The sequence below is a fragment of the Heloderma suspectum genome, chromosome 1 (assembly GCF_057233095.1).
Source record: "Heloderma suspectum isolate Gila_16-S chromosome 1, 16-S_ref, whole genome shotgun sequence".
Classification (NCBI taxonomy): domain Eukaryota; kingdom Metazoa; phylum Chordata; class Lepidosauria; order Squamata; family Helodermatidae; genus Heloderma; species Heloderma suspectum.
Genome location: NC_139458.1, coordinates 199,396,698 through 199,518,593, shown reverse-complemented (window position 1 = coordinate 199,518,593; position 121,896 = coordinate 199,396,698). Strand labels below are relative to the sequence as shown.

At 43.0% G+C, this 121,896-nt stretch overlaps 1 protein-coding gene across 1 annotated transcript; it reads right to left on the bottom strand.

Moving 5' to 3' along the window:
- Window positions 1-266: 266 nt before the first annotated feature.
- On the bottom strand, window positions 267-95,506 carry COL3A1 (collagen type III alpha 1 chain). The gene is made up of 51 exons (XM_084815736.1): window positions 95,297-95,506; window positions 64,739-64,941; window positions 58,347-58,397; window positions 55,282-55,398; window positions 51,535-51,585; window positions 46,421-46,489; window positions 45,469-45,522; window positions 43,914-43,967; window positions 42,414-42,467; window positions 40,507-40,560; window positions 39,516-39,569; window positions 38,504-38,548; window positions 38,297-38,350; window positions 35,505-35,549; window positions 34,736-34,789; window positions 33,713-33,811; window positions 33,534-33,578; window positions 33,331-33,429; window positions 32,219-32,272; window positions 31,941-32,048; window positions 30,901-30,954; window positions 30,669-30,767; window positions 28,975-29,028; window positions 28,370-28,468; window positions 27,915-27,968; window positions 27,752-27,805; window positions 27,180-27,233; window positions 25,937-25,990; window positions 25,004-25,048; window positions 24,791-24,889; window positions 24,585-24,692; window positions 20,696-20,749; window positions 18,627-18,680; window positions 18,472-18,525; window positions 16,470-16,523; window positions 15,010-15,117; window positions 14,786-14,839; window positions 13,723-13,776; window positions 12,331-12,492; window positions 10,848-10,955; window positions 9,540-9,647; window positions 8,797-8,850; window positions 8,513-8,620; window positions 8,092-8,145; window positions 7,886-7,993; window positions 6,827-6,880; window positions 6,560-6,667; window positions 5,972-6,257; window positions 4,520-4,707; window positions 4,078-4,320; window positions 267-2,101 (listed from the first exon to the last, which is right to left on the bottom strand). Exons 1-51 carry the CDS (start codon window positions 95,394-95,396, stop codon window positions 1,955-1,957), a joined length of 4,398 nt encoding a protein of 1,465 aa, XP_084671862.1. The 5' UTR covers window positions 95,397-95,506; the 3' UTR covers window positions 267-1,954.
- Window positions 95,507-121,896: the final 26,390 nt, after the last annotated feature.

Here is a 121,896-nt window from a genome sequence, read left to right as displayed (position 1 = left end):
TTGGGTGTGGCTCTGGCTGGGTCAATGCTTTCAAGGCGCTCTGCTTTCCCTGCTTGGGGGAAATGGGTGTGTGGCCCCTTTAAAAGGAATGGCCCAGAAAGGGGTGGAGGTGGAAGAGGAGGCAGATGTTGCCGGCCACATTAAATGTGGTCATGGGTTCCCCACCTCTGGCTCCACAAAACTGTATTTCCTGAGAGAAACTCATACTGGCTGGCAACAGAAAGTTTCTCAGCATTCAAGAATGACCAATATTTTTCAAGAAAAATGCGGAATCTTTTCTGCAGATCTCTCCCCCTTGGCCTTTATTTGTTGGTCTTCATCCTGACATTGAGGTCTAAATCTATGATGTATAAGAAATTAGTTTTGGTTTGTTTTTCACCACAATTGACTCAGTTCACACACCCCATAACTGAACACAGACCTGGCCGCAATCTGCGGTTGAAGTCCATACGTTTCTGAGCTTGTGATGCGATTAAGGGAACAAAAACAAAATTGTGTTTGGAAAATGTGTACATTTTAATGCTGGCTATGAAAAAAATGGTTGCTTTTGAAAAATAGAAAGGACACACTTTAGCCCATGGTAGAAAAATGTGTACATTTAAAGAATGTGCACAAATGTTTTACTGATTCACACCTTCTTAGTCTAAATACATTTATTTAACTGCAGTTGTTCACCTAGTTATCCTCCCCTCCCCTTTCCTCTTGTTTTTGTACCCTATTCTCTACAGAAATTTAGATAATAAGCTCCTTGTTGAAGGATTTGCCTATTATTTTGCTATGATACTCTGTGAAGTGCCGTTTAGGTGGATGGCGCTGTAGAAATCAATTATCACCATTATTCTAAACAAATAATTACAGTAAATCTTTGAGAAAGTCTCCATTGTTCATGAAACCTCTGGAAAGAAATATGGCTAGTAAGGCACATACATGACGATCCAGAGTTTTATTACCATATTTTATTATGTGTCTCTGTAAGGAAAAGACCAACAACCATATTAAAGCTTACAAAGATGGTTAACCTCCAACACTATAAATGTGTTAATGTGACAAAAGAAGCTCATGATTTTGCATCTTTATTGACTTTTACAGAGTGAAGGAAGAAAAGCCCTCAGAAATGGCTTACCGACAGTACGACTTTCGATGAGAGACATTTACAATTGTTGTCAAGCCTTGATGTTTTAATGCAAGTCAATAAACCTGGCTTGCAGATTTAGAAGTGAAAAATACACAACTAGCACCATCACATTAATCTTTTTTACACTTCCCTAATTTTAGTGGTCTTGACCAGCAATGACAGGAAAGTATACGAGCACCCTTAAAAATGCAATGCAGTCCAGCAATAAACTTATATTAGTCTGTTGACCCCAGGGCATTCACTTCTTCTGATGGACTGTATTCTGTTCACCACAAATCACAGTACAGAAACAAAAAAATCTGACCAGATGTATTCACTGGTTCCAACGTATTTTGCTTTGGTTTTCTCAGCGTGAATCATCAAACTCATCCCAGTTTCTGTCCATGTTGAGGTAGTTGAAACAGGGAATTCTCTCTAGCTTTATGAACTGCATCTTATCATGGAGGGTAAACTTGGATGCTGGAATTCGTCAGTGCTTGATCAGTGGGCAGGTATTCAACTAAAATTACACAGTTTTGCTGTACTGAGTGTTGAGGTTGTAACGTAGCACCATGGAGATATTGTCGGAACATGGGATTTTGGTGAAACAAAATAGAGCAAAAGGCATTTTGTTGTATTTTGTGTAAGAGCAAAACAAGAAAATGGTAACCCTTTATGTCAATTCATCTCTCTTTTTTTCCTTCCCCTCTCTCCAGAATTTTTGCAAATAAATAACTGGGATACAGTTGATTTGACTCTAATTGTTGACAAGGTTAAAACAAGAGCAAAGCTGGAGTGTGAATTTGTTTGTTGGGCTTCAGAATGAGCATTATTTTCGGTTTATAAGAAGCAAACTGGGCCAACGTCCACACCGAATTCCTGATTGGGAGCGCCGATATCAAAAGGTGCAATATCTATCACAGGCAACCTCATTGTCTTGCGTGTTCTGTACTCGAAGACTGTTCGACCCCATTCATCAGTGTGTTTCTGTGGAAAGCAAACAGAGAAAGGACTTAAAAAAATCCTCTTAGAGAAATGTCTGATTAACATCTACAGGAGGTCACTCCAGACTCTTCAGTGGTGAGAGAGAGGAGGTGCTGAGTGCATCTCATCCCAATTGTCCTCTCCATGCTTCTGAGTCATGTGAGGGCAGGGAAGAGATGCACATTCTTAAGTAAAAGGAAGAAATGTCCACCTTGTATTTAGGGTAAGAAAGTTTCAATTTTTCTCCAAATATTTTTAGGATTTTGCTCATCCCCCCAAAGTCCTCCAATATCCCCTGAACTTTTGAGGGGGATGAAGGGTCCCACAAAATGGGGAGGATATTCAGCACAACTTTAACATTCTCCATTCTGTTGCCACATTGGGAGTGCAGTACTGCTGATGGCTGCTGTTATGCCAGCATTGTGGCTCTGGGGGAGTGTGTGAATCCACTCTGGGTTTCAGTCAGAACTGGTCAGAACTCTAAAGGAGCTACCCAGGGTGCTTCTGCACCTTGGATAGCTCCTTTAGAGTTCTGACTGGCTCTGACTGACACCCGGAGAGGATTCACCGCCCACTGACATCAGAGCCACCAGACTCCACTGAGTGGAACCCTCTGCTTCCTCTCTTATCGCTTCTAGCGAATGCCTGAAACAGGCGTTCTTCTCATTTGTCAGAGGTAAGGATGGACAAATTGGTCAGTTTCGGTTTCTCCTTCTTTCTAACTTTTTCCAGTCTTGAGTTCAGTTCAGCCTGTACTTTGAGAATTTATTTTTGAAGTTTCCATGAAAATTCATATGCATTTTGGGGCATGTTGGAGTACCAGCAGCTACCAGGTGAATGGAACATAGGGAGCCGCCTTATACCAGGTCAGACCATTGGCCCATTTAGTCCTGTTGACACTGACCAGCAGCAATGGCTCTCCAAGGTTTCAGGCAGGAGTTATTCCAGTCCTACCTGGAGATGCCGGGGATCAAACCTGGGGCCTTCTACATGCAAAGCAGGTGCTCTGCCACTGAGCCATGGCCCTTCCCCAAAGTAGGCTGGAAAGGCATTGGGGAGGACTTTTGGAGGATTGGTAGGTGGGGGAACTGGGTGGTGCATAGCTGGAAGGGAGTGGGGAGCTTGCTCACCACTAGTCTTAAGCCTGCACAGAGGACGGAATCTCTTTCTACAGTCCTTATATAAGAGCCCAGGCCAACACTCCTGCCTCTCTGCTAGCAAGCACTATGGTAAAATTTTACTTAGCTCTTCTGTTTTCGACTCTTGAGTTTGGCTCCTATAAATTCTGTAAGGGGCTACGTGAAAATACTTTTGCAATATAAAGTCCTATGGGTTGGATCCAGACCAGGAGGGGTTGGGTCCAGATTCACGCAAGATCAGCTGTGCTGATGAAAGTGGAATTCCCAACCCTTGTCTTCCCACAGCGGTCCTTCCAGCCCTCTGAAATGCTACACAGAGAGCCAGGAGACCCTGCTGAATGGGGTGAGTCATGATGTGAGGGGGATCCCTCAAACTTGAGTGGAGGGACCTTCCAGGATCAGACCCCCTCCTCTCATGGAAGGCACATCCTGGATCCAACCAACCCCAGGTTAGGTGCACTTGAGTCCCATTTATTTTAATGGGACCTAAGTTAGATATGATGAGTAACTTTTCACATTGATTTCAATGAGAAGTCATGTGCAAATAATTTAATTTTGTTCCAGTCCATAATACTTAGTGTTATCCAATCCATGCACCCTGTTGAGCCTTGTGGCAGGTCAGAAAGTTCACAAATAGTATATGAATAAAATTCAGGACATACAAATCCAGGGAATTGGTACAGAGATAGACATCAAGGCCATTTGAAAATGCACAATGTTAGGATTTGTGTGTGTGCATCGGTGTGGAAAATTTACCAAACCTAATGGCAAAATGTACCAAATCCCTCTTTCCTAAAAAATAAACAAACATGTTGCAATGCTGAGGCTTTGTTTACTTACAGTACAGCCATCTTCCAGAACAGTGTATGTGAATTTGCTGTTTCCTTCTGCCTTGATTTCACTGTCAGTAGAACTCATCAGCTTAAGTGCTCTCTTTACATTCCCACTGGCCTCATCCATGTAAGCTATGCTGTTTTTGCAGTGATAGGTGATATTCTGAGAGGCTCGACTAGAGAGAATTCGAAGGAATGCCAGCTGAACATCTGCAACTTCTTCTGGAAGTTCTGGATCTCCATAGCTGAACTGTGGTGTAAACACAACAGGTAGGTTGTTGTTTAACACAATTGTACTCATCCACTCCTGCTTCTGGCTTGATTTTTGCTCTGCCAGACTGAACCGTTTAATTAATAACAAGTGCAATAAAAGAGAGAAAGCTTTATTGATAAGCAACTAAAGCACACACTCTAGTCAAAATTACTTATTCAAATGATAGCGTTCTTACCTGGAAACCTCCATTCATAGACTCTCCAAACCAAATATGTTTCTTTTCAGGTCCTGAGCTTGTCCACCATTTCTTCCGTGGAACAGTTTTGGGATTGGCATTGATGCATGTCTCTCCAGTTTCCATATTGCAGAATACTTTAATAGCATCCAATTTGCAGCCTTGGTTAGGATCGATCCAATACTGTCCTGCGAAGACATCATAAAAATATATATTTTACCTGACCTATGTAGGGATGTGATTCTTCATTGTGTCTGTTGGCAATGCCTGTACTATGGCCTATAAATGGTTAGCACCTTTGGAATAAGGCAAACCTGCACAATAATGCACCATACATGTAGATATTAGTCTATGTTGAGTCAACACATCAAAGTTTGCTTTAACAGGGAACCAAATACTTGTGTGGGTCCCTGTTAATCCAACACATCAAAGACAGCTTTCCAGTGATGAGTCAAACAGAATCAAAACTTTAGTGGACTCAATGAGAAAGATGTTGATCTGTTACATTAAGTCTCTACAGATCTGTAAATGGCAAACATGATAAGGCCCCAGTGCTATCTAAGAAGATGCGAAATTATATTGGTGAGAGCTGTAAGTCTTTTGCCATATTATACGTTTATCACTTAAGGAAAATTCATTGCTGGACTAATAGGAAAGAACTTCACAAACTATATACGGTTCCATTTGCTACCCCTGTTCCCCCCTGCCCCCCACCCCCTGGATATCCATTATGAATTTAAGGCAGCATTATAATACTATTTTTAAAAAAACACTGCCATTTCTGGGTACAGTAATGAAATAATCACATCGAAGACATGGATAAAATATTAGTAATATATTTGGTACTTGTCATTTTGTATTATTATTATTATTATTTGATTTGTACCCCCATTTTCTAACAAACACAATAGTGCTGAACTTAACAGTAATGAAAACCAAGATTAAAATAAACTTAGTTATTTTAATAAATCAAATAATTTTAAAAAATCAAGCCTAAAAACAACATTGCATTACACCAGCCAGAAGAGGTGGAGGTAACCTGGTTCCTTACAGATGCTTTGCACTACAACTCCCATAGTCCCTGACCACAGGCCCTGCTGCTTGGGGCTTATGGGAGTTGTAGTTCAAAACATCTGGAGGCGCCAGCTTGCCAAACTCTGAGCATCAGCCATTACTCTATGCTTCCTTCCTCCCTCTTTCTGACCGTGTCTAGTGTAGTTGCACTGTGCATTTCTCCATTCCTACCTAACTCCCGTCATTGGCTGCCGTTGGTGGGGGAACACATGGTGTACTGGAAACACGTCACATATTTTATTGCTGGACGTTATCGGGAAGAGGGCAGAAAGGGATATGGAACAGTGGCAGCTCTATTGCTTGTACCGTCTAGGGACAGCATATTTCTTGAGGACCCACTCCTTCTCTCTGATTTACATAGGAATAGATGGAACGTACCACTCTGAAGCTCAGGATGGCAAAACTTCAGATCTCTGCAGTTACGGGCTGGGTTCTTCCGTGAACCGTCAGGGCTAATGATGTTTTCAATCTGGTTGTTGATTGATTTCAGCGAAGTTAAAACATCACTCATTGCGATTTTGTCTTCAGATGGCTGATCTCTGTAGTAGGTTGGGCCTTTTTCCATAGATGGGCCAATACTATCACCACCACCACCACCGCAACATGGGCCAGGAGCTCCAGGTTGACCAGGAGGCCCCGGAGGACCACCATGACCAGGTGGACCCTATAAAAACAAACAAACAAACAAACAAACAAACAAAAAATATGTTCAGATGGAGACACAAAGTAGAGTATTCAAATGTAACAGGCACCTTTAGCCTTGCTTGGATGTGGTCACTCTGCAAGGACGTGACTTCCGTTTGGGGATGGGGGGAATTTGACTTGTTTTGTTTGCCATTTGTCTTGTGCCAAGTTCTCTGACTGTAGGACTGGTGCATGGAGTAGAGCTTTCAAGATTATGTTCCTCATGAGTAGAGCATGAGAATGGAATCTTTCCATTGTCCCAAAGATTGCTGCTTCCCTTACCGCAACTCCAGATTCACCTCTGCTCCCACGAGGACCTGGAGGACCAATAGGGCCTGGGTAGCCACTTGTACCATCTTTTCCAGGTGGACCACCTGGTCCCGGGGGACCCTAAATAGCACAAGAAATCAGTCGTTATCTGCATTATTCGTGTATTTTGAAGCACTGATACAAAATAACATGGGGGGCAGAGTCCATTAATTCTGTCTAAACGGTCTAGTCATAGTTTAAGGATGCATCCAGTTGAGATTGAACAGAGAGGTTACTTACTCTAGCACCTGAAGGTCCTGGGCTTCCATTTGGACCTTGGGGACCCAGTGGACCCTGTTAAGACAAGAATGACAAACAGAGGTAGCTAAATCCAGATTTGACACTCCTCTCCCTGTATTGCAACTCGAGCTTTGTTGCATTCCCTACAAGATGTGGTGACAATCACTAGCAGTGTTGAGTGCCATTTTTTGAAGAAAGGGCATGGTAGAAATAAAATAAATAAATAGCTTAAACGGCACTTAAAAAGACAAATCCATATATAGAGAAAGATTCTATATCAACAGCAATGAGTTGTGCTAGATAAGTGGATGTTTCAGTTCCAGACATAGAATATCTCTGTGACATGGGAATGGTTTAGAGAGCTAAATGCTCTCAAGTACCATTCAGTTCAACAGCACCTGAATGCTTCCATTTCTATAGATTGTACCAATGACCTTGAAAGGAGATCACTCATGGATTATCTGTTAGTTTCAGGATTGGGCTCCTTTGAGTTTCATATTGATGTAGGTCCTGATCAAAGAAAGCTGGCTGTGCCTAAGTCCACTTGACATCACTGAGACTTGAGTTAGTTGTGATGAACTTGTCACATTGATTTCAAAGAGATTTAAGAACACCTTTCTTTGAACCGGAGCCATTGTGCATTGGTTGTATCAGAAAAACCAAATGCCATTTGCAATAAGGAGCTCCTTTCATGCATTGTTTCCCAGGATTTAGGGATATGACAATACTTCCAACTATACTCCTCCAAAAAAGAAATAATGCTATTCTAATGCAGTATTGCTGGATGCCTTCCTCCTCTGAAACTTAATTAATAGCTAAGAAACTGGATGGGAAATTCCAAAATGTCTGGTTTTCTTCACCAAACCATACAACCGTACATCAATTTTAAGATGAAAATGGGGTAGGTGGTGGGTGGGAGAGAGATGCAATCATTTTAATACAGGAACTCTTTGTGCTCCTTTTCTTAACATGTCAAAGTGATTTATGCTTATATCTGGGATCATGCAGAGTCCACATCATTTTCCTCCCATGCAAGCCAACAGAGTTCTAAAAACTTACAGGTGGACCAGGGAGTCCTGGGTTACCATTCATTCCTCGGTGACCCTTTATTCCATTTAGCCCACGTTCGCCAGTTTCACCTTTATCACCACGTGCACCAGCAGGACCCTTCAGAAACATATTGAAGAAGTGTTATAAAAAATGCATTTTAGGTTAAAGAGAACTAGCAACATATGAAGAGCTGAAGTTCCGAAGTGGAGACTTACAGGAGCACCACGACTCCCAGCAGGGCCAGCAGGGCCAGCTGGACCAGCAGGTCCCTGTAAAAACAAAAAAGAAATGGATGTGCTTCAGGATTGCATCTAAGACCAACTTCCTAGATATAAATTCCGGTCTTTTTTAAAGCACTAGAGCATGAAATGTATTCACCTCCCACTGTTTCCAGCATTTAAAATGAAATGGCATCACAAGTACCTAGCTTATTCAGAAACCTTTCAAAATCCCTGATTACAGATAGTTTCCATTTTTTCCTCCCCTAGTTTGTGATGACTTTTGCAGTAGCTAGATGATGAGATCAACTGGAATTAGTTCATCTAAAAATATCCACAGTCATTATAGCTTAATATTAATGGCTGGACAGCACAGGGAACAAACAAAAACAGGATGCAACATTGTTTTCATACTTACGGGATGTCCTCTTTCACCAGGTTTTCCGGATGGACCAGAATTACCTGGAGGTCCAAGATGACCCGGAGACCCTGGTAAACCTGGAGAACCATTTTCACCACGATCACCCTGAGGAGAAAAACATCACAGCCAATGTGAGGAATGTATCTATTTACTAAAGGGCATGTCAGTTAAGCCCAGGCAAACTCTAATATTGATTAGGGCCTACCATTAGCTAGCAATCACAATAATTGTCATTCCAAATAGCACACACAGCCATGTTGATTGATTAGATAACTTCTCACCTTTGGTCCTGGAGATCCATCACGACCTGGCAAACCATCGGATCCAGCATTACCCTTAGAAATACAGGATAATAAGTGTTTAGATAAGGGCATAACGATAAAACCACTCGGAGAGCTTCGGCTACTGGGTGGTATAGAAATGTAATAAATAAACAAACAAACAAAGAAAGAAATAAATGTAATGGGAGAAACATTTAAAAACCCACTAAAAACGCCTAAACCTTTCCTACGTTTTTAGCTTGAGTTTCATATTGATGTAGTTTGAGGGAGTTCAATTCCCTTGAAGTTAACGCAGTTATCAGGACTTATCAAAGATGTTGTGACTGCATTTCTAAGATTGTTCACTCATTGAGGGCTGGTTCACACATGAACATTCATCAAGCGGAATGCAGAATCAAGGGATGATTTGCATGTGTGAATGGGCCATCACAGATACATCGCAAACCATACTTTCATATTATCTCATATTATCTTCATATTATCTAACATAACATGTTATGTTAATTGTATAGCACGTCGTGGAGGATAATCATTTTGTTTTTACTCTAGACTAAATATGTGTGGCCCTAATTTGGATTGGGACAACTGCACATCAGGAGGGGAGGACCAAACCTTCCCCCCACCATTTCAAGATATTTGAATGAGATCCATTTTTCACATTTTGTGGGTACAGCTTTGTGTAACTCTTAAGTGAAGTGAGTGTTTATCTCTGGGGTACAGCTAATATAAAAATGATGGCTTACATCTCTGCCTGGTTCTCCAGGTGTTCCACTAATGCCTGGAAGACCTTGTGGGCCTTGAGGTCCTCGTTCTCCTGGGTTACCATTGGATCCTGGTTTGCCATCTTCACCCTGCATTGGAACACAAAATGCATTGATGACACGCTGAATTTTTGTAACTCCTTCTAAATCTATAAGTAGCCATTATCAGAAAATACCTTTAAGAAGCAGTGGATGGCCCATACTGTGTTCATACTCTATTTCAGTTCAGTTGTTGGTGGACTAAATGGGAGGTTTTCTGAAAAGTCTGCCTATTTTAATGGGCAATTCTCACAGTAATCCTAAAACACAGGTACTAAGAGGCTGAACAAACCACATACCAAAATCCCATCAGATCCCGAAATGTTTGCAGAGCTTTCTACACCCAACCATCAAATTAACTTTCAGACTATGGATTGTATCCAACATTCTGCTGATAGAAGCAGTTCCTTCATGGAAACCAGGAGGGGGGGCAATTCCCCCTCCCCCCACAGCTCCCCATATGCCTTCAAAATGTGCTCCAGGGGGCTGGGAAACCCTCTGAAGTATATTTTTGGGTGTCACAGAAGGGAGGGGAGGGTGGGAGAAAGTCCCGTTCCACTAGTGGATGGCTGCTAGCATGACATTGGATTTCATCCTATATCGTTATTGAATACTTTTTTTTTTTTTTACTGAAGTGTGTATCTGTGTATATGCATGTATATTGTGATTGTCCTCTTCTTTATAGTCAAGACAAACATGTGACTCTATGCATGTCTTACCCTTCTTGATACCCGATGAAAGGCATCATCCAGGTCTAAGAGAAAAAGCAACCAAGGTTGCTGAGATATGCTTTCACCTCCCTGGACATAGCTGCCAACATCAACCAACAGTGTATTCATTCAGTGTGCATCTGTGATGGAGCTTTAGGAAGAGATGGGAGTGAGCTAGTTGGGGGATGGCGGCAAGCAGGGATGGGGGGAGTTCTGTGAAGCTTCAACGGGATGGAATTTTTTCAACAGTTTCAGGAGACACTTGTCATTAGAAGAAGTGCAGGAGTGTTTTTTCATTTCTCCCCTTGCTCTTTTTTTTTTGGCTGCCATCTGTGGCAGCAGCAAAAAGTTTGGAAAAAAATATAAAAGAGAAACTGCTGCCAGTGATAAGCACCCCCCAATCATCTGAAAAAAATCATTCCCTCAAATCCCCTCCCCTCCCAACACTAGTTCAAGCCTATGTTCAAGAATTTACACTTTTAGCATAGCCCTCATTCTATTAAATACTTCAGATGATTTAAATAATGGAATAATGCCTCACCTTTGTACCAGGTAGACCAGCAGGGCCTGGTCCACCTCTCATGCCTGGCAGTCCCACAATACCACGCTGTCCAGGTATGCCCGAAAGCCCTGCAGGACCTGGTGCACCCTATGAGAGATAAATAAGTCCGAAACAATAAATATTTAGTGACAGATTTATAAAATGGGTTTTGAGACAGAGGTATTATCTGTACTTAGTTGAAGACATGTGTACTTGAAAAAAGAAATGCTTATACAGAAAAATATCTTCAGCTGAGCAGACGAAAAGGTATTTAATCATTTTAATGCAAAACAGAGGATAAGAGAAAACTTCTGATCTATTCTGGGCTCATCTCTGGTTGTATCATTCTCATAGATAGGGTCCTGATAAAAATGTGTGTAAGGGATATTTGGGCCAAATAAAGATTGATAGTAGTGCCATATGTCTCCTTAGAGTCTTTGGACTCCTTCACACAGAGCTTTTATCCTGTTATTGAGATGGCTCACTCACGGATGTTTGCAGGTCCTTCATAACATCGTTAACCTCCAGGGCACATCCAGAGGTATTTCCTGGTTATTTCGCTCCAAAAACATCCGGAACTAATGAACCATTTTTAAAAGTCGGAATGTAGCACGATTGAAACAGCCACTAGATGACACTGTTTCGTTGTGTTCTATGGAACCTTGAAAATTAAAAGCTTCCCCTCTCAGCAGTCATGTCACTGTCTGGGAGGCCACGATAAATGCAGAAAGGCTCCAGAATGGGAGGACTATGAGGTTTTTCTTTAGTATAAAGGCAGCCTTTATCTGGCCCTGATGGCACCGCCATTAAAAAAAAAAATTGGGATACAGTGAAAGCAAATTGAGAGTCTCCTTACAGGAAAAGAAAGACAAGTTGTAAATTGTAAATTGTTTAAGCATTAAGAAAAAGAGGGACGGTTCAGGCATAATGCCAAATGGTGGGTTGGTGCTATACACTTGGTGCCCTGGCATGGTTTGCTGCTTGGAAAGACCACTGAGCTTTCATGGTCCCTCCTCCCTTTGAGTGTGGTGGAGTCCTCCCTCCTTTCCTGGTTTGAAGCCAACCCTAGTTCACCTTTTCATCTGAACTGGCAAGCTATGGTTTGAGGCTTATCCTGGAAATGAGGGTTAAAAATCCAGGACCGATGCCTGTAATGTACGTAAAACAAGGTATAAAATAAGGTCCTGTAAGGGTGTTAGGATCAATCTGAAGCCAGTGTAATTCTTGGTAGCATTTCCCAGTGCAAACATAGTGATGCTCTTATTCAAAAGACGAACCGCTATGACTAGCTGCAAACATTGGTCCTTGTTTAGCATCTTTACCTATAGGTAATATACACTGGTATAATCGGCGCATTTGCAGCGTTTACGTATCAGAAGGAAGAAATGACAGGATAAGTGTAAATGTCATTGAACGTGTGTAATCATCATGGAATGTTTATTGATTCCTGTTTTCAAGTAAGATGCTCAAATAGTGTGCTTACCGCTTCTCCTCTTGGACCCGCCGAACCTTTTTCGCCCGGTGAGCCAGGCTCACCTTTTGGACCTTGGCCACCTGGGCTACCACTGGGGCCAGAAATACCAGCTGGACCAGGAGGACCATCTTTGCCTGGAGGGCCTCCATGGCCAGGTGGCCCTGGGCTACCCTAGAAATCAAGAATTGAAAACGAAGATTTAAGTACAGCATTTCAATCAATGCTCGTAGAACAGCGAAAGAATGGGGAATTAATGATGTGAGCAAAAAAGCCCTAAACTTCTTTGGCCACCCCCGCCCGCACCCTGCCGCTGCCTACCAAGAAAAGAGCTTAAATGTGTATATGACTGTACTCTGTGAATACATTAGATCACTGAACACATACAAGACGGAAGAGTTGGGTTAAAAAGACTATCGATAGATACAGGAAGAATGGGCATGACAGTAAAAGGCAGTGGGGGCTGGTGGCTGTGAATCATTCCGGGTTTCAGTCAGAACCAGCCAGAACTCCAAAGGAACTACCCAAGGGGCAGATCCCTATCCCCAAAATAGGTTCAGCACCTTGGATAGGTTCTTTAGAGTTCTGGCTGGTTCTGACTGAAACCCTGGGTGGATTCGCAGCCCCACCAAAATCAAAGCCACCAGTCTCCACTGGTAAAAGGGCTTTGCTACCTTGTATGCGTGCCTCTAGTTTTCAAAAAATGTATTTATTCCTTGTCTCAAGAATTCATTTGCTAGAAGTATTTAAGCAGCGGTCGGATGGCCATCTATCAGGGATGTTTTAGTTAAACCTGAATTGCAGGTCCTGAATTGAGCATGCGGGTTGGACTAAATGGCCTCCAATGTCCCTTCCAAGTTTATGATTTTACAGTTCCTCTGGCATAACGTAAGCTGATAATCCTTGCTTTCTATTTCTAGCAAGCCATAATATGGACAACATGGAATACTCAGTTAAGGTTTGGGGTTTCTATGAATTGTGGATTTTGGACTTTGTGCATGCTCCTATTATTATTATTATTATTAAGCAGGCAGGACAAGAGGGTTTTGTGTGTGTGTGGATTGGGTATGATGTAGAAATAGGGATTTTCTTTTCACAGCCTTGGTGTCGGTGAGCCTAGGTAGGACTTAAGTTAGCAATGACGGAGATGCAGCAGTTTGAATTAGGTTGATGTTTCTCCATCAAAGGCATGTTTAATAATCTATTAAAATAAATCAATTAATTAAGACTTCAAGAACTGTGAACCAGAGCACACCATATGCTCCAATCTACGTATGGAGCTTCTGTGCAAATGAGCTTTCCCATTCATTTCAATGGAGGGGCCAGCTCAAGCTCTGGATCTGAGCAAAGGAATTTGAAAACATAGTGGCATGATAAGGTTTTAAAACTGATAGTAATTCTTACGTTGTTACCAGGAGGACCAGGTAGACCACGACCACCAGGAAAGCCAGCCTGACCCTGAAAGATATGAGTAATGGTAATGTTAACAAGTCACAAAACTTTGTTACGCAAATGTGGGAACACAGAATTCAAGGAAATGGAATACTGTTCACCACATAAATTAATCACCAATATTTGATGACTATATCAGAAGATTCTTCATGAAAAATAATAATGACAGCTAACTCAAACACTTGCCATAACCTAATGCTGAACTTGCTACTCAAAGACAACTTCCAAAGGGCTAGAAACATAATGGCCTGGTTTGTATATCACAGTAAGGCAGAAAGTTTTGGATGGGTTTGAAGCACAAACCCTGGCATATGTCTCTGGCTTGTTAGGTGAGGAACACGCCAGAGTTCCTGGTTTGGACATCACATTAACAAACCATGGAGAGCCCCTGGCTTGTTTAGCCACTCCCACTGGCAGAAGGAGCCAAGTGGGAGCGATCAAGCAATATGCACCAGCACCCTCATTTATTCACACAAGCCAGGATTCAAAACAAATTCTGGTTTACCATGATATGTGATCATGGTCAATGAAGTGTCTTGTGGTCCCCTAAAAACTAATATATTTATCGTGGCAGGCCCTTTCATGGACTAGAGCCCACTCCATCAGGTGCATGAAATGTTATCCTTAGTTGGCATAGAGGCATCTTCTAGAGCAAGTCTGTGCAATATGTGGCTGGTGTGGTGTGGGAAAAGATACGGGAGCACATTTCCGCAATATCTGAACATATGGCTCAATGTTAATATTATTTTCCAATGGCGATACTAACTGTAGGTAAAATCTCAACTCATGGATCAAAGAACATTGTCAAAGAGGATTTTCAGAACCAAAATGCCAGGTGAATGGGAGTACATTTCCTGACTTTATTGATGATCCTTGTTAGAGGAATTTGGTGTGCTGTTCGTAGATCATAGTGTACTTTAGAGACCAGGTCATAATGGTTTACATCTTGCTGGAGTTGCAAGCATGCAACATCATTGTTTAATGGCTATGGATGGACTGAAAAGGTAATACTCACTGGAGGACCTGGGGAACCACGCTCTCCTTTCCCTCCTTGTGGACCAGATGGACCCTAGATAGGAAACGAAAAGGTTACCTCAGAATACCAAGAAATCCAGACCAGATAATCAAAGAAATCTGATGGAATCAGTGTGTTGAAAGGTTTCTTGTTGTATATAAAATAGATAAGGACAATGATATGCCAGAAGCAGTATATTTGAGTGTATATTGCTGAATACTTACTGGTGCACCAGGGCCTCCTGATGGACCTGCAGGACCTGGGGGTCCACCTTCTCCCCGTTCACCCGCAGGGCCTTTCTCTCCTTTTCCACCAGGTTCTCCATTTTGCCCCTATATAAAAGAAGTTGTCATACGTATTATACTTTAATACCAAAGGGGACCTAATAAGCCTTGATTCGTTGGTTAGAGATAATGGTAGAAATGGTGCTTAAAGGGATCTAGAATCTAAATCTAATTCAGTGTCAAGTTCAGTGTCTGTTTTATAGTGCAGAGACAACGAAAGTTGCTTGCCACAAACTACTGTGTGCAGGACTATAAGCTCCTTTTAATATTCCTGTTGGTTTCACTTTAAAACAGTCTTCCCCAATCTGGTGCCATCTAGGTATTTTGGACTACAACTTCCAGGATTTCTGAGCAGTGGCTATGCTGCCTGGGGCTGATGGGAGTTGAAGTCCAAACTTCCTAGTGGTTGAGGAAAGACAGGACTAAGCATTTGCTTTCTGTAGACCTCTCTTCTGTAGACCAGCTCTCCCTCCAAAGCATTTACTACTCATTAAAGATGCTGCAGAGAATCTCAGTTGAGGTAGGACAGAATTGGGTAATAAAGCAACTAGCTGCAGCAACATTGCTTGGAGCCAACCAAGGGATTTAGTTATTTTGATCAGAGGAGCTCTCAAACTCTAAGTTGCATGAATACCTCATGATGGGGACTGTTCCATTGTACAGGTCATTTGGGTTTTGTCAGCACCCAGTTATTCTTGATCAAAAGGCAGAAGCAAATATTTCTGAATTAGCGATAGAAAAGTGGGAAAATTCACCAAAAGGCTGCAGTGCTTCCTCCCTCTCAGTAGGAGTGCTCCAGTTCCAACTAGCTATTCTCTTTAAACAGGGCATTCTATTCACTCCCTCCCTGCCCCATCTTCCATTTTTTTCCCAACTGTCTCTCCGCATTCCCTGACTACTGAGCATGCTCAGTAGTTTTGTCCCCTTAGCGTTTGTCCCCTTAGTGTTCTTTTTTGTCCCCTCAGTGTTCTTTTTTAAACCTTAGGGTTCCACCAAACATGCTGATTCCTCCCTCTTGATTCTGAGTGGCTTGGTTTTGGCTACAATCCCGTCAGTACTCACCACCTGAGTTCGCTATTAGAAGGAGTGAAATCTCTACAAATTGGTTACCTCCTTCTTGCTATGCTCAGATGAGAGTGCAGCAGAGAAAGAGAAGGAAGAAATTGCAGTATGTCGATAGCTGAGATTAAAAAATATATATCTGAAATCAGCTTTTTATGAATAGTTCCTTTGAAATACCAAGACAGCTGTAAAATGCAGAGTTTAGAGGTGGGAACTTAACACATGAATATGGGGGTAATACTTTTCTTCTGAATGTACACAAAAAATGTAGTGCTTATATTAAAGAGAATAGGAAAAGATGAAATAGTAACAAGAGATAAAAACAACTCCATACTTACAGGAGCTCCCGGGAAGCCAGCAGGACCAGGGGGGCCTTGTTCACCTCTGTCACCCTGCAGATTACGAAGGAAGATATGAAGAAGCATAAATAACCCAACAGGAAAGCTTGGAAGTCATACCCCTAATGCTGTTCCTCATCTCACCTAACTGTCCTTATATGTTTGGAATATTCTGCCTTTGCAATGCAACATCCTCCCCCTCCTCTCCTGTCAAACAAACAATTTACAATGCCCACAGAAGTCTGAGAAATATTAGATTTCCCTCTGCAACTGGTTGTGTTTGCTTGGTAGGCAGTTGTATTTGGGGTTTTTACATTTTCATCAACTTCCCAGAAAGCTTTGGCTATTGGGCAGTATAGACATGTAGTAAATAAATTCAATAATGAATGAAGTTTTTTACTGACATGCCTGGTGAAGGGCAGCAACTGCCTAACACCAGACTGTTGCTAACTTCCACTACTGCTTGATTCTCCTACAGGTTGATTTCTTTTCCACCTGCTGTATTATTCTTTTTCCTTTCTTATTTCTTTACCGCTTTGCTATTTCAATGTAAAGCAGCCAGGTGTCATTACCTCAATCCCCCGCCCCCATCCCCAGATTTTGGTATGTCTCTCAGCGGGCCAATTATGCCATATGAGGGCAGGATATTGAAATGAACTCACAAGGGGGCATTCTAATAATTATTTATAAAGCACTTTTGGCACTTCCATAAACAGGAGTTAATGCCTCTCACAGGGAAGAATTTAGAAGAGGCCTCTTAACTCTTGTGCTTGACTGAAACTGAAATATGGCTGAAATATGACTGAAATATGGCCTCCAGATGTTTTGTTAATCCTGTTAATTTTGACAATGAACAAGCCATAGATTTCAGTGACATGGGTTTATGCCATCAGTGGAGTTAAAAGTTTGAAATGCTTTGACAGAGATCAGCATCCAGGTCTTTAATAAGAGAAAGTAATGTGTCAAAGTTGAAATAATCCTTACATTTACTTAAGTGTAAAATAAAAGGAAAAAGGAAAAAGGGAAAGGAATATGATAAATACTAATGCCAGATTGCTACATGTGGCAGCTAAGTGGGATCATATGGGTAAAATCCAATGTAAGTCCTACTTAGAGTAGATACATTGACTCCCATTCATTTCAATGGGCCTACTCTAAGTAGGACTTATGTTGGATTTTACCCTATGACACCAATCGTAAGGCACTGTACTGGCTGCCTGTGAGCTATCATGCCCGATTCAAGGTGCTGGTACTTGTCTACAATGCCCTTGCTGTCTTGGGACCCCAGCAATTACAAGAGTGCCCTCCCCAGTACAAACCAGCCTGTGCTTGAAGATTGGCCAGACAGGCCCTTCTTGTGATTCCACCACTGGGCATGGCCTGCTGTGTGGTGATTTCAGATAGGGCCTTCTTGGTGGCAGCACCCCAGTTATGGAAATCCGTCCGTGGGGAAGTGTGGTTGGTCCCCACACTTCCCCACTTGCTGAATTTTAGACAACAACTAAAAACATGTTTGTTTACCTGGGCTTTGGAGAAGTAACTTGGCTCTGGGACCTTGCTGCTTTAAGATTACATGTGTGTTGAGCTATGTTTTTTAGTTTTATGGTTATGTCTTTATTAAGCCTAAATGACAGTCGATGTATTTAATTATCTATACAAGATGTATTTTTATTATGTTGTACACCTTCCTGGCCCCCTTCAGGAGGAAGGGCAGAATATAAATACAATTCTCATTGTTATTTTTATTGCTACCACCACCTCTACTACTACTTTAATGTCTAATTTAAACATCTATTTAGTTCTATCACCTTCCATATATCTGGATTTCCTCTATAAAAATACTGATCCATTAACAAATAATCTAATTTCAAAAAATACTATAACTGTGTGGGGTGAATGGATTCTACCAGGCTACATTTCTCCTTGAGAAAATATTTTATGAATGATGAAAAATAATCTAGGGTTGAATGATCATTGATTATATAAAAACAGGATCTCTTACGGGACCACCACGGGCACCTGTTGGACCATGAGGTCCAGCTGGACCAGGCTCTCCCTAAAAAAAAAGAATGCATTTATTTCAGAATTTGGCTCTTCCAAATAAGTACAGTTAACACTTGCATATCAATAGTTGTTATTTTGGAATGCGAGTAGTACCTTATCACCAGGTTGGCCAGCTGGCCCAGGGGGTCCAATGGATCCTACAGGACCCTGCAAAATTAGAAAATGTATATTCAGCAAAAGAAGGCATGGACATATCCATCAAAACAATCTGGAATGTGAGATCTGGGTTGCATTGATAACAGGGTTGTATGAGAATATTGTTTGTGCTCGCAAAACAGTATGCCCCGTTCACAACCTAGAATGTGAGCGTGAGCAGGAGAACATTTTCTCCAAAAATGCTCGCAAATTCTCAAACCCGCACTGGTGTTCGAAAATTGCACACATTTCAGAGAAGAGGCAGTTCAAAACTGAGCGATTTGAAAAATGTGTAATTTCACGCTTTAGTCTATGTGGGTGGGAAAGTTGTGCAACTTTGTGTGAAAAGGTGAGTATTTTTCCATTTGATCACATTTGATTTGCACAATTTCCCGTTGGGGAATCGAAGAGTGATGAGCACCAAGGGGTACATGGTTTACTATGTCTCTCAAGTCAGGATGGGAGTATTAGCAAGGTTCAAGCTTATCAAGGTTCTCTGAGTTCCACCTTAAAGCTCTGTCTTCATCACTACTGTTTTAATTTATATCATTTATGATATGCTTTTCTTTTTGTTTGAACAGGAAAAGTGTGCATTTTGGATGACTTTTTTGGAAAGTTCACACCCAAATGCATAATTTCCCCGCATAGACTAAAGTGTAAAAATGCATATTTTTTGTTTTGCTGGGGTAGGGGGTGGGGAGAGAAATGTACATTTTAAAAGGACACTTTTTTTTTGAAGTGTGCATTTTTCAAACGCTAATGCAAGTTTAGGAATATGTGAGCCCCCCCCCCCCCCGCAAAATGCACTCATGTTCACATTCGGAGGTATGGACAGGGCAAATCTGAGTCAAAAACAAAGCAAAACAGAATCCTCATACATCCCTAATCCCAGCTCAGGAGCATCCACTCCTGGAGAGAGTCTGGAGATTTTGGTTCATAATGCTTCCCAAATCATGGGAATGACAGGCGTTGAAGAACTTCATGCTCCCCATGATCCTCAGCAGCAACAGATGCTCCTAAGCATGCTCAGGAGTGTGCATTGCCAGATAGATGAGGAAGCAGTAGAACACCCAGGGTTAAAGAGGAGGCCTCTGCCACTGCTATCAGTCCTTCTTGCAGGTACTCCATACTGCTGCTGCCAGACCTTCTGGCCCCTGGTTCCCCTTTTGGGGAAAGGGAGGAACCAGTGGAGAAAGTTGGCAGGTTCCACATCATTCATAAGCATGGTACAGCCAGGATTACATGTTACTTTCTCACTGCAGAGAAGGGGCAAGGTGGGGTGGGCAGCATCTGAGTGTCTAAAATATAACAATCTGAAAGAGAAAGCTTGTCCAAGCAAGTTGTCCAAGAAAGCTTGGGAAAGCCAAGCTAATTTTGAATCAAGTGGGATGGGAGTGAGTGTAAAAGGTAAAGGTGTCCCCAACCAGTCGTGTCCGACTCTAGGGTGCGGTGGTCATCCCCATTTCTAAGCCGAAGAGCCAGCGCTGTCCGAAGACGCTTCCGTGGTCATGTGGCCGGCATGACTGAACACCGAGGTGCACGGAACGCTGTTACCTTTCCCGCTGAGGCGGTACCTACTTATCTACTTGCAATTTCTTGCTTTCGAACTGCTAGGTTGGCAGAAGCTGGGACTGAAGACGGGAGCTCACTCCGTCATGCAGCACTCGGGTCTCGAACTGCTGACCTGCCGACCTTCCAGTCTGCAGTTCAACGACTTAACCACTAAGGAATGTTCCTCTGGCAGTCAGTTCACTATGGATGGACTACATTCATGGTGAAAAGTAGGCAACCTTGGGAGGAGGGGGAAATATCTAGCACAATGTTTTCATGTAGTTTATGTTCACTCCCGTATCCTTCTCAACCAGCTACTTTTGGAGAAGGCAGTACTGGTCCTTCCTACTTTCAACTAAATATATGTTCTGCCAAATTCAGGCAAATGACACATCCTGTTACATATGAGGTGTAGTTGGCAAGTTACCAGTGGGGGAAAATGAGCATATTCAAATGGCATGGGAGGTTCTACTCACTCGTCCTCCATCTTTACCAGGTAAACCATCTCCACCTCTGCCGCCTGGTTCTCCCTGTCAAATAAAAGGCAACAAAAAATCAGAAGGGAATCACTGCTGCTCCTTAATATTACTAAAGCACTAGCAGTCTGTTAACTGTTTTCAGTTGTCTCACTATGGGTGAAGTCCAGTGGTGTTGGTCTGCTAGGAGAATGGACACCACTGGCGGAATGGCTTCTCCCCTCCCTCCTGCAGCCTCCCAGGTGTTCCCAAACCCTGCTCCAGAAGGTTGGGGGATCCTCTGGGATGGATTTGGAGGGTGCACAGGAGGTGCAGGGGGAAGATACGGGAGACGTTCTGCTGAGCCCACGTGATGTTGGATATCATCCTATGATTGTTTTTATAGGAACAGGGACAAACAAGTAGGCCCCATGTATTAGAGACATTGAACATTCTTGTGGAGTCAGTGTCAGTACAGGCCAGGCTATCTAGCCCCTGGGAGGAGGAAACTGTTTTTGTTCCCACCACAATAGCATGCAACGCTTTTCCTCATGACAACTATGCTAAGAAAAGAGATGAACTTACGGTCACTATTGGGACGAGGGCCTCTGCTGTCCCCTCCCCTTTGATCCTGGCTTGGGGTGAAGGGGCAGATTTTGCCTCACTCAACCGTCTTGTCAATTGGAGCCTATCTACTTCCCCCCTTTCATTTTCATAAGTAAAGTGACAGCCTTTGAAGCATACTGAAGAAAGGAAGCAGACTGCAACTGCAGTCACAGTTGGGATGTGGAAACAGACACCCTCCACAACACTAGAGGTCTAGTGAGGCAGGTTTTGTCCACCCCCCTCAGCTTTGTTTCACAGAACTCATTGGGAGCCATCGACTGGACCTACCTCATTTGAATAGCCCCCTCCCCCTCATTACCATAGCCCCTGCTCTTATGCTGTAATGTTTGGTCATCCTAGACTGTAACATACAGAGAGAGAGACTGAGAAAGAGAGAGAGAGAGAGAGTGCCCACGAACTTGCATTGATATGGTGTCATCTATAGGAAGTCGCCTTGTTCTAGCATGTTCTCTACCACTCAGCTAAGGTCCCTATAATTTGGCAATACAAAACCAGGAGCACATAAACGTCCCAAAGAAAAGCACATAATGTCCTCTGAGATGTCACTCACTGCAGCAAGCTGATCATGCGCAGTGTGCTGTTTTGTATGAGTGGTTACCCTTCTGTGTATAAAAGTGCACATGAACGCTGGCAATTACTGGCCATTTCTGCTCACATACCTACTGTTATCATATCACGGGATTGTGCTTTGGTGGAATGGTGCCAGCACACAGCAGGCTGCCAGAAAAAGCCAGTTTTCAGACAGTAAAAAGATTATATGTACTCAGCCTTAATCAAATATTGTATGAGCAAGGAAGTGTTCAAAGGTTGCAATGACTGGGAAGGTACGAATTCGCATATTATTATTATTATTATTATTATTATTATTATTATTATTATTATTATTATATTTATTAATCGCCCATCTGGCTGGTCACCCAGCCACTCTGGGCGATGTACAACATACAATAAAACAATAAAATTCTACAATAAAAACATTTTCTAAAATACCCTAACCCACCCCAAATGCCTGCCTGAACAGCCACGTTTTTAATGCACGACAGAAGCTCATTAAAGAGGGGGCATGACGGAGTTCCCTAGGGAGGGAGTTCCACAGAGTGGGGGCCACTACAGAAAAGGCCCTCTCCCTCGTCCCCACCAGTCTAGCTGTCCTGGCTGATGGGACAGAGAGAAGGCCATCCGAGGCTGATCTTGTTAAGCGGCCTGTCTGGTGCTGCTGGAGGCGCTCCTTAAGATAGGCTGGGCCGGAACCATATAGGGTTTTAAAGGTCAAAACCAACACCTTGAATATGGCCCGGAAAACAACTGGTAACCAGTGCAACTCCTTCAGCACTGGAGTGATGTGATCTCGCCAGCAGCTGCCTTTAATCAGGCGAGCCACTGCGTTCTGTACCAGCTGCAGCTTCCAAACCGTCTTCAAGGGTAACCCCACGTAGAGCGCATTACAGTAGTCTAAACGAGAGGAGACCAGGGCATGTACTACCGATGGGAGCAGATGGTCGGGAAGGAAGGGGCGCAGCCGCCATATCACATGGAGTTGATACAGCGCTGTCCAGCTCACAGCTGACACCTGAGCCTCCATGGACAGCTGGGAGTCCAAAATGACCCCCAGGCTGCGGACCTGGTCTTTCAAGGGTAGCCGTACCCCATTCAACACCAGGTCAACATCCCCTAGCCTCCTCTCGTCTCCCACCAAAAGTACCTCGGTCTTGTCAGGGTTCAGCTTTAGCTTATTCCTCCCCATCCAGCCACTCACCGTCTCCAGACATTTGGACAGGGATTCTACGGCCAACCTTGGTGAAGATTTGAATGAGAGGTAGAGCTGCGTGTCATCCGCATATTGATGACACTGCACACCAAACCTCCTGATGATAGCCCCCAGCGGCTTCACATAGATGTTAAATAGCATTGGGAAGTGAGTGGCCACGGGTCCGAAATCTCCTCTCCCAGTGCTACCCTCTGGTACCTGCCGGAGAGGAAGGACCGGAACCACCGCAATACGGTGTCCCCTATGCCCAGCCCCTCCAGGCGGTCCAGGAGGATACCGTGGTCAACGGTATCAAAAGCCGCTGAGAGGTCGAGGAGAACAAGGAAGGAGCATTCACCCCTATCCAGAGCCCTCCTCATATCATCTACCAAGGCGACCTGCCGCGACCAAGGCCGTTTCTGTCCCATGCGCAAGCCTGAAGCCCGACTGAAATGGGTCTAGATAATCATTTTCTTCCAAGTGTGCCTTCAACTGCATCACCACCACCCACTCAATCACCTTGCCCAAAAATGGCAGATTTGAGACTGGGCGAAAGTTGTTCAGAACTTGAGGATCCAAGGAGGGCTTCTTTAAGAGCGGTCTTATCACTGCCTCCTTGAGGGCTGATGGCATCACTCCCTCTTCAAGGGAGGCGTTCACCACCGCCTTGATCCCCTCACCCAGTCTCTCTCTGCAGCCCATAATGAGCCACGATGGGCAAGGATCAAGTAAGCAGGTGGTTGGCCTTACAGATGAAAGCACCTTGTCCACTTCATCAGGAGGAAAAAGCTGGAACCGATCCCACAAAACCGGTTTGCCACAGGCTGCCTCTTGCTCACTAACTGTATCCACAGTGTGCAGAGTAACACACCTAATCTGATCAATTTTATCTGCAAAGTGCCTTGCCAAGGCCTCACAGGAGGCCTTAGAATGCTCCAGTGGTTCCGGAGCCACAGGACCGACCAGGCTCCGGACCACTTGGAACAGCCTCCTGGGACAGCACTCTGCAGACGCGATGGAGGCAGCATAATATTCCTTTTTTGCTGCCTTCACCGCCACGTGATAGGCTGAAGATACAGCTCTAGCCTGTGTCTGATCGTCACACATTCATCAGATATTGAGTCAGTCACGGAAATCAAGTGCAAATCTCCTAAATAAATCCAAGGGTGAAGAGTCAGATCTGAACCATCTCCACTTCTGAAGTAGCCTCAATAATATAAACATAATTAGGGTGATCCAACACCTTTTTGTGTGGAAGGAAGTCCTATTGACTCAGTGGAAGCTATCTCCATGGCTGTATGCTTAGGACAGAGGCTATGGAGCTGTGCTCCCTTAGGGCCTGGCCCAGTACTTTCACATATTATTCTGTATTAGGCTTTGTAAATAGGTGGTGTGATTTTCAGAAAAGACGAGTACCTGTTATTTTCAATGGTGTCACTTGGAAATGCAGTTTTTCAATTAACTCAGGCCAAAATTAAAACCTAGCTAATGATTTTTGAATGACCTGATTATGAAGGGAAGTACAACAGGGCATACCTTTTCCCCCTTGGGTCCAGGGTTTCCAGAGCCTCCTCTCTCTCCAGGCATTCCTTGCAAACCTGGTGGCCCCATAGCCCCAGGAGGTCCCGGTGGACCACCAGGGCCCTAGAAGAATATTTTAAAGAAGAGATATCATGACAACAAAAGGGAAAGAGCTGTAATTTGATTTAAGGAATGCACAAAGCACAATCATGTCAACGTACTTTTCCGCCTTCTGGTCCAGCAGGACCGACTCCACCTCTACTGCCTGGGAGACCTGGAGGCCCTTGTGCACCTCGTTCACCTGGGATGCCATTTTCACCCTAATATAAATAAAGCCATTTAGCTTTGTAGCCTCCAAGGTCCACAACATGCATTTGCTTGATTTCTTGTGTCCCATATTTTAAGAATCATGCTGTGGTTGATGCAAAATTTACCTTAGGTCCTGAGAGTCCTGGAACACCATTTTCACCTCTTGGACCCTGTTATGAACCAAAGGCAGGTAGGTTACCTACATGTTTTCTGGGTTACAGATATTAAACATGCATCCAAACATTTTCTTTTGAGTTATCTATCTAGTCTATGACCCAACTGATTGCATTCATCTTCATCCAGCAAATCACAACCACCCACAACTGGATCATAACCTTAGCTAACATGTGTGGTGCAATGGCCATATTTGGGGGGATGGAAAGGAAAGGAGAAAGCAGAAGAATAGCAAAAGAGGAGAAAAACGTGACTGAGGGTAGGGGGAGAAAAAAAGGAGGAAAGATCTGGATAGATAAAGCAGATAAGCACTAAGCAGGTAATATAAAGTTGGAGTATTATATTTCAAAATATTAAACCAAATCCCATGTTGCGGGGTAGGATTAACGGTGGTTCTTGGGTTCTGGGAAGCTTGAAGGCCACCAGTGTACAGGAAATCCATGCTCTGAAGATGATCAAGGGAAAGGCAAGAGCTTGTGATGGACATGGTGCCTCCAAACACCATTTCTCATTCATGCACATAGCTGTCTGTCTGTCTGTCTGTCTGTGAACATTTGGGATAAGCGTTGAAGATCAAAACCTTCTAAACTTTCAAAGAGTTCTATTTCTGGGTAAAGGTCTGGGAGCTTATCCCCCTCAGGAATAGGGGATATGGTCAGGAATCATTGTACCAATCCTGGAATTTCTTTGTGTTCCAGATCTGATAGGGCCAATTTTACAGCTCTGATATGTGTGGCCAATTCAGAATACCATTTAGACTTTTCTGGATTGCCATCAGGTGGAAGCATAGATAGCAGCAATAACATTTGAAGGAGGCTGAATGTTGTTCTTCACAAGAAGTAGCACTGTATATCTATCTATATACCCGAAGAAGGATAACTTACCGCTTCTCCAGGCTTTCCATTCTCTCCGGGTGGTCCTGGAGAACCAGGTAGTCCCTAGGGGAAGCAAAATGACTACTCAATACATATCCCTATACAAGATTTCAACCCCTCCCCCATGAGATTACATGATTTTCCCCCCAAGCTATGCAGTTATGTTATATTGCCAGACCACTGAGCCACCTATTCAATTATTCTCTACTCTAATTGGCAGCAGGCCTCAGGCAGAGATCTTTGCCAGCTACTTGAGTGCTGATAATTCTTTCATGGGAGATGATAGGGACTGAACCAGGAACCGTAAGTATGCAAAACAGGATTCTGACTTCCCCTCCATGTCAAAGCTTCATTATGCACTGTCATGGATAACCTTGGCAAAGGGTATATTACAGCTTTTTACGTGGGGGTGGGGTTGCAAACAGCGGCACGTGAGGCTAATTTAGAGGCCTCAAGCAAAACATGTCTAGGAGTATTGAGGGAAGTTAACATGAGTTTCTATCAGGTTGGAGAAATTTATTGGGGGGCGGGGTTGCGCTGGGATCTTTTACACTTCCCTAATATAGTCAATTCTTGAAGATGATCAAGACCTAATTTAATAATCTGCTGATTATTAAATTAGTATTTAATAATAATCAGTATTAATACGACAATGGAACCAATTGCCTAGGGAGGTGGTGGGCTCTCCCACACTGGAGGCGTTCAAGACGAGGCTGGACAGCCACCTTCCAGGGATGCTCTGACTTGGATTCCTGCATTGAGCAGGGGGTTGGACTCGATGGCCTTGTAGGCCCCTCCCAACCCTACTATTCTATGATTCTATGATTCTGTGATTCTATGATCTTTCTTCATGTTTGGTAACATTGAGAATGCCGACTACAAGAGGAGGATAGTTATATAGAATAGGGAATACAGGTCAGGTAGCATCATGCATTGCTTATTCTTTCTGGCTGAAATCCTGCTCAGAGTTGGGCTGCTCAAATCCCGCTGATTTTGATGGGATTTTCAAGCTGAGTTCAGGAATTTATTTATTTATTTGATTTATACCCCACCTTTCCACCAAGAAAATAGCACTCAAGACATCTTACAATCACACGAACTTTAAAAAAAGGATTGCAGCCGTCAGCTTCACAATATAACTGAACAGACCTAAACTGGCAAACTTAAGTTTCCACTTTCCCACATTACCTTTAAAATTCCAGTTCGAACACCATTATTTTAAAAAAGCAATATGAGGGGAATGCCAAAATACCTGGAATCCAGGTGGCCCTGTTGCTCCTTGCTCTCCTCTGTCACCGGGAGGACCCTGGGAAAAGGAGAAGAAAACCAATCCTAATATTTTGCCATCATACCATACTGATCTGTCGTCAGCACCTTTGTGTTGCATTGTAATCACTTTCTTGTTCCTGAAAACATTGAGTTAAAGAAACAAGTGGACAATCCCAATCAATGTTAAAGAAAAAAAGAAGTCGTCAAAATGATATTATAAAAGAATTAAAATAGTGATGGGTAATTCCTCATACCAGCACCCCTCCAATCTCTCTTCCAATGGTGTCTGGGGCATGCGGGGAGTTGTAGGACTTTTCCCCATCTAAACATGCACAGGATTGCACTGGCTGGGGCATGCGGGGAGTTGTAGGACTTTTCCCCATCTAAACATGCACAGGATTGCACTGGCTGGGGCATGTGGGGAATTGTAGGACTTTTCCCCATCTAAACATGCACAGGATTGCACCTTTAGTCGCTGGTCTTTATACTTAGTGGTTACTACTTTAGCACATACGGTATCAATGGCTTTCATGTTTCTGAGTGTAGCTGACTTACACCAGGTCCTGCGGGGCCTTGTGCTCCCGTTTCACCATCCTTTCCAGGTCCTCCCTGTTAAATAATAAGAATAGCTGCTAAGATAATGCTCACATACATTTTAAAAAAATAAATAAAGGGGAAACAGGGTGAAATGACTAAAAGGTTGATTAATTCTACTGACCTGTATACCAGGAGGTCCAGGCGAACCTCTTTCTCCGTTTTTACCTGGGGCACCCTAAAAAAGGGAAAAGATATTGCAAAGTTGAAATGTATTCCACTGCTAGTTATGAAAGGAATGTGACAGAACTTCAACTATGGCCCTCAAACCTGCTACACACACCAGATGTGCCATGCTCAAGGTAGACTCAGATATTCAGCCCTATTCCTGTGGTTCATATGTTTATTTATTTATTTAAAACGTTTGTATCCCACCCTATATCATTAAGATCTCATGGTGGCATACAGATGTATTCTTAACAAGCAAGCTTTCCTTCCATTTAAATTTACTGTCAGCACACATTAAAATAGGTGACACATGGAATTCCAACAGGTCTCAATTGGTTGTCCCACAAGAAGTCACCACAAATTACAGAAGCTGAAAATGTGGCCTGTGCATGTTCTGTAGATTATACCAACCTCATTGCCCTTCGGACCAGGAAAACCCATCACACCTGGCTGACCGCGTGGGCCAGCTGGGCCTGGGGGACCACTTCGCCCTGATTCTCCTGGAGAACCCTGATGCAAGCAAATGGAAACAAAAGGCATAGTGATGAATAAAGAAATAACTGCATGAGCAATAGAGAAGCATGAAAAGCCCCAAGGATGGTATCAATACTACGAATTAAACATTGGATCAAGACTGTCTTGACAATTTAAATATATGTGAATGAGATTTTTCTTTTAAAAAACCACCCCCAAACTGAAGACACTGAAAATAAACTTCCATCTAAGAAGATCTGGTGTTCCCATGGACATTATATAAAAAGGTGTGGCAGTACTAATAAACACAGGATGGATGCTTCTCTAATATAACTTCAGAACAAACCAATGTATTCAGTGAATTCAAATGAGCTACTACAACACCATTCCCCAACCTATCCTCCAGGTGGTCATTGCCATGCTGGCTGGGTATGCTGGGAGTTGTAGTCCAACACACCTGGAGGGCACAGTTTGGGGAAAGCTGTACATTTATAACAAAGTCAGGTATAGTGAGAAGAGTAGGTATATAACTGTTGACATACACCAGGGCCTGGCTTTCCATCTGCTCCTGGACTTCCTGGACTTCCTGTTAAGCCCTGTGAGAGAAAATTAAAATAATATTTGTGTAAGAAGTACATTTTGTGAGAAGACATCTTAGGGACCCATTTTATTTTCCATATGTTACAGCATTCATTTTTAAAAAAATGCAGTTTGGGATTAAACCTGGGGATATGGAACTTCCAGATCAATAAAATATACAGATGTTTTCTGTGCAGCAAGGTTTGAACAAATATGAAAAGCAATAAATATGCTTTTTAAAGATGAAACTGCCATGACATTAGTTAGTTGAGCCATGCAATTCTTATGATCCTGGGTTGCTCGCCATCAATTATCGAAGTTCAACGAGGTGGTGGACAAGACTTCCTAGTTTAATTTTTGTTTTGCTTCCACTTTTTTTTTATGGGTTGGGTCCAGACTTAATTTTTATGGGTTGGATTGGATCATACACAAATGGAAAGGCTCCTTCCATTCTCGAATCCTTCCATTTGCCCTGCACAGCTCCCATGCTGTTCTGGGGGGTTCTTGGACCTTCACAGTAGATTATCAGGGCATAGTGGAGGGTGAATTGGTGAAAATGGCCTCCACTCTTCTACCAATGGGAGCATCTAGTATGCTGCCTGCACGCCAGCAGGATCCACCTGCAGTTGTGCAATTGTGATCTAGCTATACTTAAAGTAACCATAAACAAGCAGAAAAGCTCATTTCTGGAATGAGCTCCACTGACCTGTCCTGATCCATAAATGAGTGTTTCCATTAGTTTCTAGGGTACCTTTATGAAGCTAACTCCCTGTTGTGCTAGGGTTGGGTCCCACTGGTGCAACAGAATGAGGGGCAACGCAGCAGCAGCATAGGATACTGCCCCCAGTTTGTAGCTGGGGGCAGTAACCACTCTGTGAAACTCTGGATCCAAGCCAGCATTTTTAGGCTGCAATCCTACACACACTTGCCCAAAGGAAGTCCCGTTAAACTAGGTCTGTTCAGCCTAGTTCTCACCCACAGAACATGAGGTGATCAACCTCTTTCTGGGTGGTGCCTCTTCAGCCTGCAGGGAAGGGCTCACATGACTGAATGCTCCTCCATACCCTAAATCAGCCTTCCACATCCTGGCACCCTCCAGATGTGCCAGACTACAATTCACATCATCCCTAGCCAGTGTGGCCATGCTGGCTGAGGATGATGGAAGTTGGAGTCCAGTGCCTCTGGAGGGCACCAGGTAGGGGACAGCGGCCCCAAATGAATAATTCAATCTGGAAAGCTGGCATGTACATGAGAGGGCTAGGTGAGAACCCTCCTCCCCAACATCTAATTTCCTATGTGGAAGGGTATATTTTCCTTCGAAGAAAACATTCAGTCATGCAGTTCCCAGACGAGGAACAGTTCCACCATTTCCTCGGCTGCACAATGCAACTAAGTGCAGGTTTTTCTAAGTCTCAAAGACTGTATGGGGTAACTGGATACTCAACGTCTTGAAAACCCATAGGAAATTTTCATGAAAAAGGAGATCACATCATTTCAAGATACGTTACTGTTTCCCAGAACAAGAATCCAAGTCAGAGCAGTTAAATACAAATGTGTGAAATCTTGAAGGCATTTGGACTATATCTGGTCCACTCAGCTATCCCTGATAATGATGCCATTCATCTCCACCCCCCACTCAGAAGAGGTTTCAACTTACTCTCATTCCGGGAAGACCAGGGCCGCCGTCACGCCCTGGTTCACCAGGGGCACCTCTTTGTCCTGGGCTGCCTGGACCACCTCGTTCACCTGGTGCACCCTTAAATGACATGGAAACAAATGACATTATGAATGAGACGTGGAAATACAATTTCAATTGTAATCTGAACAAAAAGTTAGAATAGAAAGTCATTATAGAACGCAAGCATTCTGAGAAGAGAGGAAGACTGTACCTTTTCACCTGGACCTCCGTTACTACCAGCAGGACCACGGAATCCTGGGCTACCCTGAAAAACAGAAAAACACAAGTTTTCATTTTGTGGGCCGAGAAATATTAGGTTGAACAATTCCCAAAGGGATGTGTTGAAATGTACTTCAATTCTAACCAAGCAGAGAGGACAATATGTATTTTCAGACTTTCATTTGTGCTATGATGTTCTTGTACTAACCATGTGTATGATTGTACTGACATTTAGCTAATCGACTCACAGAACTTAAAGTTAAATGAATTCCCAGAGCGGTAGCACTGTTAGTCTGTTGCAGCAAAAACACAGAGTATAGAGGCACCTTAAAGACTAACAAATTTATTTATTCTGGCATAAGCTTTCATGAACAAACAAACCAGCCTCAGTGTTGGTTGCATATTGTTGTGTTGGTTGTTATACCACCCAGGTACATGACACTTGATCTAGCTAATGAAAGGACACGTCTTTGCCCCAAGGGACTCAAAACCTCGGGCGCAATCCTATGCATGTTTAGATGGGGAAAAGTCCTACAATTCCCAGCATTCCCCAGCCAGCATGGCTGGCTGGGAATGCTGGGAGTTATAGGACTTTTTCCCATCTAAACATGCATAGGATTGCACCTCTAAGCGTATATACAGTGAAGAGTGATATAGGCCAGGACCAAAATGCAAAACACAGAATCTAAGGAACCAGTTTCTCCATTCTCCTCTGCCACCTGTTTTTGTGTAAGCACTGACGATCTCATTGGCTTTTTTCCAATGAACAGTCTTACTGGCTTTAATTCTCCTGAATTCATATTCTTCTTCATAGTCCCATGGGCCTTGACAGAGTTACCCTAGTCACAACTGAAGTCTCCCACTTTTAAGAGGACTTAGGCTGCAATCCTATCCATGCGTACCTGGGAGTAAGTCCCACGGACCTCAATAGGCCTTACCTCTGAGTAGGCATGCACCAGATTGCACTGTGAGTCACACTGGCCCCATTTGCAACTGTGTTCCCCTGTCCAACCTGATGCCTTGAGTACTTGCCCTTTCTCCTGGACTTCCAGGTACTCCATTCGTGCCAGGTTGCCCAGGTGCGCCTGCCTTGCCTTCTTCGCCTGGAGGACCAGCAGCACCAGGCGTGCCATTTTCACCCTTATAACAAAAGACAATCAAATATTATTCATTGGCAAAGCTAAAGAGGTTTCATAGATAAAATCCTAATATAGCAATACATTTTCTGAAATTGATGTCAATTCCATACATACAGGAACTGCAGATTTCTTTTACTCAAATTTACTTGGATTATGTAAGCAAACACTTACACGTTCGCCTCGTTGTCCTGGTTCTCCTTTTGCACCATTCTTACCAGGTTCACCCTGAAAAGAACATAGCACTATTAAAATTCTGCCAGGAGGTTTGTTAAACATTAATTGTTCCATTCAAACAAGTACAGGTCCCGACAGTGTTTCGGAGTCGTTCTTGCAATCGAGAGGTTTATGAGAGGCAATCGAATATGAGAGGTTTCATTGTGCGGGAGGAGAAAATGTATTAGTGCTGTTCTGTGGACTCTTGTATGAGTAGCGTTGGGAGACTTCTCACAGTGAAGTGCCACAATGTATTGGGGCAGGGATTATGATTTGAGGAAGTTGCTGAATAAGGCTGTAGCATTTAAACTCAAGTGGGCCATAAAAATACCTTGAGAAAGTGTTTGTGCAAAAGTCTCACACAAGAGCATGTGCAAGTGGAAGAACCTTGGATTAGGGGTAATTTTTCTCAAGCAATGGTCTTTATTTGTCAGAAACACCTCTTATTTGACTGGGAGAGGCTTTCGGCTAGCAGAAGGGCACCTCTGGCTTCAAATAATTATTTTTATGTTTAGGGGCTTGCTTCATGGTTATTGGCTGGTTCACACATGCATGTGCATCATCTGACTTGCATGTGTGTGTGAATGAGCCATCAGAGATCAAACAGACACTACTTTCATTTCATCTTGCTTCACCTCAAACTGAATGTTTTCCAGTGAACTCAGCTCACACATACGGGGGACATTTACTGTTGAGTAAGCCAGTGAAGAAGAGAAATCAAGTGATGCTCATGAACAACATGAACAAACCAGCCCTAAAGTGACAAATAATCACCTGTCATGTAATTATACCTATTGAAATATTTTCTTATTGTTAATATTTTGGGCATCTAGTGTTATCTGAGTCTGTATTATATGGATCATAATAACAACATGCCAGAGAAGAGAGGTGATAGCTTTCAGACATCAGGGGAAAATACAGGAAGTTGGATGCTCAAAGGTTAGATGTTATTTTCACATCGCATCCTTCTGCCAAAGGCACCCTACTGACTTTTATGATATTGCACATTTCGTTCTTCTCAATTCATTTCTTGCATGAACATGTCAGATAAGAGCCTGCTAGTGACTTACAGATGGGCCTCTTTGTCCAGGGATTCCATTAGTACCAGAGGGGCCAGGGGGACCACGGGGTCCGCCTAATCCAGGAGGACCAGTAATACCAGCAGCGCCCTGTGGGAAAACAAAATGTGCTCCGATAAACCGTACTAAGCAATGTGGTGTACAATTGCAACAGGACGTAGATCAAAGCCATGACTCTGCACTGGGATACTTACTGGTAGACCTTTTGTACCTGGACTTCCATCACGCCCTCCAGGGCCCTACAGAGAATAAATAATATTGTTGACATCAATGATAACAGCCCTAGATTTAGTGCTTTTAAAATGCTACCAAGTTAATATAACAGATTATAGCAGGTCAGTAAATATGTACAGTTTTTGTGAAGGACACTTACAGGAGGACCAGGACCACCAGGTTGGCCTTGAGGACCAGGTTCTCCTCTTGCTCCAGGAGATCCACTAGAACCAGGGGGACCAACAGGACCATTTTCACCCTGTAAGGCAGAGAGTATGAGAGCAATCAAAATAACATGGCAAAGTAGCATGGCAATCTGCTGATACGTATGCTTCCTGAGCATGCCGCAGTGTGTGTATATGTGCCATATTCTCCCAAGTGTCATGGTCATTTAGTATGTGAGAAAAAGGCTCACGGAATTGTTTGCCACAGAATAGGGTACAGAGGACAGTCAACACCATGAACCTTTACCAGTTTTTTACCTTTTTAACTGACTCCCTCTCACAAAGGAATCTGGGTACAACCCAACGTCTTCATGCAGAAGTAAAAACAAAAAGAACCCTTAAAAATAGTTACACCAAAATAGTAGCCTGAACACAATATGAATGACCTATATCCACCCAGTTGTTGTAAATATAGTACAAAACATCCCCATTTTAGGATACTTAAATGCAGAAGCACTATGGGATTTATCCTACCAGGTGCGTGGAAAAAAAACAAACTAATGTGTATAGCATTTTCACTTTGTAACTAACTTTGGTATTCTGATAGTTGATTGAGATAGTTGATTGTTTCATTTGATCAGTTGTTTTGTTTGCCCCGTTCATGTAGCCTAATTCATACATCATATTCGACTTCTGCTTGTTAAGCCTGCATCATTAGGGTCTAATGATTTTGAATCTAGAGCTAGGCCATGCAAATCTACAAAATGTGGACAATTAAAAAAAATCTCACTCCAAAATAAGAAAATGACTAGTGAAAAAAAAATGCTTTTCACAGATATGAAACAGTGAAACACACACACGTGAAAACTACGTTTGATAAAATATTAGCACGCCCATCCTAACTTCATTGACTTCATTTCAGTGAATCCTAAGTAAATGTGCTTAGGATCACAGGTAAATATATTTAATTTTTAAACACTTATTTACAGAGAAACACATAAATATATTTAGACAAATACCTTAAAACCTGGAGAACCTGGAAATCCTGATGGTCCAGGAGGGCCTGGTGGACCCTGCAGAAAACAATAACAAAAAATGTAATTATGAGAGAGAGAGAGAGAGAGAGAGAGAGAGAGAGAGAGGAGTCAGTGCCAATATTTTTTTTTAAAAATGTTTGTGTCACATTATATTCTTATGAGAAGAACCAAACATCTATCAGTCAAAGGAAAAAACGGGGCAGTATGCAACCGGGCACAACCACGAATGCAAATTACATTGTGCTAGCTTAAACTACTCCAGCACTATGCCAATAGCATTAGCTGATGTGCTGACAAACATTCATAACATTGTTAGCACTCCTCTGTTTTAATTGAAAAACCATTTGGGTGTGGAAAATGAATATGTAGCAGCACAAGACACCCACAGATAACAGTAATTCCGTGCAATGTTTAACCACGTTTCAACAAATTGTCTTGTGCTTCTGATTCTTCACAATGAACATAATATTTGAAATGGAATTCGGGTGATTTGAGAACCGTGAGTTGTACTTTGGCAAATATTTTCATTATGGGAAATCAGAAGAGTAAAGCACTTGCACTTCTCCTTGGCCTGCAGTTAGAAGAATATAGGAGCCAGATTATGTCAGGTTATAAACTGGCTGTTATAAACTGCTATAACCTGTATGTCATGTTATAAACTAGCTGTTTTGAACTGTTATAAACTGTTATTTGGGGATATGTGGAATAGCTGAGAGGAAAAAATATAACCGCACAATGTACTGATACTTACGGGTTGGCCAGCTGCTCCGGGGGCACCATCATTACCACGACCACCCTTTAAAAATATAGATAGATAGATATTAGAAATGAAAAAACTTTGCCCCTGAATAACATTACTATATTTGCACTTGAAAAAATAAGTAGATCGATAAAGACATCCTGATATGTCAAGAGATCTGTATCCTTACATGTACACTGAATGTACCCTCAACTGAAGTGAGCAGGGAACAGGGATGTATGTGAAATTCATTTCCATTCATTTTTGACCACAATTTACCCAACTCAGACCTCCCAGAACCAAACATAGACCCAAACATGATCTGTGGTCAAAATCCATACATTTCCAAGCTTGTGATGTGATTTGAAGAACAAAACATGATGTCTTTGAAAAATATGTATATTTGAAAAATGTGAGTAGTACTCAGGTCTTTGCTCATGGTTGTTTAGAATTTAGAATCATTTTTTATGCTGATGATCTTTTATTGTTTATTTCTGAACTCTAGTAATCTGAGCCAGCTTTGATACAACTGATTAATATGTCTGGTAATTTGTCTGGTTATTCAGTTAATTGGCTAAAAATCTGAACTGATGCTGATTGGAGATACTATATCCTGTAGCGTATTAGCCTACTGTCAACTTTGATGGCGCCTGGATATTATTACTTATATTGGAATACTTATTCCCAGAGATATATCTCAAATGATTAAGCTTAATGTGAATAAACTGGTTAATAGATTTCTCAGGACTTGGATAAATGGGCATCTTTAAAGCTGAGACTGTGGGGTAAGGTAACTACACTCATGTTGAATGCTATACCTCGGATTGTTTATGTTATATGTGGGATTCCCTTATACCTGGCAAATATTTTCAGAAAATCAGTGCTTTGTTTTGTAAATTGGGTATGTGTGTGTGCGTCTAATTTGTCTAAAGGGTTTGTCTCATTTGGCTAATTGCTGGTAGTGCAACACAGCTAATGCTTCTTTTAAACATATGTTTTGGCAATGTCCAGTATTTGCTTCTTTTTGGTAGAACGTTATTATACAGATAAACTTTGTACTGGAACAGTCTTAAATATTTGCTGATGTACTAGCTCTTTTAAATTATCTATCTGCTTCTAGGAGATTAACGAATGGTCAGTGTAAATGGATTCGTCGTACCCTTTTGATAGCTAAAAGACTCATATTACAACATTGGAAGGATAAACACCCACCTCCTATAATGCAATGGACTGAAGACCTTAAAACACTTTCAATATTTGAATGGGTAGTGTATAGATACTACCTTCAAATGGATCCTTATTTGGATATCTGGTCCACCTTTGTTGAAGCTTTATGTATAATTGCTAGGAAGTTGTATTTTCATATGTATGCATTTCTATGTATTCATTGATATGGATATATAGAAATCTATAATATGCATACAACTTTCTCCCTTTTTCTTCTTCTTTCTCTTTCTTTTTTTTCTTTTGTTGAAATTTCACAATAAAAATAAGTTAAAAATATTTGAAAATGTGCACAAACACACCTTAATCAATGGGAGACAATGTGTACATGTTAAACACTTGCATAATCGATGCATGCATTTGGAAAAATGTGCACAAAAATTTGTATAAATTTTCATGTGAAAAGAAAAACACAAAGCTTGCCATCGGATATTGACATGAGCTGGATAGAGCTTGAAGGTGGAATCCAGAGAACTGGATGAACTTGCAATTTGCTGATTTGCACATCTCTAGTAGGGAGATCTGGGGAAGCTTTGTGCATATCAGAGCTCTAATCAGTGGTTTTGGAACAGGATAGATTTGGGCAAGAAAACTGATCAAAGCCTGAATGCAACGGGTAAAATCCTCTAGAAAGACTATCTCAGAAATGCCTTTTAAAAGAATTATTGGCACATACATTGAGTAAACAGCTGGGAGAGAATGAACAAAAACCGATTCTCACTCCAGTCACTGGAAAATAAAGCACAGAACCTGGGGACAACATTGCGGTAGTAATAAGGGTGGGATATACAATCCACTCAGCATTCTTGGCAGTCAGCGGCCAGGCTTCCAGTGAGGAGGGTACATCTAGGTGGACTGTTGGTGTGTGCTTTTATTATGGAAGTTTTTGTTTTAATATGTTTATTGATTATGTTTTAAATAGATTTTTATTGTCATGAATATTATTTATTATTGGCCATGTTAGAACCACATGTGGTGGAAGAGAAGCACCTCCATGCCAATGTAAGCAAACAAACACTATTTGTGCACAGAACACACAGAGATTCACAATGCCCCTCTTGCAATATATAAACCCTTTCTCCAAACATACCAACATCACTCTTCATACTGATGAGCAATTTATGGTCAGAAAATAATGAGCTCTGGCTCCAGAAGGTGGCAACATTGGGCTCTTGATAGGCCTCCAAGGCTAGGAAAGGGCCTACCACCACAAGAATGCCATCGATCTTACTTTGCACATTGCAAAGAAAACACAAGAGGATTATTGGTTTGCATGGCTCATGCCTTCCAGGATTCCTGAGAGCAGTGATGCTGTCAGGTCAGGACTTTGGGGCAGATGTCAGGGCCACCCTCAGCAGAATGAGCAGGAGGTCCCTAAATGCAGCAGGGCTGGCTTACTACATTTTGAAGTAAATGAAACAATACACATTACCATCAAGAGGAACAGAAGGCCATTGCAGTCTAGAGTCTAAAATGATCTAACTGTTCCACTGCTTGGAGGCCCACTGAAGATGCCTTGGCTGAGGGTCTAAGGTGGCACTGAAACTAGAGGAACATTTCATTTAGGCCCAGTTACTTACAGCAGCTCCTGGAAGTCCTGCTCGTCCTCTCTCACCAGGCTGACCTCTTGGACCCTAATGAAAATACATTGCTTTTAGGGAAGGAATAGCTATCAAGTGCACTTTGTTTATGGCCATTCAATAGCTGAATGCTGTATTAAGGGTTTTTTTTTTTTTTAAATGTCTTGCTAAATTGTTTCTTGAGGGGAGGTGGTGGGGAAAAATTACCATTGGTCCAGGGCTTCCATTTTCTCCAGGAAGGCCATTCTCACCCTATTAAACAAAGAGAACATCTGGTAAATACTTGGCATTTATTGTTTCACATTTGGCTGGTGTAAGTTAAGAGTTATGAAACATTTTTCCCCTGATCCTGCAAGAACAGTAAGGCACAGCAGCAAGCTTCCATATGTAGATCCCTTTCTGGATCACATAACCATATGTGAAAAAAGGCAGTCCATAGGATCAACCTGCCTGCAGCATTTGGAGCTGTACATGTAGTGATCCCTGCTGGATTGGATCCACATCCGTTTTCCTAATGGATTGATCAATTGTTCTAGAAATGGGGTGGGGGACTGAATACAGGCACCCTCTTTCCCCTTCCATCTCACAAATAAGATGGCAAATAGTCTCCCATTCTACGTAACACAAAAGTGTGTGTGTGTGTGTGTGTGTTTGTAAGTGTTCAAAAAACAGACACTCAAATAATGGGCAGTATCCAATGCTGCCTGCATTGGGACCCACTGGTAGTGCAGCAGGAAGGTAGCAGATCCTGCAGTGATCAGAAATGAGTAAAACACTCATTTCTGGAACAGAGCAGGTCAACGGAGCTTTCAGAAAGGAACTCTGCTGACCTGTCTTGTTCCAGAAATGAGTGTTCCCACTCATTTCCAGGATTACTGTCAGAAGTGTTAGTTCCTGTTGCATAAGCAGTGGCCCCACTAGTGCAACAGGAATGGCAGGAGTGCAGAAATAGTATTGGACACTGCCCTATATAATTAGATCAACCCCCCCCATTAAATACGATCTTATATTTACTACTTAAGTTCAATTGAACTTCAGTGCAGTTCTATAAATGCTTAGTCAGAAGTAGGTATTGTTGTGTTCTATGGGACTTACTCCTTAGCAAGTATTGTTTAGGATTTCAGCCTTAATCTAGCATACACGATGTAAAGCAGTATCGAATCTGGTAAAAGCATAGACAGTATCTGGTAAAAGTACAGATAGTAAACTTAAATTTTACCTTTAGACCAGGAGCACCTGAATCACCCTTGGCACCATCTCTTCCATCAAAGCCCTTCATAAAGGGAAAAGAAAGAATATATGAGTAAAACTCATTGGAAATTTCATATTTCAAAATTTGGAAGAACTTGCTTTGTTCCTTTTGGCTATATCTGAAGCATATGCTTGTTCTGAACGCCAGAGACAAAGTAAACACCAAATCTCAAAACCTAAGGGAATGGGTTTGCCATTCTCAAAAATTGATATATGGTGCAGAGGGGTGGGGAATCTCCATATCGAACACAAATAGCACGAACACTGCAATGCATATGAAGAATCACACTCGTCTTAAGATGTCTGCTCGTTTCCCTGTCTATGTCAGTGAATGCTTACTAACCCAAGTGGGCCCCAAATCCAACTAAAGGTAGTTGCAACTACCTTGTCCTAAGTAAAGGGACTGGTTAAGGTGGAGCCATGTTCTCTTGGGCTTCAGTGACTGCTGACGTACTTCAGTCAGAAAAAAAATTGAGTTAAGAAGTATCATTGGCTAGAGTAAGGTTTTCCTCCATGCAAGTATTTGGAGAACTATTGCCTGTTGACGGGGGACCGTGTGTCCTACATTACAGAGGGCAGTCCTCTCTTTAAAGATGTCCTCTGTTTCAAGGGCTGTCCAAGTCTGGTTTAAAGATAAAGAACTATCAGAAGGGAGAGCTTCAAGGGTCTTTGAAGGTGCCCATCAACAATGAACACCTAGACAGCAGACTGAGCAGGCATGTAGGTCACACAGTTTTCCCCACTATAGTGACAAGTATTGTATTTCTATTTAAATTTTTAGTAATTATGTCTACATTTGCATGTATTGCATAAATTGGCATATGCAGATTTTATGCAAATCTGTATCCCTTTGGTCCTCTGCTTTGCCGATGAATTTCTTCTTTATTGGCACCCTACTTGGTGATATTTCCGACTGAGCACTGTTTGAAGTAAGAGTAGTATTGGCTAAAAACACTTACTCTGTGACCTTTCATTCCAGGCATCCCAGGCATTCCGGATGGACCTTTGTGGCCCTAAATAAAAAAACAAGAGGCAGCAGCAGCAAATTAAATGGAGAAGTTGATATATAAGTATAGTCACTGAAAGAGTTGGTATTACATGCTCAGTTTTGTACCAAGGAGGGTACGTTTTGTCTTTCAAGGTCGCCTTCAAACCCCCTCAGCCCCCTGCCCTGAACACTGTATGTGTCCAGGCGTCGTAACAGAAAGAATAAAGAGAAACAAGCAATGTCTAACAGAGCAATCCTATGCATGCTTACTTGGAAGTAAGTCCGACTGCATCCAATTAAGCTTACTCCCAGGTAAGTATATATACAACTGCAGCCTTAGGGTGCAATCCTATGCCTGTTAAGACAGAAGAAAGTCCTACAACTCCCAGCAGTCCCCAGCCAGCAAGGCTGGCTGGGGACTGCTGGGAGTTGTAGGACTTTCTTCTGTCTTAACAGGCATAGGATTGCATCCATAAGCACTGTTGATGAAATACCAAATTAAGAAATTGAGGATATTCAAACAAGGTAAAACCAAATTAATGAAAACTTCAAACAATTTTGAATTCAAAAGGAACACAAATGTTTCAAGGCTGTCAAAAGAAATCACAGTATAAAACAGTTAATTCTGAACACGTCGTTATTTGGAATTCACACACCTGGTCCAATAACTGATATTTACAAAAGACTGAAACCGGTTATGTTCAGGTATAACTGCTTGGAAAGTTATGACTATTTTCAAGAATCGAGATGCTGATGAAGACTCCACATTTGTTAATGAAGTCTCCATTAGCTAGTATGAAGTGGGGCTTCACTGAATGCGAGATTTTGATATCTGAAGCAAAGTCACCTTGCAGAACATTCATGTTGTGTCATTCATGTTATCTCAATCACGTTCTGTGCCCTTTTGTTCCCCTACTTATTTTATTTTTTCCTCAGCTTCATTTGCTTTAATTGCTTGTTAATCCAATTGGTTGTGTTGGCCCACATGTTTTGGATGCTGTGACATGACTTCATTGGCAAACTCACACTTGGGTTTCCACAGCCAACCAGATGAAACGGCAGGGAAGACAAATGAAGCTGATAGACCAAAGAAGGAGAAAAATGGTCCCGAACAAAGCTGTAACCATTGCAGGGGTGGGGAACTAGGGGCCAAACCCGGCCCTCATGGGGACCCAATTTGGCCCCCCAGCATTTTCCAGAAGCCTGTGCCCCCACCCCCTTTGCTGTTGGCCCCTCCCACCACTGGAATGTAGCCCTCAAGAGTTTTCTCCAAAGTTGAATTTAGTCCTCGGGTTGAAAGAGGTCCCTCACCCCTGCGTTAGGACAGAGAACAGCATTGAAACAATGTGAACATGTTTACAGATTGGTTGAAAACAGGAAGCCCTTCTTGACCTGCACAAAAATGAATATGAAATTACGCAAGTAGCCCTAATGCAGCACTTTGTATAATTAATTGACACTTATAAGTCTTACAAGTGAATCCAAAACCTCACGACGTCCAGATGCCTGGGTAAATTCTACGGCTGAGACAAATATGCCTTCCCATATTTGCAGGGCCACGAAGCTGAGAAGCCATTTTGGGTTTTTTTTCCAGAGGAGGGGAGCCATTCTAGGATGTTTTATGGGGGCTGGTTGGGAAGGTTGTACTGAGGCTTCTCCCCTCCGCCCGCTTTGTTCTTTTAAAAACTGGTTTGCTCCATCACCGTAAGTGGCAAAAGAGCTGCAGCAATGCCCCACTCAAATGACACTGGGGCTATCCTGAAATGAATGGCTTTCACTTCAAGATTTTCCCTAGGCACATCCAGGTGGGGCTGCGTTTCTAGATTCATCCTTAAAGCATACTCAACACCAAGGATATGTATGTCTGCTTTCTCTCACCGGAGGACCAGGCAATCCACGTTCACCAGGTCTGCCAGGTCTTCCAGATTCTCCCTAAACAGAAAAAAGAAGAAGAAACTATATCAACATTTTTATACTGTTTTGCTCTAGTGTCTCAGGGCCAAACTAGACATTCTGTTAATGATGTAGGTGTAGCTGAGCCTGATACTTTTCTTTATTCCACAGTACCAATTTGGATTGGGGCCAGGGTGCTCCAGGAGGAAAGGATTAAACCTTCTCTTCACCTGTTTCCCCCCTGAAATTCCACCTGGGGGTGGGGAGTTAAACAAAGAAAAAGGTCTTCATTGGAGTCAATGGAGTCTTTTTTCCTTTCTTTTTTTTTTAAACAGGAAAAATGTGCATTTTAAAAGTACATACTCAATTGTTCACTTCCCCCATTGATTAAAGCATGAAAATATGTCCCTTTTGAAAAACGTGCATTTAAAGTGCACATTTACTGAAAAGGTTGCATTTTGCAAATGTGATCTCAAGCTGGGGAATGTGCAAGCTTTTTCTGAAAAATGCAGTTGCAAAATATTGTGCCAAATTATTGAGTGCTAGTGCTGGCTTTCCAGTGGATGTTTGGTGTATGTATGATGGAAAGGCAACCTGCATGTGATCCTCTATTCTTGATCACAGATAGGTGCAATAAGCTGGGCAGGACAAGTAGGATCAGGGACTTACTATAGCGAATAGTAAACCAGCATTTTTATCCTCTTCCTTCCTTCTGCCAGTTTCTTTCATTGATCTTTGGGCAAAAATTAGTCTCAGGAGATTGGAACCAAAAGCCAGTCGAAACGAAGTTACAAGGTACTGGGCACTGTAAATAACAATGCTCAGATCCAATGTAGTGTGAGCAGAATGCCACTCACACCATAGGGTTTTCTTGCCCCCTCCTCCTCTGCAGCCCTCTGGAACCCTCACCCCAAAAGCCTTTCTTAAGGGTCAGGAAACTCTCTGGAATGGCATGGGCTGTGGTGCATAGTGCTGTAGTGGGAGGGGAAATCAGTAGAATTTGGGGACTACCTTGCATGAGCGGAAGTGCATTTCCATTTGTACAATGCACCTTCAGAGAGACACTATGCTCTCTTTCTATGAGCGTTTACACAAGGCTGTTAATTGGCTATAGATCCACTGTATCTGCTTTCAGTGTCATCACAGAATTGAGATCCAAGCACTACACAAGGAGTGTTTCCTTTCCTGCTTTTTTGCTACATTACCTCTAGGTGGCACTGTGCTGTGCCACTGTGCAAATACACAAGAGGAAATCACATTTCCTTTCACTTTCACAATTAAATACCACATTTTCCCTGCTCTAAAAAATACTAGCTGAAAGTGCTGGTTAGACACAGAAGTGAAACTGGAGGATCACGTCATTATCTAAATAACCCATGAACAACTGTGAGTGGGGAATGATGAGTGCACAATAAATGCCTCATGTAGAAAAGCCCTATAACCTTATGCAGTAATAGTAACATATTGCTAATTTTAAAAACTTACATCTTTTCCAGATGGGCCAGGTGGACCAATCAGTCCTGGAGGACCAGGAGGGCCCTGAAACATAAATAAATCCAAGATGAATTTCCTTTCACAACTTCTTAAATAAAAAGAGGTTAAGGGTGAAATATTGATATAGTTAATGAAATTATTCTTTGATTTTTAAGCCTCTGTTTTTAAAAAATTGGCAACATAGAAAAGAGGCCCAATGAAATGCTGATTATTTAGATTTTTTGAGAAAGGGAACTTTAGAATCAACAGAGAATATATAGTCCCTTGTTCAATTATGCAGAAGAATGTTTTTATCCAGATATTTCTGCTTCCTTTGCAGCAACATGTTGCAACCTCAGACAGCAGCATCTCTGTGGAATTGTATGATGATGTCTGTAGCCATAATTGAAAAGCTGCATTTTCCAAAGCATGGTGTATTTGGACCCATTTAGAAATGAGAATTCCATAGGGATGCCCACCATACAGTGATGTCAAAAAGCCCACAATTTAGTCATTTGAATTCACTCGTATATGAGCTGCATTTGTGGTGTGTGGCAAAGTTATCATACGGTGACTGATGCTTGTTATTGTCATGAGTGAATGTCTTGCATGGTTTAGCAAGCCTTGCAAAACATTAACTTCAAATGGTTCTGTAGGGCATTGTTTCATCATCTATTCTCAGGCTTTGGCTGGAGTGAATTTCACTTTTATGGATTAAATTAGGAATGAACTGGCCATAGTTCCATTTAATGCAACGACTCAATATGTCAGATTTATGCTGACATATATTTTATGCTATGTGCTGATATATATTTTAAAGCATTACGTGATACTTAATAGAAAAGGACATAATTAGTGGGTTTGATCCAGAATTGGCCCTCCATTGGTGGAGGGAACTAGAATCTGGTGGAGCCTCCCTGCTGGAAAAAAAGAGTCCAGGCAGTGATCTTCTACAATTCCTCCTTCCCTCTGCATCCACTGGGTCCCCCGACCCTCCAGAGCAGATTGGGGGGGGCATAGAAGGTTGCAGAGGGGGAGGGGGAATTGGTAAAAATTGCCTCCTGCTCTGTTCTACCCATGGGATCATCCAGTTTGCAGAGTTCTTCTCCACCCAAATCTGGATCCAACCCAATGTGCTGAATCTCCCTCTCTCCCTCTCTCATTGATCTGGCATTATCTTTAAAGTCATGGTTTTAAAAGGACCACAGATTTTGCATCTGGGCAAGTTCTATGGTGCGCAGGGCTGGAGCTTCCAAAAAAATGTTTTTATCAAAACATTTCTTTGATGTTTTCAGCACAGCAGATTCAATAGTCCAAGAGGCAAGATGGTTTTCAAGCTGGAAAAGCAAAATCTTTGCATGTTTCTAGTCACCATTTTTAGAATTCTAAGAAAATAAATCTGCTTTTCAATCATGATTTTGTATCAGATATATTGCAGTCCACTGTCTAATAAAAATGATGCTACTAATGACTGCAGGAAGCATTTAATCTATAATTCCTTACAGCATGACCTTTTGTCAAGAGAAAGTTGTGACTGTGAGACCCATTGATGCACACTGATACTCACTGGATTGCCAGCTTGTCCAGGCTCACCAGGAGAGCCTTGGTATCCATGGGATCCCTAATAGGTAAGATACATCACACAACTTAGAAATCCTGAACTCCTTTCTTTGTTAGATCATTAAATACCATAATTATAACTAATCAGGACAAATTCTCAATTTGTGAACCATCAGTTTCTGAGACATCATCAAGAGGTAAACTGGAGAGCATGAATTGATTCCATACCAGTAAAACCATCTCATCATAGAAACTAAATTTAAAAATGCAATAATTATTTGATATTTGCACTTAAAAAAAAAGCAAAAAAGCAAAATCATATTTTACAAAACAACAGCTCGGTTTGGACAAAGTGTAGCTAAACCATAGTTTGGTGCTACCTGAATGAATTTACGCAAGAGCTGAGTTCACAAGCTCCATTACTCTCCTCTTTTCCTTTCGCATTCACCAAAGGAGGAGATTGGAAGTGTTCACTTCCACTTTTAAACTAACTACAGATCCTGATTATATCTGAATTCTGGTTACAAGCCATACAAGTTCAGTATGTAACCTGAACTGGGACAACGTCAGATTGTGAACCACTGTAGAATTAGGGAAAAGTAGACATTGAATGGAAAACCTAGATAATGGTCTCTCTGTGTGTGTGTTTTAATGAAAAACAGCCATAGGGAGTTGCAATCAGAACAGTGGATTAGGAGGAGATGCTTAATCCTTTTGCCTTCTATGCAAATCAGCCCCCCACCCCAAGCTAATTTTTCACCCTTGGGGAAAAGAGACCATCTGCCATTCCTGCTTTCTGACTGCAGTCTCACAAGGCCACTTTTCTTTTCTTTTTTAAATTGGAAGATCATCACAGATATCTTCTGTGTAACATCTAGTCTGGCCCTTATTCATGAAATGTGGTCCAATTCAACAGTGAAGAAATTATATTAGATAATAGAAGAATTACTTGTACTTACAGGAGGACCTGGCTGACCAACAGGACCAGGAAGCCCAGGTGGGCCAGGAGCTCCAGGACCTCCACCAATCTACAAAAAAAACCCCAAACCATTTTTAAAGCTAACACACCATTAGTGGAATGTAACATGAATTTACAATATTCTAGTGAAGCAGAGAGTAGATGCCAAACATAAGCTGTAACAAAAGTGGGTTAGTATTGGATAAGAAAGGCAAAAAGCTACATGTGCTTTAACTGAACAATCTTGAAACCAAATCGACATCTCAGTTCATACTGATTCCATGGGCAATGAAATGGGACCTTCCTTTGCTGGTGGTTGGTAAGAAGAACTAGTTCCTTCCACACAAAGCCAGGAACAATGTGGCACCATATTTCTTGGGGCAAGTTAGCTCCTTCTTCTGTGTAGACAATGTCAACTGTGCACCACCCCCAGGGCTCATCCTACCTGCCATGCAGATGGAATTGGGGAAGGCTGTGCATCGACCTGGTATGTTGCCTGACTTGAACTGGAGACTGCCTGCCTGTCTCATGAAGAGATTGGAAGCAGTGGGAAGAGATGGGAAGCTGCTGCACTCTTCCCCACAATTCCAATGGGCCATAATGAAAGCCAATGTGGTGTTGTGTTTAGAACATCAAACTAGGGGAGACCCAGGTTCAAATCCTCACTGACTGACTTTGGACCAGTTAATATCTTTCAGTCTAACCTACCTTAAAGGACTGTTGTGAGGATATATGGGGAAGGGAAGAACCATGTATTCTATCCCTAGTTCCTTGAGGAAGGTTGGATTATGACTTACTACTATTACTACTAGTTTTCCAGGTGGCCTTTTGTCTCCCATCATTAAAAAAATTGAGCTCATTGCTAGGAGTGTATATAAGTGCTTTATCATGTCAGCTACTATGTTATTTAGACTAAAATTCTTGCCTAGTATATTTAATTTTTATATGGCACTTGAGAAAATTTCATTAATTCTCTGTCTTATTTCAATATATTCATCCTACCTGCCATGCAGATGGAATTGGGTAATGTATGGCTCACTGACCTGAATGGGGATGCCAGATCTTCATTCATATTTATTAAAATAAATATGTATACCCTCCCCCTGCACTCACTCACACACACATACACACACACGGCACAAAGCTTTGGTGGGAAATGAAAGAAGTGTGTGCATTGGATGTTCAACATCTAGACTTGAGCCCACATCTCGCCATTAAATTCTTATCCAATTATATGGAGCACTAAACATTTATAATTGCTCTGAGAAAAGGGACCCCTTCCCCACCCTTGGTTTCTATAAGTTAAAGCACAACTAATATATTCCTGAGCACTGGAAATATATTCTATGACTTACAGCATAGGTAAAATATATTTCACCATGCAGTGTGTGTGTGTGTGTGTGTGTGTATGTGTGTATATATATATATATATATGTATATATATATATACACACACACACACACACCAATTGAGCATAGACTGCAATGACAGCAGCACAGGAAACATATTGCAAGAATTAGAACTTGCTGATAATACTCCATAGCACAAGAAATGGGTAGTATGGATGGCAATAGCTCCAGTAATATATTCCAGAATGCAGTTAATACATTCACTGATTTACAACAGTTAATATTTTGGCAGCTGTTCTGTTCAATTTCTATGTTATTCTTACTCAAGTTTGTTAATTCGTATGCAGTAAATACAATTTGACAGGCTGGCCCAGGTTTTGCAGTAAAGGGCAGTCACATCCACAAACTACTAAGCCAAGGGCATGTTTTGACAGAAAAAGCATTCTGGGAGTTGTAGGACTTTTTCCTGCCTAAACATGCATAGGATTGTGCCTTAAGTTGGTTATCCCCTTGTGATCATAACAGCTTATATAGCTCAAGAACGACATCAGAAAGTATACACAAGATGGCATTAGATCTGTTAGATACAGAATTGTGAAGATATATTTGATACAGTTTTATCAGTACAGTAGATAATCTCTCATTGTTGATTATTGCAGGTTGGGGGTATAATCATTCACTTAGTGATTGTCATGTGCATGGCAAATCACAAGTGGGCGTCCTTTGCCATAGGCTGGTACTGTTTGCACAAGATGAAAAGGGCTATTAGAGCTGGAATGAAAGATTCTCATTCTGTATTGGTTGTATCCATACCTTCAGAATAAGTGGGCTGGCATTGCTTTAACACACTCTATACAATAAACGGAAACATGGTATTTTCCCAAAGTGAACAGTAAAGAGATAAGCCAGGTATTGGTTGCACTTATATGCTCCCATTCTCTGTAGGCTTTGGGGAGAAAAAACTGGAGAGGTTTTTTTTTCTTTTCTTTTCTAAAGTTAGCATATGAATTTTCTTGGCAAGTTACGGATTCAGCATGTTCTGAGGAAAATTTAAATTGTTAAAAGGCGAACTTAGATTCTATGCACACGGATGCATAACAATCACATAAGTAAACCAGTGATGTCGAGATGTGCTGACAAAGAAATACCTCTTGTGGTATTGTGTAAAAAGAAACAAAGGTCAGGTTTTGTTGTTCAGGAGCACTTCGAGTTATTTGGATTGTCCTTATGAAGCAGCAAGTATAGAACGACATATGGATAACCAATGAAATGCTGACATTCAATGCGTGCCACAGAATTGTAGGTTTGACTGTCATCCATGTGAGATATGGTGTAATGGCAGCTAATGGGTGCCAGACATAGTGACACCAGTCCAGAGCCCTGCATGCCCAGAAACACATGTACATGGAGCTTTTTCGCAAGTGAGTGACTCCCATTCATTTCAATGGAAGAAGTGGCTCTATTTATGTAAGGATAGATTAGCTTCCTTCATTGAAAGGAACTCTGCAGGTGAGGGAGCTGTAGTTACACATCAGTGTTCCCAGACCTGTAAAAAGAAAAAAATGCTGCACCAAAATGTAAGCATCAAAAGCAGAATTTTGGCTAGAAAGCCAAGTTTTTCATTATTGCATTATCTAGTGATCTACATCCAAAGAATGTAGATCACTATCTGTAATACATGCCTCATGCCCAAACATAAGCCAAATAAAAAGTTCACAAGCCCTTTAGCAACCAAGCCAGTGTGGTGGTAAGGTATTTCTTTTCCCTCTCTGGTTCAGCACATCTCAGATGAGGAAGCCAAGCAGTAGAATGTAAATGGCACAAACTGTGAGGGAAAAAATGGTAAGCAACTGGAAATGGATGAATGAATTAGAGGATGGATGGATGGATGGGCTGATGGATTAATGAACAAATAAACTGAAAGGAGAAAAACCTGTAAGAAGCAGAATATGAATGGATATGATGATTAATGAACATATTAATAAATGGACAAAGTAGGAAAGATGTAGAAAATAACCAGAGAACATGTCTGTTGAGAGCACTTTCAATAGTCCAGTGCAAAGTGACTAGTCCTTGTCACAGACTATACAGAATACCAGCCTGATCTCTATAGGGCCAGCCTTGCTATACCACAGTGTGAAGTGATATGCCTCAGGCAGCAGATGGTGGATGGAGGCAGGAACTGCTGTCTGAATGGTGCAGCAGCACATCTGTTAACACTGTTGGCCCTAGTGTGTGTGCATGGGTGGGGGAAATGTCATTTGGGATCCATGTTAGGCAGCAAAATGACTTGGGCTGGCACTGGATCCCTAAATTTGCATCACTCTTCTAAACATATGTCCCATTCGAGTAAATAAGGTTTGTCACAATGGATAATTGTAGGCAGCTTATGTGGGAGTTCACATGACATGACAACCCACCCTGTGAATAAGCTATGCGGAACAACCCATGGTGCGCCCAACAGATGATCAGGCTCACCATGGGTTGTTCTCCCCCTTCATTCCCCCCAATCTTCCACCTGGTATCCCAGGGTCCTGCGTGGCAGAACCTGTCTTGTCTGCTTGCCCTGTTCCCATCCCTACTCCAATGATGACCCCTTTTCAATTTTTTTTAAAAAGTCAGCCCCTGAAATTTGTGCAAATGGGGGCCATAATATTTATCTATATATATTTAATTTTTTTGGCCCCTGGGTTTTGTGCAAATGGGATATATATATATATATATATTCAGCCCCAGGAATTTGCAGAAATATGTTCGGAATTTTTTTGTTGGTCTTTTGCAGTGGCGCAAGTGCGCACTTGCAGCTGTCAAATATATATAGCCTTGCCATGTCAATGCCTTTGTATGTTTCAGCTGTCATAAAACATACAAGGAAATTGACAACATGATGAGACTGCATATAGGCTATTTTGATCGCCATCGACCGTGACAAGTTGGAAAAAGATCACCCGCTTAGCAAGGTGATCCCCAGGGTTTTAAATGTTGGGCTGACACTTGTGGGTGACCTGCTTCCATTCTACACTTCCCCGAGTCTCCAGCAAGTCCTTTTATGAGAAATCTAGGATTCATCCCCTTTTTGCCGCTCCCATTTGCAGTAACTGCAGCAGTAACTGCTCCCCCTCCTAAAAAACAAACAAACAAACAAACAAAAAACCATCTTGTACCATGCCCAGTTAGTGATTCAACATCCTTAAGTGGGGGAGTCTGAGCAACTGTAGATAAGAAAAATGCAATAAAAGGCTGCATATGTTAAAAGAACTATAAACACTGAATATATTGATTTGTTATCAGCCAGTTTTTTTCATTCTGGAAGTAGAGAATGAGGTACAATGAATGGTCTGGAAAAGTGTCACTTAGGGGGAAAAGGAAGGGAAGAAGTAATGGCTGGCAGAGAGAAATTAATGGAGCAAGCAATGAAGAAAATAATGAGTGTGGGAGAAAATAGGAGAAAAAGAGAACAAATGAAGGAGGGAATCAGACATGGGAGCAAGGAAGCAGGAGTGTGAAAACAGAACAGCTATTCTGGGAAATGTAGAAACTGATAGGGAAAAAAGTCTGAACAGGTGAATGATTGAAAAGTTTCAAAGAATTGCTCAAATTAGAATCCAAGTAATGTTTCCTGGAGAAATACTGCTTTAAAGCTGTTATCTTCCTAGGCACTAACAGCACAACATTTGTTCAATAGGTAATCTGTACAAGGAGGGGGAAAAAACCAATAGTTTCAAAGGACATTAAAATAGAAGAGAGACGGTGTTACTGTCTTACAATTCCTTGGTATGGCATTCCAGATTTCTCATCATACTGAGAAGCAAAGTTCTGCAATAAAAAATCAAAGAGAAGAAGCCAAATGAACAGGTAAGCAATACAGACACTTGAAATATCATACAAAATTGGCACATTTAAGTATACATATGCCCCAGATTACATATATTTGTCCCTAACTGAAGTCCTTAGACATGTCTTCATGCCTCTGCCTGATGGTGTCAAGACCATCAGCCAGGTAGAGATGCTATTGTTGTCAACCCACTCTGACAAGGTTGACCAAAATGTGGCTCAGGTTCCTACATATATCTCTTGAGCTGCTAAAGTTCAGTTTCCAGGCCGTTGAAGATAAAGATCTCTTGTCCACTTTCCCATCCCTCCTTCTCCATGTTGTCATTGATATGATTATTGATATATCTAATATTACATCTTATGTTGGGAAAGAGGCAACTTGGCAGAAAGCGGTAAAGAAAGAATGTTCTCAGGGCCTCACCTTAGGTTTGCTCAGGGATCATATGTTGCTTTGGTAGAAAGAGAAAATGAACCCACATTTTTTGAGGTGACCCAAAGCTTGGGTGGCAAGACAAACTAACAGAAGGGGTTGGCAGGAAAGGAGAATAACAGAATAATAGTGTTATCAGCTGTAGAAGGCCATGGGGCAGGGAGAAATTTTCCAAGATGTCTGGCTTGGGATTCCATCTCAAGATTATGGAAGGAGTTCTACAGAGCAATTTCAAAAGGGGGGGGGATTTAGCAAGTCCGTCTCTGGTGACATTTGAAATTAATTTGTTGAAAAGGCAACATAGTTTAACAGTATTTGTTGTGGTCACTGTTTTAATACTTCACAATAGCTATGCAACTTTATAGGCCCATTTAATGATTTGTAATGAAGGCATTCAAAGTCTGAGGTCCTGCTCCACAGCCCTCCATAAATTGTGTCTCTTTGCAGCCCCTTCCCGGCCCCCTATTTAGGTTTTCCATGAGCAATTTTCAGTTTTCCCAGCACATTTGAAATATAGGTGATATAAATCAGTTCTCTTATGACAGGTTTATTTTAGCACTGGCAGACATGCCCCAGAGAGTAGTAAAATGCACCTACAAAGTTTGAGAATGCAGACATGGCTGAGTAGATCAATATATGCACTACAGAAAAATATGATCTATGCGTTATTTCTCAAAAAGCTCTTGCCAGTTCACACACTTTTTGAATGCACTGTGCAGATGCTCAGTAGAAGGACTAATCGGTCCTCAACATGAAATGCAGAGGAAATGCAAATAAAATGGGATGTGTCAATACACCCCCGGAAAGCTTGACCATCCTGAGCATACTGTTGGGTTAATATATAAGGAGTGTGGAGGATGCCTACGGGATTTTATGGAGGCTGATTCATCTGCATGCTAAATTATGGTGGTAACCAGTATTTGTACCACCCGTGAAAGCACAGCCACATATGAAGGCAAGGTGGTAGAGCCCTGGCTTTGCATGCAAAAGGTCTCAGGTTTGATCCTGGCATCTCCAGGTAGGGCAGGAAAAATGCCTAACTGTAACCCTGGAGCACCGTTGCTACCCGTCAGGGTCAACATTATTGGGCTAGATGGACCAATGTTCCTATACGTGTGTGTGCATACATTTCTTGTGCACTTGGTGAGCCCTCTTTTCAACAGATATACAAAAGCATGCATTTGCAGCCTGGCATGCTCCATTGGGATGAATGAGGAAGACACTCTGGCCATGTGACATCTGCTTGCAAATTTGAGCTCATCGTCCTAGAACCACTGATCAACGGAATAGGGTGAAATAGCCTTCCTTCACTGAACAAACTCCCTGATAACATATCTTCATGGCAGAGCTGCAGAAGCAGCATGAAAGCAGCTTGATGGGCACATGAATGCTCTTAGCTATAAACAAAGGATAGAACAGTGTTTGGGTAGGATAGAGCACAAGGTTAACAATGGGAGAAGATTCCTGAGAGAGAACATTCAGAATTGTGAACATCCTAAAGTGCAGCCCTATGCATCTCTGCTCAGAAGTAAGCCCCATTGAGTTCAATGGCTCTTACTCCCAGATAAGTGTGTATAGCAGGGGTGGGCAATGTGTGGCCCTGCTGGTGGTATGTGGCCCCCACTGCTCCTAAAACTGTAAAAACAATTTAAGAACATAACATAAAAAATGCCTTGCTGGATCAGACCATGGTCCATCTACTCCAGCATTCTGTTCATACAATGGCAAACCAGGAGAAACCCACAGTCATAAGTGCAATAGCACCTTCCCATCCATGTTCTCCAGCAACTGGTATACATAGGTATACTGCCTCTGAGACTAGCCATCAGGACTAGTAGCCACTGATAGCCTTATCCTCCAGGAATTTGTCTAACCCACCTTTAAAGCCATTCAAATTGGTGGACATCACTACATGCTGTGGTAGCAAATTCCATAGTTTAACTATGCACTGTGTGAAGAAGTCATTCCTTTTATCTCTCCTGAATCTCCCACCACCCAGCTTCATGGGATGGCCCCGGGTTCTAGTATGATGAGAGACGGAGAAAAATATCTCCCTACCCACTTTCTCTACCCTATTCATAATTTTGTACACTTCTATCATGTCCCCTCACTTAACTTTTCTCTAACCTAAACAGTCCCAGATGTTGTAACCTTTCCTCATAGGGGAGTTGATAATTTTACTTGCCTTTTTCTGCACTTTTTCCAACTCTACAATATCCTTTTTCAGGTACATTGACCAGAACCATGCACACAGTTTTCCAAGTGTGGTTGCACCATAGATTTGTATAGGGGCAGTATGATATAGGCAGTTCTATTTTCAATTCCTTTCCTAATTATTCCTAACATGGAATTTGCCTTTTTCACAGCAGCTACACACTGGGTCAACATTTTCATCGAGCTGTCCACCACACCCACAAGATCTCTTTCTTCGACAGTCACTGCTAGCTTAGATCCCATCACCTTATATGGGAAGCTGGGATTTTTTGCCCCAACATGTATCACTTTACCTTTGCTTCCATTGAGCTGCATTTGCCATTTTGATGTCCATTCTCCCAATTTGGAGAGATCTTCACAATCCCCTTTCATTTGAAACACCATAAATGATTTGAAAAACAAAAATGGCATTCAGAGCAGTCATTTTGAAGCCTTTTAGTGATTTGTAGCTACTACAGAGCATCAAAAGGGTCAAAATTAGATTGGAAACAAGATAATGTTGACCCTTTTGGTGTCTTGTAGTTGCTCTGGATGCCATCTAAAAACATTATTTATTTTGCAGGAGTGGTGTGGCCGGGGGCGGGGGGAGATCCATGGCTCCTGGACCTCCTGGCCTTGCCCACCCTGGTGTATAGGTTTGCTAATTAAATGTGGCTAAATGTGTAATCTTATGCACGTTTACTAGGAAGTAATTTCTGCTGATTTCAGTGGGTCTTATTCCCTAGGAAGTGTGTATTGGATTGTTGTGTTAGTGTTGGAGACAACTTTCATTCCCTAGATGCTAAATTAGTATCAGTTTTGTTGTTGGACAAAACTGGTGAAAGGTCATCACATTCTTGACAACTCTTTCTGACTCTTCTAGGAAAAGATCCCTTTATCCCTTGGATACTCATCTTCATTCTGGACAGTGACCTTCGACAAAGCACTATTCTATGGAGGAACAGGGCAACGGGTTTTTTTTCTTGATGATTTGTCACTGGATACAATCTCATGTATAGCAAATTCAGAGCAAAAAAGAAGAGATAATTACTTACTCCTGTGCCGAAACTAGGGCAATTTTGGCAGATTCCAGGGGGGCCAGGGTTGCCGGGTATTCCTGGCTGGCCAGGTGAACCAGGTGAACCGTTACTTCCGGGAGTACCAGGTGGGCCCTGAACATTATTGGGGGGGAAAAAAAAGATTCTTACAAAATTGAATGTCAAGCAACAAATGCTCAAAACCTTTCTCATTGAGAAGAATAATGGAATGTTATAAAAACAAAAACAAATGTGTGTGCTGCAGGCACAGTGCGCAGAGAGAAAGAGAGAGAGAGAGAGAGAGAGAAAACAATAATCATATTAGTTACTGCCAGTGGTCCTCCTAGACTTGCATCTTGTCTTTGACAGTAGACCAACCCAAACATTGTCATAAAGGGATGCTATGATTCCTCTGTGCTTTACATCAGCCCACACCTACTCTCTGGTAGTTTAGGGAAAGACATGGGTCACAAAGCTCCAGGTGACCTACTGTGACTCAAGTAACCTTTGCCAGCATGTGGACTCCGGAATCATGGGGCATTATCCAACACAACACTACCACTAACGCAAATGATGTTGCGCTATTGCGTAAATTTTCTCTGTCTCAATGCCATTAGTGCTTGCTGGAGCAACGGGTTTTCCTGGAAAAGTTGTGCCAGCAAGAGCTATTGGTGTTGCGCTAGCACAACATCATTTATGCTAGTGGTAGTGCAGTGCTGGAGACTGCCCATTGAAGAAATATCTGGGCAATGGCACTTTGGCTGTAGCATCCAAAGATCAAACTTCTGCTTCTTCCCCATAGTGAGATGTATCAACCCCAGGTGCTGGGATAATTCAAACATTGGACCATCAGGGGAGATTTAGAAGTGCCCCTTTTGGACATTACAACAGGCATTTGCTAAGCAGACGAGCAAGTCACTCACAGACTTGCCCTATTTTGGAGTACCTTGCTCTGTTTTGGTGTAGCACCTGAAGGTGTCCTAAGCCTACCAGGCCTCAAATACTGACTCTCCATTCAATGGGCAACCCTCCAAGTCAAGCTGAATGCAAATTAGGTGTGTATGCAAATTAGGTGGCTAACGTGCACACTGACAATGACAACCTTCGTATACAGACACATTGGCAGCCATGGAAGTTCAAGGGGGCCACTGACCTCTGTTTTACACACTGTCATAATCCAAGGGGAAGGCAGATGCAGGGCAGGCACTGTGCATTTACCTGCTCCTCTGCCCTTGTCTTGATGAACATTCCTCCCACTACAGCTCGAGCTGACGCTCCTCTTTTCCCTGCCTCACCTTCTATTCCTTCTAGCTCAGAGCAGTGAAAACATCCCCCAAGGCCTATAGTTCTGAGCAAATGAACAGGCATAGGATTCCGTCTTCAATTGTTTTAAAGTAGTAAATTCTAAGTAACCTTGGGGGCCCTTTCTGAGCTGAAAGATGACCAGAAATAAGTTTATTAACTAACTAACTAACTAACTAACTAACTAACTAACTAATTAATCTCTCTTTCACTCACCCATTCCAGCTGCCTTATCTCTCACCACCTCCCCAAATACATACATAACATTTCCTTAATCTTTCCACTTACATGAAGCGGTCATGTTCTTCCCATAAAGCATGCTTGTGTCACCTTTTGGGTGCCCACAAGCCCCTTTCCAGAAGTATAGCCAATGCATGAACAGGCGGTAGGTTCTACCTGCTGGCTCTGCCCCCAACATCTCCATGTCTCCTAGCCCTGCCCCAACATCTGTGCATTGTGCTTTATGTGCACAGGCCTCTCCTTGGTAATGTTCCACAAAATGTGCAGATGTTGGCAGCGGGGCTTGGAGTCACATGTTAACATTAGAGGTGGGTCCACTGGGCATGGCCCCATTGCTCCCTCCCTGGAATGGACTGGATCGATATTTTGGTGTGTGCAATTCGCTGATGGAAGTGAATTTCCCTGCCCTTCTTTCCCATAGCAGCACCTTCAGGATCTCGAAAATGCTGCGCAGAGGGTTGGGGCCCTGCTGAATGGGATGAGCTGTGGTGCAGAGGGGAAAGCATCCTTGAAAATCAGATGGAGGCACCTTCCACGAGCGGAACCCTTCCATCAACAGAAGGCAGATTCTATCCATGTATTAGAGCAAACCAATCTGATTCACATTTCCCAGTTTCACGTATGGATTATCCTTTAGTTTTTGCATTTCTCCAAATTTTTCAATATAGTTCTTCGTTCAAAAATGTGCTGAAATGCATATGAAAATGAGGATTTTAGATGAAAATGAATACAAAAATGCATATTTTAAGGTAAAATGCATACAAAAAATCTGTATTTTGTGAAAAAATACTTTTTTAAAAATAATGTGACTCTAACGTAAATAATGTGCATTTTTTTTTTTTAAATGGCAGGAACAGTCTTATGAATGAATACATGCAAAACTGGCAAAGACTAGAAACAGACTGATCTGTCCACCTGACTTGTAAATGACCAACCCAAAGTACTGGGAACATTAAATTATGTGGGTCTCCATCTGAAGAATGAAATGGGGCTTTTCTACACAAGGCTGTTAATCCGTTGTATCTACTTTCAGTTTCATCGCAGAATTCAGATCCAAGCACTACACAAAGAGTGTTTCCTTTCCTGCTTTTCTGCTATATAACCTCTAGGTGGCACTGTGGTACAGTGGAATAGCACAAATACACAAGCGGAAAAAGCGTTTTGTTGCACTTTCAGAAATAATACCACGTTTTCCCTGCTCTAAAAAAAACGCTGAAGGTGCTGTTTAAAAACAGAAGCGAAACTGGAGGGTCTTGATGTCAGCTAAAAACCACCATAAACAACCATGAGTAGGGAATGACGAGGGCACAGTAAATGCCTCGTGTGTGTGGAAAAGCTCATCACACAGCCTTTCCCTAATGAGAAGAACTAGGCATCTAAAGCCAAAGTGAATGGGAAAGGAGCTCCAGTAGGTGGCCAGGGCCAGAATCAAGTGGCCCAAACCTCTCATTCTGGCCTTGCATTAGTATTATTAGGTATTCAGGTTCTCTTGCATTTTAATTAGATATAAGGATACCCTTTTACATGTTTATTGAACTTACAGGATCTCCCTTGGGGCCTCTGACACTTTCTCCATTAGGAGGTTTAGGACCCTAGAAGAGAGAGAAAAAAACAAGAAATTAAGTCAGAGAATGCAAGAAATGTCAACACAAACCTAAAGACAATAAGTGATGAAGCACTGCAAACACAGCTGTAAATAAACATCCAAATCAGCACATTTAAAAATTGATATCGATTCCCCACAAACAAGTGAATGACATCATTTGGGCTTACCTGGCATATCCCCTGGAGAAGAGGTGGGGAACTGTGGGTTGTTGTTGGGCTACAACTCTTACCATCCCTGACCATTGGCCATGCTGGCCACGTATAAGAGAGGAGTCCAACAACATCTGGATTGTCACAGGTTCCCCACCACTGTCCTTCAGGCACATTTCCAGCTATTGCAAGAAAGTATAGGGTAAAATTAAGTCCCATTCATTTCAGTGGGTGTATTCTAAGTAGGAGTTATGTTGGATTTTACCCATATTCTCTTTATGAACTCCTTTTATCAGAACTAAAGCTTAGGAGTATCACAAACCAGGTAGCTGTCTTGATATAAAGGAAAGGAGCTAGACACTAGAAAGGGACACCATCTTGTTTCTTTTCCTCTTCCTCTTCCTGCTGCCTCTCCCCTCCCTAGTTCCTCCTCCCTCTCTGCTCATTGTCACTATTTAAATAGCCAGCCACTTTCTTTTTTGAGGATGATAACGTTCTGGGAAGAGACTATTGTAAAGCTTTCCAAGTACAGCTCCAATAAAATCTGTGGAAACAAATTGCTCTTTCGACAGAGTCTGGATCAGATACGTTCCAGTGTGCTTTACTACAGGGGTGGGCAGACTTCCAAGTTTGCAGGATCTGTTTTACTAGAACCTGGAGATCCACCAGCTGGAGCCAGGTGCAAAAGAGTGGGTCAGGTGGGTGAACATACACTCAGAATTTAGGAACAGGGTGCCTCTGAGCACATGCTCAGTCCAGGAATTTGTGATTGTTACCAGAACAAAGCTCACAGATCCTTTAACACAAAAATACACTCTTGCATCTCCCCCACCACAAGCATTCTTGTTCAGCAACCTAATTTACAGTGGCAGTGAGGGGGGTAGGCTGGGCTTTGAAGACCGAGTCAGACGCTCTGGCTGATCTGAAAATTATCCAGAGATCAACTCGTGCCACCCTCTTTATCAGAGACAGCTGCTTAGTTTTTAAGCAAGGGCAATAAATCCCCCATATTGCAGCAAGACCAGAAGATGCGCTCTAGATCTACAGTGCTAAACATACCTAGTCTTAATGGGCACTTATCTGGTATTATATGAGCTGACATTTTACTAAAGAGTAAAGAATCCTTAGGCCTGCTTTACACAGTTTGTTGAGTGGAATGGTTCCTTCCTGCTCTGTGGCTAGGTCTGCACTGCTCCAGGGATGTATATATCTTCTGCCCTCAGGGTTTACATGGTTATGCACTATGCCAGCAATGCTGACGTGGGGTGTTGCCAAGCCAGCCGCCCTGACCAAATGGGCAGAAGAGAAGCACACGCCTGTATTGAGAAGAGCACATGCCTGTTTCAATCGGGACTGGATGTATATAGGGCAAATTTTAAAAGGAGATGATTAAATAGCCATTACAAGGCTACCTTGGCATGAGAAGCTTGTCTTTATGATGAGATAAAGACGATGAGATGGAAGCCTATTTGTTTTATGATTGCTTACTGGGCATGTTTAGCCTGGAGAAGAGAAGACTGAGGGGAGATATGATAGTGCTCTTCAAGTACTTGAAAGGTTGTCAGAGAGAGGAAGGCCAGGATCTCTTCTCCATCATCCCAGGGTGCAGGACATGGAATAATGGGCTCAAGTGACAGGAAGCCAGATTCCGGCTGAACATCAGGAGAAACATCCTGACTTAGAGCAATACGACAATGGAACCAATTCCCTAGGGAGGTGGCGGGCTCTCCCACACTGGAGGCATTCAAGACGAGGCTGGACAGCCATCTGTCAGGGATGCTCTGATTGGGAATGCTCTGACTTCCTGCATTGAGCAGGGGGTTGGACTTGATGGCCTTGTAGGCCCCTTCCAACCCTACTATTCTACGATTCTATGATTCTACAGCCAGAGTGAAATGAGAGTTCCTCTACTTTGCGAGTGCCTCATTCATTTTCTGAACGAAATCATACTTTGAGAAAGTTTACAATTGTTTTAAACCACTGTGTGCTCTTATAACAGTTTATGGGAGATTGGATTGGATATCAAGAGGTTCTGCAACACCCCCTGCCAGCAATTCTGAACAGACTGTACTGTTCAAGAATTATCTTGCATTGGACTGTGGCTACAATGGATGACCTAATTCCAGACTATTAAGCAAAGAGCCAATACACTAAAACAAACGGAGTCTTAGAGCTTTTCTACATGAGGTTGTTAATCTGCTGTTAATCTGCTGCATCTACTTTCAGTTTCCTTGCAGAACTGAGATCTGAGTAATACACAAGGAGCATAATGTCTTCTGCTATGTAACGTCTAGGTGGCATTGTGGTATAGCAGAATAGTGGAAATGCACAAGAAAAGAATTGCGCTTTCTTTCACTGTCACAATTAAATGCCACATTTTCCCTGCTCTAAAAAAACCTTACCGAAAGTGCTGGTGAGACACAAAAGTGAAACTGGAGGACCCATAAACAAATGTGAATAGGGAATGACGAGTGCATGTTAAACACTTCATGAAGAAAAGCCCATAGACTCTAAGCTCCTTGGAGTGGCACGGACCTATGTATTTTTGCATATGTACTGCTGTAAGGTGCCATGTACTAAAGACTAAAGTCTTCTTCAGTCATCCCCTATGATTAGAATTGTGTGAGGGAAGAGAGGGCATATGCCCATCCCCCCCGCCCCTTCGTGTCCTTGTCACCTGCTTCATCGTGTGGCCACTATAAAAGCAAACGTTGAAAGATGGTGCTGGAATGATTTAATCAGCTCTGATGTTGGTTTTGTAAGCCTATGGTAATTAAGGCGATAGGATGCTACCAGACCATACACCTTGGCCTAACACACAATCATTCTGTGACTGCAGAACCAGTGCTTTGGGATTGTTGCTCTCCACCATAGTTACATGATGAAACTGTGAACCCTGTTCCCCTTTCCAGACAATTGGGCCCTAATCCAGCTAAAGTTAGTCATGACTGAGGCCTTCTTCAGTTGTTCCCCCGCCTCCACCATATGCGTAGAACTATGTGAGGGAATGAGCTCACTGCCCCCCCCCCCATCGTGCCCTTGTTGCCTCATGTAGGCTCCCAACATGATTTAGAACCCTGGCGGATCAGGGATCTGATTCATGAGGGAAACCTACATGAATAGAGCAGGTTCCACACTGCACACATTCAGCCCCCAGTATGTGGAGGGCTGCAGAACTGGTGACAGGGCGATACTGAAGGGGTGGGGGCAACAGGTTCATCCCTGCTCTCCCCTTCACACACTTATAATCATGTGGCAGGGTGGGGGTGGGGAATGACTGCAGAGGACTTAAATGTGTCACATGGAAATCCATGGAACAGATTAAGTGTGACTCAATAGGTTCACATAAGAGGGTGACAAGGCCTGCTATTGATCTATGCGGAACTGATCCTATGTGCATGCAAACTGTACACACGTAAGCCCTGTTCAGATCCACAATTGGGAACATAAAACCTATGAATGTCCACAGTTTATATACATGGAGTCAGTTCAGACCTTCAACTGAATGCACTTAGGTTAACGGAGCAGAGCTTTCTGCCACAACCTCATATTCTCCCCCCAATCCCGATCCCAGCAAGTTAGGTGTAACTGCACTGTGCTTAACAGAGGTGTCATTCCTTTCAGGTTAGTCATAAACAAACTTTGGCTGAACTGGAGGTTTGGTATTCATGGAACTGGTGTCAGCCAAGAGGCTGTGGCTTTTGCGCATGTTTGCCGTCAGGCCTGGCATAAGCCCATGACATCCTTGGGCGGCTGCCAGGGCCCCAGCAGGGCCCACCACTGATGTTTGCAGCTGAGAGTGGGCAGCTGAGAACTGCAATTTGAATTTCCCACAATGCCCCAGTGTAATGCTATTCTGGGGGCATTGTGGGAAATTTAAATGGCCCCAGCAGCCTAGCACTCGTTTAGAGTTCTGCCTCTGCCCACCATCAAGGCTCATAAAGGCTGAAGGTGCCACGTTGCTAAAGGCCCCCCTCACCCCTGGGACCGGTTCTGTTTGCAGTCACAGAATTATTAGAAGATTATAGAGGTAGTGGCGAAGCTGCACTTTTACAGAAAGTTTACTCTTCTTGTGGGTCATTTTAGGATCAAAAATAATGAGATAACCAAGGGAATAATAGCAGAGAACTCTAAGTCATGGGTGGGCAGTAGGTAGATCTCCAGATGTTTTGGATTTCCCAGAAGCCCCAACCAGCAGGGCCAGTGGTCAGGAATGCTGTGAGTCCCAAACATATGGAGTTCTACTTTCTGCCCAGCTCTGCTCTAAATCATACCCTGTTACTTTCATTTCAATGAGGCTTAGCAAATTAAATCCATTCCATAAACTTTAAAAGAACACTTTATATAAGGGGTAGGCAACTTGTGCTACTCCATATGTTTTGGCCAACAGCTCCTATCATTACTCACTATTGGCTAAGCTAGCTAGGGCTGACAGGAATTGTAGGCCAAAACATCTGGAGGGCCACACACTGCCCCCCTGTTCTATATACAGTCCTATATATTTGACTCAGAAGTAAACCCCACTGTATTCAATGGGGCTTACTCCTAAGTAAGTGTTCACCTTGCATAGGACTGCAGCTTTAATCATTTAATTTTTATTTTATTAGTAGCATAAAATTATCATAGTATTATTAAAATATCAGGCTTAAATTAGGGTGAGGGTTAGGGTCTTATATATGACAAAAAGATTCCAGTCCTTAGCAAACAAATTTCATTTGGGATAGAAAGTATTTGTAGGCATTCATCAAATGGAGAGGACTCCATTTTATGAAAGTTTCCATCTTGATCCAAATCTGGGTTTTAGCAGAATATTTTTAGCTAGCAACCAAGTGCTCAACATGAAGTACGTTCCAAGTATCCACACACTATGGGAATGTTCCAGCTGAAATTCACACTTGGCAATATCAATTGCGGACAAAGTGGACTTTCTCTTGGGACAGAGCTGTGTTCTTTGGATCCAAAGTTTTTGGCCTAGGCAGATATTTATGAGACTTGCCAGGCTTCATTTGTATTCAAATGAATAACAAGCCCAGCCCGATTTGGAAATGCTCAACAGTTTGCAGCATCTTTCCATTTCTAGTAAGAACAGATTTCCTTGGGAGATTGCTGTGAGATTTCCTTGTTGACATTTGGCTGGAAAGTAATCTCTTGCAGTCTATTCTGGCACCTTCACATTCCAACCCTTTATCAGCCTAGGAAGTGCAGAGGTCCCCATTAAATGTAAAAAGGGAGGAAATGAACTTGCCAGGAAATGGCTCGCCTGAGTATTGGAGTATGGGGAGTGGTTATAGAGCAGGGCAACTGCTCTATAGCAGCTTATTTTCAAAAGCCCTTCGCAAGACATTCAGGACCCCTGACAAGACTGATCTGTTTGTAGCCCACTGGACTGGGAGGAAGAGGGAGGGGGAGAGAGGGAGAGAGAGAGAGAGAGAGAGAGAGAGAGAGAGAGATGGTTCACATGATCATTGCAGCCCACCACAGTTTATTTAAGCTAGCGGGCAATATTCAGCCTCCGATGGGAGGCTGTCATGATTTGCTGTGGCATTCAAACCCAGGGCAGGAGGGGTTGTTGAAGGGGGAAACAACCCTCAAATAACCCAAAGTGTGCGGTAGGGTTATTTGAAGGTTGTTTTCCCCCTCAGGCAACCCCATGTTCAGATGACATGGCAGACCATGGCAACCCCTTGTTGGGGGTTGAACATTCAAAATGGCCACCGACATGCACCGCAGGCCACTGTGGCTTAAATAAGCCACAGTGGGCTGCGGTGATCATGCAAACCCAGTCAGAGACAGAGAGGTGGTGGTGGTGGAGGCCCCACCCACTGCCAGCATGCAACCACCCCCAACAGAATGCAGTCCTCAAAAGAAAAGAAGTTTCCCCATCCCCACTTTAGAGGATTTTTCTTTTATCTCAAATACTTTGTCCCTTTCTAGCACTTTATATCACAAATCCTAATCATTACTTAATTATTTCAAATATACAGCAAAAGAGCTTTTACCATGTCCTGATCAACAGCAATAGCTGGCTGCTTGATAAAGAATCCGGTGATGCCTCCACTAATTGTATTTAGGCTAATATACTCCTTCGAAGCCGATAGGAGTAAACCAGTTTAAATCTAAGTATTGGCGTTGGATTCAGGCTGCACCCCAAACATGGTAAGTTTAAACTAGCACTTACAGGTGGCGGTGTTGGCTTTGGACAAACTGGGCAACATTCTCCAAATGGAATCTCTGGATTGGCGCACTCTAATTCATGATCATCACAGATGATGTCATCACAAAGAACAGCTCCTGAGTCACACACACAGATTTGGCACGGTTCCGGTTTCCACACATCCCTGTCAGCATACACCTGGCCAAGGTGGCTGCATGCTCCTATGACTGGGAAAAAATGGGGAGGGGGAGGAAATAAAGAGGAAATGTTAGTTGTTTGGTGAGCATCAGTAAAATGGAAACAAAAGATCCATCAAACAGATGTATCACACTATACTTATTTTAACAATGATAAAGTTTAACCTGAGAAATTTGATTCCATGTTCTACTACTAAAGCAGTGGTGGTCACTAGAGATCAACTGTTCAGTAGCAGAGGAGAAAGTACAGTGGGATGTTGCAGATGTGGTTGTTTTAAGGGTTTCGGATCAGTTTATGACTCTCCAGTTTTTTTTGAAACTGGAGAGGCCCAATGGAGGGCACTAAAGACACCTCAGACTTTGAGCTGGCCCTGGTCACAATTCATATTTCATGTGTCTGAAAGAAGGTACAATGGTAGCAGGATAATATCTGCGTGGGAAACAATATAAGTGGAATTTGCTGACATTATTCCCACTCTTTCCAGAATCAACAGCAACTTCCCTCATTAATATCTTGAAATAATAAATAATGCTAGTGTGTGTGTGTGTGTGTGTGAGCAACACTGCATCCCTAAATATGACAATAATGCATTCTTTTCATTTTTATTGGTGTGAGTATGTTTTAAATTTTAAAGTATGGTTAATTATTAACAACAGCAACAAAATCAAATTGGTTATCATTTGACCTAGTGGGAAATGACATGGAATACAATTCAGTCCCACTTCATTCAGTGAGACTTAATCCAAGGTAAATGTGTATAGACATTTTCTAAAACATGTGTGTTAGTGTGAACTGACCATAACAGCGCAATCTGCATGTTTACTCTGAAGTAAGTACCACTATGTTTAGTGAGTACCTAATACATGACAGGATAAGCGGGAATGCATGGGGCTAGACTTGCCCTCTTGATGATGACACATGCGCCAACCATGCTCCATGGTCAATATGTTATCAACTCAGTATGAAGGGGTTCACCTTCTACATATCTGGAGTTTCCAAAACAGAATCTAGAATCTGGTGGCCCCTGGTGGCCCCTGGCGAGCTGATCACATGCCAGCCAGGGAGCAGTGCATGTGTCACCACCACAGAGGGGGCAGGCCTAGCCACATGCATTCCTAGAGTCCTCTGCCACTTTCTTCCTGTTGCTTGTTTCATTTACGTCATTGTCCTCTACGGTTTTCATCCATCTTGTCCATGTTATGTTGAATCCAGCTAGGTACCTGCTTTAATCTTGCTCATATTTGCTTGGGAGTAAGTACTATTGTGTTCAATGGTAAGTATGCGTAGGGTTGTAGCCTTAGAGATTTTCTACACAAGGCTGTTAATCTGCAGTATCTACAGGAAAGACCAGTGCACAGTAAATAGCTCATGTAGAAAAGCTCTTAGCCTTTGTTTTCCTTTTGCCAGGTGGCTCTTTTCATTGAACACGTTCTGTACTTACTTTGATAGGGTTGTATCCAACCCTCACCATCCACCAGCAGAATAGAAACCGCTGGCAAATGGGTTTCCCATCCCCCTGCATTCCCCCCAGGTTTGCTCCAGAGGGTTGGGGGACCCGCCAGAGCAGATTTGAGTGTGTGTGCCGGGGGCTGCAGGGGAAAGGAGCGCAAGGGGAAATCCACTCATGTGACACTGGATTTATCCCACCTGCAAGCACTGCTAGCAACCTTTTAAGAAGACTGCTGGTCTAGCATAAATTTAGGAATCATATATTGAGGAGGTAGAGCTGTTTGTACTTATTTCCATGCACAAAAGAGAATCCAGATTCCCTAGTCATCAAAATCATGTGATAAAAACAGAGTGTTTCGGTTTCTCCATATGTTGACACTTATTCCTTGAATTAAAATGGTATCCATCCAACACTATGTCCACTCAGTTTGTAAGTGACCCATTTGGTAAGTGACCAAAAATTTTCTGCAGTTTGCTGCTGGAAAATGCACCGATCATCAGATGGGAAATGTGCTGCAGTGATATTTTGTTCCCATATCAAGAATACACAACCATGGGAAAATATCTCCATCTCTATCTCTATTTATATCTGGCCAAGCATATAATACAAGCCCATTATCATTCTTACATTTGTACCAGTATTGTGATAATTGCAGCAATCATGTGCATGAATATGAATTTGTGGGAAAGGCTAAAGTCTTTCAATCTAATCATCTTGCATTTCCCATACTTAATAGTGGTCATTTCTGCATGATGTCAGGTGCCACCTTATTGAACCCAAATTGAATTTTTATTTTCTCAGAAACAAAAGAAACGTATGTAAAGGGCCAAAATGAAAGAAATAAGTCAACTGCGAATGTTCCAGATATGTTAATAAAATGTATTTAGTACTGAAATGGGGGCGAAAAAAGAGTTCAAAAACATATTGAAGAATGATGCCAATTCAGAAAGCTCCTTTATTTAATCCAGATGAACATTTAAGTGCTCCTTGAGAGCTATGTTTCTCCATTTTGGTTTATAATATTAGCAGTGTTAAAAATAGGGTCAAAAATTTATATCCTTCCCATTACCAAGTGACTGTTTATGACCTTTAAAATAAAAACAACACTGTTTTATTGCATTCTCTGCAGGAAACAAGAGGTCAACACTTTCTTGCCTTAGAGATTCATGGCAAAGTTCCCAGTAGAATCCATGAGTTAAGACTCAGTGTCATCCAGTTAGACTGAATGCTGGACTTGGGACTGATAGATCCCTGGTTCCAATCTCAGCCCAACCATAAACCCACTGGGCAAATTACTCTCTCATAACCTCTACTCCCCATCTATAAAATGGGAATGAGCGAGAGAGAGAGAAGGAAGGAAGGAAGGAGAAGAAGGGTTGTAATGAGGATGCCTCTTCTTGAGGGTGAAAGTGGAGAGTGCAAAAGCTGGTTTGAAACTCAACATTCAAAAAACTAAGATCGTGGCATCTGGCCCCATCACTTCCTGGCATATAGAAGGGGAAGAAATGGAAGCAGTGACAGATTTTATTTTCTTGGGCTCCAAGATCACCTCAGACAGTGACTGTAGCCATGAAATTAAAAGACACTTGCTCCTTGGGAGGAAAGCTATGGCACACCTAGACAGCATAGTAAGAAGCAGAGACATCACCTTGCCGACAAAGGTCCATCTAATCAAAGCTATGGTTTTCCCAGTAGCAACATATGGCTGTGAGAGCTGGACTATAAGGAAGGCTGAGTGCTGAAGAATTGATGCTTTCGAACTATGGTGCTGGAGAAGACTCTTATGAGTCCCCTGGACTGCAAGGAGGTCAGATCAGTCCATCTAAAGGAAATCAACCCTGACTGCTCATTGGGAGGACAGATACTGAAGCTGAAGCTCAACTATTTTGGCCACCTAATGTGAAGAGAAAACTCTCTGGAAAAGGCCCTGATGCTGGGAAAGATTGAAGGCAAAAGGAGAAAGGGACGGCAGAGGATGAGATGGCTAGATAGCATCACCGATGCAGTGAATATGGACTTGAGCACGCTCCGGGAGAGAGCGCAGGACAGGAAGGCCTGGCTGGCGTGCTATGGTCCATGGGGTCACGAAGAGTCGGGCATGACTGAATGACTGAACAACAACAACAAGCCCCAGTGGGCACTACTTCTGAACAAACAAGATGAATTCTGCAGTGTAGCACCTTGCTCAATTAAAAGGGGCATGGAAATACTTAATAAAACAGGACTGGGCCAGGCAGGCATCAGTGTAAGGGGTAACTCTACATTCATTTTATTGATTGATTGATTGATTGATTCAATGTTTTAGAAAATATCTACCACATCTTTCATCCCCTAGAATGGCTTCCAAATTAAAAGCAAAAAAATACAATAAAAATAATGAGATAAAACAATACACCAGTTACACAACATGTCAATTCAATCATTAAAAGAGCAGCAAGAAAGGGGCATAAAATGTATGGGTCATTTGATTATCCCATTATGTTCATGGAGTTGTTGACTGAAAATAATGAGAAGGCCATTGAGAGATGAGCAGAAGCCTAGCTGGCCTGTAAGGCTGCAGGAATAAAGTGACTATTTAGCAAAATGAGGTCCCTGGACTATGAGAAGCTAGTTATTTCTGCCAACCAAAGTCATTAAAATAAAATGAGATAAAAATAATATGAATTTAAAATAAAATTGCTATCCGTAAGAGTCAAAATAGCCTTTGTTCATTGAACGTTTTTGAGCACTGTCATTCTCTTAATACGCAGTAGGTGGCATTATTGACTAGACTGAAGGTAACGTTTACACATCTGGTTATAATGACTTTCAGCCTTGTGTCTAACTTTCTGGATATTGTTAAATCACTTCAGAGCCGAACTGGAAGTGCTACACTACAGGTCTCTGTGGCTTTTGGCAGAATGAAAGTATTAAATAATTTTTTCCAGGAGAACCTTCCATCTGGGTTGATTTGCCAGTTCAAGAAACCCCTACTAGGTTAAGACGTAGATCTTTGTGTCAGCTCACTATGACATAATGCCCCATATATTGCATATACAGATTTCTTTTCCTTTTAAAAAACGGTGTAAAATACTCTGCAAAGCTAAACTGTGTTGCATGACTGGCAAAGCATATGTAAAAAAACAATGGGAAAGTCGGTACTACAGGCTGAGTCACCTGTTTCCAGACTTGTGGTTGAGAGCGCAATCCTATGCATGTTTAGACAGAGAAAACCTAGGGAACTCCTAGGGAACTCCGTCATGGCCCCTCTTTAATGAGCTTCCGTCGTGCATTAAAAACGTGGCTGTTCAGGCAGGCATTTGGGGTGGGTTAGGGTATTTTAGAAAATGTTTTTATTGTAGAATTTTATTGTTTTAAACTGTTTTTATTGTATGTTGTACATCGCCCAGAGTGGCTGGGTGACCAGCCAGATGGGCGATTAATAAATTTAATAATAAATAAATAAATAAATACATAAGAAAAGGCCTACAACACCCAGCATCCCCCAACCAGCCTTGCTGGCTGGGGAATGCTGGGAGTTGTAGGCCTTTTCTCTGTCTAAACATGCATAGGATTGCGCCCTGAAAGAATGAAAAAGAAAAAAAAAACAATAGGCAGACTTTTTATGCCAGTTCACAGTGATGGTTTTTATTTTATCCCAGGTTACTGTACCAAGAGGTACCAGCTGCATTCATATCTAGATAACAGCTGCCCTATTTCTGATTAATGGATAGACGTCACTGAACTAAAGGGAGGAGAGATTCTATGAGTGGATGATGCAGTCATCCTCTAGTGCGGTAGTGTGCACAGAAATGTCATGGAGATCCCAGAAGATAAGAACTCAGTGGCGGTGGGGTCTACTTTCCTGATCAAACCGGGACTTTTCCTTTGCATTGTGGCTAGTTTGGAAATTGATAAAACATGGACTGGAGGACTGGGTCGGGATCCCAGTTGGCCAAGTACTCCTAAGAACATAAGAACATAGGAAGAGCCCTGCTGGATCAGACCAAGGGACCAACTTGTCCAGCATTCTGTTCACACACAGTGGCCAACCAGCTGTCAACTAGGAAAACATAAGCAGGACATGAGTGCAACAGCACCCTCCTGCCCATGTTCCCCAGCAATTGGTAGGCATACCACCCCTAGTACTGGAAGTAGCACATAGCCTTTAAGCCTAGAAGCCATTGATAGCCTTCTCCTTCAGGAGGCTATCTCCTTCTCCTGGCTACTCACTGAGCTTCCTTTATCCAAAATGACTACCACTCAGGATGAAATGAACATATGGAGGAGGAGGACCACAAAACTGTACTGGCCATCCAACACAAGATTTGGTGTGCTTAAGTCCACTTATTCCAGTTGGCTTCTGTACCTAGCTCAGGGCTGATTGGGGCCCTTGTCTGCAGAAGCCTGGAGATTTTATAAAATGTCAAGGATGAATCAACTTGATACTTGCCTACTGTAAACTTATTCACTACCCAGAATGCATCACTGGTGAGAGTCGCTGTATACAATTTCCCTTTTAAAAATAAATTATTGGGATGGCTTGCCAGCAATAGTATAAATAAATTATTAGTTATTGAACATCTGGAAGGGATTTCACAAAATATAAAGTGGGGTGTGTGATTTATTCGTGGGTTTTTTTGAGTATCGGAAAATTTATATAGCACATTAAACTGCATTTCCTAGGTTTTCAGAGCTTGGTGGTGGGTGCATCCACCAATGGATTCCCTCTCCCTGAGCTGAAGCAAGTGAAATCACCACAGAAGTATGTCTTCACATCTGACAAATGATTTTTGACAACAGTGGCAAAATGCCCATGTATAAACCACTAAAGAAAAAGAATGGGTATTGGGCATATATCATCAGGGATAAACAAAAATGATGTGTCCCTTTTTCAAAAGCTACATTGCACTTCACCATTAAATTTTTAATGGGATAATGCAACTAAAATGCATCAGGAGACAACAATTGGCAAGTTGTGAGGAGAAAGAGTACTGCTGTAGCATAGGAGATAATTCTGGCCCACAGAGGCAAATGGGATTAAGGCATTGTGTCATTAAGGCTGCAGTCATATATATTGTTGTTGTTCAGTCGTTCAGTCGTGTCCGACTCTTCGCATAAGCACCTCTTTCCTACCCAGCAATGTTCAAGACGATAGCACCAGAAGTTGCTAAAAAGTCAGGGTCACGAGAAAATTACACAGATGTCCTTTTTAAAATATAGTTTGGGCCAATATCATGACTTTACTGTACCCACAGGAGAACAGACTGGCTAAATGCATCTCCAAGAACCACTGTCTTCCTCCATTTTAGATCAACTGATAAAGTCCTGATGTGGCATTTGTTAATAACAATATTTACTAATGCTTTCATCAGGCTTTACAAGTGTTAATAAGTGAGAACAACAAGGATATCTGTTTCTAATCGACATAAAGCAATAGCTGCACACACACATGCACACACACTGGCTGATATCTTATGCTGGGTTTTGAGTGCCAACGTTGGAGAAATATGATAAAACCTGTCCGGAAGTCAAAGGGATGTTATGCTTACTGTTGTCATGAGTTTTTTTGGGCTAATCTGTTCGGCAGGGCAGGGGCAGGCAACTCATGTTCATCCAGAAGTTGTTGGACTGCAGCTCCCATCATCCTTCACTGCAGGCTGTGCTGGCTAGGGCTGATGGAAGTTGAAGTCCAACAACATCTGGAGGGCCACAAGTTGTCCATCCCTGTAGAACATGGCTTAGTTTGCTTACTTGAGTCACCTATAGTTATTTGAGGCACAGAGGTCTCCTGCTGTGCTCTTCCTCTTCATTTATTTATTTATTTATTTATTTTTATTTTATTTATTGCATTTATATCCTGCCTTTTTTCCTCCAAGGAACTCAAGGCAGCGTACATGATCCTCCTCCTTCCTCCATTTTATCCTCACAACAACAACCCTGTGAGGTAGGTTGGGCTGAGAGTCTGTGACTGGCCCAAAGTCACCCAGTGAGCTTCCATGGCCGAGTGGGGACTAGAACCCGGATCTCCCGACTCCCAGTCCAGCACCTGCCCATCTATGACCTGGGAAAGGTTTGCGATGCCTCACGAACTGGGCCCAGACTACATGTTAGATGGAGTTGTAGTGCAATTAGTAGGCAGGATGTGTATATTTTGTAAATATGTATCTATGTATCTATCCATAGTTATGAGATTCATACATGCATACATATACCCAGCTATTTAAAAGCAACAGAAAATCTGTCCATGAAGGTGTGTGGACCTCCACTTGTACCTTGGAAGAGATTTATGGCAGTGTTATAAACGGTCTCGCCTTTGATTTACCAAACAAAATGACAAGATTAAAATATCCCCCCACACCCCACCCTTGGGGTGAGCAGTCAGAGCCATATGTCTGTTATTATGGAAATGTTTACAGGAAAAGTTAATACATTCATTCCACACTAAGATTTGTAATAGAAGCAAAGCATACTCTCAAAATGAACTCATTGAGTTGCTCAGCCAAAATGCAGAGTGTTTTCAGTTTTGGGCAATTAGATAAGTGCTGAGTGCAGGAAATTGGAAACGTTTTGCTCATAAGACTTAGAACTAGACACAAAGAAATAAGTATAACACAAGAATGTACAAAAAGGGCGCCGTTTCACCCTCCTGTGGCTTATTCTTGTCTTATACTCACGTGCGGTGTTTTTATCCTTCCAAACCACAAAGGAATAAGCAGAAGAATATTTTACCTCCCCCTGCCCCCAAAATCTTCAAGCTGGATCAGCATCCAGCCTGATCCACCAATAGCTAGGGGGAGTCTTAGATGTACAGTTGCTAATTACTTCCCCATCCTAATTGTTTTCTCATTCACCTCAGCAAGGAAAGTGAAAATATACATGTTCAAGGAGGAGCATGGAACGTTCCCCTTTATTGAAGTGAATGGGTAAACCTTTCTGTCATAAGTTGTGCCTTATGATCATTAATCATAATTATACTCCTATTGCCTGGGTATTATTATTATTTTTTTTAATCATCAAGATGATCATCCTGGATACTTCCTACCCTGATATTTCATGAATGTCTCCTTTATAGCCTAGAACGTATATCAATTGATGTATTTTAAAGGCTGCTCAGGCAGAATTCCTCATGGCTGCTGTTTACATCATAAATAACATACACATTCATTGCATTCACTCGATGAATGTCACGTCACATCTCATTTGGCCCTGAATTGGGTGGGTTTTGTTGGCTTCACAGCACAGTCTCATGAGAAGATGAAGCATTTACACTGTTCTCATTGGACCAACATTAATTAGGGAAAGTAACACAGGGCTTTGAGTAATTCACAGCCTACTAAAACGTATCTTAAACACGTACATCGCCATGTGAGCCATGACGCAGATGGAGAGTAAATTAAAACTTCAGAGAAAAGACAAGGGTCAAACATGTCTACCTTATGTGCTAACTTTCTACGTGCAGGGAGTTTTGAAGATGGAAGATCCATTTGTTCTTTGTATGGGGGGTAGGGGGAAGATGCTGCTGGGAAGGACTTATGTAGGCGGCCCTACCTGATAGAGGAAGTCATTTCCATGATTTAATATTTTGGTCTCTGTATAATCCACAGAGCACTACTGCTGTACAAAGGTGTTCTCTGCACTTTTATGATCATGAATGCCTGTATCACAGTAGCCCTATTAATGCATTTGGTACCAGTGGGTATCGAACACATGGAGGAGTAGCAAGAATGCATGGCCTGCCCCCCCATGCCCAGAAGATAAAATTGGCAGGGGGTGGTGTGTGTGTGCTACCAATGCGGCCTGGCCAATGGGTGTTCAGTATCATTTTGAACTGGGTCAGTGTGTACCCTTTGTGATCCTTATGGAGTAATTGTGATGATTTACCAATCATCTTGCAGTGATCACTGCAGTACTAAACCACTTTTTTTTTCAAAGAGAACCTTTTAATAAAGGGAACATCAAGAAACATCCATTCTTGTAACCTATATTTATGGTGCAATTGGACTATCTCACAGTTATCACTTGCTGTCATTAGGCAATCCTTATGTAAGATGAACAATCCATACATAGCCTAGAAGTTGGTGGCATTGGTAGTGTTGTGTCCTCTTAATTGTCCCATTGCACAGAAGACTGTGAACTCCTAGATGGAATGGGAAGCAAAAACTGGCTCTTCAAGCAAACACATCACGATTCCCAACACCTACACAAAGCCTGGAGTTTTCAACGAATGTTCCAAGGCCACCTTAATGCTTTCTAGTATGCCTCTCTGCGAGTGTTACAGCAGAGTCCAACATCCAATGTTCTCTTTTTGCACAGATGCACATAATCATCTCTGATATCATTTGGGGGAACAATCAGGACTTAAACTTACCCAGATGTTTTATACATCTCTCCCTCTCCCTTTGTGTCTCTCTTTGCCTCTCTTCCCCCCTCCCTCTCTTTGCCAAGGTAGACTAGGCCATACAACAGGAAAGAAAATGCACAGAAAGAAGACTGGATGAAAAGGAGAATTAATCAGCAGGAGAAAGCAAGTTTGTTTCATTTGTAATTCAGTGTAGGATGCCTCTAATAAAGCACTCCACACCTTCGAGACTTATTTTTCCTGGCATTTTTCCTGCTTCTGCACATCATTCTTTCCATTATGGCTTCACCCACTATGTCTGCATACCAGAATTCAAACAAAGCCTGGCACTTGGATTTCTGCCCGGTACTTGGATAAACACTTTTATTTGGAAATCCTATTGATTTCAGTGAAAGTTAGTTTCAAATAAATATGTTTAAAGTAGGACTAACAGCAAGATTTGGGGAAGGGGGAGGCAGCTACAAGAGCATTGCTAAATTCAACCTCCTGATCTTATTTACTTTATTTTTTCTTTCCTAGCAAAAAGAAAGCAATGTTACGCTAAACTAAATCTTCCCACTACCCTACCTGCCCCCACCTTGCCAAAGAGGTATAGGAAGAAATAAGAAAATTATAAAAAGAACCAGTGTGGTGTAGTGGTTCGAGTGTTGGACTGGGAACCAGGAGAGCTGGGTTCTAGTCCCCACTTGGCCATGGAAGCTCACTGGGTGACTTTGGGCCAGTCACAGACTCTCAGCCCAACAGACCTCACAGGGTTGTTGCTGTGAGGATAAAATAGAGAGGAGGAGGATTATGTATGCCGCCTTGGGTTCCTTGGAGGAAAAAAGGCGGGATATAAATAAATAAATAAATAAATAAATAAGAAAATGACAAATTGGATTGGTAGATACCTATTCTGTACAAACTTTCATTGTTTCCTATCTCCTGGGGACACTTCCAGTCAAGAGAGATGTAAATAATGGAAGCAACCAAGGGCAGGGACAAATCAAGCCCGAGGCTGATGGGCAAACCTTAACATCAACCCTATGCCTGGCATTGGCTGAGGTTGTTAGGGTTGAAAATTCATTGTAAGCACAAGTGATCCATGAAGAAGGTGAGATGGCTGCAATGCTCTGCAGACTGGGAAACAACATTAGATTCTTCCAATACACTTTGGCTGTGATACCCAAGCTGCTGTCACAACTGCATGTACAAAGAAAGCTTGCCTTGTACAACCTATAGGGTGAACAAGGGACCCCAAATAGATGTGCCTAACAATGCTTCTCTGCCATGCACCTCTGCACTTGATTTATGATTTATGTGGCTCGTGAGTGACACCAATTTTCTAGTAGGCTGCTCACAGAATTACTCACACTCTCTCTGTCTCTCTCCTAAATTCCCCACTTCCTAGCTGGTAAAGGCAAATTAAGCAAATAAGCAATTAGCACTTGCAGAACTTGGGTAGGTTGTGCTGTTAGTGGCATAATAAGGAAATGATTGTGACTTTTCTGTGAAAGAACAAGGAGTGGAAGGAGGAATTCTATGACTTTTCTGTGAAAGAACAAGGCGCGGAAGGAGGAATTCCTGCGCACAGACACTTGGTACTAGGAGAAGGAGACATTTGCACTTCGGTAAAGTGTAGTTTGCATCAGCAAATGGCAGTGACCTTCTTTTCCATTTCAGGGTGATTTTGATGCTGGCTAAGTACTAGCAGTAGGGTAGGGGTAGACAGAGGGCATATGGTGATTTAATGAAGCAAGCAAGGACCAGGCAAAAGGTAAAACTGCCAAGCAGGCAATCTGGAAAGAACTTAGTGCTATATGGGGCAAGAGTAGGGATGTCAGAGAAATCAGCAAAGGAATCAAATGAGTTCAGATTTCTATGACTCTGACCCACAGATTCCACAGCAGACAAATGTTTCCCAAGTTGCATGGATTCCGTGGATTTGTGTAATTTTTTTTTTAATTACTTTCTGGAATATTATGCAAATTTAGTTGTAGAAAAAGACATCAAATGAAAAACACTGGCTGAAAATGCACATTTCCCCCCATGAAAATGCACATTTTGGGAGGAATTTGTGCAATTTGGGGGGATTTTTGCAAGTGCGAATTTGTGCAAGTGCAAATTTGCACAAATTCAGGAAGTTGGAAAAAATCCAGTTCCATCCATGAGCAGATGATGGAATGAAAGGTGCCTGACAATCAGCGAAACATAGGTGGACTGGATTTTACAAAATCCATACATCCCTAGTCAGGAGCATAGCAAAGAATGGAGACAGAGGAACGGATTGGGGGGCGAGAAAGGTTGCTGCAGGGGGAAGGTGGAATCAATGAAAATCACCTTCCCCCTTTCCTCCAGCTGGAGGCTCTGCTAGATCCCACCCTCTTCCATAAACAGAAGGTTGGAGCCTTTCTGTCTGTGGAAGGACATGTCTGGATCTAACTTGATGTCATTAGACAGGGGATGCAGAACATTTGGCCCACGGGCCTAATCTGGCCTGTGGAGGTTCCACATCTGGCTTGCAGAGCCTCCTTGGGGTCCTTTTGGGAAATGCTGTGCCTCTCCCAGCACAACGAAAGGCAAAATGCCTAGGGAGGGGGGTAAATGACATCAGTGGGTGTCACAGAGGGCCTGGTGAGGGGCGATTCGGGCCCCCATCCTAACACAGCTCTGCAGCCCTGTGTTAGGCATCAAATAATGGAAGTAGTGCAATCACTTTTCAGTGCTCTTTTTTTCAGACAGTTCAAGTGGGTATAAAAATGTGTGCATTGGGGTAGGCTGTCTTACATCAAGAAGACAATAACATGTGCTTTCAGTGCACATCATCAGGAGTTAATTTGTTTGGAAATGTCTCAGATAAATTGGTCTATTCCCACATAGGATGTTGGTTTATTCCCACATTTGTACAATTTGTGACACTCCGGCTGTTGTGTCTTCGAGGCATGTACCTTGGAGTGGTTGCCATCTGTCCTTACATTAGGCTAAATTAATACTTGCCATCTGTCACCAGTGTACAGAAGAGATAAACTACAGAGATGTTACCAGTAAACTATCATGTAGAAGTAAATTTGTAGACAGAGATAAAAGGAGTAATTGCCATTTGGTTTAGCAACCCATTAGTAAAAAGAAATGAATAAATGACCACAGAGGTTGAAATGTGAAAGTAAAAAAGAAAAAACATTTAACCAATAATGTGTGTGTGTGTGTTGCATTATGCAAAAGGCCCACTGTGTAGCCCCACTATTGATGATATCCCTTAAGAAGCACTTTTTCTGGAATGCATGAGCATCGTTAGGAATACACATGTTGTGGAATTCACTAATGTAAGATGCGATATAATGGAGACTAGCAAAGATCATACTCCGTATGTCTATACTCTGGAAAGCACCATGCATGCTGATGGGATGATGATGATGATAATAATCAGATAGGTCTGGCAATGGTTGTTAACCATTAGCTAATGGAACTGCCATGTTTAGAGGCAGTTTACCTCTGAATAACAGATTGGGGTGGGACCAAGCATAAAGGGAAAACTGCACATTTCATGACTGCTAGTAAGTTTCCCAGAAGCATCTGGCTGGCCACTGGTGGAGACAGGATGCTGGACAAGATGACTTTAGTCTGGTCCAGCAGGCATGTTCTTATAATGCATGTTTCCATTTTGGGGACCTGGAAACTCAAATATGAAGGCTAGAGTAAGAAATATGAGTTACTTAAAGTCTGCTTTGGCCAAATGTGTTTCCTCTTCAGCAGGAGAAACCATGGGGAAAATTTCAAAACTGGAGGAATGATGTTCTTCTGCCAAGAAGAGTTACATATTTTATGCAGTGAAGTTTTAAAGGCGTTATGTGGAGGTACAATATGCAATACTTCCTCCATATATCTCTGGGGGAAGTTCTATGGGGAAACCTCTATGGGGAAAGTTACTATATACATACACACACATTCCCTCCCTCCCTCCTTTCCTTGCGCACACACGCACGCACGCACGCGCACGCGCGCACACACACACACAGACGATCTTCAGACAGGAAGGAAATTCATTCCTGGCCACCTCAAGCTGCTGCACTATTTCATCAGTGACACAAGTCTAATTCCACAGTAAATTAGGGTTATGAGTCAGTGAAGAATTTAGCTCAGGTAATTCATTTCAATGTATATTAGAGTGATCCTGCTGAGTACCTAAGATAAATGACTACAAAATAAAATGAAAATACGTGGAAGTCTTCTGGTATAGGACACATCAGCTAAAAACTTAAATCTTCATGTTCATATTAGATTATCAGCTTTCCCTTGAAATTCCTCTGTGCATCTATTCTGGATTCTTTGGTCAGACATGTACGGCAATTTCAGGAGGTTTTCTTTATCTGGACTGATGCTTTTTTAACAAATAGAACACCGAAGTGATACTGTAATGTGTATGTATATATATATATATATATATATATATATATATATTTATTTTAATCCAGACAACTTTAAACTTTGCTGTAATGTAAATCACTACTCTGGTTTCTTTCTCTTTCATACACCAACCATCTGGAAGCAATTTGAAAGTCTTCTGAAATAATACTCCTTCTGAACTCTGATGCAGCTTTACTGAACATACAGGTTGAAGAGAAGGGAGATATTGCTAGGTATGTGCATGCTCCCTGCCACTGAGATATTTCTCAATCAATCCTATGCATGTTTAATAAGTAAATCCCACTGTCTTCAGTGGGCCTTATTCCCAAGTAAGTGTGCATATGTTGGAACCTAAGAGTGATTCATGTCTACCTGAATTCTAGCAATGCTTCTTCTTCATTCCAGTATTCAGTACAGCTGCATTGGGGTGTAGAAGTAGTGATGTGCCTTTAGCTCACCTCACGAAACCTCAAAAGGTTTTGGGAGCATTCAACAGGAATGCCCACAGAAGGTTTCGGGACCCCCACCTGCCAGTTCCCTGCCTCCTCAAGCCCTTACCTTTGTGAAAGGGAGTGGGTGGCAGGGAGGGCTCACAGGTAAATCACAGGCCTGGCACCTAAACTTGAAATGATGCTTCTGAGCAATCTGAGGAGTGTCATTTCCTGCAGTGCATCATGGACTTTGTAGTTTTGTCTGGGAAGAACAGCCCTGGGCCTGACTCAATTTTTATTTATTTATTTATTAAACTTATTAATCGCCCATCTGGCTGGTCACCCAGCTGCTCTGGGTGATGTACAGCATATAATAAAACAGTTTAAAACAATAAAATTCTACAATAAAAACATTTTCTAAAATACCCTAACCCACCCCAAATGCCTGCCTGAACAACCATGTTTTTAATGCACGGCGGAAGCTCATTAAAGAGGGGGCATGGTGGAGTTCCCTAGGGAGGGAGTTCCACAGAGTGGGGGTCACCACAGAAAAGGCCCTCTCCCTAGTCCCCACCAGTCTAGCTGGCCTGGCCGATGGGACAGAGAGAAGGCCATTTGAGGGGCTGAACTTGTTGAGTGGCCTCTCTGGTGTTGCTGGAGGTGCTCCTTAAGATAGGCTGGGCCGGAACCATATAGGGTTTTAAAAGTCAAAACCAACACCTTGAATTTGGCCCGGAAAACAACTGGTAATCAGTGCAACTCCTTCAGCACTGAAGTCCTCCTCCAACAATAAGTTAGGGGACTGTACACGCACAGTGATGTGATCTCGCCGGTGGCTGCCTTTAATCAGGCGAGCTGCCGTGTTCTGTACCAGTACATGCATGTACTGGAGGTTGGGCCTGAAGGGCAGTCTGGGGATTCTGCTCGTGTACCATCCACCCCGCTGCACGACTGACTCCCTGGTGGAGGTGCTTGAGGTGGTCTCTGATGTGTGTGTACAGTCCCCTAACTTATTGGTGTTGGGGGACTTCAACGTACATCCAGAGGCCATCCTCACAGGAGCACCTCGGGAATTCATGGAGACCATGGTTTCCTGGGAGCTGCACCATATTCTAACTGGGCCCACCCATGTAGCCCGTCATGCACTAGACCTTGTGTTTGTTTCTGGAGAAGCGGGGAGTGATCTGGAAGTCGGGGGTATATCCACCACCCCTCATGGTCAGATCACTATCTGGTGATGTTAGACTTCTCGGTTCCACAACCCCTCCGCAGGGGTGGAGGAGCCACTAAAATGGTCCGCCCCAGGCGTCTTATGGATCTGAATGGATTCCTGAACGCGCTTGGGGATTCTCTGGGGCATGCCAACGGCCACTCGGTCGAGACCCTGGTGGGTGGCTGGAATGCCGCAATCACTGGGGCATTAGATCAGGTGGCTCCGAAACACCCTCTCCCCCTGAACAGGGCTCGGACTGCACCATGGTTCAATCCGCAGTTACGAGCTCTGAAACAGGAGGTGAGTCGGCTAGAGTGCCGGTGGCGGAAGTCTTGCTCCAAAGACGATCAGACACAGGCTATTGCTGTATCTTCAGCCTATCACGTGGCAGTGAAGGCAGCAAAAAAGGAATATTATGCTACCTCTATTGCGTCTGCAGAGTGCTGTCCCAGGACGCTGTTCCAAGTGGTCCGGAGCCTGGTCAGTCCTGTGGCTCCAGAACCACTGCAGCATTCTAAGGCCTCCTGTGAGGCCTTGGCAAGGCACTTTGCGGATAAAATTGATCAGATTAGGAGTGTTACTCCGCACGCTGTGGATACAGTTAGTGAGCAAGAGGCGGCCTGTGGCAAACCGGTTTTGTGGGATCGGTTCCAGCTTCTTCCTCCTGATGAAGTGGACAAGGTGCTTTCATCTGTAAGGCCGACCACCTGCTTACTTGATCCTTGCCCATCTTGGCTCATTATGGGCTGCAGAGAGACTGGGTGAGGGGATCAGGGCGGTGGTGAATGCCACCCTTGAGGAGGGAGTGATGCCATCAGCCCTCAAGGAGGCAATGATAAGACCGCTCTTAAAGAAGCCCTCCTTGGATCCCCAAGTTCTGAACAACTTTCGCCCAGTCTCAAATCTGCCATTTTTGGGCAAGGTGACTGAGCGGGTGGTGGTGATGCAGTTGAAGGCACACTTGGAAGAAAGCGATTATCTAGACCCATTTCAGTTGGGCTTCAGGCCTGTGCATGGGACAGAAACGGCCTTGGTCGCCTTGGTGGATGATATGAGGAGGGCTCTGGATAGGGGTGAATGCTCCTTCCTTGTTCTCCTCGACCTCTCAGCAGCTTTTGATACCGTTGACCACGGTATCCTCCTGGACCGCCTGGAGGGGTTGGGCATTGGAGACACCGTATTGCGGTGGTTCCGGTCCTTCCTCTCTGGCAGGTACCAGAGGGTAGTACTGGGAGAGGAGGTTTCGGACCTGTGGCCGCTCACTCGTGGGGTGCCACAGGGTTCCATCCTCTCCCCGATGCTATTTAACATCTATGTGAAGCCACTGGGGGCTATCGTCAGGAGGTTTGGGGTGCGGTGTCATCAATATGCGGATGACACGCAGCTCTACCTCTCGTTCAAATCTTCACCAAGGTTGGCCGTAGAATCCCTGTCCAAACGTCTGGAGATGGTGAGTGGCTGGATGGGGAGGAATAAGCTGAAGCTGAACCCTGACAAGACTGAGGTACTTTTGGTGGGAGACAAGAGTAGGCTGGGGGATGTTGACCTGGTGTTGAATGGGGTACGGCTACCCTTGAAAGACCAGGTCCGCAGCCTGGGGGTCATTTTGGACTCCCAGCTGTCCATGGAAGCTCAGGTGTCAGCTGTGAGCTGGACAGCGCTGTATCAACTCCATCTGATACAGCAGCTGCGCCCCTTCCTTCCCGACCATCTGCTCCCATCGGTAGTACATGCCCTGGTCTCTTCTCGTTTAGACTACTGTAATGCGCTCTACGTGGGGTTACCCCTGAAGACAGTTCAGAAGCTGCAGCTTCTTCTTGAGTGGATTCCTGTTTTCATTTTTAAGATTCCTCCCCTCGAACTTCATCAGCTTCTGTATGCAGAAAGAATTGGGTTATAATTCAGCATCAGTCTTTGCTGTGGAGAAGCAAAAATCTACAAGAGCTCAGAAGCTCTCTTATATATTCAGGCTGCATCCTTCATTAGAACAGAGATACGTATGTGCTGAAAAGTCCATGCACTGGCATTCCTTCATCGGGAACAGATAGCTAGGTTAGAGTGAAGAGAAGATTTTATTCACGACTGGGCTAACATGCAAATAAGGCTACCTGTGACTAATTCTGTGAACTGTTGGCCAATCTGAAATGGAGATGCGTTGGACTGCAGCTCTCATCATTCCCAGCAAGCATGGCCCACACATCTGGAAGGCACCATGTTGGGGAGGTTTCTGGCCAAACCATGGTGGGCTGCTCATTCTGCATGCCTGGTTTTCCATGCTGTCTTTCCATATCGCCTTTCCTTCTGTTTCTACAGCATCCTACCCATTAGGTTGCTCTGCTGGTGTGATTGCTTGGTTTGCTTGGCTTTTGCCTATCCTGCTCTGGTACTTTATGTAATAAGATCACAAGAAGCTGCCTTAGATGAGGCCAGCCTATTTGTCCATCTAGTCAAGTATTGTCTCTTCTGACTGGCAGCAGCTCACCAGAGTCTCAGGCCAAAATCTTCTGTCACCTGCTACTGGCTGTCTGATTAAGTGGAGATACTGGGGATTGAACCTGGGACCTTCTACATGCAAGGCAGGTGCTCTACCACTGATCTATGCCTCCTCCCTTAACGTGGAGGCCATGAGGGATGGGCATTTGCTCATTTACTCCCCGCAGAAGCACCACCTCTCTCTGGTATCTGACAGTGCCTGCATGGAAAGTGACCCAAACATGCACCCTTCCTACATGGTCTCATCATTATATGCATTACCCAAGTGCTGTGGAAAGCTGCCATATGAAGGGAGGTGCTACTATGCTGCTAAAGTAACATAAGAACCGGCCCAAACAATGTCCACTTCTGTATTATGGCCAAGATGCATACAGTCAGTGACAAGGTGAATGAACATCAAGGTAGTGATGTAATATACACCCCATATAATATATCATGCTATTTCTTCCAGAAAAGTTTCCTTAGACTTATTTACAAGAAGAGACATAATGGTGCTCTCAGTTTTAGTAAAAGCAAAACATTTCATAATTTGATTTATTAGCTGTGTGTTCTCCTACCAAAACCATGGAACTAGGCAGAGGCGGGCAACTTACGGCCCTCCAGATGTTTTGGTCTACAGCCCCCATCAACCCTAGCTAGCATAGCCAATGGTGAGGGCTGATGGGAGTTGTAGGCCAAAACATCTGGAGGAACCTCATAAATTGCCCACCTCTGAGCTAGAGGTTCTCTTAAGAAGCTAAGAAAAGAAAAAAATGGCTCAAACTTTCCCAACACATTAAAAACACAGATAGGTTTCCAATTATTCCCCATTCTTGGTTGCTGGCAGTGGCGGCGACATTTATTCAGCTCATGACATTTTAAAGTGGTCATGCCTTTTGGTCATGATCATTAGGGAAGCCAGAAGCTTAGCAAAATAAAGAAATATAACCAAACCAAATAGAGGGTTGTTCTATTGACTCCCTTTATCCATAAACCAGTTCTTGAGAGTTGACTATAGGAAATAGATTCCTGTTGCATGTCAACTGCATTTTAATGGGAGAGGGGAGAAACATAGTTTGCTCATCAGTGTCCTGACCTAGAGATGATTGAAATGTTCAGGGAAAAAAGCGGAACAGTCTTCCTAGAACCATACCACATCAACATGCATGCTTGGGACAGTGTATCTGAATTTTTTTTCCTATGTCAAAACCTCTCTCTGTGTAGACTGCGGTATTAGCTCATTGAGTCACAGCTTGCGCAGGCCTGTACTATATTAACCCTCTGGGCAGCAACCCTTTTGTACAACAGCTAGTAGCAAAATAAGCTTTATATAGTAGTAGCAGCAGTAAAATATGTTATCAAGAGGGTGTAGCAATTTGGCTGGATGATAAGAGGAAGCTTCTATAGCACATGGTATTTTCTCACCCGCTAACATATATGTTATGAAACCAATGAGAGAACAAATAGGCATTACCACAGCCTATTCTTCTTTCTCATTCTCTTACTTTCTTTTTTAATTACAGAGCTTTGCTCAACATGAAGTCTTGGAAAATGGACGAGGTTTATTAGCTAATGCAAAAGGAATCTCCTTTGCTGTGTTTCATTAAATGCAGCCCCTGTGGTAGAAGTGCACCCAAGTTAATCTAACAAATGACTGTTGTTAGAAGGGTTATATCATGTTTTCCATTGTCATCTTGACATGAAACAGGCAAAATTTCCAAACAGTGGAAATAAGGCTCATCTTGATGTTAGGAATACAGAAAAAGGGTAAATGCAACTTTCCATGCCACAGTGGAAGAATTATGGCATGTAGACAATTGTTCCTATGATTCTTTTTGTTCTTGTTTTAATCTAGGGGTGTGGGAGGTTTCCCCTAGATTAAAACAAGAACAAAAAGAATCATAGGAACAATTGTCTACATGCCATAATTCTTCCACTGTGGCATGGAAAGTTGCATTTACCCTTTTTGCATACAGACATTCATTTCTATGATGCTCTGGAGTTATTTTTTTTCTTTAACCCCCCAACAACCTGGTATGTTACTTTTATTCACTGTTTTGTACCAGGAGAAAGTGGATTCTTTCTGCTATAAGCTCCATAGTCTTTGATCATTGACACAGTACATGCCAGATCACAAAATAATACTTAATAAATAAAATGTCGAGCCAATTCATAGCCTAGGATAAATGTAATGTCTGATATTTGTGTCAGACTCAGTAGCTAGCCTCCAACAGAGAAGGCTGTTGATCTGTATAAACAATGAGCTTTGAATGAAGACTTTAATGCTGGACTGAAACGTTAGGTGTTGGATCACATCTGCAATATAAAGCTGGAGCAGAAGACAAAACCTCACAGGAAATACACAATGACTGGTGATGTTTATTCTGTTGTAATGTATATGTAAGCCTCCTTAAAGTACCTATATGCAGGAGAGAACTTTTGCAACTTCATTTCACAACCACTTCATCCTTGCTAGATCTCTGTCCTACTGAAGATGGTACTTTTGTGCCCCTAAATATAAAATGGAACTAGACATTACAAGACCATCTCATGTCTCTTTCTCCTGCCTTGTAACATCTAGTTGCTTCTAGATTCTAGTATAACACAGTGCAGGATATGATTGCATTGTATTTCCCCACACCTCACATCTTTGGCTATTTGTTGTGAGACTGTGGAAATGCACGTCAAATGATGATCTGTGTTATACCAGAGATTACCAGGAAGAGAGGCAAAAGAGATAAGGAGAGACACCAGACAGGAGTGTGCATTCCTTTCATGACAAATGAGAAATTGGACTGAATGGAGCCTATTCAGTTCAAATGTCATTCATTGCAAAATGAATGCTATAATGAATGGGTTTATTTCTTAAAACTAAATCCCATTTGTACCTATTAATCATTCGTTTGGATGGGAAGGACTACTGTTCTCCTGTAGTAGCAGCTTTCTCCTTAGACATTGTGCTGTTTTGGGGCATTCTGGGGGAAATTGGTGGTCACGATTTTGTCCCAGAACAGCCCAAAATGATGCAACCTGGGGCAATTTGGGAAAATAAAATGGCAGCCACTAGGTGGCAGCCACTGAAACCACTTCTGCAGTTTCTTCCAAAGAACGAAGAAAGAAAGAAAGAAAGAAAGCTAATGAAAATAAATGTGAGTAGTGAAATGAAATGTGATTTCAAATGAATAATGAAACAAATACAATTTTAGTAATGAAAACTAATGGAACAATGAAACAAACAAAAACTATTGTACACTCTAGCAACACGTTTGTGTTTGTTGTACTGTCTTGTTTTGCCCATAAACAGAACTGTAAATCTTTAATCTATCCTTTATCTACCATTTGATGATGAGTACGGAAAGTCAAAGAGGGCATTTTCATTTAATTAAGGCTCTAATTTAATTAAGGCTGAACAAGAAATGTTTTGAGTAGGCTGCATAATTTATTATTTTGGCTCTTGGATCCACAGATTTCAAAGACTGTGATTAAATGCGTTTGGTTAACATTTTGAAGAAGACAGGCCAAATTCATCACATCTTTAGAACTCATCAATGTGGGAAAATAGAAAGTTACACACTTCTTTCAACAGTATATCCTTTTGCAAGAATATTTGCAAAACCAGAAAACTTGGTTGTTTCAAGTTAGTGTGTGTGTGTGTGTTTAATTGTGTGCACTTCTTCATGCTCATCGACTGTAGACCTATAATCTTTCAAAATGGCTTAGAAGAATAGCTAGTGTAATACTTCTTGGAACTTGTCCAGATCCATGGAGGTCAGTGGGAACCAGTGTGATATAATTGTTGGACGTGGTCTTGCTCAGCCCTGAACCTCATTGGGTGGTCTTGGGACAATCACTATCCTTAACCATACCCTACCGTGCAGGGTTTTTGTGAAAGTATAATAAACATACAAATATGGTAAGACGTAAATGCAAACAAATGTGATAAATATTAGTGCTGTAAAGTAAGGCAGACCAGTAGCCTGAAATAAAGATGTATCTAGGACAGCCTTCTCCAGTGTGATGCCCATCAGATGGTCTTTTGACTATAATTCCCATTAGCCCCAGCCAGCATTGGCAATTGTCAGGGATTCTGGGAGCTGTCGTCCACAACATCTGCAGGGCACCACGTTGGGGAAGGCTGGTCTAAGGTGACATGATGTGTCCTTGATATCTGCCTGTATTTTGTTAGGCTGCTTCACCTGCAGTGTATAGAGTAGCTATAGTGATTCCCATGGCTACGGGGCGGGGGAGACGTACTGTGCTTCTACCCTCAACCTTTCATACTTGACAGACTGAACCCACAGCAATGGCCAGTATCTACCACACCATTGGATGTGAAGTCAGTGGGTTTAAGGGCACACTTAACTCTGTGGTGGATGGTAGTCAGTGGGTTGGATCCAGGATCTGCCTTCCATGCATGGAAGGCCTCTGCCTGATTTTCATGGATACCCCCATCCCCTCTCATAAAGCAGGCTCCCCCAACACTCTGTTGAGCATTTTCAGGTGGGCTGGAGGGGCTGCCGTGGGCAGGAGGGGTGGGGAAATCTGCTTCCACCAACCCATTTGCACACACCTAAACCTGAATCCAGTGCAGTAGGTTCAGTAGTGGAGCCAGGGTTTGCACAGTTGTAGCAGTGACACTTTTTTTTTTTTTTTACTTAGCATGGATGCTGACATCATCTGCCACCCCTCTCAGAATTCCCCATTCCCTCTGTGCTGAGCTGCAATTCTCACAGTAGGTGGGGGCAGGGAGGGGATGAATATTTCAAGCAACAATATATTGTTCCCTGTGGTAATGCAGAGTATTTTGGGGTGGCTTGGTCTTGAATGGGCAATTAAAACCTATCAGCTTTGCCCGAGACCTGCTTCTGGTGGAGCTGAGAACTGCTAGAACTAGGCATGGCTTTGAGAATTGTCATGATGAGTGCCTGAACTTTAACTTTTACCACTACACCAGTGATGTTTAGTGTAAGTGAGCTTGCCAGAAACATCGCCCTACCTCATTATTTTGAAACTCAGGCATATTAGTTCTATTCCCATCAATATGGAATAGACTGAGGTCTGCAAGGTGGTTCCAGTGGGCACCAATGGGCCCATAGACACCACACAGACTCTTGGCACCCACCACGCTCCCCACCCCTCCTGATTTTTATTTTACTTCTTAACTTAGAAAAAAAAATCTTGGGAAGCTGGCACGCTGCAAAATGAATTGCTGCCCTCCAGCACCATCTTTCTTTGGGTTCAAAAGGGTCACTTTGTGTTTTGGAGCTCAGAACCCACCTCTGCCTTGTACATAGGTTCCTGGGCAAGCTACTTTTCTTTTAGTCTCATCACTTTGCCTTCTGGGAAATGAATGTTTGGCACCAGCCATGTCTACTATGGTGACCATTTTGTGAATGGGCAAGCCCTCCCATGGCAGCCATTTTGTGAGACTGGCCAAGACACTACCTCAAAATTCCAGAAGTGCCCACTGACCCCAGAAGGTAAGAGACCCCTGGAACAGAGAAAGGAACCACACTGAAAAAAGAATTGCCTTGCCATGCTATTAGACTTGATATAAGATATACAAGATGGCTGTCCCAAACACCATGCAATGGAAGAAAGGCTCAGCAGGTTTCATAGCATACTACATGATATAACTACTCATTGTCTATCAAGACAGGCGCATGGGGGGTACATCACTTTTATTTACTGCTGCCGCCTGGATTAGAACCCAGCTTCAGGAACTTTTGAAAAGGAGAGACAGAAGAGCATGACTTATTCAAAACTGCTCTTTGTCCATTCCCCACTATTTTTGGAACAATCCTAATAATCAGACAATGTACCCTTTCATGGATGATCAGAATCTGCAGCTGCAGAAGCAGCAATCTTTACTGCTGCAGCTAAAGGACAGCCCTAGGTCAGGCAACTGGGGCACGGCCAGCCAGCTCCAACCACCTTGGTAGGAAACATTCTCTCTTGCTTCTAGAAATGGCCAACTCTGATCCTTTCTTATTAGCACTGTGCCGAATTTTTTTGTTCTGTTTATTTTCAACCATTCATTGGGGGGAGGAGTGAAAATAAATTGCAGCTGAAAATTTGTGGGAAGGGGTGAGAATTTTGGAGAAATTTCTCAGGGAGCAGGCCTTCAGTGCTTACCTGACGAAAGCTGAGAGAGGCATTTTTGGTTTTGCTTTGTTGTTATTAAAAGTCGTTTTAACACCCAGAAGAAGAAAAATAAGAAGAAAAATAACAGTAACCCCTCACTCAGCTTTCAGGCACATTGCAGGGAGCCCCACTGGAAAGCCCCAAGGGAGGAAGTCCTACTGAAGTTCTCTAGGGTTGTGAGTTTCCCATGGGTAGCTGGTTCACCACTGTGTGAACAGAATGCTGGTGGGATGGACCCTTGGATCCAATATAGCTCTTCTTATTTTCTTATGGATCTGACACAAATAATTTAAATATGACTGAGCTGCTAGCCAGAATTGGACTAGAAGCCATCTTCTGGAAAGAACAAATCAACGAGTTCTCCACCTGAGTTACTGTTCTTGGTCTTCTGTTTCAATCACTGAAGTCAAAAGTCCTTATCAAGAGATGAGGGATTGATGCCTTATGCTTTCCCAGGAGTTGGAAAGTAATAGAGGTTCTACTTATAACATACAAGGTTACCAAGAGTATAATGGTGTTGATTCAGCATTGTTAAATGCATGGGAAATACTATTACTGCCAGTAAAAAAAGAAACATCACCCTCATTTCTTTCTCCCTGCAATAAAGCAATTATTTTTTTTCCAGCTCTGTGGCTTTGCACCCTTCTTCAGGAAAATGTTTGATGGGTCTTGGTCTCTAGTCAAAAAGCACAGATGGAAAGTCAGGCAAGGCAAAGGTAATCATCTACTTTTCATCAAATTATAGGCTTCCTCAAACTTATGAAATTGGCCTAATTTCCAAGAACACCTAATCACCTAGAAGATGTAGATTCCATAGGACTTAATTGAGAGTTGGACTTTTCTAAATCACAGGAAGTCATAGATAATTTTCTGTACTGAAGGTTACATTTTGCAACACTTTAATCCCCATACACTCACTTTCAAGAATGCTCTCACTTTAAATGTAGTCAGCAGAATTGCACAAACCATCTATGCACAGCTGTGTGTCCTTACTCAGGAGCCTTTACAGTTGGGACTTTCAAACATTTCTGGCTCAGCCCTTTTCACATCCAAGCTCCCTACTTTTTCCAAGTACAAAGAAGAAATGTGTCATTCCATTAGGTCAGGTGGGAGTGGGGAAAGGGAAGGATGGATGGAGATGGGAAAAAGTTGTGCTGCAGAAGAAAGGGCAAGGGAGATTCATTCATCACACATGCATGGGGAAGGCAGGCAGGCAGGCAGTAAACCATTCTGAGCACTCTTGGGCCAGAGCCATCTAGAAGCCTTGCCCACTCTCCACACACATCCGCACACCCCTCATACGCTAATGATTGTTTTTAATGCTTAGCTTTGGGAAATGTTGCTCTACAGGAAATGAAGATTCCAAATCAAGTGCATATTGAAACTTAGCTGGTAGTGGTCATTCCCATCCCTGGTTTGGGGATCAAGGAACACATGCAACCTAACGCATGCCCTACTGACCCTCAGGACTGCATGAGTACAAACACAGTAATTGGGAAAATATGTTGATTGATTATTCCTTGCTCAATCAATGCTAATAAAAGTAGTTAAGACTGAGCTGTTTTACCCATCTTCCGGGGTTTAGAGTCAAATGGGCATAAGACTGGGAATATAATATCAGATTGTTTCAATGGGATTTTTATAGAAAGTAAATAAGGAGTGTGGTCAGGCTATGTCTGTATTGGCAGAGACCGCAGCCACTTCATACGTTACATTTTGCCCTTAGGAACTGCTGCCAAATGTAACCCATTTTGCACCAGTTGCATGCACAGTGTCACTTTTGAATGGTGTTCACTTGGTACACCAGAGCTTTTGGCTACAGCATACCTTTACTGAGTGAAGAGAGGAATTGGTTATTGAGTACAAAAATGTATGCATCAGTCTTAAGTCAATGGCTCTCTTAAAAAACCAACGGATGTGGTCCATTTTACATCTATACTGCTACTTGCATGTATCATGACTGGCAATTTTGCATTTGGTCTATCGCTTGGTTGACTAATGTCATCGTATGAATACTTAAATGCCAACAAACATAATCAATGACAGCTGTTTGTGCAGGTCAGCAAAAACTTGTGTTGTAATTGAAAAACCAGAAGATCTTATTATGTCCTTTGATTCCATGGCCAAATCCTTATTGCAGATGACATATGACTGCATCGATTCAACTTTTCTCTTTGGAAGTGGAAGTCTAAAGCTGATTTATATATTACCTCTGCTGCGTGTGGTTGCTGCTTCACCATGGATGAATCCCAACACTAACATCCAAATCTAATAATCACATGGTGTGGGTGGATCATGTGAAACATGATCCATCCAGTGCCACTAACCCCCAGGAAGGTGCTGTGCTGGTGGGGTGACCCACATGTTCTGCCAATACCACATGATTATCCTATTTAGACATTATTGCTGTGGTGTGAGATCCAGTCATAAGGAAGTGGCAACCAGAAGGAACACATACATTGGATCCTTGAGGAGATTATTGATGTAGAGGAAAAAATGATTGACTCAGATGTTTTTGCTCTACTTTTAAAAATCAGTTTAACAGATTACCCCAGAGTGAGCATGCTTGTATTGTGCATCTGCATATTGGCAACACTCCAAATGTATCCCTTTTAGAAAACGCATAGATAAGTGTCAAACACAAATTAATTTATCCTTTATGTCTAGAAAGTTTTTAACACATCCATTTTCTTTATGCCCTCACATCAAAAGGAGGTATCAAACATGAAGAGGCAAGAGTACAACAAATCCCAAAGCTCATTTATCATGGCTGCAATGTAATGATTAAATGTTGATTCTTTTTATTTTGATTTCAGCTAAAGTTTTGTGGTTATGGATATGTTCAAATTCCTCAGGGTGGGGGGAACACACCTTGGAAAATCCTTTATTTATCAGCTTAATGAGGATTCATGCTATTGAATGAAAACCTTTCAGGTGTGTTTGTTGAGTAATGGAAATGGTAATCATTTCTAGCAATATAGGAATGAAGACCATAGGGTGCAATGGATAGACAACCGCAATAGTAATGAGAATGTACATCCTGGAATGCATGCAATTTGGGAATAAAGGGAATGATGATCCACTAGATGGCCCTTCATTTTAACGGATGGTTTGCTTACTTGGACTTTGGGGCAGCAGAAGGGGGTGGGGAGAGAAGGCTTAACTCAAAGAAACATTAAATTAAACCAAAAAACTTTAGCTTAGTTAATCTCAGACTAGATAAGATTTGCAAAGAAGAAAGAATCCGGACCACAGCAATGATCAACTACTGTTGTCAGATTTTTTGTTCCAATAACCATAACCGGGACTCAGAAAAGAGATGTCATCATTACAGCCAAGTGTAAGATGAGCTGCGTCAGCATAGAAGAATACAAGACAGGGCATCTCAGCAGCCAGATGTGAATGTCACAATTTAACCCTGCTATAGCAATGTTGAAGCTCAATGGTCATAAACCATTGGTATATGGTTTGGTATATGGTAGAATCATGGTTCAAGTCTACTTAGGGTGCAATCCTATGCATGTTTAGACAGAGAAAAGGCCTACAACTCCCAGCTGGCTGGGGAATGCTGGGAGTTGTAGGCCTTTTCTCTTTCTAAACATGCATAGGATTGCACCCTTAATCTGGTTACTGTTGTTATTATGGCACAGAGGAACTCCTTGCTGAAGGCTCCAGCCTGATTATTTTCAGCCCACTGTAAACTCAGCAGCTCCCTTAATGTCTTGCCAAAACATGTTGGCAAGATATGTTAAGAAAATGTTTACATTGACATTCATTTGAAGCTAACCATATAAACATGATTTTTGACACTTAATAGAGCAGTTTAATGCATCTAGAAAGTCTCTTTTCGTCCATGCAAATGTTAACATCCCAGCCTTTAGCTGTTTTATTGCCTGGGTTGTATCTCTCAACACTTTGAATAGGTTTTGCTCTGCTGTTAAAAACATCATGTCCATTGAGGGAAGTAAAAAAGTGAGATTGATTCCAGAATGCAAGTGTAGTTGCTTGCATTGTATGGAAAGATGCATTCCAGTATTCTGTAGGGAAAATCATGTGCATATTTTGAAAAAAACCTCTCACTAGTATTATGGTAATTAGATCTCTGTCTCTTAGAGAACGTAACCTTGCCCTCACATAATGACAACAGGAAACACAAGAATAAAAGGGCATTTTTGAATATGCTTTTGGCTTCTTCGTTACACTTGTCCAAAATTTATTCTTACAACCAGAACCAAACACTATGTCGAAATACAATTATAACCATAAGGGCAGCCACATGTATTTAAATCTGTGGGAAATAAGCAGATGACTCCAATGGGATTTGAAAAGAAAAAAATTCAGGAGAAGGTCCCTTTGTGTGGATACACTCAAACCAATGGCCTTCTTTACTGGAAATTATTCTTGTTTTCTTCTAATAGATTGAATGGTGGATAACTGATTGCTAATGAATGAATGAACGATGGTGGATGCTAATGGAACATGTAGTGCTGAACAGTGAAAAGGAAAGATCCACACTGTTGCATGAAAGATAAAGCATACAGGGAATGTGGATTTGTACAATCCATATTGCGGGATATGTATGCGTGTGTTTGAATGGCATTTAAATAGTGCCTTTCATGTAAGCAAATGAAATCTGCAGATGTGCTTCTTCAAAATGGCACCCTGGAAGTCTATGAAAGTTATGAAGTTATAAGTTACATCTTTCAACTATCCAGTCTTTACAGAGTGATGAGCATTGCTATTTGTAATTCATTTCCTTACATTTTGTGTAATGCCTGGCTTCCTCATACACAAAGCTTGCCTTCTTAACGGAAAACTGATACAGAACTAGCCCATTTCAAGTCTGGATTCTGAAATGTTTTGCCATCCACTGACTCAAGTAATCCTTTCCTATAATTATAGAAATGGATTGCACAAGTGTGTTAGACTGTGGTAAGCTATAAGGAAAACCTTATTAAATTGTTTCATCAGTCAAGCTATACATTCACATATTCAAGGCACAAATCAAAAGAAGCGTTGCATAGTTCTTGTAACTTAATACAGCACACCCCAGTGCTCCAGACATAGCCATTGATTCAAATATCTAAAAAGAAAACAGACCCCAAAACATCAGTTTGACCAAATATACAGGTAATTTAATATAAATTCATTTCTGAGTGATCTTTTTCATTGCATATTCCATATGAAGCCCAGTTATATGCACGTTTTCTCAGATGGAACTCTCACTATGCTTAATTGGGCTTACTCCCAGGTAAGCATGTATGGGCGTGCAGCCTAAAGTAGTTTGTTGTTAGTAGACCATGTAAGAGCTTGGAGCAGACTCTGATGAGTGATGGAGCAGGCTTTGAGCTCTATAGATTTACTTATCCTTCTGCTTAAGCTTCAGAAGTGAAACACACACACACACACACACACACACGGCTGGAAAGTTGTCCCCCAATGCTGAATTCACCATTCTGGTTTTGCAAAAGTGCTTCCTTTTATGTTAAATGTTACTTTTTCAAAGATTCATATTCCTGCAACACCAAAGCAATGCTTCCTATGAAACAAAGAACAGTTATGCAGCAAATGGCTGAAAATAAAGCCTTATGATAAATGACTTCCAGATTTCACTGAACTAGCACTCACAGACCTTATCCCAAGAGCTAAAAGAAAGGAATGTTTAAAAAAAAGTTTCCAGTCCTTTCAAGCAAAGCAAGTCAAGATGCAAAGAGCTGAAGCCGAGAAAAACAGCAGAGAATGCTTACGCCGAGAGAAAGTTTCTTCCTTTTTAGGCTAGTACTACTACATCATACTGCGGAATTGAGCAGGACCTCTTAGCTAGCTCACAGTGTCGAACTGGCAAAAGGAAAATGAATTTGATAAATGCTGATTTCTGGCAAGCTTGGAAATGAAAGTGATGAAAAAAGTCGTTAAAATCCATGAAAAGTCTTAATTGGGAATTACTCACCTTCTTGTTCTTGTGCCAAAACAACTGAGGATTGCAACACAGCAAGGAAAAGCAAAATTACTCTCTGCACACAGCTCATCATGTCTAAAGAATTAGACATGAGACTCTATGTGCAAAAGAGAGAAAAAAAGAGGGGGAAAGAAAAATCAAAAGAGCACCATCAATTTTTTCCTGCCCTGTCAGCCACCGGGCCCTGAACAGAACTCAGCCACAGGAATTCCTTTGCTTTGGCCTTAAATAGGGAAATCTTTGGCTTCCTTGACTTCCCAGCCCCTTTCTGAAATATGAGAGGAGGTCCCATCCCCTTAACATGAAATGATTAATATTGCTTTTGGCCTTGCAGAAGGAACAGCCAGCTGAAACAGATACATAACACATCTGGACCATGCATGTTTGTGAGGCTCTGAGAATGTATGGAACATAAACTTCCACATGTATCTTAGAATATGTGATGTATGAGCTTAAGATTTGTGTTTGATGTGTCACTTGATGCTTTTTGTGCTACATGTAAATGGGAAAGAGAATGCAGGATTTCATTTTTTTATTTGCAGCAGGCTCTTGTATTCCATTGTGTTATAATTTACTTTGTGTGTGTGTGTGTGCTTCTAAATCAGAAATACCACTAGGAGTATATAGTTCGGCTGTAAAGTTAGAAATCTGCAGCCTCTCTCTCATTCCTTCTCTTTCTCTCTCCATCTTCTCTAATCAAGAGATAGCAGACAACGATGAAAGACCACACAAATGATTTTAGGATGATCCTTGAATAAGAGATCAGCCTGAATCTGCAGCTTTTAAAGTGCACCTTCCAAAGGAAGTTCAAGCAGTAGCTATAGGAATGTAAGTTCCTAGCCAGGCTAGTAAGTGCCTTGATAGCTTTACCTATTGGGCAGTATAGAAATAACTAACTAACTAACTAACTAACTAACTAACTAACTAACTAACTTGATGGGTGCAGGAAGTGCAAGCATGCCAACAGGCTCCTTTTTATCAACCAATGAAATGCAGTGCTTAAACTTTGACTGCTGAATCCCGTTCCTGCTGAAGGATGGTTCTACCAGCAGTTTCTGGGTGCTGAGTAAAGGAGGAATTGTTGCCTCTTCCCTATTCCTCCCCTCCCCCCAAGATCTGTGACCTGATCTCAACATCCAGCAGTGAGGTGGGAATGAAGTGGCAGAGTCCTGGTGTGGTAGAATGGACTGTGCCACTTCAGACTGCAGGTGGAGGAATAAGTGACAAGAACACACCAGAACACACACCAGCTGCATGGGTAGGTCAAGCATGTGACAAGCATGTAGCTGAGGAGACATGCTTCCCTTGGAGGGGATCAACAGTTTTTTCTTGATGTGGGGAGGCCAACTAGGTTTCAATCCAAGCCCTCAGGCACTACTCCAGACTGAATTTATTTATGTCAGGCTGTAGCGTTGTTCCCATAGGGCAGGGGTGGGAAACCTTTAGTTAAAATAGCCTGGTATTTTTGGCATTTGGTGAATTTTGGCCTACCCCTTTTTCTTTGGCCCCATCCACCACTGGAATGTGGCCTCCCAAAGCTTCTCCCAAATGGAATGTGGCCTTCGTGCTGAAAAAGGGTCCGCACCCCTGCCATAGGGGCATTCTGCCCAGGAATGTGGCTGGGGCAGCCAAGAGGCTGCTTGCATTGGTTGCAAGTCTTTGTTTACTATTTATTTATTTATTTACAATATTTATATACCACTCCATATCTAGAACAGATTTTGGAGAGGTGAACACAAGAAATAAAACAGTAAAAGAATAAAAAGGTTAAAACATTGTATTAAAATTATACTTGTTGCAACACAATACCAATAAAAACCATAACTGGTCAATTAAGGAATGCCTTCTGGAACAGTGCTGTTCTCAGGAGGTGCCGGAAACAACACAGTGTTGGTGCCTGCCTGACCTCCAGGGGCAGGGAATTCCAAAGAAAGGGGGCCACCATGCTGAAGGCTCTTCTCCTGGTGGACTCCAATCGGACCATAGGTCCATGTGGAACTGTCAGGAGCAAGCCTTCTGATGACCTTAGTGACCAGGCAGGTTGATAAGGAAGAAGGTGCTCTCAGGTATCCTGATTCCAAGTTTTTAGGGCTTGGAGAGAGTGGAGGACAGGAAGGCCTGGCATGCTATGGTCCATGGGGTCACAAAGAGTCGGACACGACTTAACGACTGAACAACAACAGACTAGTACCAAAACCTTAAACCTGGCCCAGTAGCAAATAGGCAGCCAGTGTAGTTCCCTCAGCAAAGAAGTCACATGCTGAAAAGGGGAAGCTCCGGACAACAGCCTAGCTGCTGCGTTCTGCATTAGCTCCAGCTTCGGGAGCAGCCTTAAGGGCAGCTCCACATAGAGCACATTGCAGTAATCCAGTCTTGAGGTTGGATTACTTGGGCTTCTGGCCACTTGGACTTCCAGCGACAATGATAGATCTAGGAGTACCGTGAAACTACAGATCTGATCCTTCAGAGGGAGAACAACCCCATCCAGAACAGGCAATGAGCCTATCTCCTGGACTTGGGAACCACTCGCCCACAGGGCTTCCATCTTGCCAGGATTCAGTTTCAGTTTATTGTAGGGATGGCGGAGAATTCCACCACGGATTTCAGTGAGGCTGAATGCACTGGCATTCGGCCCCCTGAAACCCGTGGCAGAACGGCCTCCCACCCCCTTCCACCCCTCGGAATCCCCCCCGGAACAAAGCTTACCTGGGGCGGATGTTCCGGTGGCGGCAGCTCTGGTGGCGGTGGCGGCAGTTGGTCTCTTGGCTGGCTGCTGTGGCTGCAAATGGTGGAACAGCAAGGAACAGCACTGGGGAAAGATAGCTGAGTAGCCTAAGCTCCAGGTAAGGCAGTTGGTCCCCATTTGAAGGAGAATCACAGGAAGACCCTGAACTTATGGGCTAGGGAGAGATCCTCCCTCTTTCCCTTGGGTCCTCGGGATGTGACCGTTGTTTGCGCACCAAAAGAGCAGAGCGCCTCCTTTCCGCGCCCTCCATCTGTTGTCGCTCCCTGCGTCTGCGCCAAGCGTCCAACAAGCCCCCCTCCAGCGAGCTCTCACTGCCAGGGTCACTATCTATCCCAGGAATGCTGGCAGGAGGAATCTCTGCCAGCTGCTGTGCCTGTGAGAGATGAGCACACTCCTCTCCCACGGATTGCTGTTCCTCCTCAGAATCAGAACTGCTCTTGGGCTCTATTGGCTCAGTTTCCACCCTGATGCTGCCAGGCTGCCGTGATAGGCTATGTAAGTATTTACGTAGCCTATCATGGTAAAGACAGCCACGCAAGTGGCGGTTACTACGGCTACTACAAATGGCTAGTAAATGGCTAGTAAAGACAGCCACGCAAATGGCTAGCCTGTCACGGCAGCCTGGCAGGACACAAATGGCGGCCAGGGAGGATTCCAGGGGGAGGGATGGAGCACCTCCCCCCCACCGCGAATCAAAGCTGCGAAAAGGTAAGTGACTTTCATACATCCCTAGTTTATTGGCCCTCATCTAGCCCATTACTGAGTTCAGGCACTGGTCCAGTACTTGCACAGCCTCTCTTGATTCAGATGCCACAGGGAGATAGAGCTGTGTGTCATCAGCATACTAATGCCACTTGGCTCCAAATCCCCTAATGACCACTCCCAGTGGCTTCATACAGATGTTAAATAACATTGGGGACAAGACGGTACCCTGCTGAGCCCCATAGCTCAACTGCCAAGGGGCCAAGGAATGGTCACCCAATGTTACTCTCTTAAATCGGCCCCATAGGTAGGACCGGAACCATTGTAACACAGTGCTTCCAATACCCATCCCACAGAGTCGATCCAAGAGGATACCATGGTCAATGGTATCAAAGCTGCTGAGAGATCGAGCAGAATTAACAGGGTTACATTCCCCCTGTCCCTCTCTCGATAAAGGTTATCCATCATGGCGACTAAGGCTGATTCAGTCCCATATCCAGGATGAAGTCCAGATTGAAATGGGTCTAGATAATCAGTATCCTCCAAGAGTGCCTGCAGTTTTTATTTTGTTGTTGTTGTTGTTGTTGTTAAAGGCACTTTTTGTTGTTAATGCTTGGCCACCTTGTATTTAGAGTAAAACAGAATTCTGGAAATTTGTCTGCCCCACAGAAGTTGCTGAATATCCCCCCATTGCAGGGGTGATGAATGGCCCCTTAAGGGTACAATCCTATCAGAATAGTCATCTGCCTCTGAAATTGGAGGCAGCCGACTATCCAATGCAGGGAGGGTGGAGCATGGCCACCCTGCATTTGCACCTAGACAGACAATTTTGGCTGTCTAGCTGGGGACTTCAGAGCGGGAGCGGGGGAGGCCGCAAGGCGCATAGGAAGTGTCGTAACAATGCTTCTGTGGTCTCCTCCCCTCCCCAGGAGTGCCCCCTTTTCACCCTCTCCATGCTGCGGCTCTGAGCACAGAGATGGGGCAGTTTCTGGGAAGAGCTCGGTTCCCAGAAACCAAAAAATCTTATGGCCATCTAGGCACTGTCTAGTGGCCATAGGATTGCCCTCTAAGAGTGTGCGTACAGATGGGATATTCAGCCCAGCTTTATTACCAGGGTGGCCATTTATGAATTGCCAAAAAAGAGGACATCAATTTTCATGAAATCTGCATAAGCCGATTTATATGTATGGATGCACATTTAGAATTAATTATTATAGTTTAAGTAGAAATACAGTACACCCCACCATAGTGTGGAAGACTGGCCAGGTATCCTTTGTGCCTTGCTCAGTCTGCTGTCCAGGTGCTGTTGATGGGCAACTTCAAGGCCCAGCTCTGCCTGCTGAAGGTTCTTTCTCAATATACCAGACTTGGGCTGGACCGCCCTTCAAATAGAGCATACCTTCAAAATAGTCTTCTGGCTGCCCTTCAAATAGAGGACTGTCCTCTGTAAAAAAGAACAGCTGGTCACCCTAAATTGACTGAGCTGCTCATAGATAATGGCTTTCAATCAAATTAAAGCAACACATTTTATTCCCTTTTGCTTTTTAAATGAATAGGGTTCCCTGTTTACCATCACCCTTGACTCCTAAGTAAGGATGGTGGGGAATTCCACCACAGACTCCAATGGCTGCATTTAGGCTAATTGACCAGCTTGACGGCTGCAAATGGCGCCTCCCCTCCAGTGGGGAATTCCACCACAAACTCCAATGAGTCTGCTGCTCATAGATTCTTTAGAATCCGGCCCCCCAGAGTCCGTGGCGGAATGGATCACTCCCCTCCCCCTCCCCGTGGGATCCATCCGGGTCGGATCCTTGTCCACGTCGAACCTGCGGAGCTGGCCACCAGCTCTGCAGGGCTGGAGAAAGTCGATACAGCCAGCAGCCATTGCCATGCCATATCTCGGTGTAAGTCAGTCCCCCAGATGAAAATGGCGCAGTGGGCACCATTTGCGGCCGTAAAGCTGGTCAATTAGCCTAAATGCAGCCATGTACGGCTGCATTTAGGCTAATCAACTAGCTTTACGGCCGCAAATGGCATCCGCTACGCCATTTGCGTCCCTGTTTTTGGCTGTGATGGACTACGCAAATATTTGCATAGCTTATCACGTGAACGGGGATGCAGATGGCGTCCAGTATGCCATTTGCGTCCGGGGGATTGACTTACACAGAGATATGGCACGGCAATGGCTGCCAGCCGTATCGACTTTCTCCAGCCCTGCGGAGCAGGCGGTCGGCTCCGCAGGGCTTCGAAGCGGAGCCGGCCTGGACGGATTCTGGGGGGGGGGGGGAGGAACAGATTGCCTTCCCCCCATTGAGGATTCCGGGGGCAGGAACGGTTCACCTCCCCCCCCCGCGGACTCCCGGCAGACTGGCATTGCTTATATTGAAATATATCAGCGGGTTCATCACTGTTAGCACCACAACATTACTGTAAGTGGAGAATCAATTTATACTGAAATTTTTATGCTTAAAAAAACTATATGACCCTGATGGTAGCATTTTAGCTAATATAGGCCTAGGAGTAGATCATGAGTCCCTGATCCCACATGGTTAGGTGAAATGCATTTTCACTTAAAACATGAACTCCTGACCTGCAAAGGACGTTTGTGGTTTTATAGATGGGAGAAATAAATCCCTAAAATGTTTTGATATAGATGAGGTAGGACTGTGTTTATGAGGGGCACACAAAAGATTGTACTAAGTGTTCTTAAATGTGTAATCATAACACATTTAAGAGCAGATAGATTGAATAGATTTTTGATGCCAATTTAAATGAATTCATGAATTCTAGAGTCTTCCATGTATGATCACATAGTATAACTGACATTTTAAAACCAAAACAATATATTCCCAGGGCTGGATTCAGATTTCGTCATATTTGGAGAAAAGCCATTGAAATCAATGGGCCTTAAGTTAGTCATTACCTAAGTCCCATTGATTTCAGTGGATATAGATCTAAGTATGACAAAATCTGGATCCAACTCTCAGTGTTTACAATTCCTGTAATCTAGTAGCACACAAATAATTAATTAATCAGATAATGATGAAATGGTGGTATTGAGCTTGATTAGGACACCTGCCCATTGATAATCAGATGTTTAGAAATTTTCATGGCTGTGATAGTGCCCCAAAATATAATTTCTCTCCAGAATCCTGAGAAGTGTATTTTATATAAAAAAGCAAGTTGCTAGTCCCCAGGGTTCTGTAGAAAAACCTGAAAATGAGCAAATGTATACAGATAGTCCAATGACCCATTCTCCTTTGCAAAGCACCCTTGGGAAGGTGTGCTTTGCTGTGGAGAAAGGTGGGAGAAGGAAGAGACTGCTTAACAGTCCCCTGTGAGAAATACTTTCCCTGGCCTGCAATCCCTCCCCTACAGTCTACCTGATCTATGAGTGCAAAGTAAACCTGGGTTCAGAGCTGGGGAGCAGTTTTAGGGGAAACATAGCTTGTCCCTTCCCTTCTCTTCTGCAAAGCACCCCCTTCCCCAAATGTGGGGATATATGAAGATTTTAAAACAGGGGTGCTCAGTCATTTAAGTATGCCAGCTTGAATTTTTGCAAGCAGGTGGGCACAACCTATTGTGAACTCACCCCCTGTGTTGATTCTGCCCACACACCCAATTGCCTCCATTTGCTGCTACGTCCTCCCCCAAGAGAAGAAAACCTTACCTTAGGGGAGTGGCAGTGGTCTCCCTTGAAGCTCAGAGAGTCCTGCTAGACCTCTCCTCTTTCCCAACTGGAAAGTAAGTGAAGATGTTGTCAGCATGCCAGGGATCATGGAGGTTGGACTACAATCCCCAATGATCCCCAGTGGAAAATGATACTGACGGCCCAATGTACAGCCAACAAGAGGCCCAAAGGAAGCAACGGATAATATCGGGCCCTTTGGCTTCGACTGAATGGAACAATTGAATGGCCCAATCTGATTTCAGGGTGAGCATGAGGTGGCTTCCCCAACACCAGTGTCACTCCTCAAGTGCACTTTCAAAGGAGAAGGGATCATCTCGTAACCATAGATATTGCTGCAGCGTAACGTGTCGTTCACCCTGAGAGGTCAATTTCACAATGTCAAGAAAGACTCCATGACATCAGCTCATATAGGGTTGGATCCAAGCTTAGTCAATACTTAGAGCAGACCCACTGAAACTAATGGAACTTAAGTTAACCATGACTAACTTAAATCCCATTGATTTCAATGGGTTTACTCTAAGTATGATGAAGTCTGGATCTAACCCATAGGTAGGGACTTGTCGGCAGTTTTGAGCTTCATTATTTATGTAATATGATTGAGATTTGGGATATTTTTGCAAACATTGCAAAGATTTACAAATGTTATTACACTTTAATTATCATGAGCTGCCCATGAAACAACAATAATCATGCTTTTCAGTTAATAAATGACCTTCCCAGGAGGTGTAGAAAATTAATACTTTGGGGAAAAAAATGCCAGCAAATAATTCAGCAGCTCCTCCCTCAACACATTTTTCATTCCGCTTGTAAGTGCTGGTCCTGACTGTTTCAACTTCCACTTGGTCAAGGAATGAGAGCCTTGGACCAGGGGGAGGGCATGGTCTAGATGGGGATATGGGAAAAGTGCATACAGGGCTCTCCTCCCCTGTAGGAATAGACTTTCACAGGACCTGTGGATGCACAGATGGGGCAGCAAGGAAAACAGGGCTCTCTCCATCTGCAGCCATGGCACCCACATGGAGAAGAAATGTGCCCCTTCCTCATCAGTTCTCAGCACCGAGGCTCAGTAGTTCAAATGCCCAAACCCCGGTATTTGCACGTGGGGGGGGGGAGATATCTAATGAAGATAATATGGAATGCAATTATTCATCTAAATCATATTGAGGACTTAATGTGGTGTCCAACACAGCTGTAACTGCTCCTAAAACACAGCCAAAATTATGACTATAAACGGATGAACCAGAGAAGACCAAAGATCAGTTGCAAAAAAAAGAAGTTGCAGTTGGAGGCGCATTTGGTCAACACACATATTCTTGACCCTTGGGAAACGGAGATGAAGGCAGGGTGGAGTTCTGTTTGTTTGCAGCTACAGTATTAGCCAGTGATGAATCAGATAATCTGGAACACCAGTCCAAAATTTTCCTCTAAAGAATGCACATCTTTCAAACTGAATGTGTGGCCTTGTATTTTTCCTGGTTATTTTTCCTCTGGAATGACCCATGTAAGGTGTACTCCAGCAGCTCCATAAAAACCTAAAACATTTAAGATCCAAGAGAAAGATCATGGATATTCTGCTAGTAGTTTCTTTTATTCTGCTACAGCCATAGGGTGGGATCCAGACTTTGCTTCCACCAGTGGGAGCACCGCCTGAGCTGAGTTCTGCTCAGAATGCTCCTGTCAGTGGAATGAGTGGGGCGGGGGAGGGGGGAGGGTTTAGCTGATTTTCCCTTCCCCCGGCAAACCCAAGTCCCACCTCCCATGCTGTTCTGGAGCATCCTCCAAAGCTCTGAGGCAGATTGGGGGGTCTGTAGCAGGTGAAATAATTGGAAGTTGCCTTTCCCCCTTTCCACCAAAAGAAATAATCCTCTGGATCAAAACCCTTCCAGGGATGGAAGGAGTGCTGCTGTTCACAGGTGGAAAACTCTGCATCCAGGCCATAGTGTCTAGCATGGTATGCCTCTGTAATTTAGTATTAGCACAATCATACAAGACCAGTTGGGAAAGGAGTTAACAACATGCTTTATATTAGTGAATGTGTAAGCACCACTTGTTAAATCCTTTCAGAAATGGAAAGATAGGATTGAAGAAAATAGAAAGGTAAGACTGAAGACCCTATTGAGGACAGAGTGCACAGAAAAAGTGTTGCATGACTATCAGTAGGCATACGGACACTAACACAAAAGAATCATTTTTTGGTTGCAATTCTTTGGGAACAATGACATTTATAGACTCAAACTTATGGAATGGCATAACGTTATGTAGACTCTGGGTTATATGGGCTTGCATTGATTTTTTTAAAAAGAAATCTTAATGTGGTTTAGATCAGTCTTCCTCAACCTGGGTCCCTTCAGATGTTTTCAGCTACATCTCTCACCACCCCTGGCGAGGCTTATGGAAGTTGCAGTCGAAACATATGGAGGGATTTGGGTTGAGGAAGGTTAATTTTGATTTAGGACCAGGACCGGCATTAAGGGTAAGGTTGTCAGAAAAATCCACAATGGAATCAAATAAGTTCAGATTTCTATGAATATGACCTGTGGATTTCATAGCAGACTGGATTGTCCCGAGTAGCACAGATTCTGCGGACTTGTGGACAGTTTTTTTTTTTTTTTTAAACTTTCTGGAATTGTACACGAATGTAGTCATAAAATACCTTAAAAAAAAAAAAAAAAACAGCCAAAAATGTGCATTTCCCCCATAGACTAAAGCATGAAAATGTGCATTTTGGGGGAAATGTGCATTTTTGCAAGTGTGAATTTGTGCAAATTCGGGAAATTGGAAAAAAAACCCAATTTTGTCAATGAACGAATGACAGAACGAAAGGCACCCGGCAATCCATGAAATGCAGATGGAACGGAGTTTACGGAATCCATGCATCCCTAATTAAGGGTAGGCATGGTTGGACACCTGCCATGGGCCCACATTCCCTAGCAGGGGCCCGCTGACAAGACACCTTTGGATTTGCTTCTTCTCCTCGCCATGGCAACCTGCTTATTCACTTATCTCTAGCTCTGGCCCAGGCAACAGTGGCGGGGAGAAGGAGGAGCAACAGATGCCACTGCCGACTTGCTCCCTGGCTCTCTCTGCCTGTCAAGCAAGTCATCGTCATGATGAGAAAGAGGAGGGGGAGCAACAGCAGCTGGTGGCAATGGGGGTGAGAAGGTGGACTGACTGAGGGAGGGCCCCCACTGTTTTTAGACTCCACAGTTTGCGCCTATTTAAAAATGTATTTCTATAATTTGTATCTATTTTAATACATTGCATTTAGAATGAATTGAATTGCCAGGAGTGACACTCAAAAATACGTTTTGATATGTCTTTTCAAGGATATATTAACAAAAAAGGATGCTTATATTTATATAGACCAATTTTTCCCGAGAAGATATAAGAGAATTAGCTGATCTCTCAGAAAGGAAAGTTTTGAAGCACAGAACCTTGCTGTGATGAGAATAGAGGGAAAGACATTCCTACATTAGTATATTATTTGGCTTGATTCCAACATGGACTGTGGAAAACTGGGTCATTTGTAATCCCACCAATAATATAATCCTCTTGCTAGGACACCAAATATTTATTTATTTATTTATTTATTTATTAAATTTATTAATCGCCCATCTGACTGGTCACCCAGCCACTCTGGGCGATGTACAACCCACCATAAAACAATTTAAAACAATAAAATTTTACCATATTTTTTTTTTTTAAATACCCTAACCCACCCCAAATGCCTGCCTGAACAACCACGTTTTTAATGCGCAGCGGAAGCTCATTAAAGAGGGGGCATGACGGAGTTCCCTAGGGAGGGAGTTCCACAGAGTGGGGGCCACCACAGAGAAGGCCCTCCCCCTCATCCCCACCAGTCTAGCTGTCCTGGCTGATGGGACAGAGAGAAGGCCATCCGAGGCTGATCTTGTTAAGCGGCCTGTCTGGTGTTGCTGGAGGTGCTCCTTAAGATAGGCTGGGCCGGAACCATATAGGGTTTTAAAGGTCAAAGCCAACACCTTGAATTTGGCCCGGAAAACAACTGGTAACCAGTGCAACTCCTTCAGCACTGGAGTGATGTGATCTCGCCGGCGGCTGCCTTTAATCAGGCGAGCCGCCGCGTTCTGTACCAGCTGCAGTTTCCGAACCATCTTCAAGGGTAACCCCACGTAGAGCGCGTTACAGTAGTCTAAACGAGAGGAGACCAGGGCATGCCCTACCGATGGGAGCAGATGGTCGGGAAGGACCATTATCAAATATGATAATATTGGTGACTGGATCCCGCTGGATCTGTCACCAAACTGTCAAGGATCTGTCTACCAGTCCTTTCTCTATTTGTATTCTAAATTTACTTTAATTCCTTATTGCTTAAATTCCATTGCCACCATAAAAATCCAAATAAAACTTTCCCCTCGGTACACCAACAATATTACAGCAGCAAGGTATTAACCTTTCAGCATGGCATGAACAGAACTTTTTAAAAGATAAAGCAAATAAATTGTTTTATTTAATTAAATCCGTATTTACTTACAATGGATACTAATATTGCATATGCTTAGAAGTCATCAATATGTTTCTCAACAGTTGAATTTACATTACATGTGCCTTTTCACTGTAAGGATTCTGCCATATCCTTAACTAAGTTCACTTCCCTAAATAAAACATATTCCAATTACTCTTTCTGTAACTCTACCCAAGTTAGATGACAAGACAAGAGGACAAGGCTTGAAGTTCTCCCTCTGGTCCTTGACTCAGTGACCAGATACATAGTTAAGCAGAGTTTCTCAGCTGTCACATACAATGAATCGTCAGCTTCTTAAGACTGATGCTCATTCTCTGGCAGGCTTACTTTAGCTTCCCTTTAAGTCTTCCTTTTGGTCAGTTACTTGAGGACCAGGTTGCAATCAAGATGGTGTCAACAGTTGCCTCTTCTGAAGTCTTCTTGCTTCCTGAGGCTAACTGTGGTCGCTCTGGCCAGAAACTATCTTGGAGAACTGCCTCCAGAGTCTTCCTCTTTTGACTAGCTCTCACATCGTCTGCCTCTTCCTAGGCTCATCTCCTTCAGCTGCTGTCTCCTCTGAGACCAGACTACCACCCTCTATTTCAGTCAGGACCCTCTGACCAGTGACCAGTACAAGACATTTTTCTACCTGAGGAGAAGGACACAAAATGGTACAGGAACTGCACAGAAACCGACCAGACTGGCAGTTTAATATTACTTCAGAACCTGCAACAGGACAGCATCCACTGGTGACAACTGAGTGCAGCAGACTAGCTTAAGGGGTGCAGGGAGATCACATGGCATACACAGGTATGCCACTACTACACCTCACTACTATTCTGTATGCCCCAGCTTCTGCCAACTGTGGTGGCTGCCTCTGCCTAATAAGGGCCAGCCCTGCCAATGACCCACAATTACGTCAGTATCTGTGATCTCATTGGCCAATAAATATGAGCCAAGGAGAACCAATAGAATGTTCATAAATGGCCTATCAAAACTTGACCTTTTCAACGCTCTTGTCCAGCTCTGAACCACTTGTTCATAACAGCTTCTCTGTAGCAACTGACAGATTTGGCTGCTTACAGTGAAGTACGGGGCCGCGGTGGCTTAGTGGTTAAGACGCTGAACTGCAGACCGGAAGGTCGGCAGGACAGCAGTTCGAGTGCTGCGTGACGGAGTGAGCTCCCATCTTCAGTCTCAGCTCCTGCCAACCTAGCAGTTCGAAAGCAAGAAATTGCAAGTAGATAAATAGGCACCGCTTCAGCGGGAAAGGTAACAGTGTTCCGTGCACCTCGGTGTTCAGTCATGCCGGCCACATGACCACGGAAGTGTCTTCGGACAGCGCTGGCTCTTCAGCTTAGAAATGGAGATGAGCACCACACCCTAGAGTCAGACACGACTGGCTGGGGACACCTTTACCTTTTTAGGATAGAATTAGGCTTCAGCTACAGCTGACCTTTTCATCCCCCATGGTTACTGTTCTTTACAGATGGGTATTACTTTTCAAAACACATTCTTTTTTATATTAATAATACATTTTAAATATATTTTACCTCAGGCTTTGATTCTCCATATGGACCATCAGACCTCCATGACCCCCTTTTAAGTTATAACTTACAAAGGCTGCTTACAAGCCATTCTGGCCTCAGTTTGTGAGTGGCTCAGTTTCCTTCCACTTGCTGTGTTGTCTCCCCTGTGTCAAATTATTGATGGCAAGGCCTCTAGGCAAAGGCCTGCCCTCCTGCATTCTGTCAATTGCCATGCACATTAATGCTGCACTCTCTTTATTCTTGTAAGCATCTGTTAGAGAATGGTGGGCAGGGATATAAGCTACAAAAGCTACACACACACACTCTTCCCTTCTTTCTCCAAAGAATGATAATATATATGAACATCTATAACAATTACCTTGTGAATGGAAAGGCCATTACATGTGTATCCCCCCCCCTTCCTGGGCCTAGAAAAACAATAATTATTATTTTCTGCAAATTAGCAATGACAGAATTGTGATGCACATGGCAGCTTAAAGCTGCTGATGAGGACAATATACTCAAATCCATTTTTGGTTTAAGAGATGAGTTAAGGTTCTTACAGATTTACCCACAGACCGGAAAACATGGACACTGTAAATTAAGGCTCACATATTGTGCTTGCTTACAACCTGGGCTTCATGGACTCACATTTTCCCTTTGTATGTCTTTCAGTCTGAATCCTCTTTTTATGTATATTGGGGGCAATACTGAACCTTGGGAGGAGAACTGAACCAAGGGAGAAGTGGCTGCCTAGCAGTGTGCTGACCCCGTGACTCCCCTTTATATCAGGGCCGGGAGACTTGAGGCCGTCCAGATGGTTTGGCCTACAACTCCCATCAGCCCTAACAAGCATAGCCAATGGTGAGGCATGATGGGAGTTTGGCTCCAGGCCAAAGCATCTGGAGGACCACAAGTTGCTCACCCTTGCTTTATACTTTCACTTGAGATGGAGAGAATGTTAGCAGTGATGGACTACATGTAAAGGGGGAGCAAGGTTGATAGATGCAGGATGTAGAGAGGCATACAAGACTGGGGCTAGTGTCTAATTTAGTATGTTTTAGTTGTGCTTATACACTGTCCTTCCTTTAAGGAGCTTAGGGTGGCATACAGGGTTCTGCCCCTCTTCCCATTTTATCATCACAACAACCCAGTGAGGTAGTAATGCTGAGGAATCATGACAGGCCCAGTGTTACTCAATGAGCTTCATGGCTGAGCAGGGATTTAAACCCACATCTCCCCAGTCTTAGTCCAACACTTTTAACGTTACACCACACTGTGTTGTGAGGAAACACACAAATCAGCAGGAAAAAAGAGTGAGTCCTGCATTCATGAGTATAAACATACATACATATGTATTTATTATTTATTTATTACATTTCTATACCACCCAATAGCTGAAGCTCTCTGGATGGTTCACAACAGCATCGGACTGGGCTTCGCAAAATTTGGCTTTTACATTGAATGACATCTTCAGTCACAGTCGCTTTATTTGTATAGTGCTTCTCCATACACATTGCACTCAAAGCAGTTCACAATAAAAGCATGACCTTAAACCCCACAATACCACACTATCCAAAATATTTGTATAAGACAATTCAAAAGAGTTTCATCATGAAACATCATCAAAAATATCCCAGCAAATTAATCATTCAGTTATCAGCAAGAACAAAATGAAACAGCCTCTGGCCCAGGTGGTAGCAGCAAAAGGAGAGTGACCCTGTTTAAAGAGCTGCAGCATGGTGCAGCTCTTGAAACTGCATGCATCACATGCATTTGCCAGCCTTCCCTCATGCATTTGAACTTCACTGGATAAAAATGATCTGTCTTGCCTAATCTGCCAACACTTCTGTCTCCATTGAGTAAAGCAGGATTAAGTTTAAAACTACATAGTACATTTTATGAAATCAGTGAAAGACACAGGTGAATACTTAGGTGCATTATACTGAGTCAGACCATGGGTCTATCTAGCCCAGTATTGTCAACACTGACTGGTAGCAGTGGCTCTCCAGGATTTCAGCAAGGAGTTTTACCTGGATATGCCAGGGATCGAACCCGAGACCTTCGGTGTGCAAAGCAAGTGCTGCTCTACCACTGAGCTACAGCTCCTCTGATACTTGAATTTTTGACATCATTTCAACCTCCACTAAGGTAACTTATAAGTTATTTCTGGTCAACAATAGTGAAAAACCACTCCCTCCACAGCCAAGGTTTTTAAACTACTGTAACTCAGCCAATTTTTTCCCAGTTGTGTAGCATTGCATTTGGACAGCTAATAGAGATCTCCAAGGAGATTCTCAGTATCCAAGTTCATTTACAGAACAAACTGTTTCAGTTTTATAAGAAATAGAATCTTGGGCTTCTGGATGATAAAATGCTAACAACTGAAAGCACCTTAACTATACAGCTCCTACAGCTATCTAATCTAATCTAATCTAATCTAATCTAATCTAATCTAATCAAAATACATTCAGCTTTTTATTGGTCAGACACATGTGAGAAGACTGTGGCTGGCTCTCAAATATACTGGAGAGGCTGAGGATGATGAAGGAGGTAGGGAGACGGCTAGAACACAAGTGGCAGAAAACTCACTGCAAGTCTGACCATACAGTACTAAGAGCTTCTTATCAAAAGTACTCTGCAGCAGTGATGACAATGAAGAGGTGGTTCTTCTTCACCACCACTGCATCCTCTACTCCAGGCATTGAATGGCATATGATGGGGCATTTGTGTCAACTGTCTTGAACAAACCCAGTGCAGTATTTGTTGAAATGGTTTTTATCGGTTTACATTGTTTTACATTTTTGCATATTGAAATTTTTATGCTGTATTTTATTATCTGGTATCTATGATTTTGATTTTGAGAGTAGTGAACCGCCCAGAGAGCTTTGGCTATTGGGTGGTATAGAAATGAAATTGATAACAACAATAATAACAACAATAATAATAATTCATTATTTGATCTTTTAAATGGGGCTAAAACACTCTGTTGTTTAATCACTTGTGATTCTAACCTTTTTGCTAGAAGATTATACTGGGCTAGAGAAAAGGTGGCGCGGTTGCATTAGTATTTGAAGACTGCAAATCCTATGCACTGACTTGGGTGTTATCCGCACTGAATTCAACAGGAATTAATTCTGAGTTGTTGTTGTTTTTTCAACATGTATAGGATTGAGCTGCACAAATATTAAATTTTGTGAGGAATGATTAAGAGAAGAACCCTCAATTATGGATGTATCAGTGGGGGAACTGGTCCATGAGCAGCTTGGCCTGCAACTGAGCAACAATAAGCTGTTCACACAGAAGAGCCAGGCCAGAGTCTGTGGCAATATAGGATCAGAAGGGATGAGCACCAAGATGAGAGTTCTCAGATGAGAACTTTCAGCTCAGAGTTCAGGGAATATAGAGCAAATAGAGGACTGAAATCACTCCCCTATCTTTGTTCTGTTCACTGCAGCCAGTTCTGCAGTGATGGCGGCAAAGTGAGTTCTTCCTAGTGGCTGCCAGTTGGTAGCCACTACGCACTCCTTCCCAGGAGCCATCTGGAATGCATCATTACTTGTGTGGTTCCCAGTTGGGTTCTTGGGGTGGGGAGAGCTCCACCATAAGAGCTCACTTTGACATTGGCACTACTGGTAGGCCCTTGATTTTGTCCTCTCAGTCATAAAAGGGCTCCCATTTTGCCACCCATGGATGGGAAGACGAACGAAATGGGGAAGGGAAATTTGGCTTGGCCAGTATTGGTTCCTTGTGTTTCTTGAATCCTGCCAGGTGGGAAACTGCAATATCATCCTCTGCTCATCTGCAGAGATGGTGCTATAATAGAGACCACATTTGACCATCAGATCCCCTGGCTTTCAAGCTGGTTCAATACCTTGGATGCCTTACAGGTTCCCTGGTTCAATACCCTGGGTGCCTTACAAGACTGAAATGGTGGCTGTGGACAGGTTTGGGGGTACTTAGTAGCTCATTTTGTCCTCCCATTCATAAAAATGGCCTCCATTTTGCCACCCAGGACTGTTATGAGGCTGCTTTATGGTGCACTCAAGTTCGCATTTTTCTAAATGGGTATTGATATTTTACTGTACAACTACTGAACAATTCTCTAAAGTCTTTGCCATTTCAGTGTAAAATGTCCACATGCTGTTGCCTGATAAACAAGATTCTACTAGTTCTTTTAGAGCAAAAACAGATGGACAAAAACCACACACAATGTATCATTGCTGGGTAGTATCGTTTCTCACTGTAGTGGGGCACTAAATATTTGATTGGTTGTCCACATAAAATACACCCCACACATAGGTAGGGATGACGGAGAATTCCTCCATGGATCTCAGTGAGGCTGAATGCTAGTGCATTCAGCCCCCTGAAATCCATGGCGGAACGAAGCCCCCCCACCCCACCACCCCGTGAAAGGCGCGCGAATCGGAGCACCTACCTGGTGCTGTTTGTGCTGCTTTGCAAATGGCGGTCGCATCTGCGGCCGCCATTTGCTTCATGATTTTTCCCATGATAGGCTACATAAATACTTACGTAGATACTTACGTAGCCTATCACGGTTAATACAGGGACACCATTTGTGTCCCTGCAGAGGCCAAGATAGGCTACATAAATATTTACGTAGCCTATCATGGCGAAAAAAAGGGATGGAAATGGCGGCTACGGCAGCCACCATTTGCATCCCTGCGCAGCCCAGCAGCAGCTGGATATTGCTGTGGGAGGCCCTGACTGGCGGCTCCGCGGAGTCGCCATGCAGCGGAGCCAGCTGGCGAGGATTTTGGGGGGAGGGATGCAGCGCCTCCCCCCCACCGCAGATGTCATGAAACGAAACAGGTGAGTTGTTTCGTACATCCCTACACATACGTAAGTAACATGTCATGGAAAATTCAGGCTAGAACTTCCTTTCTGATATGCTACCTAATAGTATATGTGCAGGGAATAGTGTGTGTGTGTGTGTGAACATTCAAATTTTTAAGTCCCTCACCTCACATTCCCATCGTTTTTAAAAAATACTGTAGAACTTATGAGTCTTACGATATATTGATAAGGATAGAATGACACATTAATGGAACCCCCCTCTCAGATATCCTCCTCCACACATAACCATTCCAAACCTCTCAATAACCATCATTATTTTATATTAATATTAGCAATCAGTGAATATGCAATGTTAGAGCTCATTGAGGTTCTTTGAATTCCTCCTTGAAGCTTGGTTCACCTTGTTTGCATTACCTATCTGACCACCACACAGTGGCGGCTGGTGATTCCACTGCTGGGGGCAGGGCGGTCATTCCATTCTGGGCCTTTGCTTACCACGAGCCAAAAATCTAAAGGTGCTATCCAAAGTGCTGAACCTGAACCCCAATGGGTTCAGCACCTTGGATAGCACCCTTAGTTTTGGTTGGTTGTTAACTAAAACCCTGAATGGAATCACTGCCCCTCTGGAACTGGAGTGACCAGCTGCCACTGCCACTACTTCTCCATTTTGAGATTTCCTTGGCTCCAGAGAGGTTGCCCAAGGAAAGTATGGATAGTATACATGCCTCTGAGATTCCTTTTCAGCCCTTATTCCTATGAGCAGATTGGGTATTGAGAGATTTGAAAACATTAATTTATGGTACGGATGTGTGAAACAGCAAAACCCAAACCCATGAAATTCTCTGAATTCCATCTCAAACCTCATTCTGACTCAAGTCCATGCAAGCTTCATTTTTTCTTTTCCATGAACATCCGTTTGCCTTTTTGTGCATCTTTTTCCAAACATAGCCATAAATTGTGTGCATCTTTGAAATGTACGCATTCTTCTCCCATTGATCACAGCATATTTGTCCTCATTTTTCAAAAGTACCATTTTTTCATGTGTTTTTATTGTATGGATGCTGTTGAACACATTTTTTGGGTCTGTGAATCACATTGCAAGCTTGGAAATGTATGGACCTTAACTGCACGTTGAGTCCGAGAGTGTTCGGTCCAGAAACTGCAACCTGGGTAAATCCTGATCATAAACGAATTGAAACTAATTTCTCATGCATCCCTAATGTATGGAGGGGAGCATATCTGAGAGGGAGTTCCATTAATTTGTCATTCTGTTCTTACAAAATACCTTGTTAGACTCATGGTTCTACACACACACTCTGGGAATGTCAGTATGTGGTGAACTATGATCCCACCCTAGTTGGAGGTATAAATGTAGGGTAAATTAAGAATTTAATCCCAAGTGTAGCAATTCGGTGTTTTTTTACTGATTGGAGGAGATGCACCAATTTCATTCGTTCTCAGCCAACTCTCAAACTAATAAAGGAGAAACAGAGAGAGAGAGAGAGTGAGAGAGAGAGAGAGAGAGAGAGAGAGAGAGAGAGATATGGCAGAATATATATAGGGGAACCTCTGTGAAGCCAGTTTCTTTCGAGCACAGGAGGTTGTACAGCTGGACAGGCAAACCGATTTTAAGCTGCAAAGCAACTTGTCTTCTCAGTAATTACAAGCATATGCAGTAGAAACATTGAAGTAAGCTATCGTTGTTGTGTATGTGTTTGCTTTGTGGGGTAATTCCTGATTCTGCAAGAGATCTGAGATGGCTTCATAATAAAGGGCCAGGCCTGCCATGTGTTAGCCCTAGCAGTGGAGGCTGGTGGCTCTGATTTCAGTGGGGCTGTAAATCCATTCTGGGTTTTAGTCAGAACCACCAGAATCCTAAAGAAGCTATCCAAGGTGCCAAACCCTACCTCCAAAATAGGTTCGGCACCTATTTTGGATAGCTCCTTTAGCATTCTGGCTGGTACTGACTGAAACCCAGAATGGATTTATAGCCCCACCAAAATCAGAGCTACCAGCCTCCACTGATCCCTAGCATGGTGTGTGTGTGTTTGCGTGTGTGCTATTTGGACTCTGCTTCAGGCAGAAAAATGCCTAGGGCCAACAGAGTGGGGATGCCTTTGATACTAGGTCATCTATATTCACATTTCAGAAGGATTGTGCAAAGCAAAGCTCATGCCTTTCCCTGTGACTAAATGCAGATCTGCAATGTATTCATCTCAGATGTTACATCAAAATGATGCAAAAAAAGATGTGCAAGTGATTGGTTTATTATTCTTGTTTGGCATTTCCTTGCAATGCCCCATAGTATCCTCATTTAGCAGGAATGTATCAGCTAAGTACCCACAGAGACCCAGCATTGCCTGAAAAACAGCTTTTGTGCATGTCCAGAGAGCTCTTCTCTGCAGTATATAATGCATATGATTTCTAGCTAAACAAAGAGATAAGAAGAATTTTTAACAACTTCAAGCAAAAATGGGAGCAAAGCTGAGTGGCATTATGCCTAGAACAGGTTGGGTATCAGCTTATTGTAAACATGGGAGTTCATTTATTTTGCATTTATTTTCAAGATTTGTATCCTAACTTTCTATACTTTTTAAAAATAGGTGGCAGTTTACCCAAAGCAGATGATTATAATATTCTACTCCCATGGCTTACATTTACTCTGGAAGCGATGAATTCACCCATTTTGCCATTTTGTACTCTGTATTGTTAATTTATCTTTATGCTTGGATTTCTGGGAGAGGTGGTGCAAGAGGAAATGAATAAATAAAAGAAAAATGCTCTGACTTGCACTTTTCCAGTTTTCATTTGGTTTGGGTCACTACAGCTGGCTATCCCTGGCTGTGATTCACTTATTGACCTGCTTATACCATTTTTTTTAAAACTTGTCTCAATTTTGATTGACTATCCATGTAATTAAGTAGGATTCTCAAAACTATCTTAACCTTAAGAGTAATTATTTCATATCAACATAATTTCAGATCATCACCATCATTTTCATCATCGTCATCAGATAAAGTATCTTTAGTTCTTGGCATTTAAAGATATGGCAGCTGGTCTAATCTGAACAAAACATTTAAAGTTAGCAAGGGGTTTAATAACCATGACTCTTTGATCCAGCAGAGGCATCCATGAATGGAAGGTGGAGGCGGGAGACTGTTTCATTCCTCTCTGCAGGCAGCCCACTGTACTTCCTCAAAATCTGCTCCAGAGGGTGGGTAGAGACAAAGGCAGCTTCAGAAAAAAAGGGAGAACTGACGAATATGGCCTCCCTCTTCTGTTCATGAAAGAATCTGCTGGATGGATCAAAGAGCCTTCTGTGAATAAAGGAACACCTCATGTCCCATTGCATGCTTCATGTGGTGAAGAATTGAAAGTGTGGTTTCAGAAAGGATACCACTCTCTTCACCTAGAGGTCCCCTTTACATATGCAGCCAGAAGCGTGGGAGTCTCCTCTAGTGCTGATGTCGGGGGAGTACTTTGGCCATGGGCACATTTGGCGGGGCAGGGGCAAACACAGCAGGGCTGGTTTACCACAGTTTGAAATGAGTGAAGTAATACATATTACCATCTAAAGAGGGGACCCTGGAAGACCAAATTAGTTGAGTCTAAAATTACCCAGCAGCACTGCTGGTGTCTTGTGTATGGTGCAATCCCATGCTGCAGGATCTATAAATGTATGGAATTTTTTAAATGTATGAATCATGAATTGTCAAGGGCAGAGAGAACTGGAGAGGTTTTAATGTAAGGATAGAAAGGTCACCCTTTTTGCCAACCAGAATACAGCCTCTGCTTTCCCTGAGGTGTTGTGACTGATTAGTCATGGTGTTCTGTACTGCAGGAAGATTGTAACAGAAGTAGGGATGGCAGAGAATTCCTCCACGGATCTCGGTGAGGCCGAATGCCAGTGCATTCGGCCCCCTGAAATCTGTGGCAGAACGGCCTGCCCCCTGCCCCCCCGTGGATCCCCCCCTGGGACGAGACTTACCTGGGGTGGATCTTCCAGGCGGTGGCGGCTCCGATGGCGGCTTCGGCGGCGGTGGCTGGTCTTCCGACCGGCTGCCGCTGCCGCCATTTGCAGTCTTGTTGGGTTTTTTTTTTTTTTACAAGACGTGATAGGCTACGTAAAGACTTACATAGCCTATCATGTCTGGCTTAAAAAAACACAAACAAACGCGTAGCCGCCGCCATTTGTGTACGCGTGTTTTTTTTTTAAGCCAGATGTGATAAGCCAGGCCTTCCTGTCCTCCACTCTCTCCCGGAGTGTGCTTAAGTTCATATTCATTGCATTGGTGATGCTATCTAGCCATCTCATCCTCTGCCGTCCCCTTCTCCTTCTGCTTTCAATCTTTCCCAGCATTATCAGGGTCTTTTCCAGTGACTTTTCTCTTCGCATTAGGTGGCCAAAATATTTGAGCTTCAGCTTCAGTATCTGTCCTTCCAATGAGTAGTCAGGGTTGATTTCCTTTAGGATTGACTGATTTGACCTCCTTGCAGTCCAGGGGACTCATAAGAGTCTTCTCCAGCACCACAGTTCGAAAGCATCAATTCTTCGGCGCTCAGCCTTCCTTATAGTCCAGCTCTCACAGCCATACATTACTACTGGGAAAACCATAGCTTTAATTATACGAACCTTTGTCGGCAAGGTGATGTCTAGGGATGGACGAAAGTCCCTTACCTGATCGCAACACTTGCTTTGCGGTGGGGGGGAGGCACTCCATCCCTCCCTCCGAAATTCTGGCTGGGGGGGAGGCGCCCCGTCCCTCCCCGCCGAAATTCTGGCTGGGAGGGAGGCGCCTCGTCCCTCCAGCCGCGAAACCTGGTCTCCTGCCGGGATACAAATGGCGGTGGCCGTAGCTGCCGCCGTTTGCGTCCCTGCAGTCAGCCATGAAAATGTTTACATATGTAAATGTTTACATGATAAATGATACATATGTAAATGTTTACATAGCCTATCACGGCTGACTTAAAAAAAAAAAAAGCGCATACACAAATGGCGGCGCCCATGGGCGCTGCCATTTGCATTTCTTATTTTGGCACGTGTAGTCTATGTAAACATTTACGTAGACTACGGCGAAAATAAGGGGAACGCTATTTGCGTGATAGGCTACGTAAAATCTAGCTGTGATAGGCTACGTAAATCTTTACGTAGCCTTTTATGTTTGTTTGTTTGCTTTACTTGGAAATGGTGGCGGCGGCAGCTGGTCGGAAGAGCGGCTGCTGCCGCTGCCGCCGAACCGCTGCTGAACCGCCACCGGAGCCGCCGCTGCCAGGGACATTCGAGCAAGGTAAGTTCCGTCCTGGGGGGGGAGGGGTGGCAGACCGTTTCTCCACCAATTTCGGGGGGCCGAATGCGCTGGCATTCGGCCTCCCCGAGATTCGTGGATAAATTCTCTGACATCCCTAGTGATCTCTCTGCTTCTTACTATGCTGTCTAGGTGTGCCATAGCTTTCCTCCCAAGGAGCAAGCGTCTTTCCATTTCATGGCTACAGTCACCATCTGCGGTGATCTTGGAGCCCAAGAAAATAAAATCTGTCACACTGTTGCCATTTCTTCCCCTTCTATATGCCAGGAAGTGATGGGGCCAGATGCCATGTTCTTTGTTTTTTTAATGTTGAGTTTCAAACCAGCTTTTGCACTCTCCTCTTTCACCCTCAACAAGAGGCTCTTTAGATCCCCTTCGCTTTCTGCCATTAGGGTGGTATCGTCTGCGTATCTGAGGTTGTTGATAATTCTCCAGGCAATCTTAATTCCGACCTGTGATTCATCCAGCCCAGCATTTCTCATGATGTACTCTGCATATAAATTAAATAAGCAGGGCAACAATATACAGCCTTGTCGTACTCCTTTCCCAATTGTGAACCAATTAGTTGTTCCATGTCCGGTTCTTATGGTTGCTTCTTGACCCTCGTACAGGTTTCTCAGGAGACAGGTAAGGTGGTCTGGTACTCCCATCTCTTTAAGAATTTGCCACAGTTTGTTGTGATCCACAATCAAAGGCTTTAGCGTAGTCAATGAAGCAGAAATAGACATTTTTCTGGAATTCACTTGCTTTCTCCATGATCCAGCGAATGTTGGCGATTTGATCTCTAGTTCCTCTGCCTCTTTGAAACCCCGCTTGTACTTCTGGTAGTTCTCGGTTCACATGCTGCTGAAGCCTAGCTTGTAGGATTTTGAGCATCACCTTGCTGGCATGTGAAATGAGTGCAATTGTGCGGTAGTTTGAACACTCTTTGGCATTGCCCTTCTTTGGAATTGGGATGTAAACTGACCTTTTCCAGTCTTGTGGCCACCGTTGAGTGTTCCAAATTTGTTGGGGACCATTCCTTACATGCTTACAATTGAACAAGCCCCGCTCACGGACATGTTTTCCAAAAATGTTCACCAATGGTTGAGCCTGTGGTCACATTTGAAAAATGCTCAAACTTTACTTGAACAAGCAGTTCAGAATTATGCAATTTTAAAATTGCACAATTTCACATTTTGGTCTATCGGGGAAGTTGCTGAACTTTGGAAGATATGCAATGTTTTGCCCAATTTTTCCATTTGATTGTGTTCGATCTGCACAATTTTCCTGTTTATGCAAATCAAACAGAGATAGCAAATGAACATGGTAAAGGAGACAAGAAGAGCATCAAGCTGATGTTCAGAGCATCTTGAATGCAAACATTGTTCACCCATGCCTATTTTCAAATCACATTTCTGGTGGACTCCCACCCGCTCAGCCTTCCAGACCCTGCTTGCCTAGCTGCCGCACGCTTACTGGGCCCATTTGCTGAGCACCGCATGATCTGCAAGCGCCCAACAGTGGCCCGTTCCCCTGCCGAGCCACCATTTTATGTGAAATGGTGGTTTGGGTTTTTCCATAAAAGTAAGGTAACATGAATGGACCATTTATAACTGTCATGTTGTGTAAATGGCCCCTCTACAGCTGCCATTTACACAACATTACTTTTATGGAAAAAGAGAGCCACCATTTTTAAGCAAAATGGTGGCTTGCTAAGGGGATGGCAGGCCAACTGGCACTTGCTGGTCTGTCCAGCAATGAGTGCAGTGCGGCGAGCGGGGGTGGGTGGTGGCGGTGGTTCAGCAAGTGCCTGGTGAGGATGGACTGCGGTGAGTCCATCCATCCCTACTTCAAACTGAAAGTAGGGATGGCGGAGAATTTCTCCCCGAATCTTCGGGAGGCCGAGCGCCGACGCATTCGGCCCCCTGAAGTTGGTTGGGAAATTCTCCGCCGGCCCCCCGCACCCCCCGGGACAGGACTTACCTTCGGCAAATGTCCCTCTCGGCGGTGGGCCCCGGCAGTGGTTCGGCGGCGTTTCGTCATGGGCGGGGGCGGCGGCTGGTCTCCCGACCGGCTGCTGCTGCTGCCATTGCAAAAAAAACCCACCTAAAGTTAAAAACAACAACAACACCCGTGATAGGCTACGTAATGATTTCCATAGCCTATCACGGCTAGATTTCCAAAGTCAGCCATGATAGGCTACATAAATCATCACGTAGCCTATCACGGGTGACTTTGAAAAAAAAAAAGCATGTACGCAAATGGCGGCGCCCATGGGGCGCCGCCATTTGCATTCCTTAGTTTGGCACATCTAGTCTACATAAAGATTTACGTAGACTAGACGTGCCAAAATAACGAACACAAATGGTGGCGCCACATGGGCGCTGCCATTTGCATACGCGCTTTCTTTTTTTTTCCCCCAAAGTCAGCCGTGATAGGCTACATGACGATTTACGTAGCCTGTCACAGCTGACTTTGGAAATCTAGCTGTGATAGGCTACGTAAATCGTCATGTAGCCTATCACGGGGTCTTTTTTTTTTTACTTTTTCTTTCGCGGCCGGGGAGACGGGGCGCTTCTCCCAGGCCTGAATTTCGGCCAGGCGAGGCGGGGCGCCTCCCCCCCCGGCCTGAATTTCGGCCGGGCGAGGCGGGACGCCTCCCCCCCTCGCCTGAACTTCGGGGGGAGAAGCGAAGCGCCTCACCCCCACCGCGAAGCCAAGCTGCGAAAAGGTAAGTGACTTTCGTACATCCCTAACTGAAAGGGGATAAAATGCATTCCAAAAGAAAATATCCACAGTTATTTCATTGAAAGTGATGAGCCAGCTAGATTCCTCCTGGTTATTAATATGTAAACAGGAAGTTATCATCGCAGATAAGGAGGCCTTTTCTCCCTAAAAGATTGGAGCTTTGGCTTCTGAACCATTAAAATCCAACTGCTGCATATTTGCTTTACTCAGTAACAATATGCTCATGAAAACAGAAATATGATTAATTCTGTGGTAAATCTAATGATTAGAGCAAATAGGGTGAGGCAACAGCTGAATATGCCCAGGATTCTTAAAAAGGACCCAACCATTCTGCATGGAGAGATACCAGAGCTGGCTGAAGACATTGTGCTGCCTGGGAAACAAGACAAGATGGTGGTCCCCAAATCACAAATCAAAACAAATAAGGGAAAATATATTTCTTCTAGTAATGTTTTGATGGCAAAGAACTCCTAAACATTCAAATCTTGATTGCCATTCAAATTATCGCACTGCCAGAGTGGCAAACTGCCTTGCAATACTTTGCACTTTGTGGCAGTGGCAGGACCTTGGCTTATATTTTAAGAAG

Excerpts from the sequence above, each read along its gene's own strand:
- COL3A1 (XM_084815736.1), bottom strand. The coding sequence starts at position 95,396 with ATGTCTAATTCTTTAGACATGATGAGCTGTGTGCAGAGAGTAATTTTG. Across the intron at positions 43,968-45,468 it reads CTGGACAAGCTGGCAATCCA|GGCCCTCCTGGTCCTCCAGG; the intron begins GTGAGTATCAGT and ends TTTATGTTTCAG. Across the intron at positions 32,273-33,330 it reads CTGGACAAAGAGGCCCATCT|GGTGAACCTGGTAAGAATGG; the intron begins GTAAGTCACTAG and ends TGTTCTTTTCAG.